At 31.9% G+C, this 144,179-nt stretch overlaps 9 protein-coding genes across 16 annotated transcripts in view; 4 read left to right on the plus strand and 5 right to left on the minus strand.

Moving 5' to 3' along the window:
- LOC130944921 (uncharacterized) overlaps window positions 1–150 on the plus strand; it is a 6,103-nt gene extending 5,953 nt beyond the window's left edge. The window contains exon 7 of the mRNA XM_057873517.1: window positions 1–150. This exon is cut by the window's left edge and continues 823 nt beyond it. The gene's annotated coding sequence lies outside the window, so the exon portion shown is untranslated.
- A 735-nt stretch (window positions 151–885) lies between these two features.
- On the plus strand, window positions 886–3,418 carry LOC130944354 (protochlorophyllide reductase, chloroplastic). The gene is made up of 5 exons (XM_057872644.1): window positions 886–1,070; window positions 1,176–1,274; window positions 1,596–2,127; window positions 2,361–2,719; window positions 2,900–3,418. The coding sequence occupies exons 1-5, from the start codon at window positions 1,017–1,019 to the stop codon at window positions 3,053–3,055; spliced, it is 1,200 nt and encodes a 399-aa protein (XP_057728627.1). The 5' UTR covers window positions 886–1,016; the 3' UTR covers window positions 3,056–3,418.
- On the minus strand, window positions 3,417–6,228 carry LOC130944353 (lanC-like protein GCR2). The gene is made up of 6 exons (XM_057872643.1): window positions 6,002–6,228; window positions 5,650–5,828; window positions 5,290–5,401; window positions 5,055–5,171; window positions 4,660–4,974; window positions 3,417–4,206 (listed from the first exon to the last, which is right to left on the minus strand). Exons 1-6 carry the CDS (start codon window positions 6,164–6,166, stop codon window positions 3,868–3,870), a joined length of 1,227 nt encoding a protein of 408 aa, XP_057728626.1. The 5' UTR covers window positions 6,167–6,228; the 3' UTR covers window positions 3,417–3,867.
- A 7,909-nt stretch (window positions 6,229–14,137) lies between these two features.
- On the minus strand, window positions 14,138–18,315 carry LOC130945108 (uncharacterized). 6 transcript variants are annotated; one of them, XM_057873787.1, is made up of 9 exons: window positions 18,225–18,315; window positions 17,983–18,086; window positions 17,841–17,876; window positions 15,790–15,870; window positions 15,608–15,675; window positions 15,415–15,528; window positions 15,161–15,323; window positions 14,459–14,608; window positions 14,138–14,370 (listed from the first exon to the last, which is right to left on the minus strand). In XM_057873787.1, the coding sequence occupies exons 4-9, from the start codon at window positions 15,862–15,864 to the stop codon at window positions 14,344–14,346; spliced, it is 597 nt and encodes a 198-aa protein (XP_057729770.1). In that variant the 5' UTR covers window positions 15,865–15,870; window positions 17,841–17,876; window positions 17,983–18,086; window positions 18,225–18,315; the 3' UTR covers window positions 14,138–14,343. The 6 variants fall into 6 exon arrangements, with proteins under 6 accessions (XP_057729770.1, XP_057729772.1, XP_057729771.1 ...); XM_057873789.1 differs by adding an exon at window positions 17,519–17,714 and having other exon boundaries at window positions 17,983–18,301; XM_057873788.1 differs by adding an exon at window positions 17,519–17,748 and having other exon boundaries at window positions 17,983–18,301.
- A 3,612-nt stretch (window positions 18,316–21,927) lies between these two features.
- LOC130945141 (nuclear pore complex protein NUP93A-like) lies at window positions 21,928–28,826 on the minus strand. The gene is made up of 15 exons (XM_057873834.1): window positions 28,698–28,826; window positions 28,231–28,322; window positions 27,712–27,778; window positions 27,558–27,617; window positions 27,204–27,293; window positions 26,291–26,560; window positions 25,939–26,034; window positions 25,669–25,800; window positions 25,156–25,209; window positions 24,979–25,062; window positions 24,757–24,843; window positions 23,779–24,672; window positions 23,357–23,538; window positions 22,565–22,856; window positions 21,928–22,317 (listed from the first exon to the last, which is right to left on the minus strand). Exons 1-15 carry the CDS (start codon window positions 28,794–28,796, stop codon window positions 22,240–22,242), a joined length of 2,577 nt encoding a protein of 858 aa, XP_057729817.1. The 5' UTR covers window positions 28,797–28,826; the 3' UTR covers window positions 21,928–22,239.
- Window positions 28,827–45,155: 16,329 nt separating this feature from the next.
- On the plus strand, window positions 45,156–51,702 carry LOC130943681 (protein PAT1 homolog). 2 transcript variants are annotated; one of them, XM_057871670.1, is made up of 6 exons: window positions 45,156–45,216; window positions 45,322–45,488; window positions 46,529–46,677; window positions 47,551–47,607; window positions 48,220–48,280; window positions 48,891–51,702. In XM_057871670.1, the coding sequence occupies exons 2-6, from the start codon at window positions 45,398–45,400 to the stop codon at window positions 51,008–51,010; spliced, it is 2,478 nt and encodes an 825-aa protein (XP_057727653.1). In that variant the 5' UTR covers window positions 45,156–45,216; window positions 45,322–45,397; the 3' UTR covers window positions 51,011–51,702. The 2 variants fall into 2 exon arrangements, with proteins under 2 accessions (XP_057727653.1, XP_057727652.1); XM_057871669.1 differs by lacking the exon at window positions 45,156–45,216 and having other exon boundaries at window positions 45,223–45,488.
- Window positions 51,703–55,668: 3,966 nt separating this feature from the next.
- LOC130943814 (probable phosphoribosylformylglycinamidine synthase, chloroplastic/mitochondrial) lies at window positions 55,669–65,142 on the minus strand. 2 transcript variants are annotated; one of them, XM_057871842.1, is made up of 6 exons: window positions 64,476–65,142; window positions 61,581–61,790; window positions 61,124–61,255; window positions 60,973–61,035; window positions 56,423–60,631; window positions 55,669–56,042 (listed from the first exon to the last, which is right to left on the minus strand). In XM_057871842.1, the coding sequence occupies exons 4-5, from the start codon at window positions 61,012–61,014 to the stop codon at window positions 56,447–56,449; spliced, it is 4,227 nt and encodes a 1,408-aa protein (XP_057727825.1). In that variant the 5' UTR covers window positions 61,015–61,035; window positions 61,124–61,255; window positions 61,581–61,790; window positions 64,476–65,142; the 3' UTR covers window positions 55,669–56,042; window positions 56,423–56,446. The 2 variants fall into 2 exon arrangements, with proteins under 2 accessions (XP_057727825.1, XP_057727824.1); XM_057871841.1 differs by having other exon boundaries at window positions 61,154–61,255; window positions 64,476–65,141.
- An 8,586-nt stretch (window positions 65,143–73,728) lies between these two features.
- On the plus strand, window positions 73,729–74,607 carry LOC130945990 (uncharacterized). The gene has a single exon (XM_057874672.1). It carries the CDS (start codon window positions 73,729–73,731, stop codon window positions 74,605–74,607), a length of 879 nt encoding a protein of 292 aa, XP_057730655.1.
- A 4,463-nt stretch (window positions 74,608–79,070) lies between these two features.
- Window positions 79,071–80,583, minus strand: LOC130943549 (stem-specific protein TSJT1). Its single transcript, XM_057871471.1, has 4 exons — window positions 80,272–80,583; window positions 79,934–80,174; window positions 79,729–79,849; window positions 79,071–79,479 (listed from the first exon to the last, which is right to left on the minus strand). Exons 1-4 carry the CDS (start codon window positions 80,484–80,486, stop codon window positions 79,289–79,291), a joined length of 768 nt encoding a protein of 255 aa, XP_057727454.1. The 5' UTR covers window positions 80,487–80,583; the 3' UTR covers window positions 79,071–79,288.
- Between the last annotated feature and the right edge of the window lie 63,596 nt (window positions 80,584–144,179).

Below are 144,179 nucleotides of genomic sequence, written 5' to 3' on the forward strand. Positions count from 1 at the left end.
AGAATTAAAAAAAAGAGAAAAAAAAAAGAAGGTACACCAGGAATTTAGAAACCGATGGATTTGTTTATGTAATCGGGAATTGTAGAGTAACGCCAGCATGGTTAAAGCTTATTGAAATTAGAAATGATGATTCTTTCACAATTCACACAACCTTGCCTTGAGTTTTGTCATTGAATTATTAAATAGTCAATACCTTACCTTAATAAGTTTATCGATTTTAATATTATACCATGGCACCGCAATTGTAGCATTACCTGGTCTATAAGTCGAACTAACGTGGTGATATAGGCTCAAAATCTCAACAAGCTAGTTGAGTTCCTTGTTGGGTTATGACTTATGAGTTACATGTGAGTGTAAGACTCTTGCAACTTGCATGCAATCTGAAACTTTCTAGTTTCTTCTAATTAAAAAAATGAAAGATCTCCATTGATAAAAAAAAAAACATTGAATAATCTCCTATCTTTTGAAAATAGAAAGTAAAAAAGCCTGCCAAAAACAGCATGTACTTCACCTCCTATCCAAAACATGTACCTCCACTCTCCTGTCCCTTTCAGCACTGATATTTAGACTAATAATATTATTTGAATATTTAAAATTATAGCATTACGAGATACTAAATAAAATTATAAAACCTAATTAAAAAAAATTTAAGAATTTGAGTATTGTAGTGCACAACAGGCATAACAATTGGTGGGGTCAGAGACATGGAATGGCTCTGATTACCAACAGTCTCCTAAGTGAATGTTATAGTCATGAAAATATCATTGGAAATCTCAAGCCATTTTCTCATTGGTTGGTTAGAAAACACGTGGCAGGATCCCATGCTTCCAATTATCTTATCCACATATATATTCATATATATTAGAACAAGCACTTCATCAATGTATAAATTCATTCGTGCACTTTCAAGTACACAAGCACTTCAACTTAGATTTTCTTGGGTGAGGGGAACATTACTGAAATAACAAAAACAACCCCATAAAGAAAAGCATATACTTTTGTTTTCCAAGGTTTCAATGGCTCTGCAAGCTGCTTCTTTGGTTCCTGCTTCTTTCTCAATTCCTAAGGAGGTTGGTATATACTTCAGTTTTCATTCTTGTTATGTAAGTGTTTTTCAACTTGAGTGATGATAATTGAATTTGAAAAAATTTGGGAATTGTTTCTTGTGTTTGCAGGGAAAGGGTAGTGTGTCTCTCAGAGACTCCACTTTGTTTGGTCTTTCATTGTCAGATTCTTTCAAAGCTGACTTCAGTTCTTCTGCATTAAGGTGCAAGGTAACTCCAAAATGAGCCTTACTTTTTTCACTTCTGAGCTTCTATGAAGTTTAATTTTACTGAAATAGTGAACCATTTGACTCTACATGTGTTAATAGTACTTGGTTAGTTGTTCTAGTTCTATTCATTTTTAGCTCTAGGATTGAGAATCCATTAGTTTCTCTGATTTTTTTATTATGTTGAGAATTATGCTTACTGAAAATGTGTTATGGATATTTATCCTTTTAATAGATTCAGATTTTAATTGCAAAAATACAATGTGTTATGTAATTCCCTTTGGGTGCAATTATCTAACTTTTATAATTTACCACTCCTTAAAAGAGGGAATTCCAACAAAGCATTGGTGTTGTGAGGGCCGAGACAGCAGCTACTGCTACTCCGGCGGTTAGTAAGTCTGCTCCAGAAGGCAAGAAGACATTGAGGAAGGGCAATGTTGTGGTCACCGGAGCATCTTCTGGACTAGGACTGGCCACTGCTAAGGCTTTGGCCGAAACCGGAAAGTGGCATGTAATAATGGCCTGCAGGGATTTCCTAAAAGCTGCAAGGGCCGCGAAATCAGCTGGCATGTCTAAGGAGAACTACAGCATCATGCACTTGGATCTTGCCTCGCTCGACAGCGTTCGCCAATTTGTAGATAACTTAAGGCGATCCGAAATGCCGCTGGATGTGCTGGTTTGCAATGCTGCTGTTTACTTGCCAACTGCCAAGGAGCCTAGATTCACTGCTGAAGGCTTTGAATTAAGTGTTGGGACAAACCATCTCGGCCATTTTCTACTAGCTCGCTTATTGATGGATGACTTGACCAAATCTGATTACCCCTCGAAGCGCTTGATCATTGTAGGCTCAATCACAGGTATAGTTCATTACTAAATTTCTTGTTGTAATTAACAACCAATTTAGTGTTTGAAAGATTGAAACATTAACAGTTTAGTTTCAACAAAAACAGAATTGAGATGATACACTTTTCAAGTATTGCAGGCTTGTTTAGGGACTAAATTTTCGGTTACTCAATCTTTCATGGTGGTCTACTTTCCTTACTGGCGAAATTTTCGATACATTTTTGTGCTGATTGTGGAGTTTAAACAGGGAACACAAACACACTAGCTGGAAATGTACCTCCCAAGGCCAACCTCGGTGACTTGAGGGGACTTGCTGGTGGCTTGAACGGACTAAACAGCTCGGCCATGATAGATGGTGGAGACTTCGATGGGGCCAAGGCATACAAGGACAGCAAAGTATGCAACATGCTAACAATGCAAGAGTTCCACCGAAGATACCACGAGGAAACCGGAATCACATTCGCTTCCCTGTACCCCGGTTGCATTGCTACAACAGGCTTGTTCAGAGAGCACATTCCATTGTTCAGAACTCTATTCCCTCCATTCCAAAAGTACATAACCAAAGGCTATGTCTCAGAAGATGAAGCTGGGAAGAGACTTGCTCAGGTAAATAGCAAAAGCACTTCATAAAGATAACAATAAAATGGGGTCGACAATATGGATCAAACTATTTGCAAATGCAAATAATATTATATTAACATACAAATCATTACAATCTAGATATGATGAAGGGTATAATGCATTATTTTCTGATGTATAGAACTGTATATATGGCTTGCAATGCAGGTTGTAAGTGATCCAAGCCTAACAAAATCAGGTGTATATTGGAGCTGGAACAAGGCCTCAGCTTCATTTGAGAACCAGTTGTCTCAGGAAGCAAGTGATGTTGAGAAGGCACGCAAGGTTTGGGAGATCAGTGAGAAACTCGTTGGTTTGGCCTAAATGGGACCCTCCACCATGCTTAGTTGATTAACAAATCTTGTCTTGGAGTAAAATTGATTTTTCCACAAGAGTAAAGATCCCATGATGGATGATGAGTTCCTTAGTAAGGAACCTTTTTCGTTTTGGCTTTTCATGTAGGAGTCAATAACTTTTGTGAATTAAGATTTTGTTAACAAAACATCAAAGTGTGGGGGGTGTTAACTGCATATCTTGGACATGCTTCTGAAGTTTATCTTAAAACATTTGTAGTAATATCAACTTAAGAGGAAATCAATATAGCCTTAGAGCCTAAATCATGTATTTATGTGTTTGGGTGGGTATAAGATAATGGTGAGTTTAATACATTTTAATATATCAGCTTAATTCCCTCTCCATTTTAAGATAAATATCTCTTTAGACAATTAGACAAATTTCATGAAATGGAAGAAACAAATCACAAGACATAATGCACTAACGAACATCTTGAGAAGCTACATGAATCACTCAGTATCATAATACTGGAGTTTCCATTTTTTTTCTCTCATATTTACAAAAATATCTTTAGGCTACATCATTATTCATCATCAACATCAAAATCACTTCATTTATTTACAGTAGACAAAAGCATCTTCTCTTTTATGTAATGACTCAAAAGTTCTGGAAACATCTAAAATACAACTAATTGGAGTGTTGGACTTGGTATATGATGCTGAGTTAACTCTGTAATGTGTATGAAGTATGAACTACTACTACTCATAGTTCAGATACATAACACTGAATTAACTTGGTGCATGATAAAACAAGTTTTTATCTGTACATCATAGCATTGTCCCTCAAAGTTCGTAACCTGGGAACTTTGCAGCTTTTGGATCATTCATGTCTAGGAATGTGCATGCCATTCCTCCAAGACCTTCAAACAACGAATAAGGTCGATCTCCACCATGCATCTTCCCTTCTGAGGTCAATCTTTCTGCTCTATCAAGAAGAAAGCAAGCAAATGCTTTGGCCATGTATAAGTACTCCGCATTCCCTGTCAATCTATAGAGGGAAAGAAAGACATAGGCATTCCCGCTGATGCCGTGACAGATGCCGACTCGCTTGAGAAGTCCCCTCTTCCATACTACTTCCCCTGCCTCTGTAGCTGCTTGCAAGAATTCCTTATCCCCATAAACCTAATAATGATGATGGATTTATGGTAAAAAGTCTAGTCATGAGATCTGAATATTTGAATTTTGAAGACTAGTACCAAGAATTATTGTAAAAAATCCGATGCATTAAATAATCAAACGCTTTTATAGAACAATGCAGAACTTGACTTCAAAATTCAACTTCTACTCAAAATGAATCCTTTAAAATTGAATACATTGACATTATTTAGTAACTGAATAGCCTACTTTCCAAGTGATGAAACAACAACCCCAACATCCACCATTTGTCAATTTCTTTTGACTATGTTTAGTAAGTGTCTCATGATAGAAATACAAAGACATAGACAAGACAAAAAAGTTATCCTTGTTTCTATCTCCATTGTCCCCTCACCCCTTTTCTTTTCTTTTTTCTGGACAGAAAATTAAGAAAATTTCATCCTATCATTTTGCATCAAAATTTTGGAAAACAAAGATTACCTCAGCTGCCTTTACAAGAGTAAGAGCGACTCCGGGAGCACCATGACACCAATGCACTAGCCGGTCATTTTCACTTCCTTCACTTGAAGGATAATTGCCACTAGGGAAACGATTCTTGATCATGTAGTGTAGCGTACCCTTGACATCTTCCACCTCATCTGGCTTAAGTTCCATGTCCATCAAAACATTCATAATTCCCGCAAGCCCATGGGCAGCACCCCAGTATTTTTTCCCATGCCATTCATACATGAAAGGACATCTTCCCTTGTGACCCATCTGTCTACCAGCTGTCATAACTTCATCGACAACCGGTCTCTATAAAAGTTAAAACCACATGTCAATGACAAGTTCACATGACTTCGGCAATATCAAGGCTCATGAAGCATATAACTTACCATTTGCATAGTAGGTATTGTGTCTTTACCAATATGCTTGTTTAAGAATGAGCAAGCCCATAAGTAACCTGCTCGTCCATACAACAGTTCATGCGGCGAATCACGAGGTATCCTGATCTGTTCTCAAATCAAGGGCACAAATCCAGGAAGCAGTTAAACACACGCATTTCATCTATAAATTGGAATATTTACAAGGATCAAAACTCAAAAATATATAGAGAACATAGTAAAATACCTTTTTGAATTGTCTTAGGTAATAGTTAAGCATTTTTTCATCACCAGCATGCTTAGCTATGACAGCACCAAGAGCACAAACACCAGCACGGCCACAGATGAATGTCACACGGCTGCAACCAATACATTAGCATATTAAACTAAAATCATCCTATTTCCACATATGATATTGCGTAGTAAATAAAACCGAGTTTAGTTTAGGATTTTCCAAACAAAAGTTCAAAACCTTGTTCTAGTAGTTCCATCTACAATTGTAAAGAGCAAGCTTTAGCAATTAACAGCATATAATTGAACACATTTTGAACCAACCCTTCAAATAAAAAAAAAAAATTCAGCACCAGTCCCAGACTCCCAGTATTACCTAGAATCTTCTGAAGCAGAATCACAAGCCTTAACAATATCAGAGCATAAGCTAAGATCACTGCCATTCTTGGTGACTTGATAAGCCCTGAAAACCAAGAATGCTGTCCCAAGAGCCCCAGTGTAAAGGGTATAGTCCCTTGCATGTCTCCCACTTGAACCCCATGTCTCCTTTACAACCTGAACACATTCAAAGAGAAACAAATTCACAAACAGTTGGTGAGCAAAATGCAAAAAAGGGTAAAGTTGCCAACTTTGATGCTACCCAACATCATAAAAAGGAGAATTGGTACCAAATTTACAAAAATTAGAGAGAAATGAAAGATGGTGTATTGATAAAAATATGAGTGTACCGATTGCTTGAGTTGGAGAGCTGAAGCTTGAAGTTTGGCGATGAGAGTTTGGAAAGGAAGAGAGAGGAGGGTTGTGAGTGAGTCGGTGGCAGATTCTTGAAGTGTGGTCTCTGCCGCCTCTGCCACAAAGCGTGGCATTTCGTTCGGAAAGAAGCGATCCGCCATGTTGCTCTCTGCACTGCACAGTATGGAGTACGCTTGAGAGTTGGAAACTGGAAAGTATTCCAGGTAGAACTTGTTTTTTTCTTTATCTTAAAAATTAGAACTATTATACAATAAATTCTCTAAATTTTGGATTTTATCTTCTACGATAAAGTATAATTTTTTATCGTTTATTTCATAGTTAAGGCAAAAGAAATATAAAAAAACTATTTAAAAATAAAAAATTATATTTTATTTTTTAAAATAAAAATTTAAAATTTAAAAAATTTAAATTTATTAAACTAGAACATGCCGGACCTGCTTTGGAGGCAAAGGCAAGAGATAGAGGGCTCACTTTTGGGAATTTTTTTTTTTCAATTCTAAAATTAAAAAAAATCTTTATTTCTCCAAAAATATAATTCAAATTTTAATTTCTTGAATTTAACTTTTTTTTGGGATAAGTTTATCTTTGTCGTGTCCCACGAACTTTAGATTCTATGTTTTTTGATCTTTTTCATGTTTTTAATTTGAAAAAAGAGAAATTCTCCATATACAAGCATTTTTTTATACAAGTTTTTACAAGTTATTATATTAACGCGCTTGAACGTTACTGCACGTTCTTCTTCCTCTTCCTCTTCTTCTTTTTTTCTTTCGTTTCTTACTTTCTCTTTCTCCTTCTTCAACCGTTACTGCACAATTTCACTGCATCGTCTTCTTCTTCTTGCTGCACATTCTTCTTCCTCTTCCTCCTCTTCTTCTTCTTCTTTTCTTTCGTTTTTTGCCTTCTCTTTCTCCTTTTTCATTTACGTGCTTTTCTCTTTGTTTTCTTTTTTCGTTATTCTTGATTTCCATTATTTTTTGATATCAAGCTCTGAAATCATTTTTGAAGAAGAAGAAGCAGCAGAATATGAGGAGGAGAAAGAGAAAGAGTTCTGAATTATGCATAAAGTGTCCTTTGGGTGTATTTTCTATAATCGTTTGGGTGTATTTTCTGTAATCGTTTGGGTGTATTTCTGAAGTTTCATTATTTTCAAAACGATTTCAAAGCTTTCAGAAACCATGAAAATCGAAAAAAAAGAAGTAAGAATACCAGTAATAAACGAGTAAAACAACTAATGAAAAGGCAAAGAGAATAACGAAGAAATATCGTTTGGGTGTATTTTCTATAATCGTTTGGGTGTATTTTCTATAATCGTTTGGGTGTATTTCTGAAGTTCTATTATTTTCAAAACGATTTCAAAGTTTGATTTCAGAAACCATGAAAATCGAAAAAAAAGAAGCAAGAATACCAAAAAATGCAAGTAAAACAACTAATGAAAAGGCAAAGAGAATAACGAAGAAATATCGTTTGGGTGTATTTTCTATAATCGTTTGGGTGTATTTTCTATAATCGTTTGGGTGTATTTCTGAGTTTCATTATCTTCAAAACGATTTCAAAGCTTGATTTCAGAAACCATGAAAATCGAAAAAAAACGAAGCAAGAATACCAGTAATAAACGCAAATAAAACAACTAATGAAAAGGCAAAGAGAATACAAATACATGGAGGAGGAGGAAGAAGAAGAAGAAGGAGAGAAGAGGAAGAGGAAGATGAGTTGTTCATAATCCGGTGAGAAGAAGAGAAGAAGAAGAGGAAGAGGAAGAGGAAAAGGAAGATGAAGATGAGTGTTCATAATTCACGGTGAGTGAAGAGGAAGAGAAGGGAAGAGGATCGTTCATAATTCACAGTGAGTGTAGCGCTTTGGAAATTAAATAACGCATTAAAAGACTCTAATGTGTAGCAACTTGTAAAACTTGTAAGTCAAAAAGACTTGTATGTGTAGCAAGCCTCTTGAAAAAAATATATACTCTTTAATTTAAAATATATATATATATATATATATATATATATATATATATATATATATATCATGATCAAATTTTTAATTTAAAAAAATTTAATTTGATTTAATTTGAATAAAAAAATAGAGAGTTAAATATTAAATAGACAACAAGTATAATTTTTTTAACATCGTCACCAACAATGACAACTATTGTTAACACTATTTTTGTGTATTCCTATTTATTCTTATGCTGATATCCGTGTCTTGCTAAAACATAGACACAGTAGGATGTGTCTATTGTTTATTTGGTTTATGAGACACAAAAATAAAAAAGATACGTTTACACACAAACATACACAAAATACATGTATTTTATGTTTCAATAAAATAGTAAAATGGATTTTGGGTGATGGACACGGATCTGTATCATTTTTTTAAGACTATTTTATTCTCATTCATTTTTTGAAATTCTAAATATCTCCTCTTTTTATTACAAACCCTAACTAGTGATAATTTTTTCTGCTCTGGTTCTGTATCATCGAAACTGTACCACCGCCTCACATTGTCTCTGTTTTTTGCTGACTCTCCTCTTTGATTACTATGTACTATGCTCTGTTTACGATGAGCTTGTGTTGCTACTCTGCCATTTTTGCCTCTCCATCTCGCAGCCACATTAGCCTCCTCCTAGTTGTGCTTCTAGTGCGCGTTGAGTCTTTTATGCTCCACTGTTGAAACCTCTACTTCATCGGTGTGTTCTGCTTTGTTGCCTCTAGTATTTTTTTTTTTGTGCTATTTTTGTTTTAATTTTGATTATTGATCTATGTTATTGTTGACTAAGTGCAGTTGTTATTATTGCGATAAATGAAATTTTGCTATCAATCTGTTCTTGTTATTGGTGCTTATTGTTGATAAAATTAAGGATAGAATATTGTTCAAATTATTAATAGGTCAATTTTTTAATTATTATCTTTTGATAAATGCTAGAGAACAATTTATTTGTATTGTATTTATAAAATTGCTTATTAAACTATTTCTCAAATTGTTTGTATTATGTGTTTATATGTATCAGTTAACTTTTTGTCTTTCAGCACATATGGATTGGGTTTTTTTCTCCTCTTTATTCTGACTTCTGAGTGTGCATGATCTGAAATCAGTTTAATTTTTTCTTTTTTTTAATATATATATTCATGTTTTTGAAATATATATACTGATTATTAAAATAGTGTTTCATGAAGATTCTACAAGCCTAATAATTATTTTAAAAATATAAAATAGTATTTGTTTAGGTTGAGATTAGTGGAATGTAAGTTAGATTTTTTGTAGGTTTACAGACGCGTATGTCTTTCTATATGGCATGCATATGTTTGAAATATATATTTCTATATATATATATACTAATTATTGTTTGTAGAAATTGAATAAGTTAGATGATAATTATTTGTAAAAATTGACATGTTAATTTATAAGTTTGGATCTTATTTTATTGTGATAGTAGTTAGAGTTAATTTTATCTTAGAAAATTATCAATCATTTGTCTGAAAACATTATTTTTCTTATTTTACTTAATAAAATTACATATTAAAATTTTTAATTATTTTTCAGTTGACATTTTTATTAATATATATTTAATTAGATTTCAATCATGCCTTTCCTATTTTGTTCATGACATCTAAGCCAGTATGTTTTGACTTCGAATATGTGAATATATGCTTATGTAATGAGTGTGTTTTTTTTTAGTTTAATTGAGTATTTTCTTTATTCGTACAAATTATTAGAGTTCTCCATTTATGCATTTACTTGTTATTCTTTTTTAGGAAGTGATGATAGATTATTTTGAATAAATTAAGCTATATGTTGAATATTATTGGATTATGAGAATGCAATTTGATATGTTAATGTTACTTTTTTTAGTTACTTTATATATGTATATTAGGAATAGAAGGCAGCGTCATTCTTCGATTGGTCGAAGAGTGAATACATTGCTATTAAGACGAGATGCATTAGATAATATCATTGGGGATGGTGGAGATAGAAATTGCATATGATAGTTAAGAATGAGTTTGAATGCATTTGCAAATTTATGTGAATTGCTACAAATTTAAGGTGAATTAGACGAAGATGGTCATGTTGACATAGGCGAGCAAGTAGCTATTTTCTTAATCATATTAACTCACCATACCAAAAATTACAGCGTACAAGTTAGGTTCTATAGGTCTAGTAAAACTATTAGTAGATATTTTTAAAAGGTATTGTGTTCGATTTTGTGTGTCCAAAGTATCTTATTTGCAAAGGTAGAGCCTGTACCGAAAGATTATGTAGATCCCAGATGAAAATGATTCAAGGTAGGTCGTGTATATAGCTCAAATTTTTATTGGTCAAGTTTACTCTGTATGTAATAACTATTTGTTTTTTTTACATTTAATAGGGTTGTCTAGGAGCATTAGATGAAACTTACCCGAAGAGTGATAAATCTAGATATTGCACAAGAAAATCTAGAATCTCTACCAATGTCCTAGGAGTTTGCAATCGAAATATGAATTTCGTCTATGTCCTTAGCAGTTAGAAATGATCGGCATCTAATTCAATAATACTTAGGAATTTTATTACTCGACGTAATGGCTTGAAAATACCTGTTGGTATATCTAAATTAATCTTTTGATAAGAGCAATAACTATTTATTATGAGAATTACAATGTATTTCTTATATTTTTCCATCCTTCTATTTTAGGGTGTTGTTACTTAGTGGATGCTGGCTATACCAATGGAAGGAAATTCTTATTTCTTTATAGAAATATCTGCTATCATGTGAATGAGTGGGTTCAAGGTCATTAGATACCACAAAATCATCTAGAGTTATTTAATAAGAAGCACTCTTCGACAAAAAATATGATTGAGCGGTGCTTTGGGTTGCTTAGAAAAGATGAAAAATTCTACAAAATTCCTCGTTCTATCCTATTAGGGTTCAAAGCCACAATATTATTGCTTGTTGTTTGTTACAAAATTTTATTCGTATGAATATGGATGTTGATTCTAAAGAAGATGCAACTTTTTACAAAATTTTATTCGTATGAATATGGATGTTGATTCTAAAGAAGATGCAACTTTTTACCAAAATATATATTCGTAGGAGATGATACTATAGTTGATGAATCCGACATGCTTGTTGTTTGTACAAAATTTTATTCGTATGAATGGATGTTGATTCTAAAGAAGATGCAACTTTTTACAAAATTTTATTCGTATGAATATGGATGTTGATTCTAAAGAAGATGCAACTTTTTACCAAAATATATATTCGTAGGAGATGATACTATAGTTGATGAATCCGACACAATTGATGTTGTGGAAAGTAGCCATAAGTGGACTCAATGGCGTGAGGATCTAGCAATCGAAATGTAAAAAATATGGAGAGAAGAACATGGCGCGTTGAGTTTTTATCTTTACTAGTTTTGTTATGTATGCAATTATCCTAGACTATAAATTATTGTATTTGAATTCATTTGAATTTTTTTTTGTGCTATATGTATTTGCCAACTCGGATTCATAACTTGTATTCTAATTAAATATATAATTAGACAAGGATTTGGTTTAATTGTTTTAAAAGATGTTAAAATTCTATAATTTTATTGAAGTCGTTGAAGTATGTTAATATTATACTAGTAATTATTTTAATTGTACTGCAATTATAATCCTGATGTGGTACTTTTCTGTTGTAAATTTTTTAGAAGGTTTTAATTTGGTGTAAATAATAATCTGCTGTAAATTTACTGTCATTGGCATAGCAATTCTGATGTAATTCTAAAGATAATTCTACTATCATTAAACTCTAATTTTGATAATAATTATGCTGCTATGGGTTACTTTATTTTTTATTGTGCATAAATATTATCCAGCAGCAAATGACTTCCATACACTGCCAATAAACTAAACAAGAAATTGAACAATTTGTGGTGTTTATGGAGAAATTGGTCAATTATCATTTTCCCACATAATTTCATTCGTGAGGTAATTCAGAGCATTGTTGAATTGTATTCATTTATGGATTTAAAATCATGTAGACGTAAGTGCACCCACTTATATCGGGCTTGAGAAAGTATCACTGTCTTTTGATGATTATACCTTTTTTCATTCGAGATAAGAGAATTTTGACATAATAAAAATTTATTACTTGAGTCTTCCTAAATATTGATCAGTCTCGTGCTGATAATGTGTTGTAAAATAAATAAATAAGAAAGAGAAATAAATATAAAATAAAGATGTGTAAATAAAAGACTCTAATATTAATATTCACCAATATAATTAACACAATATAATAGAAATGATTCATATATTTATTTAATATATGTATTAATGTAAAGAGAAAAAGAGAAATATATAAAGAAAGAAAGATTATTGTTATTGCTGTCTATTTCTAATGTCTCAGTTTATATCCCTATTTATACATGTGCAAAATTTAACTTTTTCAAATGTTAAAAATCTTACACCGTTTGTTCTTTAATATTTCTCCCACTCAAAAATACTTGATAGAAGGAATAAACCATAGAATGAACATGCATATTGTAACAATTTCAACCATCTTTCATGCCCGTTCAATAACAACTAAATTTAAACCATCATAAATTCATAACAATAAAATGGATATACATTTTATAAGATATATAAATTAATTTAAATTTAATAATTATAAAATTAAAATATTTATATATAAATTGAACTTTAAATAAAATTACAAAAATATTTAATTCAAATTTGTTTATTTGATTTTATATTATTATTTTCATTTTTAATTTTTTAAGTAGTCACTTTTGCTTTTTTTTAATTATATTTAAATACTATAGTACAAATATTAAACTATATTTGAATATAATATTTCAATAGTTGAAATTAATATTTAATTTTTTAATTTGATTTTTTATAACTCAAAATAATATTATATATTTTTAATAATATTACAATTAAATGATATTAAAAAGTATAAATTATTAAAAAAATATATAAATAATATAACTAATGAATATAATTAGACTAAAAATAAAAAAATATAAAGGAGATATGATATATAGTTGAAATTAAACATTCATTTTTCTATTTTAGTTTTCATGACTCATAATAATACTTTTTATTTTCAACAATATTACAACTAATATTTTAAAAATATAAATTGTTGAAAGAAAAAAAAGATGATATATGAATGATATAACTAATGCATACAATTAGACTAAAAGTAAAAAAAAAAAAAAAACAAAAATAGTTGTAGAAGTCTAGTGTTTTAAGAATTTATCACCTAATAAGTTAATACACATATTTAGCAAACTAGAAAAAGAATTGTAGTCATCAACCAAATTCTTTAAATACTTGTGCAAAACATTAGTAAAAATGGAAAAAAAAAAAAGAATAAGCACGAGATTATATAAAAAGAGGAAATAAAAAAAAGTGTGAAGTAAATATAAAAAAAGTGAGTATGAAAGAAGAATATATTTTAATATTCAATTTATACTTATTAAAGAAAAATAACATTAACATTGAAACTAAATTGTATCAAATATAAAAATAAAAAATAGAGTAACCTAAAAAAATAAATGTCATAAAAATGAGAAGAAAAATGAAAAAAAAATCCTGAATTATAATCCTATATAATAAACATAAGAATGAGTGAGTATAAAAGAAGAGGATAAATTATGTTTATACCTATTAAAGAAAAAAATATTAACATTAAAGACATATAATATCCTATATAAAAATAAAAAGTAAAAGAATATAAAAATTATAGAATAACCTAAAGAAAAATAAATGTCATGAATGAAAAAGAAAATAAAAAAAATCTTAAGCTATAATAATAAAACACATGAAAAGTAGAAATAAAAGATTTTAAAGTAATTCAATTAAAAATAAAAAGATTAAAAAGTAATTCAATTAGATATGTAATAAGCAAATTGTGCCAATTAGCTACTTATGCCAACATAGCGTAATAATAGAAAGTTAGAAAACTAAAAATGCATTAAAAAATTACTTTTAACTCTGTTTTAATATATTATAAATAAATAGATAGATTTTAGGAGTAAATTACAATATCTGAGCTTGCATTCAACCAAATAAGTGAAATAACTTCCAAGTTCAACTTAGACAAAGGTTATATTTGCTTGATTACTGTAAAAATGTTTGGAATGAAAGAAAATCTGAACACAAGGCCAATGCAAATGCAAGTAATCCACACAGCCAGAGAATAGAATATTAGCATATTGTTGTTACATTATATATGTGCACATAATAGAAGTCATTGAACAAACAAGCCAAACATCAAAATAGTCAGTTTTTCAAGCAACATTGGTGAAATTATTGATAAACATTTGAAAAGGCTTTAAACCAATTTTCTCATCTATCAACCTGTGAGTTCCTCCATTAAGCCCTGTAGAAATGACAATAAAGAAAAATCAGTATGCATTTTGGAATTTGCCTTTTATTACTATCACTTTTAGGCTAGATGGCAACTTAACCCGTGAAATGAATTGTTCGGCATCAGTTCGCTTCAGAAAGTGGATCGAATGACGAGCAAAATTGGCAGTCTTATCGCTAAGCACAATGCCATCTCCAATGTCATCAAGGACCCTTACTTTGATGTAAGGATCTTTTGGCGGCACCATATCCTATCAAATGCAATTTCATCAATGACAATAAAGTAACTAGCAAGTTCAATCTGCACTCAACTAATCGCAAGACTACAAACAAATGATCAAAGACTTCAAATAACCCACTCTTGTAATTTTCTATGGAAAAAATTGATATGAATTCAGTCTGTTCATAGCAACATAACTTTTCAAGGTGCATCAAAGCAGGTATATACATGCCTATCCCTACTATTGTTAGAATATCCAGATTCACGAAGTGTTTCCCGCATGGATGTTTAGCATTGCATAGATGCATCAAAGTGAATCAAACTATCTAGATGATTAATATATACATTCCATACAATTGCTTGAAACCAGTAATAATGCAAGTATATAAGTCCAAGGTTTCCCTAACTTCTTTATAATTATAAAATTCTCTTAGTTATTATACGACAGACAAGTTATCAGTAGAATATCTTCAAAACACTCCATTATGCACATGTATAACTGAAATTTTGTGAATGGTTGTTTACAAACTTATGCAATTGTGCACATATGCTCATGTACAAGAGTCTAGAGAAGGGAGTTTACCACTGTCAGGTCTAACTCCATTTTTGACATGTATTTTTTCAATTCTCCAGAATACTTGTTGAAATACTCTTCCTCTGTGTGAGAAAGCTTCTCCTCAATCTCTTTAGGAAGCACACTGCCAATCTTCCACAACAAGCTTCTTATAATCTCAGCTCGGTTATTTCTGCATCGAGACAATTTCCAAGATCTCAGTACAAATCATAATAACAGTAATACATTTGCCATAAAGAGCAAGTTGTAGCAACGATACTTACACATAGGCCATTAGGCAGCGCTTATTGCGGACTAAAGAGAGATGGTGGATAAGGGCACCATAGTGGTCAGCATTTCTAGCTGTTTGGACATCCAAACCTTCTTCCTGCATTTTTCTGCTTAAGCAACACAAATCAAAACACATACACATAAACACATTCAAGGAAACACTATGAGATTAGGTATTGTGTATACCTTATCAAAGATTGAAGCTCAAGGTGATGCTGGCTGCATTCTGCAACTACTTGTTCAAAGAGGTCACTCTACAACATCATTGGAAAAAAGTTATCAAGCTAAACTGCTAGATGCTTAAATCAAACTTTCTCAAAAAGAGAAGTTACTAGTAACTACTAATCACAAAAATTTGCATGCATTACATTGTACTGTGTGAGCTGGCCTTTACCTACGCTTGCAAATTCTTTCACAAGCTCGCAAGCTTTTCTGCCGTACATGTTCAACTGAAATTGAGGAATTAGGGAAAATTCAAGGAAACAACAAACCAACTAAAATCGAATCTATACTGGGCCTAAACAGAAAAATGAAGATTATTAACAATAAGGCAGAAACATGTTACCAGAAAGTAGGGGTGATCATGGTTCAAATTGAAACTGCACTAAACCATTTTAAATGGTTTAAAAACTGAACCAAACTACTTTCTCTCATAGCAAACTGGTTTTAAACCAGTTTATAATGTAGTGCACTAGTTAAAACTAGTTCACAAAAATAAAACCACTTTTAATTTTAAAAACCAGTTTAAACTGGTTTGCTAAAACCGGTTTTTAGCATATAAAAAATTGTTTTTTACTTTTAACGGTTTAAATATAAATAGCCGCTGACGCCCCTGGCGGTTATATATTTGATAGTTTTTTTTTTGGTGACTTATATATATTTCATAGTTGATACATCATACATATATTTCAATCTCATTATGCATGCAACTAAGATATTTTTGTACGCTTTCATTTCTTAATAATGTCTTCATAAATTCAATAGACATTATTGATAATGAGAATATAGACAGTTAGACACAATAAAAGATTCGGCAGGCATGTGTATTAGCCATCATGGGATACACAGTTACACACAGAGCTGGCAGCTCACTACGACATATAAATATAATGTTATGTTCCCTGTACGCGTCTCCTGCAATTTAATTACCTTATTACAAGTAACAAATGCCCATTATTGTCTCTTACATTTGAAACAACCACTTCTTTGTCAAATTAATATCACGGACTATTTACCTCCATCACAACTCCTTGCTATTTTTTTTTTTTTTTTTTTTGTCTCACAACTTGGATGTGGCATTTTGCAAGCCATCTCAACTACCAATGAAAGTACCCCCCCCCCCCCCCAACAAACAAAAAAAACAAAAAACAAAAAACAGCACCTTTAATAATAATGAAAAGATCAATGTGTTTTCCGAACCCAAGAACTTATTCTAAAGAATAAAAACTAAAAAGAGAACTAAAGTGCTATTTAGGTATCTATATACCAATAACTTGGCAATTATAGAAGTCAATAAAAATACATAACTAATAAACTAAAGCATTATCTACTACTAAATTCCAAGACAAATAACTAATAAACTAAAGCATTGTCCTACGTTTTGTTCAGTGACCACATTCAAAACATGATATAGCAATAACCTAAATGAACAGAGCAAGGGCAGCAGAGCTAAACAATTACAAAGATTACTCATTTACAGCTACTGGGTAAGCAGATTATGTGGCCAGATAACATTTAGTGATACCTAAACTTCTACAATCAAGAGGCCACAATGTCCACACCTATCTTTCATGCAATGAATTCACAAAGCAAAGGTCCAATTTACAGTTGAATAAGCATTGGTAGTATAACATCCGTGTCATCAAAAAGCAATTTCTTTTATCTCAGGGAACAGATAAAGCTTTCCTTAAAAGAACCAAAAAAGAAAATTCAGTGGCCCATTGAGATCCTCAGACCAATAAAGATAGAGATGCTTGCACGACATGTCTACAAGCATAGTTGTCAATTTGTAAGTTAATGTCTACAAAATGTTCTGGCAATGTTTCAAAAATCTTACTTATATCAATGTTCTGGTAATCTTATCATCAAAACCCTTACCGGAGTTGTGGAGGGTCAATAATACGCAGCTCAACTATAACACTAAAATGGCAGAGCTTCAGCTCACAGAGAAAACCAAGCTTCCAAAAGCTACAAATTCCCCTCTTTTTACCTCAAACGAAAACCATCTCAGCCTACTCTTTCTCAAGTTTCACAACTTAATTTCATACCCCAACTTGGAAAACCCCATCATTTTCTGCCAAAGAAAACGATAAACGAGCCATGCCATCCTAAACATGCTTTCACAGAAATTAATTTGCAGGAAAAAAAATCAAAATGAAAATGTAAGAAGTTCTGAAACAAAAAGAGCTGTTAGTGTTACCTTTTTATTATTGCTGACAGAGAAAGAAACATGAATCTGAGGGGTGAAGAATGAAGATGGAAGAAAAAGAGAGAGGAAAATTGGAGTGAGATTTTGCCATTTTGGGTTCTGAGCAGCAAATAGTGGATTGAGAATGACATACCAGAGAAGAAGAAAGTGATAAATGATGTGCTCGATGGCGACGGCGACGACGACAGTTGTGAGTGGGAGGACAGAGGAGTGTGTGTTAGGGTTTCGCCATTTTTTCTAACACCCGTACCAGAAAGTAATTGCTTGTGATCAAAGGAGTGAAAGGACTAAGGAGCGCATATAATCAAATCGAAAATAAAAAAATTATTACAATATGATAAACAGGGCCAAAGAAATTCAGCTTAATAAACTCACAACGCACAAAATTAATTGCTCGTGATTTCAAAGCAGAGCAGAGAGGTATTGACACAGAGATAGGAGCGTGAATACACAACGACGACGTTTCTTTCTTATTCTACCAGTATAAGAATAAGAATAATAATTTCCCGCTAAGTTTAAGTCAAATTTCGCGGGTAAATAGTTTTTGCACCCATTGGAAGCTGTTTCAAATTTTCGTTTTCCAACTATGTCAAATCATTTTGATAAAAAAATATGTGAATGGGGAAGTATATCTTAATTCGTGAGCTTAATTGAAAGAGTATGGTTTTTTAATCTTTTTTAACTAAAATTTTTTGTATCTTTAATATGACTTAATCACAATTTTTTTATGAAAAAAAAAATATGGAAGTAACTTTGATATATTAGAGACTAAAATCTTAAAATTATTTATATTTGAGTGTGATACTCATTAAATCTTAAAACTCAAATAAAATAGTATTTTAATTTTATTTTCATTAGTTTCCAAATAAAAAATAATCATAACTTATTTAATTTAGTATTTATAACAATGAGATCACCATTATATAAATCATTTAATATAAAATTGAATAATTTGTGATTATAATTAATATATTGTATTGCCTATAAACAAATTAAAAAAATAATAATAATTTTTCAACAATCTTCTATTTAAACTATACATATATTTTTTTTTGAGGTAATCACATTTTATAAACTTTATCTGAATGTTATTTCCCTTATTACTTTAACAATATGGTCTGTCTCATATATTAGTTATGGAGTTATCATAATTTTTATCACATTATTGTCGGGACGAAATCACGATGATCACCATATTAATATATTCAACGACATAAATCAAATTTAGATAAAAAAATTCAGAAATTATATAAAAAAATGATCTCATGCATATCTATTTTTAACTTGTCCAACTTTAATAAACTTTATGAGATCTTATTGAACATTTTAGTGTGTTAAGAAACCATCTAAACTATTCTCAAACCTAAAAACTATACAAACCGCTAAATCTAACTTCTTAAAATTTACGGTGACTGTTGGCTTGTGAAGGCTCGAGATCGAACGCTGAAGGTTCTTGGCTCTGTTTCTTTCAAGCATCTAAGTTTTCTAGTCGCAAGAATCGATGGCAACCGGTCCTACCACTCCTCTGTCTCAGATCGATTTACAAACCCTAACAAATCAGATGCAACAAAATTCTAATCGTGCTAATTTAAGTCCAATTTTGGATCCAAAAAGCCACTACTACTTGCATCCAGGAGAGAGTCCAGGTACTCCCCTAATTGCATCGATTCTCAACTTGAATAACTATCATACCTGGGAGACATCAATGTCCAGAGCTTTAAGAGGTAAAAACAAGATAAAATTTGTTGATGGATCACTGCCTAAGCCACCTAGTGACGATCCGCTGTTTGAAGCCTGGGAGAGATGTAATATGTATGTGGTATCATGACTGAATCTTTCTTTGAGCCCAGCTATAGCACAGAGTGTAGTATGGATCAATGTCGCAACAAATTTACGGAAAGATTTAAAACATCGTTATTCCCAGGGAGACATTTTTCGCATTACTGAATTGGAAGAGGAAATGTTCGCTGCAAAACAAGGGGATCTGAGTATCACTGATTACTTCACCAAGATGAAGGGAATTTGAGAGGAATTGGATAACTTCAAACCGGTTCCATGATGTGAGAGTTGTCATGAAACATGTAAGTGCGGATTGGGAATAATGAGAGGCTATAGGCAAGATACTCGGATGGTACGATTCCTGAGAGGTTTAAATGATCAATTCACCGCTGTTAGGTCATAGCTAATGCTTATGACGCCACTACCAACCGTTGATAATCATAAAATTAGTACTACGAAACCCACTGTATCTAATAGGGAGTTACAACCTCACGTACCTAGGGAAGCCCCACCCATTGAGGTTAGAAGATCATCTAGGATTAGAAATCCTCCTTCATATTTGAAAGACTTCCAATGCCTAACTGCATCCTCATCTAACTCTTGCCTCCAATCATGTTTTAATCTCCAATCCTATTTCACAAATGTTGTCTCATGAGTCAGCATCCATTTTAGCTGATATGCATAAAGAACCTAAGACTTTTGAGGATGCCATTGTTGATCCGAATTGGACAAAGGCCATTAATGATGAGCTGGCTGCTTTGGAGAGAAATCACACTTGGACACTCACAACTTGCTGCCTCCTTGGTTTTCATCCGGTTACCTACAGTCTCGCCATGATTATAGCCTCTTCACCAAAGCGTCTTCTACTGGTTTTACTGCTATTTTGCTATTTTGGTTTACGTGGATGATCTTATATTAGTTGGGAGCCTGGGACTGATCTGCCTGAAATCCACTCTCACCGCACCATGATGAAAGAGCCGTGAGAATGGGGAATCAACTCTCATCATCTCTGTTGTATGAGTTTGAACGCTGAGAAGAAGAAGAATGAAAGATAAAAAAGGTGAAGACGATGGATGAGAAAAATAAAGGGAGGAGAGAGAGAGCGCGCTTAATTTACAATCCTATACCAAATACATATATATACTAGTTACCTATTCTACAGATAATAAGTGGCTAACTAACTTGACTAATTACAGTCAGTCACATACACAACTAATCAATACAATTAATCCTAAGTACCTTTTATCTTCTATCTAACTAATTGTAGCTAACTTAACAGTTTCTCAGTTATGTAATACTGATACATAGCATAGTTGAAAAACTTTATATAACCATCCAATTAGTTTTACATGATTTTGCATTTCACATGCAAAGCAAATTCGTTTTATTCCTAAGCTTTTTCTCTTTGCCACTCAATTTAACATTCTGCTTATGATAAGCTATACAATATAAAGTATAAACCAAAACCAAACACAGTGAACAGGGCTTGTGAGGCTAGCTGTTGCGGTTACAAGTAGAGGACTAGGGGTATTAGTGAACTGGCGCTTGGTGGTTGTTGTTGGAAAATTATTTAATTTCTTAATTTGTTTGTGAGTAATACATATATTAATTATAATTACAAATTAAGCTATTTCAAATTAAGTGACTTCTATAACAATAATTTCATTTATTGTTATAAATACTAAATTGGATAAGTTATAATTACTTTTAATTTAGAATTAAACAAGGATAAAATTAGATATTGTTGCCATGTTCAAATATAAATAGTGATTTTAAGGTTTTTGTCTCCAAGATATCAAATTTGCCTCTATAACTCTTTTTTCACCAGAAGAGTTGCAATTCACCCTCTTAGGAATAAAGAAAGCTTTGGTTGAAGAAGATCAAAGAACCAAACTCTTCTAATCAGCACCACACCGAAGAAGAAAAACTACTGCACAAAAATGAAGAATCACGAAGAAGTGAAGAACTATGATGCAGTAATGCACGGATGCGGTGTGTGGTGTGGCAGGCCCTAAATCTAATTTCCAATTTCTAGTTCAACCAGGTTAATCCAGATTCCAGAGGATCCAAACCTTGGTCTTAACCCGATTGGGTGATTTAGACATAAACTTTTTGAGTAAACTCTCTTATATTGTCACTACGTAAAAATTTAACTCACTTTAAATAGTATTAATTTACTTCGTTAAATTCATATCAAACTTATTGATTTTTATTTACTAAATATGTAAAATATTACCGCATGTGAGCAGTCAAGATAAGCTTGGAGAAAAGCATTCTTTCAAAGTTTCTTATCACCTTCAAATTCTGCGAAAATATTGATCTCGATGCGTCATATTTGACGTTATTTGTCATTCAGTATATCATAGCACAAGAAATAGTGCGTGACAAAGCATTAAAGTAAATATTCTTTGTTAACCATACATGCGTAAACATGTCCTCAGTACCCCAGCTTAAAAAATGGGTGCGGAAATTCATAACCAGCGTATATCACTTACATTTTCTAGTTCCTAGAAATACATACTCCTATAGGCTATAGGCAGCTCTTTACAGGGGTTACAGTTACACTTCAACAGAAACCTTCGCCCAAACAGATTCCGTTGTATATTTTACTTCACAACCTTTGGGCAACTCTTTCATATAAATCGCGGGGCCAATTCCTCTTCATATTATTTGCAATGAAACTCGCAATCTGCAAAAAAAAAGCATATTCATGTTTAGCCTAAATCCAAGAGCAGATGCTGAAAAAAGATATTAAAATTAACATTCCCATATTCCCATTGAGAGGCACCACTGGAAGAGAGGGAAAAAAAAGAGAGAGACCCCCGCATCCCGCATTAACGGAAAAAACAAATTCTGGAGAATAAGGGTACCTCAACAAGGGCTACTAAAACAAGGATGAAAACCCAAGGAAAAAGGGGGGATTCACAAGAAAATACCTTCGCCCTTAAGGCACGGAGTGATCCATCGGAGTCCGTCACATTGTCCAGACAAGTGAGAGCAACCTTCAAAAGATCCGGGATACAAACTTGGACATGAGGAGATAAGTTTTCGAACACATCGACAGCAATATCAGGGCCTCGAGGATCTAGAGGAAGAAATGGAAGTTTAGCAATCTCCCTTAACGCCTCAACATGATGCCCCACTCTGGCCAATTTGTGAATTGACAATATAGACTCAAGTTGTCTCAACACAGTTTGCTGCTCAAAAACATGGTCTCTCTCCTGAAGGCTGCAAAAAAAATCCAATCAATCACTTTATAAAGGATGGAACTTTAAACCCTAAACTAGTCACATTGAATGAACAGCAGATTAAGTTTTCATACTTGAATGCAATTGATCATACCACCTCCATCACTCTCAAGTGCACTATAGTTATGAAACTAAAAATTTCTAATTATTCTGATAGCTAACAAGGAATAGAAATGCACTCTTGGAATTTCCAAGTTACTTAAGAATCCCACACAATTAAGGCCTCATAGTTTAGTAATATGACCATGCACCATGGCATTCTTGAAGGAAATTTCGTGACTCAAAAATATTTGTAAAAGAAAAAACCAGAATAATAAGCCATGAAATCTCAAAGAATTTTATAGTTGACACAGGTCTTGCCTTTGGGACAGCAAAAAGGGGGAAGAAAAGAGGGGAAGGGGGGGTTGATTAATTCCAAAGATAAAAGATAAAAACGATATCCAGGGCAAAATCAGCAAGGAATATGATTTTCAATATAACCTGACATCCGGATGATAATGGTATGTCTCCAAAATCTCATTGCCAGAATGGATAAGCCCGGCTGTCTGGCTCTCGCCATCTAACCTTCCACGGAAAAGGGCACAAATAGCTTCAGACAGGCACTTATTAATGGTGTCCAATGCCATTGAGAAAGACCCCACTCTCTTCTGAATTTCTATAGACTGTGCCAAGGGGAAGAAAATCCAGAATTAGCATAACCAAATGAATAGGATAGATGAAAACCCAGTAATCCACAAAGAAGGAGAAAAGAAGTAATAGAAGGAAAAAGAAGGGTGAGGACTAAAATCAGAGTGAGAAGCTTCTGACTTGGACTACCTTAATGCTTATCAGTCAGGTCATGTTATAATTCAGTAAGAACAGATTAGCTCGTGAAACAGTAACATGATAAAGAATGACATTACCTTGTTATACATCCCAGCCTCCTGACACTGGCAAGCAGCTTCAATTAAGAACTGTTGCCTTGCTTTTGGATCTGTCACAAAACGAGCCAATTGACCTTCTTCTCCAGCACCCCTTGGACCGAGTAAAAGGAATATTCCTCCATCCCTTAACAATATTTCAGTTAGAAGCTGCTTCAACATCAAACTTCTCTGCCTTTGCTGATCAACATTACCTCTACCAGTCCATGAAAGCTGCCCACCGCCCACTGCAGCAGCAGCTTGTGCATAATATTCTAATGCCATTTGGAGATCATCAAGACGCAAATACATAGATCCATACTGCCTGATAATGGTAGACACTTCTGCATAAGCATCCATCACTCCTAATTTTTGCCTAGCACCTTCAGAGAGGATACCATGATCAGCTAGCACAATTGATAGGTGAGCAGCATCAACATTATATCCTTCATCTCCAGTTTCCTTAGACATGTATAGCACAGCTGGAAGCAATTGAATGCTTAAAAGCAAAATATAGGGATAAACCATAGGATCTTTTCCATTTTTAGTATAGTGTGATGGCTCAAATTTATTCAGGTAAGTTTGTAAATCATCCAAACTGTATGGAACAAGGCCATCTCTTAGAACAATAGATGAAGGTCCACTAGGGCAGTCCCGCACAGCTGACAATTTGAACCACAAGAAATCCTCTATTGTACTGAATAGAGTTTGGTCTCTAAGCATACGATCAATATGCCTTCGGGAACCTGATATGATGGCATACAGCAGTAATTTTTTCTTGTCATATGCAGCTCGACCTACACGATCACCAGTTCTCAACATTCTTTCACATTCCTCCATTGCAGCAACTGCAATCTCTTCTGGCACCATTCCTCCCGTATTAATCCATTCTGTGAGCTGTCAAACACATTAAATCAGTCAGTAAAAAATATTACACCACAAATTAGTAAAAAAAACAAACATGATGGTTATAGTATGTACCAAAGGAGCAAATTGATGTGAAGCACGGGAAGAGAGAGCAACATTTCTTGCTTCATCATAATACCCAGTTCTTAAGCAAAAATATATCTGTCAAAACAAAAAATGGAAGATACTGAGCAATAATAATCACAAGAAACAAAATGTAATAGAAATATTAGTTTTATACCATATTAAGCATTAATCAAACATAACTAAATTGATAAGAAATGAAGTATCCTAGACCTGCTGCCATGTAGTATCAACAGGAGGCTGGCGCCGAGCATCCCCAGCATCATAATCCAGTATTCCATAATCCCTCAACCGAATCTGCACACCAATATCTAAAATCAGGGACTTCGAAAGTTGTAAATGCATGGTACAATATTTGATATTATGCATAAGCTTCATAATTAGACAAACCCGAAGGAAGGCACGGATTCTTTGCAAATTCCCAACGCCGCCACCAAGAGCAGCCTACCATTTGAACGAAAAAGCAAGCAGAATATAAAGACCAATATGACACATGCACTCTGTCAGAAATGAACAAAGAACAAGCAGATGAAAGCAAAAAAGGAAAAAAATTGAGAGAAGCTTGTCAAAGCATTTTTCAAGTGATACCCCTCAATAGCATAGCATGCCAAGCAAACACAGACCAAATGTAGAGTAAGAGAATGTAAGACAAGAATTAATTATGCAAACTAATTGTTGGTGTAAACAATGAAATTTCATTCAAGCTCTATTTTATTATATTAATAAAGAACAAGCAGACAAAGGTAAAAGAAACTATAAAGGCTTGATAAGTTTGTGCTTAAAGCAAACCCTCAAAAGAATAGCAAGCAAAACAGGGTGAAGGGCAGAACTGAAAAACTAGATAAAATCAGCAACCAAAGGTTGAAAATTTCTCTGCAGATTAAATCATGAATAACAATTTACTTGTGCAGGATGACTTTGTATGGTATCCATGACATATTTCTCATGTCCCCATTCAAGATGGCGTCTCGCCCCAATAATCAATGCCATCCTTTTAGAAACATTCTGCACGGTTGAGTCCTCACCCAACAGCATCTGTATACATGAACAAGTTATGAAAAATAAATTAGAATTTCTACTTTGCCCCATGTGGAAGCAAGAAAGTTGAATTCAAAAGTTTTTCTTCTGTTTTCTCTGTTAACAGTGTATGACACAGAATTACAAAAGTACAACCTGAACAAGGTGCCATATCTTCCGCATCGTAACTGATTTTCCACCACTGGCTTCAATGCCCAAACTTTCATATGCAGCCCTGAAAGCTGCAGCAGGCTAACAACCAAAGGGGAAAAACTCGTAACATACTTATATGTTGCTAAACACACACTACAAACTCTCAGCCTACCTACACTAAAGAAAAATAATTATATGTACTGGGAAGGTAATATGTTGAATCGTATATCATTGAACAGTGAAGATTTCAAACAGCCAACTTCAGCTACTTTATTTTCAATATTCAAGATTTCAATATAATGTATAAAATCTCATGGTCTAAACTTAAATGAGATGGAGAAAATAAGGAACATACTTTAAATGGTAAACCAGATTCCCTTGCTTTATTAAGATTCTTAACAACTTCAGCATATAGAGATGCCTTTTTCTCCATAATAGGCCTGCTGCTCAGAGGAACAATATCCATGCTAGACACACCAGAAGAAACTTGTGGACCGGAAGCCATTGACACAACCTGAGCTGAGTGGGTACCAACATTGCTGGCAGCAAGCATGTTTGTCCTAGGCAATGTTGAAATTCGACTTAAACTCTGAAGGAAATCACGCTTTTCCTTTTGCCAATCCTCCTGCCAAACAATGAGTTCTAACATGCAGTAAGAAGTTGAGCAACACATGACACAATAATCATTTCATCTATGACCTATCAATGTCATTAATCACTAGTCACTATATATAACAATATCAAGAACAAAGGGTAATGTCATAATCACCAATAATCCAGCATGAATATTAGGTAAAATGGTCATCCAAACTATAAATTGGTAAAATGAGAAACCTTCACAGAGGAAAAAGATTAAAAGAAGGATTACAAAGAAGGTTAAATCCACCATAAAGATAGACATCATCATTAACGAAAGCAAACATCTAAAACATGGCAGAAATAAATAATCCAATCAATACAATAAATCTCTTCAACTCCTTTTGCTCAAACCGGTTACATAAGCCACAATAAATATAAGGATTGCAATTTCTTGTAAATTTTCAAGCCATTCTTTTAGGATCAAAGAAATTAAAGAAAAACAAATAATTAAATACCACACACCCATAACAATTTCTTATTTGAATCAATGACAGGGCAAAATAAAAGCCGCATCAGTATGCCAAAAAAACGGTTCTCCACTACCAAGAATTCTTATCTCAGTGGATTTACAAGTATACTTACAGAAGAAAACCAAAAGATTATGCTGTGAAAGAATGCATCACACTAACCTCCAAAACTTTCATCATATAGTCATTGAAACTCCTAAGATTGTCTTTCTGAGCTTCCTGGACAGCAGATACCATTGCCATTTCATGAACCTATAAAGGAAAACAACACAGTATACAATATCAAATTCCACTTGACGATGTAAGGTGTGAGGGGTTTTAAAATTTTAAGGGTTCTCCAGATACAAACACCAAATACTTTTGCTTATAGAACAAAGGAGGCAGGAGGTGGAAACATCATTTATGCAATCATGCTACAATATTCTAAGCAATTAACTTACAATGTAAATGAAATTATGAATTAAACATGATAGTAAACGCACTATGGATTACAGAAAATTTAAAAGTTAAAATTACCTGCTGCAGATACTCCTCGACACTTGTGGCTTCCACAGGAAAAACATCCTCAAAAGTTGTCTGCAAAGAGAGAGAAAAATAACAGAGAGGAACAATGTCAGCAAATGGTAGTGGTTGATTGAATTAAGCAGTAAAGCCATCTGAAGATAAGTACCTTCAATTCAAATGACTTCAGGTCCCTTGCAAGTTGCTCTGCATTTATCCCCTCACGAGCAAGGAGCCTATCAACACATGGGAAATTATAATATAGCCATAAAAAGTTTCAATGCATCATCATCAACTTTATGATGATTTCCACATGGCACATGCCCTTGCAAGATGTAAAAATAAGTTATTGCTACATTAAAAAGGGCCAGAAGGAAACCAAGATAGATATAGTGATATCTTATTATGTAGCTTTTTAAGTAACCTGAACCTTTACTAACAAGAAGATGCATAATCAGATGCATTGACATGCCAGGACCTAGGCAGCAGACCCAAATTAGTTGGGAACAACTATAAACTATATATATCATTTGGAGGGAAAGTTTCCTAACAGCGCATTGCACTCCAACTAAACATAAGATACTCAAATTTATTTACATGCTGCCTAAACTCTAGCGTCTAGGTGGTTGAACAAAAAGACATAGTAATAAATAAATAATAAATAGAACCAACAATAATGAAAGTATACCTTGTTGCAGCTATCGATTGTGAAGGAGCCTCGGTCCTTAGTGTCTTGGATTTCAGCTTCTTAGATAATGCTTCTAATTGGTCTAAGTTCCTCTGAATAAAGTACGAGAGTGAAGTCAAAATCAGAGATCTAAGTTCCTCTGAACTATTACATAGTCAACATTCGATTTCCCTTTGAAGGAACAAAAATGTTCACTGATAGAAAGGAATGCTAATTCATATACGCCATCAAATTGAAGCTATCGTTGATCCATAACTAAAATGTGCAAAATTGTATCGACTCTTTCCTCATGAGTAATGAAAGTTGGTTAAAAAATCTTTTGATAAAAAAGAGAGATGACGATGATGATGATGATAGTAATAGTTAAATTGCTTGCAATATGTTTAACGGCAACTTGATTGAACGGCATTGAGATTGAGAAATGCGGAGAGAAATGGAAATGGAAAAAGTGGAAAAGCAAAGAGAACCTGAAGAGGAGGGAACTGAGCGGAAGGAGCAGCTTGTTCGAGAAGCTTGGAGGAAGAATGAAGGAGATCGCTCCAGCCACTCAAGTCTTCGTTGGCCATGGCGCTCTCTAATTCCAAACAGCGAGGGAGAGGGAAAGGGAAAGAGAAAAAGGGAAAGGGTTTTAGTTATCACTCAAAGCCCTAACATTTGGAACCCGGACTATCAAAACCCGACCCATCTTTTAAGCATTCAAACAAAGAAATCGAACCGGCCAGCAACACGATAGAGTGTGTGTTTGGATTATAGTTTATAAACTGGAGTTTGAATAAAATTGATTTTGTAAACTTAATTTTGATAAAAAGTAAATTTGTGTTAAGTGATTTATATTTGATAATATTTATATCAAAATAGATTATAATAAAATAAATATTGTTTGGATTATACTACTCAAAATTACTTTTAAATACAAAATTACTAAAATAGACATCAATTTAAATAATTTTTATATATTATTTTATTATTTTAATTTAGATATTTGAATAGATCTTATTAATTAATTCTATAATAAAATTAATATTTATACACTAAAATAAAAATAATATATAAAAATTGGCAAAATATACTTTTAATTAAAATTAACAAAATATAAATCTTAGAGAGTACTAAAAATAATAAAAAATTAAATATTTACCTTGTAGTAATTGAAATAAATAAAAAAAATTATGATTTTTTTATATAATATATTTTTAGTACTTTAGTACTTTTTTTAGGATGTTATAATTTTTTATTATTATTATTTATCATTAATTTTTTGTTTAATTTACTTTCTTAATAAGATCAATAAATTATATTATAAAAAATAATAAAAATAATACAAAAAATTACAATTATAAAAGTATATAATATTAAATAAATAATTAATAAAAAATAATAAATAATAGAAAAAGATAGTTCATATAAACAAAAATAATATAAATAATACAATAGTATGCATAAAGGATAAAGTTAGTAAAAGATAAATAAAGATTGAGTATTGATGGCTAAAAGCCCGTTGGTGAAACGCAGAAGCTTAAAATTGTTGCTTCTTGAAAACGTAATTTTGAATGTAAAATTACTTCTGCGTTCATGAACCAAAAAGTTTACCAAACCAAAAATTAAAATTTTTAAAATGTCTAAAGGCACTTTTTCTCTTTAAACGCGTTCGCCAAACACACCCTAACTAGTTCAGTAATCTAATTGATATCAAATCTTAATTGAATTGATTTAATTAATGTAAAATAAAATTATTGAAAATTTACTATATAATTTCAAATATTAAAATTTAATAATTTTTAAGTTAATAAAATTCAAAATTTCACAATTTTACATAATAATTTATTTATAATATATCACATGAAAATTAAATCAATTCATATAATTCATCGATTAATTGTTGATTCAACTAATTTTTTGTTAAATAATTTTTTATCACAGTTAAAATTAGCTAAAAAATCAATTTTTGATAATTCGATTAAACTAATCACTCCGATTGATTTTCAAAATTATGTCGAGAAAATAAAAAACTGAAATATTTAAAAAATAATTTGAAAAGAAATTATTTACATAATATTATATTATATAATATATTTAAAGATAAGGGCTAATGTGGATGAAAAAACATCCGCAACTAGTAAAACTGTCATGGTTAAGTGTACAAACAACACTTGTGGCTGCTATTTATGCTCTTTTTCATATTCTATAATAATAAAATTTCAAATTTCAAATTTTGTTTCATTAAATTTAAGTTTATTTGTATTATTCTAGTTTTTTTTTTATAATACTGAATTATTTATTTTAGAGTAATTACTCAAATCATTTTTTAATTTAAAAGTAGACATTTTAGTCTCTAAAAAAATAATATATAAATTAATATCTAAAATTTTTTAATTTTTTGACAGACAATTTAGTCATCAGTTTATTTTTCGACAGAATAATTATCTATATCAGTCTCCAAGAATTTTAAAAGCGGGTATTTTAGTCTCTAAAGAAAATTACAAATCAATTCTTAACGTTTTTTCCGTTAGACATAACAGTCTTCCGTCCAAAAATAAAATAAAATAAAACTATTATTATTAATTGCACAATAATATTGTACTATAATTTTTTTGTATTTTTGAACAAAAATAATAATAAAATTTATTCATTAGATTCTTATGTATGTATTTATAATATAAAAAGTATATATAGTAACTCAATAATAATAATAATAATAATAATAAATAAAATTATTAGAGATTATTTTTCAAAAAATTTAAGGTTGAAATTATTTGATATTTTTGTATTTAATATAATCAAAATATGTCCTATTTTAAAAAACATGTTTGTATTAAAAAAATATTTTAATTTAGATTTCAAAGTGTCATTATTCACCTTATTACTTGTTTCTAACAAAAAGAGTGTTTTAATATGTTATGTCTGATAGATAAAAACGTTAGGAATTGATCTATGTATTGATTTTTTTAGGGACTAAAATATCAGCTTTTAAAATCTTTGGAAACTGATCTGGATAATTATTCTGTCGAAAAATGAATTGCGGACTAATCTGTCTGTCGAAATAAAACTTTGGGGATTAATTTGTGTATTAATTTTTCTTGAGGACTAAAATATTTGCTTTTAAAATCCTTATAGACTAATTTGAATAATTACTCTTTATTTTATATTGAGTCAAATAGAACATATTGGGCTTGGCTATAAAGTATAAACCATAGATTTTATATATTTTTTTTTACTATAGATTTGTTTAGTTCATAGATTATTCTTAATTCTAAAAGAGAAATTATCGCACTCTTGCCTAAAAGAGAAAATTTATTTTTTTGTCTCTATACTTTCAATATTACCCTTTCACTTTTTTAAATATATTTTATAATATAGGGGTAAGATTGTCTTTTATAATATTTCTTTTCTTCTTATTTTCCTTCCATCTAAATACATTTAAAAAAATAAAAATCTACTCAATTTCTTTTCTTTCTTTTCTTTCCTTTTTATTTCCTTTCTCTTTATTTCTTTCCTTCCAATCAAACATAGCGTTAAAATTCACCATGCCTTATTTCATTTTAACTAGCAAGACACTCGCGCTATATGCAGGCAACACAAATACAATATATGATGAAATGAAGTGAACGTGTATTTGATTTTTTATTTGGTGTTGAAAATTGAAGAACATCATTATGATTTAGAAAACTATATGTAAATTCTAAAGCACTTAGAATCGATTTATATAAAGAAAAAGGGATAGGTAAGGAAGTTGATATTATTTTGTTATCCTTGAGTAATATTTTGATGATATGAATATTAGAAAAAAAATAGATGGCATATATTTTGGTGATTGTGATTGAGTAAGGTTTGATTTGTAGAAGATATGAATATGGAAGGATAAATCTAACAAAAGAATTTATGTTTTAAGGGTAGGATTGGTAGGAATAGTAATTGTGAATTGATAACTAATGCATATTAACAATTGAAATAGAACTTTAACAATGTAAAAGATATGAAAAAGACATAAGTTTGAGAAAATAGATATATAAATAAAGAGTTAGAGTAAGGTTACTAAAATGAGCAACAATATGAGTCTTAATTCCTTGTTGATGGTAAGATATCTGATATTTTATGTTGCAAGATTTCAAGTATTTAAAATTGAAGGTTTGGATGTTCTCGCTGGATATGTAAGATTGAGCCAAATATAAAAAAATCATACATTATAATATAAATTGCAATAAGAAAATAATGTTGGTGAAATATAGCATTGTGATTGAAAATAAAGTCACAAAAATGTGAACTAAGGAATATTTTTTTTTTTATGAGCGAAAATTTATGTATATATAAATCATGAAAACTTTAAATAATACCTAATGTTGAACGTGTTGTTATATATTTATAAAGACTTTAGGACAGACAACATTTTCAGTTTTGTTTGTGTTTTCATCATGAGCAATTAGAATTTTCAATCCTTTCTTATTTTTCATTCTTGAGATGGTAGCATAAAGTTGGCCATGAGTGAAAATATGTATTTTGAGTAGTAATCCCACGTGGTACAAGGATTGTCCTCAACTTTTGTTAATTGTCATTGCGTAAAAGAGCATCAGAGGAAATCGTCTCATTTGGAATCTAAATGGTAACCTAATATCTGATGGTGTGAGTGTCATTCTCGGAATGAAGACCTTATCGACACAGTTATTGGAATTTAACAATTTTGCTCGATGGCTTTTTCTCTAAGTCTTGTAATTATCAACTGCATACCATTGCAAAGCCTTGACGAGTGATCAATGTTTCTAATAGGCACCTTTAGCTTCAATTCATGATTTGGAACCCCTGAGAACCTAATTGTTGCTAAAAACTCTGGCATGTGGATGGCTTCAATTGCATTGACACCTCCTTCGAAAACACATTTATTGGAACTAACAACGTCTTGCATTCATTGTTGTTTAATGCAGTCATGTAATCATTCACCTCATCTACGACATTAATTCTATGAGCTAAAATCGCTCAACTTTTCAACTGGCTTTCATTAGCCATGTTAGGAATATAATCAGGATGTATTGCTTTAGCAATTCCTTGAATAGGATCATTATAATCAGTGATAAGGAATTCAAGCGATATTTTAATCATATTGTATCCATCAGAGGTTCCTTCAGATTTTCTGTTTTCAACCTGAAGAATCCATTCAGTAAATTGCTTTAAATCTTCTTCCTGACTATCTGTAGTCATAGATTGCAATTGCATGTTTACAATGAGCCATAATATTTCACAATGCTGCCATAGGTATGAGAAGTTTGAAGACGCATTTACGATGTCTTGTCTTGTTCCTTTCACTGGCAAGATTTGCCTAAAATCCCCACCGAAGACAATTGTTTTATCTCCAAATGGCAATTATAGGTTTTGATCATCTTTGAACCTCATCAAATCTCTCATTATTTTATCCAATGCCTCGAAGCAAAATTTGTTCATCATAGGAGCTTCATCCCAAATAATTAGCTTAGCTGTTACAATTATTTCTGCTAATGGACTTCCTTGCTTGATATTACAAGTAGAGAACTCATCTGGAGTTAATGATATGGCAAACCTAAAATGTGCAGTCTGGCCTCTAGGTAATAACAGAGAGGCAATATCGCTAGATACAACAGTTAACACTATTTGTCCATTTAATCTTAGTGCGAAAGCTAAAGTTTTCCAAAGAAAAGTTTTTCCTGTACCTCCATGGCCATACAAAAAGAATACATGTCCATGTTGATTTTCTGTAGCATTGATGATCTTATCATATATCTTCCTTTGCTCTGCAGTTAATTTTGAGAGGCAGTCATTGTGTTTGCCTTCTAATACAACACGGTCATAATTTAACTCATTAAAGATCATTTTGTTTCACGTTCTGAGATGTTCGGTATCTCATGATGGAAATGGCATCGTGGATAATCTCGCAGGCTTTTCCCATTATTGTTCAAGATTTGCTCAATCTCTCAATCAAAGTTAGTTCCTTTAATTCATCATCACTGAAAACTAGATCTGAAATGTTGACAAAGTAAAGATATTATTTTGTATTGGAGATGAAAACATATGCTAGACAAAAGAAATAACAGAAAAACATGTTTCCAACAAATTAAACATGTCATTTAATTGAAAGGTTAGTTGTTGCAATCATTTTCTTACCAAATAAGCCAAACATCACTCTATGATCATGCAAAATTCCATCACTTAATAGCATGGCTGTTTTTTCCCAGACATCTTCGGGTCGTACCATTGAATTAAATCACAAAGAGTCGCAAACAACCTTCTCAAATAATGACCTGATCCCCAATGACTTTCTTTTTGAATGACATCAATATATTCTCTGTCGCCATCAGGCAAGCTACTTGCATAGCATGCATCTCAAAATGATGAGTAGATGCCATTGTAAGTTCGGATATCTACATAGCTTGTTGGTCCTTTTACAATATTAAGCAACAATCTTAAATAATATAGCTCACCGGATGATGGTGGAATGTAGATCATCCTTCCAATCACTTGATGAGTTTTTCTGGGTTTCCAAGCTCGAGGTGAGGATTTTCAAACAAACTTTCTTGAAAACTCGTTATAAGTTAGTTCTCTAGCCTCAGCATATTCTTTATTAGCTGTGAACCAAGCTAGGAACATTGACCCTTTAATTGTCGCCTTTGCAACAGCTTCAACTAATGATTCATTATCTATAAACAGAATAGGTTGTTGATCTGGCAGATGAAAGCTAAGCCTCTCAACAGATGGATTTTTGTAGTAAATATCATAGCAAAATATCCTCCAGGCAACTTCTCAGGAAGATATATATTGGTAATCGTAAAACATTTTCACTTCATCAGTTTCTACACCTGCCTTGCCACCGATTAAGTTTGTGGAAACAGAGCTTGTGACATGATCACTTCCTTTGTTTACATATTTGAACAAATACTTGATAGATCTTGACTGGTTACACCATTCGATATTAATGTGAGCACGATATTTAGTAACAACAATCTACTATGTGGCATGATGTACCTATTGTCAAGATGAATTCTTGACACTTCCACTGTGCATCCATTATCTCGACGCCTATAAATAGGGTAACTATCTTCGTCAACTGTAGTGACTTGATTGAATTTCTTAGGAAAATGACATATGCAATGTCCTTCCTCCATGCAAGGTGAACTTGGTCCGCTAATACCACATGGACCATGAAGCATAAAACTCTTCACAGCTTTGTAATATTCATTGTCAACATCAAGATCAGAAATTTCAGCACAGATGGTTTTGTCTATGTCTATAGGGGTTGGATATTTATCTTGTTCATGCAAGAATAGTAATCTATGTGTGTGTGGGAGTCCCCTCTTTCGGAATTCTATTGTATAGATAACTGAAGAAAAAAAAGACAGAACCTAGATGGTTTTAACATCTGTAAGTTTGAATCATCAATCAATTTGAACCAATGTGGAAATAAATTTGTGAAAAACTTATGTAACTTTCATACATGCTCTTGTTGCACCAAATAATTTGATGTATCTAATATCCTTAATCATCTTGTCTAATTTAACTTTGAATAATTTTCAAATCATGTCTTGCTTGTCCTCAGGTTTGAGTTTATGCTTTGCCCAGTACCGTTGTATTTCGTCCCATTGCGGATTACAGGTGAAAGTGATGAATAAATCTGGATAACCAATACATCTACATATTGCCATGGCATCTTGATAATTTTGTATCATGTATCTTGGCCCACCGATAAATGTTGCTAGCAATATTATTCTCTTTCCTTTTGACGCAGCATCAGTCTCGCCATTAAAAACAACATCTCAAAGTCCATTGTATATTTCAGCTCTAAAGTCGCTTTGGTGGGTGTAACTATATTTCAACCTAGCACTTTCAACCATCGAGAATGAATCGTCTAAAAATTGTTGGAATAAGCGGTGGGAATGTTAAACCACACAATTGTGTAAAGGCCGATCTTGGATTTGAAATGCGAAAAAGTCCCACATTGTCACATGCTTCTCTTCATCTGTCAAGTTTTTCTTTACTTTGTTCAATACAATATCTTTTTTCCATCCATCCTCATCGTAAGGGAATAGAAGAGGATACTGAAAGGCTAAATAAGACGAGTGTAGCTCTGTAATTCTTTGAAGTGGCCCTGATTTAGTTTCGACAATAATATATCGCTCTTGTGTAGACCCGTCGAAATCACCGACAATTAAGACAGCAACCTCAGAAACCGAAGGCAAATTATATCTCCTTCCATCTTTTCTTCTTTTTCCTATGAGTCGAAGGCAAACAAAAATTGTAGCATTGGAAGCAAAGAATAGGTCTTCAGGAGGTTCTTGCATCATAGGAAGTTGAACTTGACCTTGTCGACAACATAGGTGAACTTGGAAAATTTAGAATTGTAATGCTTTTTCATGCGATCTTCATACTAGAATAGAGCTTTGTAGTGTTGGCATGTAAAGTTGGGATCTCCAATATCCTAATAAGCTACTGAAAAGAAAAATTAATTAGTCAATGTTTGATAAAAAAAAAACTCATTTTTTTTTTAAAATATAGAAGTAAAAACAATTAAGAAATAAAAACTGTTATATATTATTATTTAATTGAAAATGAAGCACTAATTAAAATAAATAATCATGCGTTAAAAGTGCGCTAATAATAATTATAAGATATTTCAGTTACAAATATTCAAATTATAGAATGTACATATGTTAAGACTATTAGAACTACACTTTTTGGCCAAAGTATGCATGCATACGTTAGTTTATATATTATATAATCAATCTCTGAGTAATACAATGGTTATTAAACTTTACTATATGGTGTAAATAATTTATCTCTTCGCGCAACGTGCAAGCTTGAATCCTTTATTCGTTAATTATACATGGAAGTAACTATGGTCAGGAATAATTATTTTAGTTACATTGTAACGGCAACGACTTATAAAGTATATATATTGAAATGTATACCCATTCAAAAATATATATATATATATATTGGTATAGGCTATTATATTGAAAAATATATCTATTAAACTACTTAGAAGAAAGTTTTATCGAACTAAATCATGTATATCATTTGAATGACAAGTTAAGGCCACTCTATTATTATTATTATTATTATTATTATTATTATTATTATTATTATATAAAAACTAACTTCATAATTTTATAAGTTAAATGGTTATATTGACATGATTTATGATATTAAAGTTTCAAAGTTAGATTCACAAATCTTTCATGATAGACAGCATAAGAACCAAAAAAATGGTGATGGCAGAATTTATTCGTTAAGCACAAACCTAGAGTGGAAACATTGGGGTGATACTATTGTTCAATATTTCACCTAGTATTATTGTCGATTGTTGCTAGCTAGTTGTCGGGTTGGAGCTCTGCTAAATGCAAAAGATTGAATCAATTATGACATAATGAATGCAAATTTTGCTGACATAAAAATGTTTCAAAACACATCCTTTGAATTTGTTACCGGAAGGATATTTTGTAGCGTCTTGTTGTTCCCTTAAAGTGGAACTAATGTTTGTGTTGGTGGCCAGTTTTTTAACCACATATGGCGATTCTGTTTTTTGTTATGCATGTATTTTGACCTCAATTGGGGGCGAGACCAGATACATATAAAAAGAAATCCTCCACTTTGAGAACGGAATAAGTAATAAAAAAAAACATAAATTTTTGTACACATGTTTATATGCGTAAATTTTATATTTATTTTATTTATTAAAAAAGTCTCAATTCCAAAGAAAGCAAATAAATATTTCATGTAGACACCAAAAAAGAAGTATTTCATGGAAAAAGTAAATGTAGAGTCATTCGGAAAAGAGCAAACTATTAAAATTTGTTGTAAAATAAATAAAAGATATACTAAATATAAAATAAAGATGTATAAATAGAAGACTCTAGTATTAATATAATTAGCTCAATAACAATAATTCATATATGTATTTACTAATATTATAGGTTGTAATATATATATATATATATATATATATATATATATATATATATATATATATATATATATATATATATATATAAAGAGAGAGAGAAGTATTCAGTAAAATTGGAACGTAAAGAGAGAGAGAGAGAGAGAGAGAGAATTAATTTATTTATTGTCGTGTTATCATCCCTATTTATACACATACGAAACTTTGATTTTCCACACTCCATTATTTGAAAATCAAAGATTCTTTCATTGAGAAACTGAGCCACCCAATAATTAATGGGCATCCAACTCATTTATTATTCTTATCACAATACTTCCCTTGGATGACCATTTAGGATTATGCCTCGTTAAAACCTTACTAAAGAAAAATCCAATGGAAAAAAATTTTAGTGAAGGAAAAAGAGTACAAAATCCTTTGTGATGGGGACTGCCTCGTTAAAAACATTGTCAAGAAAAACCCAATAGGAAAAAATCCGACCAAGGAAAAAAGAGTACAGTCTCCACTTCTTGTCAACATCATTTAATATCTCGAAATTGGCGCATCCCAATCTCATACACCAATCTTTCAAAGGAGGATTTTAGGAGTGACTTTGTGAATAAATCTGCCAGATTGTCACTTGAGCGGATCTGTTGGACATCAATTGTCCCCTGATTTTGAAGATCATGAGTGAAGAAGAATTTAGGAGAAATATGCTTTGTTATATTACCTTTGATGTATCCGCCTTTAAGTTGAGAAATGAATGTTGTATTATCTTCAAATATGACAATTGGAGCTATCTTATGATCAATCAGTCCACATGATGACAGAATATATTGGATCAAACTCCTGAGCCAAAAACACTCGCGACTAGCTTCATGTATCGCTAGTATTTCAGCATGATTAGAGGGGGTTGCTGCTATCGTCTGTTTCATGAACCTCCATGATATAGTTGTACCACCATATGTGAATAGGTATTCTGTTTGAGATATCCCTTTATGTAGATCAGACAAGTATCCCGCATCTGCATAGCCAACTAATTGTGACTTGGATCCATAGGGATAAAATAATCTCATATCAACTGTTCCATGAAGATATCAAAAGATTTGTTTGATTTCATTCCAATGTCTTCTGATTGGAGAGAAACTATATCTTGCTAGTAAATTCACAGAAAATGATATATCGGATTTTGTATTATTAACAAGATACATTAGCGCTCAAATGGCACTGAGATATGGTACTTCAAGACTAAGGATATCTTCATTTTCTTCTTTAGGACGGAATTGATCTTTTTTCACATCCAAAGATCTTACGATCATTTGGGTACTCAAGGGATGTGACTTATCAATATAAAATCTTTTAAAGATCTTTCTTGTGTATGTTTTGATGAATAAAGATCCCCTTTTTTATATGCTCGATCTGTAGGCCGAGACAAAATTTAGTCATTCCAAGATCTTTCATCTCAAACTCTTCTTTTAGAGTTTTTATAATTGTTAGAATCTCTTTAGGAGTCTCAATGATATTTAAATCATCAATGTACACAACAATTATAATGAATCCAGATGCAGATTTCTTTATGAAAACACATGGATAGATATAATTATTCTTTAATCTATTTTTGACCAGATAATCAGTAAGACGATTATACCATATTCGTCCAGATTGCTTTAGACCATATAAAGATCTTTGCAATTTGACTAAGTATAACTCTTGCGAATATTCATTTGATGGTTTAGATATCTTTAGTCCTTCAGGGACTTTCATATTGATATCCCGATCTAATGAGCCGTATAAATAGGCTGTGACCACATCCATTAAATGCATAAGCAATTTATGATATGCAGACAAATTGACCAAATAACGCAATGTTATTGCATCCACTACAGGGGAATACGTTTCTTCATAATCTATACAGAGTCTCTGTGAAAAACCTTATGCTACAAGTCGAGTTTTGTAGCGTACAACTTCATTTTTCTCATTTCATTTTCTCACAAATGCCCGTCGATATCCAACAGGTTTTACATCTTCTGGTATACGGACTACAGGTCCAAAGACATCACGTTTTGTAAGTGAGTCTAACTCAGCCTTCATTGCTTCTTTCCATTTTGGCCAATCATTCCTTTGTCGACATTCTTCGACTGGTCTTGGCTCAAGATCCTTACTTTCATGCATGATATTTAATGCCACATTATATGCAAATATTTCATTGACAATTGTCTTATTTCGGTCCCATTTCTCTCCTGCAAAGACATAATTTATCGAGATCTCGTCATTTTCACAATTTTTAGGTACCTGAACGTCTTCTGGCGTTAAAACTATATCAAAATTTTGAACAACTGCAGGTATCTTTACTATGTCTTTTTCAACAGGAATATTATTTACCTCTTTTCTCTTTCGATGATTTTTGTTTTTGGAACCGACAAGCCTGCCACGCTTCTGGCGTGTATTTGCTTCGGTGGCAATTTGTCCAACTAGGACATCAATTCGAATTGGGGCATTTTTCACTGGTATATAAGACTTGATTATCCTCTTTGTATCAGAAAATGCATCAGGCAATTCATTTGATATTCTTTGCAACTGTATAATCTTTTGAACTTCTAGTTCACATTGCCCTGATCGAAGATCTAAATGCATCAAGGATGATGCATTCCAATTAAGTTCCTTTTCAGGAAGCTTATTCTCTCCTCCTAATGTTGAAAATTTTGATTCATCAAAATGACAATATGCAAATCGGGATTTAAATACATCTCCAGTTTGTATCTCAAGATACTTTACTATAAAAAGAGAATCATATCCAACATATATCCCCAATTTTCTTTGGGTCCCATTTTGGTGCAATGGAAACATATATCGCACACCCAAATATTCTTAAATGGGAAATATTTGGCTGTTGGCCAAAAGCTAATTGCATAGGAGAGAACTTATGGTAACTCGTTGGCCTCAAATGAATAAGTGCTGCGGCATGTAAAATAGCATGCCCCAAAACAAGGTTGGGAGATTTGTTCTCATAACTAAGGGTCTAGCAATTAATTGGAGACGTTTAATAAATGATTTTGCTAACTTATTTTGTGTGTGAACATAAGCTACTAGATGTTCAACACTTATTCCATTAGCCATACAATAAGCATCAAAAGGTTGGGAAGTAAATTCACCAGCATTATCAAGACGAATTGTTTTGATTGAATTTTCTGGAAATTGTACTTTTAATCGAATAATTTGAGCCAATAATCTCGCAAACGCCAGGTTGCGAGAAGACAATAAGCACACATGTTACCATTTCGAAAATAAGTCTATTAAAACCATAAAATATCTAAAAGATCCACATGGTGGAGGAATATGTCCACATATATTGCCTTGAATCCTTTCTAGGAATTCAGGTGACTCAAATCCAATATTTACTGGTGATGGCCTTAAAATTAACTTTCCTTGAGAAACATGTAGCATAACAAAATTCACTAGATTTAAGAATCTTCTAGTTCTTTAGTGAATGTCCATGGAAGTTTTGAATAATTCTCCGCATCATGGTTGTTCCCGGATGACCCAATCAGTTGTGCCAAGTTATGAATTCATTTAGGCCAGTAAACTTCTGGTTTATAGTGGCATGTGATTCAATTGCACTAATCTTGGTATAATATAGCTCAAATGATAGTGAGGATAACTTTTCTAGTATAATATTTTTATTTAAATAATGAGTTGTGATACATAAGTACTCATGATTTTTCTCATTCATAGTTTCAATATGATATCCATTTCGGCGAATATCTTTGAAACTCAACAAGTTTCTCAGAGACTTGGTAAATAATAGTGCATTATTTATTATGAATTTTGTTCCTCCATGAAACAAAATTATAGCTCTTCCGGAGCCTTCTATCACATTGCTTGAGCCAATAATAATATTAACATATTCTTCTTTTGGCACAAGATGTGTAAAATATATATCACTTTTGAGAATTGTGTGTGAACTTGCACTATCCGCAAGGCATACATCTTTATTATATATCCTTGCCATTTTCTTCAAAGATAAATAATAATAAAATGAGTAGTAATACATGTACAGTCAAATTGAATTCTTGATTGAAATTATTTTTCTAAGAAACAGTACACATAATGTCATATACTAAAATTTTATTTTAAAACTTGAGACATTTAAGATTTCAAAATTCATAAACATTAATATTTCATTATTTATTTACATCATATTTGAAACTTAAATACATAGAAAATAAAACTTAACAATAAGTTTCTTACATTATTTATTTACATGAATACTTTACAATCTCACATATTAAACTATTCCATCATTGATCAAATGACCAATATTTCTTTCACCATCCTCAAAGAAATCAGATACATTATAATGAGTGGTGGAATTTTCAGCATCATTTGAAACAAAATTTGTTTCCTTTCCTTTGTCATTCTTTTTTAAAGATGCTTAGTAAAAATCGACTAGGTGCATTGGGGTACGACAGGTACGCAACCAATGACCATTTCCACCACAACGGAAACACTTATCCTCTATTGATTTATTTTACCCAATATTTCTTTCTTTATCCCACTTTTGGTGAGTACTCTCTTTTGAACATAATTCCTTTTCCTTCCATAGTTTTTCTTGTTACTAAAGCCTTGCCATTTACCTCTTCTGGGGTAATGACTTGCCGCATTTACTTTAGAAAATAGGGCAGCACCAGCTGGGCGCGCTTCGTGATTTTTTAAAAGCAACTCATTGTTGCGTTCAGCAACAAAAAGGCAAGAAATTAACTCAAAATATTTTTTAAATCATTTTTCTCGATACTGCTACTGTAGGAGCACATTCGAGGCATGGAAGGTTGAGAAAGTTTTCTCCAACATATCATTATCAGTTATCTTTTTCCCACATAATTTCATTCGTGAGGTTATTCGAAACATTGCAGAATTATATTCATTTATAGACTTAAAATCCTGTAGACGCAAGTGTGTCCATTCATATCGGGTTTAAGGAAGTATCACCGTCTTTGATGATTATACCTTTCTTCAACGTCTTTTCACTTATCTGCAGGATCTTTTAATGTGAGATATTCATTTTTCAATCATTCGTCAAGATAACGACAAAAGAAACTCATGGCCCTGGCTTTATCATTCCGAGATACATTATTTTCAACCTTAATGGTATCTCTAAGATCCATTGAATCAAGATGGATTTCAACATCTAGTATCCATGATAAATAGTTGTTTCCAGATATATCAAGAGCATTAAATTTAAGATGAGAGAGTTTCGACATAATGAAAATTTATTACGTGAGTCTTCTAAAAATTTGATTAGAGTCTCGTGCTGATAACGTGTTGTAAAATAAATAAAAGATATACTAAATATAAAATAAAGATGTATAAATAAAAGACTCTGGTATTAATATAATTAGCTCAATAACAATAATTCATATATATATTTACTAATATTATATGTTGTAATGTATATGCATATAAAGAGAGAGAAGTATTCAGTAAAATTGGAACGTAAAGAGAGAGAATTGATTTATTTATTGTTGTGTTATCATCGTAGACTTAAGACCATCTCCAGTAGGGAACTCATTTTAATCCCTATTTATGGCCCACCTCTCATAAAAAGTAACTCCACGTCAGCTTTTGCATCATTACCAGTAAATAGGAACTCAAAAAATCTCTCTCTCCTCCATTAGAAGGAACTAACTTTAGTTCCTATTGTGGTCCCACATAATTAATTAATTAAAGTAATTAAAATTAATATAATTATTATTTTTTATAATAATATTATTTAAATTTATAAATTTAAAATAATTTAATATTATAAAATATTAAAATAAATAACTTAAATTTGGTTAGTATTTTAAATTTTATAAATAAAAATAAATAATCCAACTAAAAATTATTTTATAATATGTAAAAATTAAATTTATTTTTTATGTAAAATAAATTTAATTAATTATAATTTAATATAACAATATAAATAATATTTGATATTGATTTAACATAATTATTTATATTAATTATAATTTAATATAACTAATTATTAAATAATTAATATAAATAATTAATTAAATAGATATATAAATATTTAATATAATAAATTATTATAATTATTAATAAATTAATTATAATTTAATTATTTAATATATATTTAATATATTTTTTATTTTTTTTATTAACTTACCACATGGCATGATTTTATTGGTTGTTGCAAGTCCCTGTTTAGAGGGACTCTCAACCTTGATCCACGTGAAGAGTCCTCCTTCCTTTTTCACTCCAATGGTACTTGAGTCCCTATATGTCAGAAAAGGAACTCTATTTCTTAGCATTGGAGTTGCTCTAAGTCTCTATTGATACACATACGAAACTTTGATTTTCCACACTCCATTATTTGAAAATTAAAGATTATTTTATTGAAAAATTGAGCCACCCAAGAATTAATGGACATCCAACTCATTTCTCATTCTTATCACAATAAAATTATATTTGAAAGTTCACATTGCTAAAAAAAATAATTCGAAAAAATATCACGACAAATAAATTTTTGAAAAAGTTAAAAATGTGATAAAAAATTACATATTAAAAATATATTTAAAAAAAAATTTAGAAATAATATTTTAATATAATTTTTTAGCAAGCATCATTAAAAAATAAAATTTGTTCTCCTCAAAATTTTATAATTTATGTCAAGTCATTTTCTTAATTTTTTTTATTGTAAGTCACTAAACTTTTGAAAAATAAAAAAAATTACAATCAAATTTTATTCTAAATTTTTTAAATATTTTTAAATATTTATTCAAATATTAATACAAAAATTTAGATTAAATAAATAAATTATTTATTAAATATATTTTTTTATCACTTATAAAATATATAATATTTATTAATTTTTTGTTACATTTTCAGATTATTTTAAAATTATTTTTTTAATAATATCTTTTAAAAAATTGTGTGTCAGGATTTAAAATCTTTTAGATAATAAATTGATAGATAACTCTTAAAAATACAACAAATAGGAGTGGAAGTAAACAAATAACCCACTCCAAAATAAAAAAGAAAAACAAAAACAAAAGCCAAACAAAATTCTACGATAAATTTCGATCAATATCTTCTGCGTAGGGTTCCTCTCTCTCTCTCTCTCTCTCTCTCTCTCTCTTCCGTTTCTCTCTGATCCAAATCGAAGCCATTTTTTGTTCTCATGTACTCGATTCTCAGCGCAGGTCTTCGCCCTTCTTCGTCTTCTCCCAATTCCACTCGTTGAAGTTTCTATCTTTTTGACAATTTACCCTGCTTTTCATGGTGGATATGGATGTCTTTGGAGCTGGGGGTAATCTTGGAGGAGCTCCTACCACAGAGGATCTTAGGCAATTAGGGGGTGCTTCCTCAGGTTCGCTTCACCTTCTTGGATTCAAATTTCCCCTTTTATTGGTGTTTATTTTGTTCAGCTTTTGTTCCTGTAGATCTGGTCCGTTTTAGCCACTAATTTGATTTGAAGTATGGGAAATTTGATGCATGATTTACTACGGTGTTAATGAAATTGGTCTGTTTTGTGCCCTAAAGGTGTTTATTTTCTGAGTTATATATTCAGTTCACAGAAGCTCAATTATCAGCCATTTAGTTTGGGGTGTCATGGTCTGCAAGGTATAGCTGAACCTGGAGATTGTGGTAGAGTTGATAGTTCTGTTGATTAATGGCCCTTTGTAGTTAGAATTTACGGGTTGATAGTTCTGCTGATTAATGGTCCTTTGTGGTTAGAAGTTACAAGTTAGTAACGAAAATGTATAGAAGACAGTAACAATTCAGAGTGAAGAGATAAGGTTTGGAGAGCCTTAGCACATATATTCATTCTGTCTTCCCATAGGCTCTTTTTTTTTCTCTATAGTTCTGGGCTTGCCCTCTGACCATATTTTGCTTAGTAGTTTTTGAAGTCACTGAAGTGTAAGTAAAATATTTTTGTATGTGTCGGGATTGAGGATTAGCGTTTGAGCATTCGTTAATGCGAAGTAGAAGGACAACCTAGTTTGGTTTGTGCGCACATACAAACACAACCATAATCTGGTCAGTCTTGCAAATTTCCTTAAGCATTGGAAGCTTGTTAGAACTGAATAGCAACTGGAAAACAATTTTGATTTTGTTACACAATTTTTTCTTTTTTATTAAAAATTATTCACTTTGTTTTCTTTATTAATTTTATGCTATAAGATGAGTTGCCCTTAAGGTCTATATTATGTATATAATATCTGCTCAACAGCTCAAGTAGTGCAATGTTAAGCTACTGTCTATATAGGCTGTGAATTTTGGATTTCTTCTGGATCAAAGTATCTACTAACATCTCTTTACTTTTACTTTTGGATTTTTTATATATTGTTTTCCTGGGTTTGAAGAATTTGGAAGAAGTTTTTTGACTCATACTTTTGTGTCGTGCAGAAAATGCAGTATTTGATGCATCACAATATGACTTTTTTGGAAAAGATTTTGTTGAGGAAGTGGAGTTGGGGGGTTTAGAAGATGAAGATGGTGAATTGCCTCCTGTTGGATTTGATGAAGAGGAGGAGATTTTTTTCAATAGAGAAGAGGTTAGGTGTCTGCATATTTATTTCTACATGATGCCATTCATCTTAAAATAACTGTGATCTAGTTTGCATAATTTGTTCCTTAAATAATGTTTTTGGATTTTGTGAGTAGACACTAAACAGTATGTGCAATTTTCCTTTTGCATAACTGGTTGTAATGTTTTTTCTTTTTTCTTTTTCTTTTTCTTTTTCTTTTAACATTGTAAGTGTTATACTTATCTTTTTGCAATTCCTGCTTCTTGTACTTGTTCATAAGCTAATGATGTATCTATTATTGATTTGCTCCTTTTAAATGGTTGTTAGACTTGATATATCAATCCAATTGTTTTGCTATACTTAATGGAGCTAAACTGATACAGTGAATTCTCCTGGACAAAGGGATGGAATTACAACTTACAAAAGTACATAAGTCTTTGATAAAGCATGGTTTCATTTGTTTTGCATACTTCTAAATTTTTTGGTCATTGTTTCATTGGTGGTTCTGGAAACCAAGGAAGGAATTTAAATGGAGATCTCCCTCCTTCTTAGCATAAGTGATTTGTTTTGTCCTATCTCACTTTCCTTGCACGATTTTATCTCCTTTTTGGTCAGTTCTTGTTGCTCAATGTTGGTAGAAGAAATGTATATACCCCCCCCTCCCCGGGCCGTCCCCATCCCCATCCCCCCAGGGCTTTTGGGCGGGCGGGCGGGCGCAATCATGGTCAAAATCTTTCTGGACAATTTTTCTTTGATTACATAAATATTAGGAAATAACAAGTTCATTAATGGCTGTTCTTTTTCTGACTGAATAGTTACTTAAGCACACCTGAATGGTTGAAAAAGATATTGCTTGGAGGTTTATTCTTTCTGTAATTAACACTCATTTTTGCATTGCAGGGTGACGATTTAAGATCTACTTCAGAGGTTGATGATCTCACAACAACATTTTCAAAGGTTAGATTATTCAGCATTTGTGCTTCATGTTTATTCTTGATGCAGGACATTTTTTAGATTAGTTGGCCAAAACATTGGCACTTAACATTTATATCAACCTATTTGGATTGGCCAATTTAGTAACATAAAGGGAGGAAGAAAAGGAAATCCCAATGCATTGCTATGTTATGATGTATGAATCATCTCTCCTCTCCACAAGGAACAATAGTGACTGGTAATTGTGGAATATGAACTAAGGAGGATGATGTTTTGCATTAGTTTCGGTAAGAAAGTTTTTGAGAGAGCAAGTTCTATGGGAACAAGGGTATGTAACGTTTAAACAATAGCATGAGTATTATTATTCTACAATTTCACTCCTCAACTGTCACGTTTGATGAATGTAATATCAGAGGAATATGTGGAATGCAGCCAAGGTTTTGTTTCCGTGTTAAATAATGGGTTTCTTTAGAAGAAAGAGTTACACAGGGAAGGTGTTTGAGAACGATGTTAATTGTCTGTTTCTTCACTACAATGCTAATTAGTAGTTGCCTGTTAATAGTGTATATGTTGTTGGCTTATTTTAAATAGCTTTATGTTGATTGACACTGACCTTAGGTTCTTGTCTTATTTCAGTTGAACAAGGATGTTAGTGGGTCAAGTGCTGGACTCATTGGTGAACATGGATCAAGAGAAAGTGAGTTGACGAATTATATAATTTGAAACAAATAGGGGAATGACCAACTATCTAATATTTACGAGGAATGACCAGTTATGGATTTATTATACATATTAAGAGTGACGTGCTCCTTCCTAACCTGTAATTTGTTAAAAGTTCTTGCATCCCTTCCTTCCATACTGACCACCACCACCACAAAACCTCCTTATATTTATAATATATTGCACAAATAGCCCTAAATGCTATGTGGCCTGCGCCTGACCCATCTGTTAACTGAGCAATGTATTCTTCAATGTCTCTTGTCAAATGTCTTTCTATTATTTAACATGATATAATTAGAAAAGGAGGGCATATTTATTTGGTGCTGATGAAGTTAAGGTTCATTTCATTGGCTATAACCATTCAAGTCAAAGTTCTTCTATAATAAAATTAAAATTAATCTTATCATGAACACTGCCTTACAAGCACCCCATTAGGTTATGCCATGATTTAATCAGAACAGGTTTGTGTTAATGAAATGTGATTCATGTTGTTGGCTAGATGTATTTGAAAGACCATATTGTCAACTGTATTACTCTTCTTTCCTTAGTTGATCCATTTATGTTAATTTGGGTTTCTTTGTGTCTAGATTCATCTGCTGCTGAACGGGCACATAGGGATGATATTTATAATTGGTATGATCAGCATGATTATGACAGTGAAGGTGGTCAGGATCTCAAAAGATGGTCATCACAACCACATAATTCATTGGCTCTGTTACAAGAGTCTAAGGGCTTGTTGTATAGAACATCCTCATATCCTGATCAGCAGCAACATCAACATTTTTCTAGTGAACCAATTATGGTGCCAAAATCTTCTTTTTCTTCTTATCCTCACTTTGGTGGCATGCAACAACAAGATTCCCCAAATCAGAGCATGGGCCATCTGAATATCCCATTTCATGCTGGTGGGTCACAGATGCCAATGTCTTCACCTAATCAATCTCATTTGCCTAACTCCCAGATCCCATTGGCTGGCCTTTCCCATGGGTCTCATTTTGGTGGGAATTTGCATCAGTTTCCTAGTGGATCTCCTGTTAATAATCGAATGCCGAATCAATGGCTCAACCAAGGTGAATTATATTCTGGAGATCCTCCCAACATTCTGAACAATTTATTGCAGCAGCAATTACCTCTTCATAATGGATCAATACCTCCTCACTTAGTGACTCAGATGCAGCAGCAGCAACAGCAACAGCAGCAGAGGATGCGTCCCCCTCAGCCTTCAACAGGATATTTACCTGGTTTGCAGTCCCATTTATTTAACCCTAGTATTTCCTCAGGTTTACCCTTTGATCAGATGGCTGGGCTAATGGAACTAAGGGATCAAATACCAAAATCAGCTCAAAGAGGTAGACAGAACTTTCGGTTCCCCCCTCAGGGTTTTGATATAAGTAACATGAAGAGTAATATCGGATGGCCTCGATTTAGGTCTAAGCATATGTCAACTGAGGAAATTGAGAATATTCTGAGAGTGCAGCTTGCAGCAACTCATAGTAATGATCCATATGTAGATGATTATTACAACCAAGCCTGTCTTGCGAAAAGATCAGCAGGTGCTAAGCTGAGGCATCACTTTTGTCCAAATCAAATAAGGGAACTCCCTCTGCGAGCCTCTACTAATACTGAACAACATGCATTTCTTCAGGTTGATGCTCTAGGAAGGGTTCCTTTCTCATCAATCCGGAGGCCCCGTCCTCTTCTAGAAGTTGATCCTCCAAATTCCTCTCCAGCTGGTGGCAATGAGCAAAATATATCAGAGAAGCCCCTTGAAAAGGAGCCAATGCTTGCAGCAAGGGTCACAATTGAGGATGGTCTTTGTCTTCTTCTTGATGTAGATGATATTGATCGTTTCCTACAGTTTAATCAGCTTCAGGATGGTGGAATTCAGTTAAAACGGAAGCGGCAGAGTCTTCTGGAAGGACTTGCAGCATCACTTCAGTTAGTTGATCCACTGGGAAAGACTGGACATACAGTTGGGCTTGCTGCAAAAGATGACCTTGTGTTTCTCAGGATAGTTTCTCTACCCAAGGGTCGGAAGCTTCTTGCTAAGTATCTTCAGCTGCTTTTTCCAGGTGGTGAGCTAATGCGAATTGTGTGCATGGCAATCTTTCGTCATTTGAGATTCTTATTTGGTGGTCTTCCCTCAGATCCAGTTGCTGCAGAAACTGTAAGTAACCTTGCAAGGGTTGTTTCAAAGTGCATCCGTGAAATGGATCTTGGTGCACTAAGTGCTTGTCTAGCAGCAGTTGTTTGTTCTTCTGAGCAGCCTCCTCTACGTCCACTTGGAAGCCCTGCTGGAGATGGGGCTTCCCTTGTTTTGGTGTCTGTGCTTGAGAAGGCAACTGAACTTCTGACTGATCCTCATGCTGCTAGCCATTATAATATTGCAAATCGTTCCCTTTGGCAGGCTTCATTTGATGAATTCTTTGGCCTTCTGACCAAGTATTGTGTGACCAAATATGACAGTGTCATGCAATCATTGCTTGTTCAAGGTATACCAAATATGGGTGGTATTGGCTCAGATGCTGCCAGAGCTATTAGTAGGGAAATGCCAGTTGAGCTCTTACGGGCCAGTCTACCCCACACTGATGATCGCCAGAAAAAGCTATTGCTTGATTTTGCTCAGCGCTCTATGCCCGTAGTTGGATTCAACAGTAATGGTGGCGGTAATGACGGCCATGTGAACTCGGAGTCAGTGCTGAGTTGATTATAATCCAGATTCCTGAAGGAGATTGTCTTCAAAGTAAAAAATGGCACCAAATCACATGGGGACAACCTTATGCTTCTAATTATTTCAGAGCAATTTCTGCTGTGGAAGTATCAGGTTCATCTGCCTTGGAAGTCTTGGCCTCTTATGTTTTACTTGTTATATTGCTGATTTGCCATGTAGAATTTTGTGACAAATTTGCAATCAGGCCTATTGTGTATTATGATAAACTTGGCTTGATATGTTCCTCTTGTCTTGTCTTTTTCTTCTGACGGGGGAGCTTCCTGTTACGGGGTTGGTGGTCTTCTAGAGAGCATGTAGTGGGGTAGTATGTGCAGGATTAGGTGTAAGTTGGGATTCCCATGGTCTTTTAATATTATCATACAAAGGCATGGGGATGGTTGTGTCCATACCCCATATCTACCTTTATAGGTAACATCCAAATTGAAGTGGCAACTGAGGGTGCACCAATCTAACCACTGAACTAGGTGGTGGCATGACAAGCTTTTCTGAACCGTAGATGATGGGGTTGGTGCGCCTAGGAGGAATAAATTATGGTAAACCTTGTTCCATGGTATTCTGGTTTTCAACTTATATTTTCCTTCCCTTGGACCGGTCAATTGGTGTAGTTTTTGTATCATCACTTGCTTCCCATTAGATTGGACTAATATATTGGTCTATTTTCTTGTCTCCATGTTTGTCTTGGATTACATGTTTAATTTCTATGATTTTTTGGCCATGACCAAATACATCAAATTTTGAATATAATGCAAATGCAGTTTTGAAGATGTTGTGGTCTCTGGAATCTTAACCAACAGTTAGCTCCAGGGATTTAACTGCCATGATGCCACCATGGGGTTCCTTGTCTAAAATCAACTATTTTCATGCAAACATTATTTTTGGGTGGGTGAACGAGTGTTACTCTTTAATTGCCAATATATGGATATGTTTATAGTCACTGTTAAGTTTGTATCCACCTACACTTCTCATATATCATCATCAATGGAGGTAAAGAGAAGAGTACACAATAAAGCTTTATCCTACTATGTAATAGAAGAGCATATTGTTTATCACACTTACGTAAATAGAACATATTGTACAAAAATAATAGACGGGCATAAAATGGACGACATGATTATGATTTCTTTTTTTTGATAGATTATGAAGATTATTATCTCTTTCCATACGAGAAAATTATGTTCTCAATGAGCAGCATTCAGTTTAGGACAAAATGCATATGGACATGACTCTCTAATTATGACGAACATAGAATATTGCAAGAATATATAACATCTAATAACCGATCATAACAACTTAGAATGGTCGATGGGGTCAACGATTAACATACCATTCATCATGGGATAACGGTTAATGAATGGTATGTGCATAATATATAGATTAGGCGATGGCTTTAAATCTTGAGCAAATTAAGTTACTGTAGGTGGTTGTGCTTAACAAATACAAAAATACATTGTCTGACCTATGATCCATCATCACTCATGTTCGCATTTAAAAAAAAATGACTTAGTAACAGTTCAATTCACGTGTTATTATAAAAAGCGTAAATAACCATTTCTAACTATGATTCAAGTATTAACAAATTTAGCCATAGAAAAAAACAAAACTAATGTATTCATAAAAGATAGATTTTAGTCCATAAAACTAACTAAAATCTAAAAAATTATTCAACATTTTTAAATTATCTTGACGCCGGGACGTCGTTAGTGTCACCAATCTTGATGAGGTTAACAACCCCACTATGGTGAAAGTAGCTATAAATTCATTTTGGTTGGCTAAGCCAAAGATGCATCTCTTATTCTCAGAGTCTAGAGAAAAATAAACAAACAGCTTATTTTATATTAAAAAAAAAAACTTAAACTCTATTTCATAAATAAAAGGTAGATGAGTTATTTATACTAGTAAAAGAAGGAAAAATCTTCATAACACAAAGTTCACTATCCTAAATAATATGGGACTTGTATTCCCTTATTAGAATTAACTAACATAATTAACCTACTAACTCTACTTGTTCCTGCGTCATATTTTTTTTTTTACCAAATTTAATTTCAGGTAAAGTACTTAGATAAACCAAATGCAGCCTTATATCACCCAAATCAAAATTTGATACATGTATATCTCAAAGAAATTCTTTACGTAAATCGAATTAGAGTAATTTGAATTACAAATTCTAGTAACAATTTGAATTAGGTTGTATAGATTTACTAGAGAAGGTTTTGATTTCAACCAAATCGAATTAGGCAATTTAAATTTACACTTCCGCATGTAAATCGAACCAAGCTGAGTAGATTTAATAAACCACGCGATTTTGAAACTGTTCATAGTAATTTGAATGAGACTAGTTCGAATTAGCCAATAGTTTTGTGCCCATTCGAATTAGGTGGTTTCGATTTACTCAATACTAAATCTAACCAGTCTAATTTGATTTATATAGGATGGAAGACTTTATATAAAGGTGGAAACTCAAGTGTAGTCGACTTCACGTGAAGTTAATACCTAAGAGCCGTTAGATGATTTGACTGATTTGATTAAATTTTTATTTAACGACTCTTAGATATCAACTTCACGTGAAGTCGACTTCACCTGAGTTTTTACCTTATATAAATCTAGCTGTTTGGATTTACATGCCATTAATTTATTAGAGTGATTTGCCCTAATAATAATAATAATAATAATACATATTCAAGATTACAAAAGATTATTTTCTATAATATTTTTGAAGGAAAAATAATAAATATTTATAGAATAATTGAATACGTGCTCACAGTAAAATAATATTGAATATTATATTATTATGATTTTATTTTAATTATTTAAATATTAAATTTTATAATTTAACATTTTTAATTTACTTAAATTATCATTATTAGGCCATGAACAAAAATGAATATTTAAATGTAAAATTGAAATTAATATCCAAAAACCAATAGTAAAAAATACAACCAGTTAAAAAGAATTATTATCCATCTCATACAAAATTTTATACTTATCCGATAGAATTATTATTATTATTATTATTATTATTATTATAGAAACAGTTAGATGGTGATATTTACTTCTAGGTAAATAGATTCATTTAGATTTTACTATCTCAAATCTATATAGATAATTGAGTACATGTTCAAATAATTCAAATTTTAAATATTTAATATATAAATAATTCAGTATACGTTAAAAAAAAAGTTGAGTACTAATGCATTCATTCTAAATCCATTTATAAAATACATACTTGGTATTTATAAGTGATAAGTAATATAATATATTTTAAAATTAACAAATTAATTAATTCTATTATAACATAGTGAAACAATGTTAATCTAATCGTTGTTTTAGTACAAAGGTCTCATAAAAACATTAAGCAGATCTTTATCCCACTAAATCGAATTATCCTGCCTTCATTTATATGTGTTGCTGAAACAATAATAAATATGCTTATCCTAATTTGATTTATGCGTTTTGATCTCCAACAAGATAAATCAAATTAAGCTATTTCAATTTACTTAAAAATATATCATTACGCATAAATCTGACTAGTCTTATTCAATCTACATGTGCATGTATAAATTGATATTATCTGTTTTGATTTATGTGTAGCTAAAACTCACCTAATAAATCTATTTAGTCTAATTCGATTTATTACTAAAATTTATAAATCTAATTATCCTAATTCAATTTATATAAAAAATACTTTTGGCACGTATCATTTTTTACTTTAAATGATATTGATAATATTTGCATGCATTTAGTTTATTTAAGTATTTTATCTTTTAATTTCACAGCTTCTTTTCCTCTTCCTCTTTTTCTTCTACCACCACATTTACTTTTTGAAAAACACAAAGCTTTTGAAAAAAATGTTTCGTAGAGAGAATTCTGCCACAATTGCCCCACCTACCCCTCTGCCCACAATCCGAACTCACTATTCTCTTTTCCAAATCCTTCAATGAAGGTAGAATTCAAATAAAATCCTACATGCACACCAATAAGCTACAAAGCTCACAAAACTGCGGAACCAATAGCCACCACTACAACCCTTGATCATGAAGCAATGAAGCTCCAACCTTTGCAACAAAAAGGTAGAATTCAAATAAAATCCTACATGCACACCAATAAGCTACCAATAAGCTACAAAGCTCACAAAACTGCGGAACCAATAGCCACCACCACAACCCTTGATCATGAAGAAATGAAGCTCCAACCTCTGCAACAAAAGGTTCTCTTTTCGGAAAACTTTCAGAGTTTCACACACCCAAAAAAAGATCTGGAACACCAGAACCACAACAAGAACACGTTTTGGGATTGTTAAGAGGTGGAAAGAGGGAAATTGGAGTCTTTGGAGTCGATGAGGGAGTTGCCGGAATAAAGATGGAGGCGATGAAAGTGAGAGGGGGTGGTAGGTAAGTTGATGAAAGCTGTGTGTGGTGGTAAAAGAGGAAGAGGAGTTGTTAAATTAAATTTAGTAAAAGAGTAATTTGAAAATTTCAAATAATTTTTTAAATTTTGATTAGTTTTGTCAATGGACTCTATTTTTCACGAGTACATTGTTAGTTATGTTTTTTCATGAACAAATTTGTTAGTACTTGAATCTTTCGTGGTTAAAAATTATTATTTACTTTAATATAAAAGCATCGAAATTCATCTTATATCAAAGCTGAGAGTACAAAATTTTAATGAGAAAGTTCCTCTTATGAACATGCTTTATTATTTATAAAAAAAACCCAAAAAAATGGGACCTCATAGAACGGTATGTTTTCCCCTCCTGTAACACCTGTTCGACGATGGGGGCTTTCACTAGGTTGTATTACAACTCAACACTACGAACAAAGGCACCTTAAGATGTGTGTCATAGCTATAAAATTAATAAAGAGAAACTCCTAAGAATTGAATGGATAGTACGACATTATTATAACCACTATATACTATCCAGGTAAGTTCCCTAATACCATTTGAATTTATCTTCTTCTATTGTCCATGGTCTTCTTGATTTTTCATCTTTTTTCCATGACTTGTTCTGCAGCTGAAAGAAAGAAAGATATATTTTCAGCATCTGTTTAACAAAGTAGGATGCAAAAACAAACCAAGGCAATGCTATGAACAAATATATCCAAGTCAAATAAAATGAATGTGAAAGGACTTGGTTAATTATCATCACATCATCACCCTGAATGATGAAAAATCTATCTCAACAACCTTAACCACAAAATTAGTCTATAAATGTCATGAGAGAATTTCCCTGGTGATAATCAATTTCAAAGAATTCATTAACACCATCGAATATAACACATTCCATAATAGCTGAGGCAGATTGAAAGTGTTGGCGGATTCTCTGGAAATAAAATCATAGAAAGAAAACCTGAAAGAATAGTAAAATCAAATCATAAAAGTGACATTGAAAACCTGAAATCCATAAATATATTCATCTCAGGAACACCAGTCTCTTGCATTCTGGAACATGCGCAACCACGGGCTAGGACCCTTCTTGTCCACATCCCAATGCTTCGGATACCATGGAAACTGCCACATTAAGAAGCAACGCTCTGGATGAGGCATCATAGCAAGATGCCTCCCATCTGGAGAACAAATAGCAGCTACCCCCAAAGGAGAGCCATTCACATTGAAAGGATATGTCTCTGTTGGATTGCCATCATCATCACAATATCTTATAGGAGCTAAATCTGAATGAACTGCGCGATCCAACATGCCTTTATCTGGGAAATAAGCCCTTCCCTCACCATGAGCAGCCCATACCCCCAATGTACTACCTTCCATACCTTTGAACATTATAGCCGGCGAATCCTTTATTGTCACGCTTGTAAAGCGGCATTCAAACCGTCCTGATTCATTGTGAATGAACCTTGGCTGTGATAGGTCGCCGCCATTACCGAGAACGCCCCCAACCTGCGGGCCTGGTACCCATCCCAACAATGCCATTAGCTGACAACCATTGCATACACCAAGACTGAAAGTGTCAGGACGGTTGTAAAACTCCTGGAATTGTTTCAAAACGGACTCATTGAATCTAATGGAAGCAGCCCAGCCTTTTGCAGAATCAAGTACGTCTGCATAGCTAAATCCACCAACAAACACGATCCCACGGAACTCTTGCAAAGAGATGGCCCCATTAAGAAGGTCAGACATGGTAACATCCCATGGTTCAAAACCAGCAGCATGGAATGCTGCAGCCATTTCTCTGTCTCCGTTGCTCCCTTCTTCTCTAATCACCGCTACTTTAGGTTTAACAGTTGCAGACAAATACTTATCATCAGTGAAGGAAGGCGTAAAGGACAGCTTCCATGAGGGCTCATATCGATGTTTCAGCCCTTCTTTCTCCATTTCTACACAAGCTGCCAGCCTTTGGAATTTCTCTAGCTGGAAGCTGGTTTCTTCCCACATATCCCGAAGGAGGGTAGTTTCTTCTTTCAAACAACTTACCCCATCAACCTTAACTTCTATGGATGGAGCAATAGTAACTTGACCTATGATCTCAGCCGAAACCCCCACTCCATTCAATCTGTTCATTACTATGGACAAATTTTTCTTGCTTACCTCAATAACCAACCCAAGCTCTTCCGCATAAAGTGTTTGGAAAAGGCTCTTTCCTCGTGAAGTCAAGTCCAAAGTAAATCCACGATTACCAGCAAATGCCATCTCTAAGGCACAAACTAGCAGCCCACCATCACTGATATCATGACCAGCAGAGATCAGCTCATCAGTAATAAGGTCTTGCACACCTTCAAAGACCTTTTTAAGGTACGGAACATCATCAAGATCAGGACACTCATCCCCAACTTGATCAAATGCCTGTGCAAGAGCAGATCCACCTAATCGCCTCTTTCCTTTTGATAAATCAATGTGAAGCAAAACACCATCGTCTTCAAGTTTCAAATCTGGTGTCACTGTTTTTGTTATGTCAGGACAAGTAACATAAACACTAATTACAAGATTTCCAGGAGCCTTGACAACTTCTCCAGCATGAGCTGCCATAGAAAGGCTATCTTTCCCTCCATCAATAGCGATACCAAGTTCAATCATTGCTTCAGACAAAGATATGGCAGCATCATACATGTCAGCTCCTTCTCCATCAAGCTTGGCAGCATACATCCAATTACCACTTGCCTTAACATCAGAAAGGGAAGTGACCTTTGCCCATACAAGATTTGTCAGTGCTTCTCCAACAGCTAATCTTGCCATTGCTTTGGGGTTTAACAACCCTTTGATTGGCTGTTCCCCAATGGCACATGCACCTCCAGTTACACCAGTAAAAGTTTGAGCTGTAACAGCAACATCGGCAAGGGTAATCTGCAAAGGGCCAACTGTTTGCTGCTGGGCCACAAGACCAGTGACACACCTATCAACTTTTGTTGTTAAGAAGCGCTTTGAACAGACAGATGGCAAACTCAATACCCTCTTCAAAGAATCTATTACAGTGGTCCCAGGGGCAATATCAAGTGGTTCCCGCTCATGAACAACCCGATGAAATTCAAAAGATTTCTTCGGCATGTCACCAAGGACTTTCTCCAGTTCAAGATCCACAGCAGGGGGAGGTGGAGGAAGTCCTTCTGATAGACACTTCTGAGTTGCTAAGCTATCCACTAATACAACACGTCCATCGCCACTAATAGTACCAATCACAGCCATTGAAACCTTTTCCCTTTTACAGATAGATTGTAAGAGCTCACGACTTTCAGGCTTCACCAAGATTGCATCTTGCTCCTGATACTCAGCACCCCAGATTTCCAGAACAGACATTGTATGATCACCGACCACAATGGCTCGAACATCTATCTCAGCACCCTTTGGATATATAATTTCCTTTACAACATTGCAGTTACCACCAGCTCCTTGATCGTGAATGCTGATAATTGGATTTTTATCCCCCATCTCAATACAGGCACGGACAAGACGATATAGCTTCTGTGACATCTCAGCATCCCCACGTTGTACAGCATTGAAATCAAGCTCTGCATCATTTTGCCCACTGACCATACTTGAGGCTGCCCCACCTCCCATTCCAATACGATAAGCAGGACCTCCAATCTTCACAACCAACATTCCAATTTCAGGATCTCCCTTTGATATATGATGGTGGTCAATCTGCCCAATTCCTGCACTAAACATGATTGGCTTTAACCATTCCCGCCTATCTCCACTAGGAAGTCTCATTCCAAAAGTTCTACAGAAGCCCTGGATCAAGGGCTCCCCAAATTTGTTCCCATAGTCTGATGCACCATTACTAGCATCAATAAGGATCTGGAGAGGTGATGCCAAATTTGAAGGATATGTAAAAGATGGATCTTCCCACGGAGCATAAAACCCAGGTGTGTTAAGATTCCCAACACAATAACCAGCTGTAGCTGCTTGGACAAAAGACCCCCTTCCTGTTGCATGTGTATCTCTAATGCGACCTCCTGCACCTGTTTCTGCACCAGGATAAGGTGCCACTGCACATGGGAAATTATGTGTTTCAGCTGTAAACAAGATATCTAAATCACGTGATATCAGGTTTAATTGGCATGATGAACCAGGTTCAACAGGTCGTAGCTGTTTTACTGGAAAACCCCTGATTGCACTCGAGTTATCCTTGAAGCCAATAACGGAATTATTTGGATTTGCCTGTAAAGTACTTTTCACAATTTGCATAAGAGTTCTATTCATGAGCTGTCCATCAATAAAAATCTTTCCGGTGAAAAACCAGTGCCTGCTATGCTCGCTGTTGGACTGTGCAATGTCAAATAACTCCACATTTGTTGGGTTACGCTTTATGTCTTCTTTGAAAAGTTTAGTATAGTATTCTAGATCCTGCTCATCAAAGGCTAAACCCATCTTTTGATTAATCTCTTCTAGTGCCTTTCTACCCTTCTCCATAACAGGAATATAACGAATCTCCTCTGGAACAACATTGGTCTCGAAGGATGTTAACTTCTGAGTATAAACACATTCAGTCATCCTGTCATGTACCATAGATGCGAATTCACTGATTTGGTGATCCTGCAATTCACTTGTAGTGTACAACAAGTACCTCCTTGATCGTTCCAAACGGGTAACTTCAGTCAAACCACATGCTTGGCAAATGGCCACTGCATTTGAAGACCATGCTGTCGTAAACGACAACCTCGGGCCAACCTCTATTATGACAGTCAAGCCCTCCTTCCCCCTTTTGTCGAGAAAGCTATCAGTGCCCAGATTCTCAGGCTCAAAAGTTTCTTGGAGAAGCCATTTAAGGACTGAAAGCTTCATGCTTGAAAGTTGTGAAACAAGGCCAATATTATAACATTGCTCTGTCTGCAGATCCACAATCTGATTAGAGATTTTTGTTTGAGCATCCCTGAGAAGTTCAGCAGCTGCATTTTCTTGAATAAACGGGACACGATACAAATGAAAGACTTCAGAGGCAGGCTTCTCAACCAAGCTAGGTTGCTCCTCTACTGAACTTGTCACAGCCCCTGAAACCACGGCTCTAGGGTTTTCCTGTGCTTGGCACCTTAAAGAAGAAGCTCTCCAAGTTGAACCTTGGGCCCGCCTCCTATTCCCAAGTGTACCCCAAAGCAAATGACTTCTTTGCTTCTGAGACTTCTTCACCAAAAACAAAGATTGCCTGCAGGTACCCTGAGACCAAAACCACCAAGACACAAACCACATAAACACCAATAGCATCACATATGCCAAATTAAATAAGCGTAATTAATTGGTCAATCAGAGACAGTATTCAAACTGAAAATTAAAACAAGCTCATGTTTGGTCTATTGTTTGATCCAATGGAAATGGAAATCTTCAGTTTGAAACTAAAAATCATGTTAAAATATATCGCAACATGATGTTACCAAAGTTGCTCAAATAAGCTAAAACTGATTACGTAGCTTCTATGTTACTACAGCAAACAAAATGCACAAAACAAAGAGCATTGTTATATCATGATGCTTAACCAAAAAGCGGCAGTAAAATCAAACCTGAAGGAATTCAGACACCCCAATATCCTTAACACCCGCCATGTCCTTGATCAAGTTAGAAAGCTGTGAACAGGAAATTGAAAAAAGAAAATAAGAAAACCTCAAGAAGTGATCATGATCATATTTTCATTCCTCAAGATCAGATATTTACAATATAGCAGCTATAGAGTGAGAAGCTGACTAGTCAGTGAAGTGACGTGCCAGCGGCTGGCAAAGAGGGAGAGCGCCACCTCCCGCGGCTGCAGCAGAGAGACCACAACACGTAACTGCCCTGGTCTGAAGCCTGAAAACACCATATCAACAACCGTTATACAGCAGCAAGAACACCACCACATATTTCCAGTTAGGGGTTTTTTTTTTTGAAAAACAAAAGGTACAAATAAACCATACAGCAGCAACAACACATGCTTGCATTATATTCAACAACGTTCATATAAAAGTTCAATTCAAAATACGGTGAATAAATATTTGCTCCGCATTGTGTTACAGTCACTGGTGCTATCATTCAATAAGCAAGCAATCGATATTTCAACAACTCCAATCACCAATGGCAAAAAACAATAACAATAATAACAATAAAAATAAATCCAGATTAAAAGAAAAAAAACCTGGTGTGCACTTGCTGGAGTTGCTGTTTGCTTTGCGGCTGTGGTGTGAGATTAGATACGGAGGGTGGACCTGGTGCCTTCGTCGGCGACGGCTAGTGGTGAGTGGAGGGAGGTGGCTGAGAGGGTGCGGCGTGTGTTAGTGTTTTGAGTGAGACACCAAAACCCTGCTAAATGCTTTTCTCAGGTCTCTTCGGATTATAAATTATTCAACTGTGAAAATTAAATATTTATAATTTATAATATAAATAAATAAATAATAATTTATAATTTATAATATAAATAAATAAATAATAATAAATAAAAGAGCATTTAATTAACGGATGAGACCAATTGAGCATATTACTACTTTTTCCTTATTCACTTTTTCTTTTCCGTTATTCTTTCTCAATCCACCTTTTCATCCTTCAACTTTAACTACGTTATTACAAGCCGTATATTAGAACGAAGTGACTCAAGGCAGTTTATGAACCGTTTAAATTTTATTTGTTAAAGTTTGATTGAATTTGTGAGTTGATGAACTGACTGAAATTAAATTTATAAATTAAATAAGTTAAATTTGAATTTAGATAAGATCATTTCAATAGTTTAATTTATAAATTAATTTGATTATATATAATATTAAAAATATATATTAAATGTATATACGTATTAATAATTTAATATATATAAAATAGTAATTACATATATATTAATATTTTTAATTATTTAAAATTTTATAGTCATATTTTATATATAATTTTAATGTAGAATATAAATAAAAAATTTATATTTAATAGATAGATAATATATAAAATTTATATTTTTTAATATTTTTAATATATATAAATTATAATTTATTGATATAGAATTATAGATTATATTTTTATTATTTGAGTCGGTTCGTAAGCTTTCGTTGAACCGAACTTGAGCTTGTGAAACAGTCTTGACTGTTAATAAATCAAATCATGAATAAAGTTTAATTTTCGTGTGTCAAATTTAAATTTGGTCTAATTCAATTCAACTGGCTCACTTTTAACTCTAATTAGAATTATTTTTTATTTCATTTTAAACTGAAATAATCAATATAAAAAATCAATCATCTTCACAATAAATTTGAATTTTTATATTTATCTGTTTAACACATATTTTTGTAACAGAAATACTTTTATTAAATTATTTTTTTATTTATTATCTTTATATATATATAAGATAAATTTTAGTATGTCTATGTTTATAATAATTATGATGATTATATAAGTCTTATATGGACAACAAAAAAATAAATAAAAATAATTATAATAATAATATTTTTTATTTAGAGTTGATGGATAATATCACGCTCATTGACAATTGACATGTATAATAATGCTTATAGAACAATTAAAATAAATATTTAGAAGAGAAAGTTATGATATCATAATAGATAATATATTTTTTATTATTATTTTTATTTATCTTACGGTCTAAGTGAATAGAACCTTAAATACAATTATGTTATGATACAATTATCTAATAAGCCAATTTTAGTCAATAAATATTAGACTAGCCAAACAAGCACGTTCAAAGAAAATACAAAATAAGAGTGACAAAGTGCAATCATCAGAAAAAACAACTAAAATAAATTATTTCTTTTACTTTCGCTTCAGACATTTCCTTTTTTAGGATTGATAATATTAATTTTATTTGTGGGTATTTAATTTCATATAATTCGATTAAGTAGAGTTGATAATCTAATTTGTTATGGCAAGTTTGAATAAGGTGTGGGTTTAGGTCTGCTTTTACCTAATTTATCTGCATTTTTAATATATTAATATATTTTGTTGAAAAATATGATATATTTATTATGAGTTGTGAAATCAAACACTTTTTTTTATTTTGTATAATTTTTTTAAACCACTGAACCAATCATTTTAATATTGTTTGTGTTATTAGTTTTAATAATAATCTGATTATAAATTGATGTTTGTATCGTTTGTAATTTTAACATGAATTTAATTATGATTTTATTGTTTTAATCTTAATATGAATTTAATCTGGTAATTTTTATATTATTAATATGTTTATTTGAAGATAGAGAAGACACTATAGGAGAAGTAATAGAAGAGAGTCACCTCTGGTGTGACGAAAAAGAGAGGAAAAGAGTCTCAATTGGGGATTAAGATTTTTAACCTCAATTTAGGGACCAAATTGAATCAAAATCGTTTATGTCGCCATGTCAGCTAGTTATTGTGCTGACAGTGTATCACCAACGAGTTCAACTCAACTTTTTGGTTGCGCCAGCCGGATGAAATTGGCGCTGGATGAAATTGGCCGAAAGGGCAAGTTTGAGTCCCAAAGTACAATTTTAGGGATAAATATGAGTAATTTTTAACTTTAGGGATCACTATGAGGCTCGAGGGTAACTTTAAGAACCACTTTGAGATTTACCTCGTTAAAGTTGAGCCTAAATCTTATCCTACTTATTGCCAACCTTACTCCTTTCGCATTCAACCTCCACTCACTCTCTCTTACCGTTATCCACGGTTACTGTTTACATATCACTCAACTCATTCACTGTGACTCGCTCTCGTATAATTTCTTCTTCATAATATATCATATGCACCATCTATGACATATATTTTAGGAGTGATAGATATTACAATATGGTTTGAAAATTTGTTGCATCAAGATGATTATTAAAAAAAAAGAAAAAACAACTATTTGTAATCATAACTTTTATAAACGCTAACAAAAGTACCTATTAAAGAAGAAAACTAATGTTATACCCATAAAAGATGGGTCTCATGTAACAAAAAATACTCAAATTCTAAATTTTTGTTGCCTTTTTAATAAAATTTCAAAATTATCCACACCTTTTATCTTCAACCTCACCTCCACCACTATCTACTATTTTCCAAATCTCAAACATTCACATACCTCCATTATTTATCTTTGGAAAGAACTTCATACATCTTTTTCAGAGGGTCTTTATCGATGACTTTCCTTTCGCGGCACTCCTAAAGAGAAGAAAATCCTTCAACTTCCATTTTTGGTACTCTCTAGTGAACGAGATTGAAGATAAGAACGATGCATAAGAAGGCTTTGTGTTGTTTCTTGAAGAAGAAGAAGAAGAATTCGTTGCGGTCACTATTATTTATAATGTCTGGAACTCTTAATGGAGATAGTTACCTACTTCCTTTTCTACCAGAGAAAGCTCCCTTCTCTCTTCTTTGCATTGGTGGTTTTTTCTCTTCGTCTTCCATGGCGACGGTTGCAGGATCGAAGCTTTTGCTCTTGCGATGCGGAGAAAGTAGTTTACTACTAGAAGCAATGAGTCTAGATTATGGTTCTAAAGGGCGGATCTTTCCGCCATCGAAAGAGTTCATCGGCAGAAAGAAAAGTTGGTTCGAGGTGGCTGTTGAAATTGAATTGAAATTCTTGTTTATGTTGATGGTGGTTGTGAATAAAAGAAGAAGAAAGAGGAATATTATTGTTGATGAAGGTGGAGATTATAGTGGGGCTTGTGGGAGTGGTGAAGAAGAAGTTGCTGAACTGTTGAGAGCTTAAATGTAGAACAATGGACGCTGTAGAGGAAGATAAGCAGTTTCCAAGAAGTAACTACGATGAATGGTGATTTTGAAAATACAAGATGATTTTTCAAATTAATTTGAAAATGATGTCTCAAATATAATTAAAAGATTTTATAAATATATGAAAGTAACCATGTGAAAAGATAAATTAAAAATATCTTAGAGAATTTGAATATGATTTAACTTGGTAAAAAAAATATAAAAACAAATATTATAAATTTATGATAAAAAAATTGATGAGGACCACTCATAGAATATAATTTTATTTTAGGCCCAATGATGGGTTTTAAGAAAATACAAGGATCAATAAAAAGAGTTCAGTTTGACCTAATCGGATAAAAAAAGCAACATTCAGCGTTGATTAGAACAAATTTAGAGGGATTTATCATTTGTCTAAATTTGTCTCTTATTAACTGAGAGATAAAAATACATAAAAAAAATTCATCATCAAATTAGTTCAAGGAGTCAGCATAATTAATGTCCAAGGTTGTTCTCAACTTTGAAAATCTATCTTCAGACAGTAATTTTGTAAAGATACCAGCAAGTTGGTCATTAGATCTTACAAATGGAATGTCAATGTTTCTCTTTTGAACGTGTTCTCTAATAGAGTGAAATTTTATTTCAATGTGCTTGGTTCTAGAGTGTAAAATAAAATTTTTTTGAAATATTTATGGCACTCATATTATCACATAGTATGAAAATACTATTGACTTGCAATTCGTAATTCCCAAGTTGGGTTTTTAACCATAACAATTGTGAACAACATGAAAATGTAACAATATATTTAGCATCGGCTGTAGAAAAGTTACAATGGCTTGTTTCTTACTAGACCACACATTTAGTGACTGTCTAAAAAAACAGTAGATTCTGGTTGTGCTGCTTCGATCTATTCGATCACTAACAAAATTTGCATCACAATAACCCACTATATCAAACTCATCAAATTTAGGATATCTAATTATTCTTTTAACGGCTGAAAGATGGGATTCTTTAGGATGTGATTGAAATTTAGAACAAACTCCAACACTTTGAACTATATCCAATCTAGAGAAAGTGATGTACATGAGTGAACAGATCATTCCCTAAACCTAGTTTCATCCAAATCTTTGTCATTTTTATCATTTTCATGTATAGAATTTGGATTCATTGGTGTGCTTATTGACTTAGCATTTTTCAAACCAAATTTTTTAACTAATTTTTTGGCATATTTTTTTGGTGCACAAAAGTACTATTAGGAGTTTGTTTGATTTGGAGTCTGAAAAAGAATGTGAATTCTCCCATTATATTCATATCAAACTCACTAGTCATTAATTTGCTAAAATTAGAACACAAGGATTTATTAGCTGAGCCAAATACAATATCATCCACATAAACTTGAACTAGAATGAAATGATCATTAAATTCTTTAACAAATAGAGTTGTATCTGTGGTACCTCTTTGAAAATTATTTTTGAATAAGAAAGAGCTAAGTCTTTCATACCAAGTTTTAAGAGCTTGCCTCAAACTATAAAGGACTTTTGAGAGTTTAAAAATATGGTTTGAAAAATCTTTATTTTTAAAACCGGGAGGTTGAGCCATGTATACTTCTCTATTAATGATACTATTCAAAAAGGTACATTTAATATCCATTTAAAAAAGTTTAAATCCTTGGTGAGCGGCATAGGCAAGCAATAATCTTATGGCCTCCATCCTTGCAACCAGAGCAAAAGACTCGTCAAAGTTGATTTCCTCCTCTTGATCATACCCTTGAGTCATAAATCTTGCTTTGTTCTTTGGTATGCTACCATCTTCTATCAACTTTTTTCGAAAAATTCACTTTGTTCCCGTCACCTTTTTTTCATTGAAGTTTGATACTAGTGTCCATACTTCATTTTTCTCAAATTGAATCAACTCCTCTTTCATTGTTTTAATCCATGATGAATTTTCAAGAGTTTTATTCACATTTTCTAGTTTGATTTAAGAAATGAAGGTAAGATTATTTTGTTCCATCCTCTTTCTATTTGAGGATCTAGTGGTGACTCCTTACGATGGATCTCCAATAATGAACTCTTGTGGATAATTCTTTAAAAATTTCTATTATCTTGATATGGGAGTCTTGGGATAAGATTCAACTAGATTTTGAATTGTTTGGCTGTCCCTTCTAGAATTTTTTGTATTTTCAGGAGATAAAAATAGAAATATTTTCGACAGAATTAACTGTCTCAGCATGTTAAATTTTCTGTTGCAGATCAAAATCAATTTGAGCCAAATTCTTATTTTTAAATTACTATTTTGAGCACTTGCATGGTCATCTTCCAAAGATCTTGAAACAATATTAGTGTCACAAAAAGAAAATATGTATGAATTTTTCAATGATTCTAGAATCTTTGTGATAAACTCCATAAACTTTTTAGTTGTAGAATATCCAATAAAAATGCATTCATAAGTCTTTGAATTAAATTTTTTTAAATTGTCTTTAGTATTTAACACAACATTTGCATTCAAATATATGAAAATATTTAAAGATTTGGAAGGTTTCCTTTTCATAATTCATAAGGTGTTTTCTTAAAAAAAATAAAAAATTTTTAATGATTGTTTTATTCAAAATGTAATACGCGGTGTTGACTACTTCAGCCCAAAAAAATTTAGGGACATTGCTTTCACACAACATGGCTCTAGCAGTTTCTTGCAGACTTCTATTCCTTTGTTCAACAATACCATTTTTTTAGGTGTTTTTGGACAAGAGAAATTATGTGAAATTTCTAATTCATCACAAAAGTTTTCAAGATCATTATTTTTAAATTCTTTTCCGTAGTCATTTCTAATAGAAACAATCTTCAAATTTTTTTCATTTTGGACCTTTTTGCTTAACACCTCAAAAGACGAAAAAGCATCATTTTTATGTGTAAGAAAAATAACCTATCCAAATCTAGTGTAGTCATCCACAATAACTAAACCATAATATTTACCACCTAGACTTTGAGTATTAGTTGGCCCAAAAAATTCAATATGTAGTAATTTAAGAGATCTTTTGGTAAAAATATCTTCTTTTGATTTAAATGAGCTTTTTGTATGTTTTTTCATTTGGCATGCATTACAAGTGATGTCTTTGCTAAATTTTATTTAAGAAGACCTTTCACTAATTCCTTCTTTACTGACTTGGCTATTTAAAACATGCTAGCATGACCAAGCCTTTTATGTCATATCTATTTTTTAGAGTCTATGAAATTAAAACATGCTACATTTTAACTTTTAAGATTATCTAGTGTGAGGTCATACACATTATCGCATATTTTAACTACAAACAACACTTTATCAGAATATTCATTAACAACAAGCCATTCTAATCTTTGAAAATTATCGAATAACCTAAGTCACAAAATTGGCTAATACTCAAAAAATTATTTCTCAATTTGTCAACCAAAAACACATTGTCAATGCAAGTAGAAAAGTCCTTACCCGCTTTATCTATGGCAATGATCTTGCCTTTTCCATTATCATCGAATGTCATAAATCTTTTATTATACTCATTGAGTTTAATGAAGAATGTGAACTTTTCAGCCATTCACTTTAAATATCCACTATCAAAATACCACATGTTTTTCTTTCTTTTAGATGCAAGGCAAATCTACACAAAGTTTCAAGTGATCTTAGATATCCAACTTAATTTTGATCTTTGGATGTTAATCCTTCTTGATTTTCTAAGGGCATTGAAATACTTTACCACTTTCTATACTTTATTTCTAACTTTTCTTTCAACAATAAAATATTGGAGAGATGAATGACCATATTTGTTGTAAGTTTGACTATGATTTCTCTTTATTGATTTTTGCAAGTGAAGAGAGGTTTGAACTTTTTTTATTTTGGAGATTGAAGCTTTAGTTTTAGCATAGGATTTTTTAAAATTAGCTTTAGTTTTGTCAAAATACCCAAACCCAAATTTTTCAAAAATATGTTTTTAACTAGCTAGTAATTTGTCCAAGTTTCCATAACTTTAAGCAAATTTTGATATATCTTGGTTCAAGCCTTTAATCACTTTATGCAATCTTTCATTTTTATTAATTCGATCTATTAAATTAATAACCGAGTGCTTTCCTTTAAATCTTTTATTTTTAGATTTAAGACATTTGATTTCTTCAATTAAATTAACAAAACTTTCGATTTTTTTTTTCTTTAAGGAATGCATTTTTAACTTTTAAGAAATTATTTTTAGACTCACATTTATAGGATTTATCCAAAATAATTTTTATAAGTACAGTTAAATCATCAACCACTTGATGTAATTCATCATTAGATAGGTCAAAATATTTTACCTCTTCTACTTGAACTTGGTCAGAATGAAAGAAGATTGTGCTTCGTGTTTGGACTCTTCATTATCCTTTAGAGTCATTTTTCAAATCTTCTCATGATACCATCAACACCTTCTTCTTGTCTTTTTTCATCTTGTCCTCCTTTTTAAACTTGGAACAGTTCTACTTGAAATGACTAACTTCCTTACAATGATAGCATATGACTTTGTTGAAATTCTTCTTGTATTCTTTTGAACTTAAGCCTTTGTTCTTTCCTTTGCTCCTCACGAGTCTTCTCAATCTCCTAGTAAAAAACACAATTCCGTCATCCGAAAAACTATTATTGGAATCTTCTTTTAATGAATCAATATTGAATTTCAAGGCCATTTTTTTCTTTTTTGTGTCACGGTTTATGTGAGTGATTTTATAGGTAAGTAGTTTTCCTCTCAACTCATCATATGACATTTTATTCAGATTGCTACTTTTAGAGATGACATTTATTTTTGTTTTTCACTTCTTAGTGAGATTTCTAAGTATTTTTCTCATAGCACTCGTTCAGTGTGAGTCATCCCCATAGCATCCAAGTTATTGATGATGATAAAAAATATTTCAAACATCTCATCGATGGTTTCTCCTTCTTTCATCGTGAACATCTCATATTCCTTTCTTAGCATATCGATCATTGTTTCTTTGACTTGTTCGGTATCCTCATGAGTGATTTGGAGTTTATCCTAAATCTTTTTAGCTATTTTACACCTTGATACCTTTCGATATTCCTCAAAGCTAATTGAACAATACATCGTGTTGATTGCTTTTGCGTTCATCTCCACTTTCTTCTTATCTTCGTCGTTCTATTAGGCTTCTTCTTTGGAAATCGTCACTCCTTCAATACTTGTTTTTGTTGGAACTTGTGGACCATTCTTAATGATCTTTCAAATATTATAATTAACAGACTGCACAAATATATGCATTATGTCCTTCCAGTAGGTGTAGTTCTTGCCATTAAAAAAGGAGGTCTATCGTTGGACTAACTCTTAGTAAGTGTGTAAGGCACAATGTTTACACCCATGTTATTGACCATTGGATCTTTATTCTAAGTTGTGAAGCTTGATTCGTTAAGACCGGACTTTTGACACTAATTGAAGGTTATCAATGGTCTAGAGAAGGGGTTTGAATCTATGGTCTCTTTTAAACTCGTTCACTTTAACTTTAAACTGGATTCAGAACTGCATTGCTGTTGAGTTTGCCAAGTTGATAATACAGGAGATAATTTTGTTTTGTCTCTTCACGATAGATCAGGAACAGAACAAACTCATTGCTTTGATACTATGAGTTACTCTAACTTTTGTGAGACAAATTAAGCAGAAGACAATTTCATTTTGTCTCTTATCGAATGAAAAAAATAGAAACAAAACATAGAAGAGAAAATGACACAGCCATATATCTTGGTTCAACCACCATGTTCAATGTGGCCTACATTCAGTCTCCACCACAACTGTGATAAAATTTTCACTATCTTTCACAAAGATTACAATTACTAATTTTTCTAAAATTCTACTTAATCATATTCAAGACAAACCAAACTTCTACCTAAACTTGATTTGGCTAGGTTCACTCCCTAGACTTTCAACCACTAAATGCTCAGCCAACTTAGCAAGGGAATCATCTGGAGATCATGAATACAAAATAAAAATACAGGTAAAAAATATTGAATAATTTTTTGGCTTTTTCTATGAATACTCTCTTTGTCCTTTCTCTCGATGACTTTTACTGATATCACACTTAATGTCTTTTTTTATTGATAAGAAACAAAAAAAATAAAAAATTGAAGAACAGATAATTCAATGTAAAACCATGAAGGAGAAGAAAGTTAAGCTCAAAAGTTATGAAAACCCAAATAGTGTGCTTACTCTCCTTGCTTCAATTTCTGGATGTTTACCCTTTTTAAAAAAGAGTAAAGCTTCTAAAATTTGAGCTTAATTGACACCTTTAACTTTGTTTTTCTCCAAAATTTAAATCAGAGACACAGAGGAGAGATGAGACAGTAACAGTAATTAGAGTTGGCATGCATCCTTACCTAACTGCTTCTCTTTCTTTTTTTTTTTTTCTTTTGGATTTAAGGATATGAGTCATTCATCCACCCTTTACTCCAAATTTTGTTTTTGACCTTTGATTCATAGCAGTGATACACAACTTCCATTTGCTTCATCTTACCTGAATAGTTCATGTAGGAGGAAGGCAGCTTTAACAAGCTAGAATGGAAGCACAAAGATGGAAATGATATGCTGACCTTTCTTCTAATTCAACCTTTAATTTAGTTTTTACTTTTGGCATTAGCATCTGACTTTTCTTTTTCTTTCCTTTTTGTTGCTTGAATTTGGTGATAACTTCTTTTATTTTGATAGAATTTTAAACTGAGTTTTCTTTTCTTTGTTTGCTTTTAAAACTTTTTATCATTAATTTAAGGTTAATCACGTGGGTAACAATCAGAAGAGAGAAGAGAGTCTTTGATCATTTAATTACTACCAAAAAGGAGAAAACTGTGCTGTTAAGGAGATTTGGACCGGTTGCATAATAACCAAATGAATTACACACTATTGAGTTTGTTTTGAAAATTTTATTTTTTTTGCACAATAAACATACATATCATATATATTTTTAGACTTTTAACCTAAAATTATAATGTTTGTCATCATTAAATTATTATTTTTATTTTCTCAAATTTAACTGGATAAAATTAACCATTAATTTTATATCTCTAAATCTACCAAATGGCTAAATACAAAAGAGAATAATTTTAAGTGACTCAATTCAATTTATAAATTTTGTTAAACAATTTAATTTAGCCTTTAAAATCACAGGTCATGAATTAAAATATTCTAGAACCAATTTCTAATGGAGAGCAGAACAAAAATTAAAAGGGATAAAATTGTTAATAAGACAAATATACACCTTTTTTGTAAATATAAAACAAACTATTATTTTTACTTGTGAAAAATTCAAAATATTATTTATTTAAAAAGAATAAAATTAATTTTATATTTAAAAAAATAACAAAAATATTTTAATAATTTTATTTATAAATAGTTTTAGTAATTTATTCATCTTTTTATAAATATAAAATTAGTTTCATTTATTCATACATAAATTTTTACGAGAATTACTAAGAATCCCCAAATCATACAGCCAGCTTAATCGTTTTTCATTTAATAGATTTCATGGCAATGAACCATAAATTAAGAACCATATCCAAATTGCTAATACAAAGCCAGACTTCATGTTTGAATCAAACACTAATATAATAACTTTCTTTTATAAATTATAACTATGGACTTAGTAATCGGATAATGTTTGGATAGGATCAAATCTAATAAAATATCTCCTCCCTAGAATACCACTAACTATTTGAAGACAAATATATAAATAAATGGATAAACTAGAGCTGATATGTCCCACCAATGAGACTATTCAAAGTTCTAGACAAAGTCCGGGGCTGCCTTATTCATGAGATTCATTCATATAATTAATAATAGGCATTCTGCATGCAATTAATTAGCATGATGTTCCGGTGAAGTGATACTATTTTGGGATGTGGAACCACTAAGTTTAGTTTTTTTTTTTTTTATATTTAAATTAAATAAATATATAAATTACAGAAATATATAGAATGTGAAGTACTTACAAAAATGCTACTCTTACATATTTCAAATGCTAATAGATAAATTAAACGATGCTGAAATATATCTTGAGTATACTCGAGATATGTGTTATTATGGAGATTGGAGACTGAATGTAACAGTTCAAACCACCCGTTAGCACAATATTGTCCGTTTTGGCATACAATGCCTCACAGTTTTGTCTTTGACGATAGGGATGATAGCCGAAGCCCCCCACACTCACTCGTCAAAACGCATCATGTTAGGGGGAGGGGAACGAAACATGCCTTATAAGGGTGTGGATACCTCTCTCTAGCATGACGCGTTTTGACGAGTGAATGTGGGGGGTTTCGGCTATCATCCCTATCGTCAAAGGCAAAATCGTGAGGCCTTGTGTGCCAAAGTGGACAATATCGTGCTAGCGGGTGGTCTGGGTTGTTACAATGAACAACTGAGATATGTGGCTACTGAGAAAGGGGTCTCAGCATCCAAGATATAGTCAAGGCCTCAAGGGTGTAATTTGTGTTTCAGCAACCGAGATATGTGTATTATACTTTAAGTGTCTTTGCACCCAAGATATATTGGAGAATAACTCTATTTATAGAGCCCATCCCTCAACCATCTCCTCATAATTCATAAATCAATGTTTTCTTCCTCTTCTTTCCGTTTTATTCTGATGGAGAATAATCAATTCTTTTTTGTTGTAGTTTATCCCAATGAGATAGTAAAACACGGTAATGAAGGAGTGATTTTCGAGTCTAATAAGACTGTCATGTTGCGCACCAACCGGGTTGATACCTTACATGCGCTAAAGACGATCATGTTTAGCAATATTGGGGGAATAGGTACCAAGGAGGTTGGGAGAATTGCATATAAATTTCTGCACGCGCTTCCGAATGGTGGATTTACCAACAGGTTATTTTGGATTGATGGGGATCAGCATATGAGGGTAATGTTCGACATACATGCACGACTAATGCCACAACATGTGATGGAGTTGTATGCTGCGGTCTGTGACGTGGTTGTTGGTGCTGGGCCGTCTCCTTTGAGTCTTGAAATTGTCCTGCTGGAGGCCACACTGATCCACTATGCCCAACCTCATTATAGTGCCGACGAGTACGACAGTGAGGGTGATTCAACTTATGTTGCCGGGTCCAGGTCGTCTAGCGATACTGCTTCCACTGATGAGTATGTGCCGGAGACTTCCACCGGCGGTGTTGGTCGGTTTCTCATGCCTCCCCCATTGGCCATTCCTCGATTTTCAGAAGTTCCTAGTCATTATCACATTTTGAATTTGGACGTAATACAACCGAACAATCTTTTGAATTTCGGTGAAGGAGAGGATTACAATACGGATGGTGGGGTGAAATTCCAAGTTGGCCATAGGTTAAGGAACCGTGATGCAGTTCTAATGGCGGTGAAGAACTACAGACAGAATGCGGAGTATAGATTTTTGGAGTCGGATAGGCTTAAATACCACTGTCGTTGCAAGCAATTCACCAACGGTTGTCCACGAAATCTTCGTGTGGCACTACACCAGAACTTGAACTACTAATATATTTTACGATTTATTTTAGATGAATTAAAGTCTATTACGTTAATTTTGTGTTGTACTAAATGTTGACATCCACGAGTAATTTGTAGGGAGGTGTGTAGGTTCGGTTTAGCACACACCTATTTTGGCTCCAACCATATCTCAGAACCATACTCAATTAGATAGTAGTTTGATTTGCAGGGTCGTGTTACCTATGATAAAGACTGAGTCATCGGTGTCTATCCTAGTGTTGCAAAGTGCGGTACATCAGAGTTACCATTTCAAGCCCTCGTATCGAAAGGTATGGATGGCGAAGAAGAAAGCGATTCCCAGATTTATAATGATTGGGAAGGGTCATACAACAGGATATGACCCAGATTTATAGTGATTGGAAAGCGATTTGCAGGAATGCCTCCCAGGTACGATTCACGAATGCGTTGTTGTTCCTTATTACAATGGAGACATGGTTGACCGAGAGTGGAGCTAGTTTGATAAAGTATTTTGGGAATTCTCTCCATGCATTGAGGTAATTAAGCATTGCAAGCCTTTTGTATCTATGGACGGGACACGCTTGTACGGAAAGTATAGGGGCATGATGTTAATTGCTGTGGCTCAAGATGGTAATAACATTCTTCCCATAGCTTTCGCATTAGTGGAGTCTCAGATAACGGATTCATGGTCGTTTTCCCTCTCGAATTTGAGACAACATTTTACTTCGCAGTCTAAAATTCTTATCATATCAGATAGATTGTAGGCCATTCCCGCTGTCCTAAATGCATCTTACAGTGGATGACATCCTCCATCGGCTAATCATGCCTACTGCATCCAGCACATGCCTTCAAATTTTAATTCACGGTTCAAATCGGCCGAGGGTAAAAGGTACCTTATAAATGCAGCGTATAGTACAAGCAAGGAGGGTTACGATTGGTACTTGGATACTTTGGGTACACTATCCCGTGACATGGTAGATTGGGCTCTTCATTTTAGGAAGGATTTTTGGCTGCAACATTATGACAAAGGTCGTCGGTATGGTCACATGATGATGAACCTATCGAAGTGTATAAATGCGATGCTGAATGGAACGAGGAACCTTCTAGTAGTTATGATTGTTAGGAAAACGTATGAGAGGTTGCAACAGTTATTTGTGAGCAAAGGTTGCAAAGCACATGCTCAGTTACATGGTAGACAGATATACTCACAGCGACTATTGGCAGCTATAGAGAAGAACAGAGAGAGCCTGCCAATAATGCGAGTCACCCATTGTGACCATAGGGCATTCGTGTTCAGTGTTGAGGAGGTGGAGCCGGTGGATGGATGGTTCCAAACTTCATATCGCGTTTGTCTTAACGCGCGTACATGCGATCGTGGTCTATTCCAGTCGTTATATTACCCATGTCGACACGCCCTGGCGGCATGTGTAGCTGAGAGCATCGAGTAGGGGAACTTAGTCGATCCCGTGTACAAGATGGCCTCTGTTTTTAAGGTATTGAAATGGAGTTTCTGCCAATACTCGACGAAAAGATATGGCTCACATGGTATGGTGCACGCCTAAAGCACAACCCGGCCGTGCGACAGAAGGCAATGAAAGACCGGTCTCTACTCGGCTATGGAATGAAATGGATGCCTTTGAGCGTATCGAGAAGAGATGTGGTTTTGCCAAGGGAAGCGACACACTAGACGAGGGTGTCTCAATGCTCCACAGTTGGTGATGACTGACGGTTCAGGGTTTAGGTATTGGATTGCTTCTTGTAAGTTTTATGAATAATGAAACAATCTGTTTGTATGTCTATTGTATCCGTTTTTATGTATAATGAAATCATCTATTTTTATATTTATTGTATCTATTTTTCTTTAGTCGTGTTGCTTTCATATCAAGTTAAAGCATTAACGTAAAAAGCATAACTCATGGTCGTAATACTGCATAATATATAGTCATATATGAAAAATCCGATAACCTAACATATAATGATACAATATTACAAGCCAGATAATTTATAGAACATAAGAACATCTATCCAAACTATATACTAACGTCATCCGCCTGCGGGATCTAAATGGTGTCCAGTCCCACATCCACGAGGATGAGTCACCCTCGAAGGACAGGTTGGCCGAGGACGAACACCTGGGTGGCTCGCAGTGGAGGGTGTTCGCTGTGGTAGTGGTGGTGGAGGAACTACTCCATATATAGGTGGTGGCGGAGGAGATGGTAGCCAGACCAATCCCGACAAAAGTGAGTGTGGTAGTGGTGGTGGAGTATGATAATACGATGATGGTGCGGATCTATACTGATGGTGTAATGATGGTGCGGATCACACAGTGTTAAAATACCATAATTAGGAATGACATACCAATGCATGAAATAGTATAGAAACAAAAAAAGGTTGTACCTAGTCAAATGTGAGGCCATCGATGCGATTACGTAGAGTTTGGATCCTGCCATCATGACGATCTCTACTTTGTTGCCCTAGTCCTGCCAACCTACGCAGAATAAAAACATTTGAACAGAATTTAATTAATTACATTAATTGACACGAATTCAATGTCCACTACTTGTTAAATTAAAAATTATTTACAATATGTACATACCTAGTTGCAAGTGAGAACCTGATGACGTCATATCCTGCCGGACTAAAACATGGAAACCTATGGTAGACACATGAGACAAAAAGCGGCATGCAACCCACAGTGTCGGTCACATCATGTCCTATCATGGTGCACAGTGAGGGGTACGTATGACAAAGTAGTGCAGACCCCATGACAAATGGCTGCATCGATGGAAATCCTCCAGCAGTGGCAGCCATCTCAAAGGGACAAGTGTAGCAAACTTGTCCATGAACAAAAACCCCTTGATTAATGTCGTTAGATAGCATCGGGCGTACTGACGGAGTGCATCTGGAACTTTCCCAGTTGAAATATGTGAAACCCTATCCCTCAGCCAGGTTATTCTCACCCTGAAATCCTGCTTTCCTTCCTCTGACTGTGGTGGCGGCCTGACGCCAAGTAAATCCTCAATCCACTCCCACGTGGGGTGTCCATGCCATCACTGTAAGTCTCTGGTACAACTCCCAATCGGCTCTCCATCAGTGTGCAGACCAATGTGGTAGGCAACATCGTAAAACGTAATGCTGACCTCACCCGATGGAAGGTGGAACGTGTGGGTCTCGGGCCTCCACTGCTTGACAAATGAAGAGATCAAGGAATTGTCAAACATGAAATCGCTCAACTCTATTGTATGCTCAAATTTCGCCTCCCTAATACAAGGCAATAGGATGTTCGATGGAGGAGGCCTAAGGTCACACGGTGTAACAACAGTAACCGTGGTCTTTGCAATATCCATAACATTTACTCTCGCATATTAATCTTGTCTAAACCATTAATTGTATTTAATCATTACTAAAAAATCTAAACCAAGTAGATAAACATTGATAATAAATGCAACAGATACGGTACGAATATGATTTGTATTGCTAATATTCATAACACTTACTAAAGATAAGACTATCAAACAATATGTAAAAAATTGAATCATTCATGTTGCACTATTTTAACATGACTTTAATCAATTACCTATTAATTTCACTAACGTATTAATTAATAATTACCTATTTTATTTATTTAACGTAAGTTATAATTAATTACTTATTTTATTTATTTCACTTAAATTACAATTAATAAAAATAAATTATACAAAATATCAAACCATATTATGACTGACTAAATATATATAAATTGTTTAATTTTGTCTAGTGACTAAGTCCTACCACATTAACTAAGTTACTAAAATCTAAACATTTAAACTAATTATTTACTGAAAATAAAACAAGAAAAAACTACTAATCTTAAAATTTAAAACTTCAACCAGGTGCCAAGTAATATTCAGTCTATTAATGCCTCCATTATAGACATATTCTCGAGGGCCATATTCACTTAAGGAACTCGAAGTTAAGCATTTAAAAACTAACAAAATTCTTAAAAATTATTCAAATGCACAGCAATCTCAACTGCTGAAATCCAAATTAGACAAATCGTATATATCTTAGATATTAAGATTCCTTTCTCAGTTGTCACATATCTCGGGTGCTTAGTTTCCAATCTCCATAATAACACATATCCTATATGGCTATATATTCAGAATATATCTTGGCATCGTCTAATCATAATACAAAATCTCAAACGCCAATATATATTTAATTTTTAACTTACCCTCAATATCCGAAATTTATAAGAAAATACGCATTTTTATAAATACTTTACCTTTCATGTATTTCTGTAATTTATATATTTATTTAATTTAAATAAAAAAATTCCCAACTTTAGTTGATACTTTGCATCTACAATGATTTATTTGTCATTATCATTCATACCATAAGATTCCGATGACCTACTTCCATATAGAACAAAAAATTATTTTTTTTAAATATTTTTATTTTTTAACTCTTCTATTTTCTTTTTTGCATAATTATGGAAAATTAGAGAACAATGACTCAAAACAAAATTATGCCTTTAAAAAGAAAAAAAAAAGCATTTTGAGTGTTGTATTATTTATACTAAGTTAAAGAAACAGAACAGAAAACATTACAAGCAAGCAGAAAACAAGACAATCTGGGTTAGAGAGAAAATTAAAGGAAACATAGAAACATTGATATGTGACATATTTTTGGTTTACATTCCTATTGTGAAAATACTAATAGTAATAACAAGGTTAATGTTGATCCCATTCCATCCAGTTAGATTGACTTCCAACTCTTGGAATGCTGTTGACTCTTGAGAACTTATCAACCTTAAAATTGGCTCCACACATTGCACCTTCACTGTCTATTCTTGGCATTGCCTTCAACTTGTTCATTGGGTGCTCAAAGCTCATCAAACCCCCTTCACTGTGGAACATACACCCTGCATTCCATATTCATTCCAATCCCAACAAAACTATCTTGTCAATCCTTACTAAATTTCTAATCATAATTATTAATTAAACATAATTTATAATCTTCATTTTGGTCACTCTAAAGTAACTCACATGTACTCATAATGCATTAGGCTCTAATTTAAAGGAAACTTTTCACCAATTTGATTGGACTTTGAAAGATAATAATAGATCCTAAAATCTAAAATAAATAAAAAAATATTTATTAATTTAATTACCAGTTGGAAAAGGAGCAAATGATTTGGCACAACCCTCTTTGATAACTTGCAGATCATCAGAGATCACCACAGATCCATCAGCTGCAATTCCCCAATACAACTTCACCCCTCCATCAGAACCCTGAAACAATCATAATCATAATTCAGCAATAATTAAAATTTGTTTAGGAATTAATATTAATTAAGTAATTAATTAATTAATTACCAGTGCTGCAAAGACACTGCCAACCTTGCTGTCATAGACAACAAAGGCAAAGCTACCATCAAGTTCCTTGACAACTTGATCTGCAGGGTATGGACCTCTGTCACGTAGGGTCTTGTAAGCTTCAATCACAAGCATGGCTTCATTGCTTCCCTTTGACAATCCATACTGCTTGTTCATGTATGATAGATTCTTCAAGCTCCCCAAGAACACACAATATATGTCATCAAACCCACAAAACAACCTGCCAGTAAAGTACCTCTCTTTATTAGAATAATCTAAATCAATTATTTAAATTTTGAATTGTGAAAGTATGGTAATGATAATAATAAATAAATAACCTTTGGTTATTAAGAGAGAAAGGATTATCAGGGCGGACATAAGCTAAAACAGCAGCATGGCCAAAGCTGATAGAGCAAGTGTTGTTTGGATGAAGGGAAAGAAAATCTCTGAGAGTCTCTTCAGGAATCTTAGGCTTCTTGGAACCTTTGTAAGAAGCTGGACTATTCAACTCATCTGGTGGATTTGCAAAAGCCTTGTGGAATATGGCTAGCATTTTTCTTTATTGGTTTTGGCTTAATAATAATGATAATAATGATTTAGCTATTTGTAGATCAAAGGGAATGAAATAATGCAGGGTTTGAAGCATAGGAGAAATTCTAATATTTATATGGTGGCAATGATAGTAAGTAGTACCTAGCTATCTTCAAGTGTTAAGAGGGTGGCGTGTGTGTCTTCATCAACTTTGTGGGCGTGGGACCTAGTTTGGTGGATAAGCATCCAGATTTTGGTTTTTATAGTAAGATATTTTCTTGTGAGAATTTATATTCTAACAATTAAGTTGGACAATTATTATTATTATATAAAAAAGAAAATTATTAAGAGGCATGATTGTTAATTCCTTTATGAGTAATAACTAATAAATCATGCCAATAATTTTTTTTGTATACTTTGATCTTGCTTTCTATATGTATGTTTGTGTTTATATAACTTTTTTATAGGTTGCACAAATTTTTTTCTTTATTTTCTTGTATAATTAACAATTTGATTTTTATGCACGGATATCATAAAAGAATTTTATATAAATAATTAATTATGCATTATCATATAAATAAAAATAATTAATTTTTAATTTGTCATTTAAAAAATTATTTAAAGATATGAACTGAATTGGATAATTTTATACAAAGTTGAATTATTTTATTAGGTATATAGTTTTACTAAATTTATAATTAGGTCTTTATTTTTTTTTGGTTAAGTACGATTTTAGTTCTTAAGGTATAAACAAAAAAATTTTTCGTTCTCAATCTTTTTTTTTTCATACAAAATCATCTCTAAAATTTAAAACTAAATTTTAAAATCGTCATTTTTACTTAAATTTTAAAATTTTGGACCAAATTACTCATAATAAAACTTATAAAATAAAAAAATAAAAGAAATGAAGTATTTCTCTTCCTGCGAAAGAAAAGGGAAGAAGAAGAAGATAAGGACGATTTTAAAATCAAGTTAAATCTTAGGACAATTTTTTCGGCCTATACTTTAGGAACCAAAATCGTACTTAATCTTTTTTTCCTTTTTAATTGAATTTTTACACTGCTTTTAGTTTTATAATTAGGTCATTGTTGATGTAAAAAATATTAGAGGAATATTTTTCACAAATTAAAAATATCCACAATTAAAAATCTAATTAATCGTTAATTTTAACGTTTTTAATATAGAAATGAGCTAATTACAAAATGTAGGAATCTAATTAAAAATATATAAAAACCTAATTATAAATTTAGTAAAATTATAGAGACTAATAGAATAATTAAATTTTATAAAATTATACTCGTTACCTAAATTAAATAAATAATTAAATGTGTATAATAATAATAATAATACAAAAATTTTGCAGTTAGTTAAAATGTTAAACTTAGTTAATTTAAGTGTAAGAAGCTATTAATAAATAAGATTTATTAGGCTCTTTTGTTGTTTTCTTTCTCAAGACAAAGTATGTGGTCCTACTTTGTCGCTTTCATCAACATCTTTTAATTTCCAAGTTCCTGATTGCTATTACCATGGGAGAGAATGATATCACTTTTCCCTTGTTTGGGCACAAAAGTCCCTCAATCATGCAAGCAATGGACAAACTAATCATTCTTCTTTCATCCACTTGGAATTTTTATTTTTTGATAAAAAAAATAATATTTATTAGGAATAAATACTGTTTTAATCTCTAAAATTTAGGGTTAAAATTAAATTCGTCCTTAATTTTATTTTGGATTTTAAAATCGTTCTTCAATGTTTTATTTGGTATTAAAATCGTTCTTTCAACTTTTTTCAGACAAAAATACCCTTATATTTTTTTTTATCCTAATTCCATCGTTCACCGCCACCATCACCACTCTTATTACCACCAATTATTCCTCTTTTCATATTTATTCATTTTAATCCATCAACAATAACAACATAACATTTAAATTTAAAAATTTATCATCAACAACATAACATTCAAATTCAAAAACAATATCAACAACCTCATATATTTCAAAGAGATTGAGAAAGAGAATGACACTGTCGAAAAGAGAGGGAAAGTGAGAGAACAAGAGAATGAGAGAGAGAAAACTCAAAATCGTGGTCACCACCATCGAAACTGCCGCTAATGTTGCTCTTAAAAATTATCGCCAGAAAAGGAAGGAAAAGGAGATCTGAAACTAGAGAAGTCCCTGCAAACACTAATAGAGAAGCAGAGAAGATCAACCTCAATGTTCACCACCATCTCCAACGCTTCAAAAATATTTGTTTTAAATGCAACATCAAATCCAACAACAACAACAACAACAACAGCAGTAAAGCATTCAGATTTTTCATAAAAAAATGAAAAACTTAATCAATTACAAAATAAGACAAACAAGATCCAGAACAAAGTAGACATAGTAATGTCACTGATTTATTCTGCCACTGCGATGCTATTGCCGGAGAACGAAGGTCGTCGACAGCCGACTAAGTAAACGGTGACGGCAGTGATGGCACCGTGACCGACGACGAAGAGGAGGGCGACGACGGCAGATAAGATGCCCTTCAATGGTGAGGCGAGGCGAGGGCGCGGCGTGGCAAGGCGAGGGCGACCGTCAATCTCGACAGTGGCGGAAGAGTCCTTGATGGTAGATCTCTGTCGTAGTTTCCTTTTTCAACACATGCAACAACAACAACAACACAATAACAACACGATTTTGAAGAATACCAAAATTAGAAAAAAGATGTTCAGGAGGAAGAAGAGAGTTGGTTTAAAGGGTGGTCTGATTAAGAAAAAAAGAAGAGAAGGAGGAGAAAAAAGAGAAAAAGAAGGAAAAAGAGTATAAAACATTAGGATAAAAGAGTATTTTATTGGGATTTTGATCTTCTAAAGTTTGAATTTCATTTTAGAGAGTAAAGTGTGATCTCTCACAATTTATTTTATAGGTAGAACCAAAAATAAATATGAAAAAAAACTATTTAAGAATAAGAGATCACACTTTACTCTCTAATATAAAATTCAAATTTTAAAGAATCATAATTCATTGTCTTGATTAAAGGAAGAGAACAGCCAATAAAAAAGATAAAAAATATTTTTATTATTTAAAAAATAATTTATTTAAAATAATAATTTTAATATGAAATAAAACATTAAAAATAATTTTAAATAAAAAATAAAATTAAAAATAAATTTACTTTTAATCCTAAACTTTATAAATCAAAAGAGTACTCATTTCTATTTATTATCTTATACTTCTCCGCTTCTTAATTTTCTTGTTTATCTTTTATCGGAAGCCGGCTATTTTGACCTTTCAAAGAAAAGATTGAAATATTTGTCCATATATATACAAATATTAAAAATTGGAAATGTTGTGGTAAAATAAAATAAAATTTTCGGATAAGCCATTGTATTTTGTAACATCCTGTGGGTTTGTAATTGTAAGTTGTAACTGCTGCATGGGTTCTTATCCTTTTTCTATCTTTATCCACTCTATCACTGTGAGCATGAGCTTCAAGATTCCTTCAATAATAAATTTCACGGTGAAGTTAGCTCAGCTTTTTATTTTTCTCATTATTATGTGGACCATTAAGACCCCACCTCGTGATTATTCCGGGTAAGGTCTAGTCTCAATTTTACGATTCTATGGACTGTGCTCTTATTAATAATTTTGTTGCATAGATATTTATGTAAGTAAAATTCAATCCGATTTCTCTCTATTTTTAATATAATTTTTATTAATTTTTTTAAATTTTATTATTTGAGATAATATAAGTTTTTTGTTAAAAAATTTATCAAATAATAACAAAAATTAAATTTAAGAAGATTTTATTTATTAATTTATTATTAAAAAAGTCTTTCACTCATAATGATTAAGTGAAAAAAGACTACTATATATAAAAAATATTGTCACAAAGAAAAAAAATACAGCACAAATTTTTTTTTTAAAAAAAAGAAAAAAATTGTGATATTAATGGTATTAATATTAATATTGATAGTGGTAGAAGAAATGATGATACCATAAGGTATGATTATAGAATAAAAATAGTAAAAATACTTATGTGGAAGAGCTAAAAGCAAGAAATTAGAGACAATCAGACAAATAAATAGAGGAAATTATAAAAAAAAAAATGGTCTCCAAAGATTTACGCGTAGATAGAATATTTCGAAAAAATCAAAACCAAAATATGCTTTAAAAAAATTTTAAAAAATGACCAAAATAACAACAAAATGTCCTTTTTACAAGTGGTAAACTTTTTTCGGTATTTGACGAAATGGTTTGTAATTTACTCAAATGTTTGTAGAAATATTTGAATATTTATTTAAAAAATGTATAAAAAATAAATTAATGTAAAATTTGATTTCTAAACTATTTTTTATTTTTTAAAATTTAAAGTCGTTCACAAAAACAAAATTTCAGTTTTGTAAAATCACTTAAACTTTAACTATTAAAGTATCTTATTTTATTAATCATGTAAAAATTGAAAATAAAATCGAATCTCTAATATTATTTTAAAATATATATAATATTTAATTATTTTTAACATTTTAAATTTTTTGGAGATATTTTTTATCGTTTTAATCCTTGAAGAATATCTTTTTTGATAATCTTTTAAAAACATTATTAGCATATTACTCCAAATATATAGTTCTCATATGCATCTTAGTATGTAATTGTTGGGTTTTTGGACTCCCTTTTTATGTAGAGAAAAAGTTCAAATACTAGTATTCAAGTCCATGAATAGTTAAAGTGGCTGAGGTGAGTTAGGGTTGAAAGAGAGAGGTCTCAATTGCAAGGAGAACACCAAACACTAGAGAGAAGAGAAGAGAGAGAGTTATTTTCGCACACATACAAAGCTGTCTCTGTAAATTAGTCACTGCAGATTCGTTAACCGTTGGATCGAGCTCAAATTTGGACAGTGTGTTCTACATATCTAGTTCTTTGATTTCACCGTTCGGATCTTCAATTTGACATCTGTAGCTAGAGATATTGGCCATGCACAGTAACTCTATTTTTGTGGTATTTTCATCTTCTTGTTCTTATTTTGTAAGCTTTGAAGCTTGAGTTATTTGGCTTGTTGTATGCACGTTTTGTGCAATAATTTGTGACTCTATTGTACCCTATTTTTCATCATAGTGAAGCTATATCCTGGTCTTGGTGACTCGTGGTTTTTACTTCTCTCATTGAGGAGGTTTTCCACGTCAAAAATCTTGATGTGTTAGCTTGTTTTTAATTTCTGGTTTATGTGATTTTTCCGCTGCTATTGGGTATTATTGTGCTGGTGTTAATACTTGTTGTGAGTGGATATTATTGCTCTTCTAATTCTTGCAAGTAGGGAATTATGTTTATTCCTATCAATTGGCATCAGAGCTCAATTTTGGGTATTTGGTTATAACTTGCTTGAAAGATGGAGGCAAATAATTCTACTAGGATGATAAGTTTGAATGGCACTAATTACCATATATGGAAGGGCAAAATGAAAGATTTTTTGTTTGTCAAAAATCTACATTTACCCGTATTTTCTACACCAAAATCAGAATCTAAAACAGATGAAGAATGAGAGTTTGAACACCAACAAGTTTGTGGTTTTATTAGGCAATGGGTGGATGATAATGCTTATAATCACATTATTAATGAGATTCATGCTAGGGCTTTGTGGAATCAAATTGAATCCTTGTATGCTTCCAAGTCTGGCAATAATAAATTGTACTTGTTGAATATGTTGATGAATTTGAGATACAAGGAGGGGTCACAAGTATTAGATCACTTGAATAAATTTCAAGGGGTTCTAGATCAGTTATCAAGCATGGGAATCAAGTTTGAAGATGAGGTTCAAGGATTGTGATTGCTAAATACTCTACTAGATTCTTGGGAGACTTTTCGTATCTCTCTTACTAATTCTGCTCCGAATGGTAAAGTGAGCATGCAACTTGTTAAAGGTGGCATTTTAAATGAAGAGATGAGAAGGAAGACGCAGAATTCTTCGTCACACTCTGAAATATTAGTCACTGAAACCAGGGAAAAAATTAGAATAGAGTTCAAAAGGGTAGAGGTAAAAGCAGGAGCAAATCCAAGGGAAGATACAAGAATGTTGAGTGTCACTATTGTCACAAAATGGGTCACGTTAAAAAATATTGCTATCTTTGGAAAAAGGAGAACAAACGTAAGCAAGAAAAGAAGGACGATAGTGGCAACGATCGTGTATCTTCTATTTCAGATGATCTTCTTACTATTGATATTGCTGATTATGAGTATAAGGTCAATCTTGTCTCTGATGATGAGTTCAACTGGGTAATTGATAGTGGCGCCTCAATACATGTTACACCGAAGAAGGAGTTCTTCACTTCTTATACTCCAGGTAATTTTGGAGTACTTAAGATGGGTAATGATGGCTTGGCCAAGGTTATTGGTGTAGGAGATGTTTGTCTTGAGACTAATATGGGAATGAAGCTGCTACTCAAAGATGTTAGACACGCTCCAGGTGTTCGCTTGAATTTGGTTTCAGTTAAAAGACTTGATAATGAAGGCTTTGTAAACACTTTCGACTTTGGACAATGGAAGCTTACTAAAGGCAACTTAGTGGTGGCTCGATAAAAAGGTACTTCAAGTTTGTATGTGATGCATGCCATGATTGCAAAAGGTAGTGTGAATGCTATTGAAAGTAAAGAAATTTGTAACTTGTGGCACAGAAGACTTCGTCATATTAGTGAAAAAGGACTTAGCTATTTGGCTCGAAAGGATGCTCTTTCAGGTTTGAAAAATGCAGAGTTATTGGAGAAATGTTCTCATTGCATGGCTGGCAAACAAAGAATATTATCTTTCAAGAAACATCAACCTTCAAGAAAATCAGACTTCTTGGAATTGGCATATTTCGATATTTGTGGTCCTTTGAAGGTACGGTCTTTTAGTGGAGCTATTTACTTTATTACTTTTATTGATGATCATTCAAGAAAGCTTTGGACTTATGCTTTGAAAACAAAGAACCAAGCTTTGGAAAAGTTCAAACAATTCCAAGCTTTGGTTGAGAGGCAAATAGGTAAAAAGCTTAAATATATTCTCACTGATAATGTTGGCGAATATTGTGGACCATTTGATGAGTATTGCAAATAACAAGGCATTAGGCATGAAAAGACACCTCCTAAAACACCTCAGTTGAATGGTTTGGCAGAAAGGATGAATAGAACACTAACTGAAAGAGTTAGGTGTATGCTTACTGAAGCTAAGCTATCTAAAGTCTTTTGGGGTGAAGCGCTACTTACAACGGCTCATGTGATTAATCTGAGTCCTACAATTGCTTTAGATAATGATGTTTCGGATCATGTTTGGTCGGACAAAGATGTCTCGTATGGTCACTTGAGAGTCTTTGGATGCAAATCATTTGTTCATGCTCCAAAGGATGAGAGGTCCAAGTTGGATGTGAATACTAGGCAGTGCATTTTTATTGGTTATGGTCAAGATGAGTTTGGTTACAGGTTTTATAATCTAGTTGAAAAGAAGCTTGTAAGAAGCCGTGATGTAGAGTTTATTGAAGACCAGACCATTGAGGACATTGATAAGGCAAAGAAGAGTCAATCATAAGAGAGCAGTGACTTGACTGATGTAGATCCAATTCAGCCGCCTCCTTTGTCAGAACTAGCAAAGAATCAAGATCAGGAGCATATGCAGCAAAATGAGCCTTTGGTTCCTAATGACCAGGAGATGGGAGATCCAATTGATGCTCTAGTTGATGATGATGCTGATAATCAACCTGAGCTACCTGAAGATCCACCAGGTTTCCATCCTAGGAGGTCTACTAGAGAGCGACGACCTTCAACGAGGTATCCTTCTAGTGACTATGTAACATTTACTCATGGATACGTGACCTTGACTGATAGGGGAGAACCTGAATGTTATGCGGAAGCTATGGAAGGTGACGACAATAAGAAATGGTTTGATGCAATGCAAGATGAAATGAAATTCTTATATGATAATCAAACATTTGAGCTTGTGGAGTTGCCAAAAGGAAAGAAAGCTTTGCAAAACAGGTGGGTTTATAGGTTGAAGCATGAAGAAAATTTTCAGTGTCCAAGGTACAAGACTAGATTGGTGGTCAAGGGTTACAGGCAGAAAAAGGGAGTTGACTATAATGAAAATTTTTCACCGGTTGTGAGAAGATCTTCTATTAGGACTGTTTTGAGTTTGTATGCAAATCTTGATTTAGAGATAGAGCAGATGGATGTGAAAACTGTTTTCTTTCATAGTGATCTTAAGGATGAAATTTATATGGAACAACCTAAAGGTCATGGTAAAAGGCAAAGAGGATAATGTTTGCAAACTGAAGAAGAGCTTGTATGGCTTGAAACAAGCTCCGAGACAATGGTAGAAGAAGTTCGAGTCTGTTATGGCAGAACAAGGCTACAAGAAGACTACTTATGATCATTGTGTATTTGTTAAACAGTTTGCTAGTAATGATTTTATTATCCTTTTGATATATGTTGATGACATGCTTATCGTTGGTCAGAATGCTTCTAGGATTGATATGTTGAAGAAGCAACTTGCAATGTCATTTGCAATGAAGTACCTTGGGCCAGCAAAGGAGATTCTTGGTATAAGAATCGAGTGTGAAAGAAAGAGAAGAAACTTTGGTTGTCACAGGAGAAATACATAGAGACAATGTTGCACATGTTTCAAATGGAGAAAGCAAAGGCCGTTAGTACTCCTCTTGCTACATACTTTAAATTGAGTTGTAAGCAAAGTCCATCAAGTGATGAAGAGAAGAAAGACATGGAAAAAGTTCCATATGCATTAGTCGTGGGTAGTTTAATATATGCTATGGTGTGCACAAGATCGGATATAGCTCATGTTGTTGGTTGTGTTAGCTGTTTTGTTTGAAACCCAGGAAGAGAGCATTGGAATGCTGTAAAATGGATAATGAGATATCTTTGTGGTACTTCTAACATGAAGTTGTGTTATGGAAGTGATAAGCCTATTCTAGTTGGTTACACTGACTCATACATGGCAGGAGATAATGACTCTAGAAGGTCCATTTCAGGCTTCTTGATCAACTTTGCGGGTGGAGCTGTGTCTTGGCAATCAAGATTACAAAAATGTGTTGCTTTGTCTACTACCGAGGACGAGTTTATTGCCATTACCGAAGCGTGCAAGGAGATGCTTTGGATGAAGAAATTCTTGAAGGAACTCGGGTCTACTCAAGAGAGGTATGTGTTGTTTTGTGATAGTCAAAGTGCTATACATCTTGGTAAAAACTCTACTTTTCATTCTTGATCCAAACATATTGATGTGAGGTATCATTGGATATGTGATGCTTTGGATGCTGAGTTGTTAAAACTTGAAAAGGTTCATACTGATGAGAATAGTTATGATATGATGACCAAGGCATTACCAAGATGGAAGTTTGAAGTTTGTTGCTTAATCGCCAAATTGGCGGTTACCTCCACATAGTCGTGAGGGGGAGATTTGTTGGGCTCCCTTCCTATGTGGAGAAAAAGCCCAAATGCTAGTATCGAAGCCCATGAATAGTTGAAGTGGTTGAGGTGAGTTAGGGTTGAAAGAGAGAGGTCTCAATTGCAAGGAGAACACCAAACACTAGAGAGAAGAGAAGAGAGAGAGTCATTTTCGCACATACACAAAGCTGTCTCTGTAAATTGGTCACTGCAGATTTGTTAACTGTTGGATCGAGCTCAAATTTGGACAGTGTGTTCTACACATCTGGTTCTTTGATTTCACCGTTCGGATCTTCAATTCGACATCTGTAGCTGGAGATATTGGCCACGCACAGTAGCTCTATTTTTGTGGTATTTTCATCTTCTTGTTCTTATTTTGTAAGTTTTGAAGCTTGAGTTGTTTGGCTTGTTGTATGCACGTTTTGTACAGTAATTTGTGACTATCTTGTACCCTATTTTTCATCATAGTGAAGCTATATCCTGGTTTTGGTGACTCGTAGTTTTTACTTCTCTCATTGAGGAGGTTTTCCACGTCAAAAATCTTGGTGTGTTAGCTTGTTTCTAATTTCTGGTTTATGTAATTTTTTCACTGCTATGGGGTATTATTGTGCTGGTGTTAATACTTGTTGTGAGTGAATATTGTTGCTCCTCTAATTCTTGTGAGTAGAAAATTGTGTTTATTCCTATTAGTAATGAGTTTATTTATTTATTTATTTATCTTTTTGGTCCTCCCGTGGGTTAATATAATGAGTTAACTATCAATTTGGTACTCGAAAGATTCAGATGAAAAAAATTATTGACAAAACAATCTCTGAATAATTTGAAATTGCGATAAAATAATCAATAAATTATCAAATTATCAAATTTTGAAAAAGAAAAGATCTTATTTGTCTAACGATGATTGTAAAAAATTAAATCAAAATATGATCTCTAAAATATTTTTAAAAAATATATATTTAAATTTAATTTATTTTATTACATTTTTAAATATTTTAGAATATTATTTATTGTTAGTATCTTTCAAATTATTTTTGTTAATGATATCAACTTTGAATATCATTTTTAATAGTTTACTCTAATATAATATTCCAACATAATATTACAACATTCACCCACTTTCACTTTTTTTTTTTTTATTGATGGATTGGACAGCCCCAATTTTAAATTACACAACACATCCACTCACACACACAACTACTACTATTAACATAAGTTCTATATTTCTCATTCAGGATTCAAACCTGGATGTAGCTCCCAGCAAGGCAGATGATGCTGCCATTGATCTAAGACCTCGGCTGCACCCACTCTCACACTTAACGTCAAGGGTTCTCATCTACTATTGGCCCAATCAAATTTCGAACCCAATCATAAAATGGACTCCATTGGAAATATAGAGCCCAAATGTATTTTGCATAAGGCTATGTAAATTATATCTACGCGTATTATTGAGGCCCGAGTTTTATTGTTGTTGTATGTTATCAACTTGTTATGTATGACAAAAAATAATGAACATATTACTAATTTACTATGCTGCATTTACACAAAAAGAAAACCCAAGCACATAGCATATAGTATATAGATATTAAATTTGGTATATCGCATATTTGCAGCTGCTTTTCTTAAAAAGATAAAAATAATTCTTTTAAATTAAAAATTAGAAAGCATTCTTAACAAAATTCAAACCAAGTCAGACTAAGTACTTAAAATATAGTAAATTATAGATTAAACTCAGATTAATTAACTACATTATAAGTCTGGCTTATTAAGAGTAAAATTTATAAGAGACTCTCACTGAAAATTTTCCATAAAATTAACAAATGTATGCCTCATAGACCAATTAACAAATTAATTTAATTTTGATATATTTTCAGTATAAAACAGTTTTACACATACATCTAATTACGTATGATCACGTTATAAAAAATAATTACTTTTTACATTGATTATATGAATCTAAAAAAATAGATGTAATTGAATGACAATCTAAAATATTAATACATCAAAATTAAATTCTTAATAAATACGTACTAACTTCTAAATGCCTTCCTTTCTTCATTTGTGTTGCTATTAGCATAGCTTATAATATTACTCTCATTTTTAAAATAGTTATCTCTTTTACTTTTTAAATTTATTAAAAAATAATTTTTTTCCTTTTCAAATTTTTAATGAATTTCAAAAGTAAAAAAGAAAAAACTTATTTTGTGAAGCGAGTAATTTGAAAAAGTAATAAATTATTCTATTTTTTTCAATTTTTTTGGCTGGGAAAATTTTTTCACCTTATATTTTCTTTGGAAGGTTTTCATATATATATATATATATATATATTATTTTTCTTTTCTTGGTGGGCGGAGGAGGTCAAAGACTCAAGCTTATACTCATATTTTGGGTCAAAACGTCGTTTTTCTTGTGTCCTTTGGAAACTCCAGTAATTATTATTTTGGAGTCCAGTCCAAAATGGAAACACGAGGTTCATGCATTTGCATTCTGCCACACTTTTCTTCACTTATTTGAGGAGTGGATTCTCTCTCCAGTAGAAAAAATTTTTTTTAATAGTGTCTAGTATTTAATTTTATCTTTTATTATTCTCTTTTTAATTTATTTTTATCCTATTTATAAAATTAAAAGTGAAAAATCACACTTTATTCTCTTAAATATTAAAAAAATAGAAATGATCCATTTTCACTCCTTAACGACATTTATAAATAAAATTTTAATAGAATGTTCTTAGGTATTATATCACGGTCATCATTAAATTCAATTAGATTTATAGATTTACACAAATTTTTAAGTAATGAATTTAAAAAGTAATTATTTTTATTGAGATATAATACATAATTAAATGTTATATAAAAATTAAATCCTTAAACATATATTATAATTTTTTTATTCTTTTAATGAATGGTCTTAGCCTAATCCTTTTGTCCAAATTATACTAATATATACTCTCTGATTGTATTATCAAATAAGTGTTCATTTTCAATATTTTTCATTTACAAATTTTTGTCCAATTAACAAATTAACATAATATTATTATAATTTTTTAACCAAAACCTTGAACTAATGGACGAGAGAGTATAAAATTAGTAAATTATTAAAAAGGAGTGCATGCCAGATAAATTATTGCAACATGTTTCACGTTTAAATTAAAATAATTCATTTTAGTAAGTAATTTCAAACACTAAAGTAAACGTTGTTTTTACTTGCATTGGGCTCAATATAATATTTAAGTGTGAAATTAAGACAACTTGCATTCACGTTCTTGCTTTCTTTCCTTAAAGTAGCCATTCTTTTATACTTTCTAAGCAGCACACTAGTTTCATATTAATATTACATAGAGTAAGTGTACAATGGTAAAAGGACAAAGTGTATGTTTAATTACTCATATCGAAGCATGCATGTGTAGTGTGCTAATAACCTATCAAAGGAATTGGTAAGTAGTTTGATCTCTAGGTTCCAGGACTGAGCATTCTTCGAGCTATGTTATGCATGAGAATTAAGAATGAAACGAGTTAAAATATAGTTTTTTATTACTCATGGTCTCATGGATAATAATAGAGTGGATTCTATACCGAATAAAGTATGATTTGGTGATGTTAAGTAGTGTAAAAATCTGCCACTACCAACTTATTGCCATCTCTAATGAGAATATAGTGTTACAGAAGTTGAGGTAGGCTTGTATTCCTTTGGTTTATTTCCTTGTATTTAGTTTCTAGTCAACAAAAAAGATTGAATAGTTTTTATAGATGTTTTGATATAATTTAGGGTTTTTTTTTGAATGTTCAATACAAAAATTGAAATATATATTAACAAAAATATTATGTACACACTAAAAATCAGTCATTAAATTAATTATTACGTATTTATATATAAATATATATTGTTTAAATTATTTTTAAAAATCGCCGCTAAACTGCAGATGGCGGCTGTTTTTAAAACCAACTCTAATAAAGCTCTGCTATATCTGCCTTGTATCTTGTAGTGATTTTATATCGGTAACTAATTTGATAATTATTTTTTGCATGTGCACACTTAATATAATCATTTAATATATTTTATTTGGTCGCTAATTTGATATATTGATATATAATTGAAATGATACTTCTATTACTTAACCATATTTTCGAATTAATTTAGTAATTTTCAAAATCGCAAGTATAGTGATATATATTTTTTTTAGTGTTAAATATCTCGTCAATTCATTTGTTTAAACCAAAAAAAAAAAAAGAGAAAAGATAATGAATATTGGATTGTTGGGTAAAGTGAAGAATGGGAGGAATAATGGGTGTTTTGGGACAATCTCACTAACATGTTGTTGCTACTGCTATATGCTTCTGCATCCAACCATGCACATTCCTTCATTGACTGGTAACAATAACCACGTTATCCAATTAATTATATTCCCTTATCATATAGTGTGATATGATATGATTTTGCGACATGTATCATATGATTATGAAATCAACTGGAGTCTCTTGCTCATTAAAGTCTCACACCTACATCAATAAAGTTCTTGTTGGTTGAGTGCCATATCCAGAAACAACAACTAAGTTCTATCAATCATATATATGATATTATGGCACCTCCTAAATTATTGCACAAGCGGGGTTAGATTATTGGATCCTTTTATTTAGAAAACTGACTACACATTATACATTACAGGAGAAATAACTCTCATAATTCACACTATATACCGCTTGTCAGAATTTATTAGGGTCCCGGGTGCTTCTTGCTAAATTATTAAGTAAAAAATAGCTTTCATTTTTTTTTTGCACTTTTGAAAAAATGAATATACTGAAAAAGCCCAATTATGAAAAATAAAAAATTTGCAGTAGTATAAAAAAAATTTGGAATTTAATTGAAATATTTTTACATTGTATTATAGCTTTTCTTTTTCCCATTTACGTTACTATTTAAAAAGTTGGGAAAGTAATTGAAATTAGAGTAATTATTCAAATTAGTTCTCAAATTTTAAAATATACAAAACAGTCCTAACGTTTATTTTTGTTAGACAATACAGTTTTTTTTTCGTTAGTCATTAACGATGATTATTGACATAGATCGTTAACTCGTACACGTAGTCGTCAAGTATCCCTAAAAAGTAAAATTTCCAAAAAATTTGAAAAATCTCAAAATTCCTAAAAAAATTTCAAAATTTAAAAACAGTTCTTTTAAATATTTTTAATCTTTTTCAATAATCAACATCTTATAATATATTTTTAATCAAAATACTAAAATATTATTAAAAATATATATAATAAATAAAAATACAAAAAATAACAATATATAAATTAAAAGACAATTTTATTCATTAATACTAAAATGTCATAAGAAATAATATTATTTAACAATTGATCTATGACACCTATTACATCGAAGTGAGGTAGAAACTATAACAATAACAACTAAATTTAAGAGGTTATTGCATTATAAAAGCCATTATTTATATACATAAATTTTTAAGATATTGACACCAAATAAACTTAGAAAAATAAGTAGAAAAAATATATTTTTTCTTGACTTAATTAGTAATTGTAGTACCACAAACAATTTTAATTGTAAACCTATTTTATGCAATATTACATCTAGTGAATCCGAAAACTTTCAAAAAAATATGAACAAAATAGTTGAATATTTGTTAAGACATTTTTTCTTAAAGTGTTGCAAAGTATTAGGAATTTCTTATTACATTGGGATTTTGTAAATCATCCACATTGATTTTGTAATGACCAAAACATATAAATTTGACTTCATAGATGAATTGATTGGCATTGTATGCAAGTTTTAAAGTGTTATCTTCATAAGTATTTGCACACATATTCTCAATTGTTTATGTAAAAAATTTTATGTTAGATAAAAATTTTTCACTAGCTCATTTTCTTCTTCACCATTAAAAAATTATTATAGAATATGTACATACAAATTAAATTAATATTTTACACGGTCAAAAATAAATGTTTATTTAATTATTTAAATTTTTTTAGAGAAACTTTAAAATTAATTTATAATTTAAGATTGTCAAATTTGAGATAAATAGATAAAAAATTTTAGAAATTAAACTTATTAATTTAAAAATAATTATATATAAATAATTTGGAGGGGCTATTTTGGATTTTAAAAAATTTTTTAGGGACTGTTTTGAGATTTTTTTAATTCTTCGAAAATTATTTTGTATTTCGTTCTCGGGACTAATTTGGCTAGATCGCACACGTTAACATTCAACGGCCACGTGTGTGAGTCAATATTTCATATCCACAAACACTGTTAATAATTAATGGAAGGAGAATGTATTGTCTAATAAAAATAAACATTGGGGATTATTTTCTGTATTTTAAAGTCTAAAAGACTAAAATATCTAATTTTAAAAATTTCAAAGGCTGATTTGAGTCATTAGAGTTAATATTTAAAATGGTTCCTGAAATTTGACTTCCGATTCAATTTAGTTCTTTAATTTTCAATTGACCAAAATTATACCATGAAATTTTGAGGCGTGACTCAAGTTGGTCCTTCGATCCATTTCTATCACCGAAAAAATAATGTGACACGTTTAGTTGACACCTGGTACAAGAAAAACTACGTCGTGTTGTAGTTGGCACCTAAAGTTTGACAAAATGATGCCGTGCATCAATTCCAACTGGAGATGCACCCAATTTTGTCAGAAATTTGCTGGAATGAAGTAGAAGACTGGGAGATTGAGTGGGAAGAGATTCAGGCTAGACTTTTACCACAACCACAACGACAAATCGATCAAGAAACAACCAAATCTCAGCCATCAACAGAGCAAGATATTACAACAGCATTAGTAGAAATTCAAGAAAAAAAATAAAGAGAGGCAGGAGTCTATGCAAATTCAGATTCAAAAGCAATTCAACAACAAATTCAACAATAAATCACAAATTCAATTTCACAAGATCAGTTTACAAATCAATAAGTCCAGAATATGAAATTGATGAAAATGTAAGAACTACTCATAATTCAAGAGAAATTTCAGAGCTCTCAAATAAAATAAAAAATACATCAGAATTTAAAGATGCAATATTAGAAGAAAACCTAGATCTACATATGGAGCATTCAAATCTGGAAGCAATGGATCCGGCTGAGGAAGATGTCATCAGCGGCGACAGTACATCTGCGAGCCGCAGTGGTGTACGATGCAGGGCCAACAGTTGCCGAGGTCGGCACCATCACAAAGGAGAAAGGAGATGACACCGTGAATGAAGGAAGCGGCTGGGTCTAGAATGGCGAGGACGACGTCATGAGTGGTTCTGAAGATGTGCTTTCCAGCGGCATTGTCGTGACGAGAGAAGGAGAACCGCGACAGCGTTGTGAGTGTGACTGTGTGAGAACATGGGAAGGAGGCAAGATGGAGGCGCGACGACGATGAACTGAGGTGAGAGAGAGGGTTGGGTATTTACTGATTGAGGAAGAAAAGGAAAAAGAATGGTCAATTGAGAGTTTGCCTATTGAATTACGTTATTTTGTTGTATTTTAGACACTAAATATCAACTAAATATGTCACGTCACTTTTTTAGTGACGGAAACGAATGAAAATGCCAATTTGAGTCACGTCTTAAAATTTTAAAGTACAATTGAAATCAATTAAAAATTAAAAAATTAAATTAAATCGAAAATCAAATTTTAAGAACTATTTTAAGTATTAACTCGAATAATTATTCTTGAAATTAAATAATAGGCGTGATAGAACTAAAATTGTTGACTAATAATTGTATTTATTTATTAGATTTTGAATTAATAGTATAATTGTCAATTTAGCTTTATTTCCATAGATTGCCCCTTGCTTCCAATGATATCATGCAATGTATATAGTGCAAACTTTGTTGGAATCAAAACTTGCAAAATGGGTAATATATAGTCTGATCTAGTGATAACTGTGTACATCTTGTTATAAATAAAAACATACAAAGACCTAAGCACATGTGATGAACATGTGAGAGAGATTCGAGGGGGGATAAATGCCGACAAACTTTGGCAACATAGAGAGATGCTTAGATATTAGATAAGATCATATAAGATAAGCCAACTCTCCTTTCATTGTATTTTCACAATGCAATTTCGATTCTATGTCGGTCTAAATGTCAAGCTGTTAACCACTATTACGATCTTGTATACATGTGTTTTATTTCGTTGATTTTCATTTTTTTTAATTTTATTATATGATCTCAATAATTATCCTTTGCCAGCAATATATATGTTGGACTGATCGAAGGACAATGGAAGGACCACGCTAGGCCTTAGACCTTATAGAGACGTGCTTGGATCAAATATGAATTGCCTGATACAAACAATCAGCTACATTGACTCATTATGATATCTGATGTCATATTAAGGAATTCTTTTATTCTGATTTATATAAATTGTGAGAGTTATTAAAATCAGAGATTCTGATTTATATATCACGAATTGTTTTAAACAAAAATCGAAAAAAAATTTGATTTTTGTACTTTTTAAAATTCAAAAAATTTAAATTTTATCTTCTAAATTAAATTATAATACATTTAAGATTACGAACATACTTAGTAAATAAAAAAAATAGCCAAAAATAATAATTAATAAGTATTAAATAAAACAAATTTTAATTTTTTTTATCTTGCAAGTATTACTGTTAAGATTAATGCCCTATTTGTTTACCATTCGAAAAAACGCCCGTCAAAAATGAAAAGCCCTCATGGTGGATCTGATTTTTATACGAGAGAAGCGTTAGAAACTAATAATTTTTGTAATTTATAATTATTAAATAATTATTAATAATATTTTTGATAATATAAGATTGTTCAAGTTTTTTATTGATTAGATATTTATTGAGTTAATTATTTTTTATATGATAGATGAAACGGTGTAATACGATAATATGAGTTAAAATTGGTGTATTTTACAAGTGTGATGCATAATATAAATCGTTATTTACGATTTACATAACAAAAGAAATCATTATTCACAATTTTATAAATCACATTGTTTTAAATTAAAAAATTGAAATCGTGACTCACAATTTCTTATTTTTTTTGTCTTACTTGAAATCGTAATTCACGATTTCAATTAACTTTTTTTAATTTTTTGTCTCATTTAAAATCGTTCTTCACAATTTCTTTTTATTCCATATTGCTGCATTACACTAAAATATTATAATATTAATGAAAAATACCAATAACAACCCAATATAAAAAAAATTAGCCAATACTTATTCATGGTAGTAATAATAAGACAACATGGGTGCCCCCACCAGTGTTTTTTAGTTTGCATTGTACTTATCTGTCGCATGTGAAATGTACGGAGCATTATTACAGGTCATGTGCATTTGCAGCACCTACCCATCACACACTCTCTGTCTCTCTTCTCAATCATGTGCCATTATTTGCCATTTGTTGACCTTTTGCCAACAAGTCAACAAGATATTTTTCTTCTTTTCATATGCTATTTCATTTCATGGACCACCATACTTTCATGTCTCTTACTTGTGTGTTTATCGCAATTAAACCGGCGATTGATTTAATAATTAAGACCCCGGAGATCTTTAGATTAAATGGCAGGTTACTAGTTGTCTAAGCTTTTAACCAAAATTTTTATGATTAAAATATTTAAAATTTGATCTTTATTTAAAAAAAATTATCAAAATTATTTGATGGTTCATTTGTAAAAAGAATTTTAAGTTTGATATTTATTTTCTTTCGCAATAATGCTTATAATCTCTAGTAATTGTCACACCGTGAGAAATTTAAAATTTGATATTGTACCTCATTTTATACTTCTCCAAACTTGAAGGAAATTTCATCAATTATTATTATCATCTTACAAAATATAAGTTTAGACTGCTTTCGGTTAAAGTTCATTACCTTCAATATTGACAACTCGGCGTTTACATTAGAATTTGTGAACGCAAGAGGATTTTATTTTCTATTAACATTATTTCTAAATTCTTTGTACAAGTTCCAACATGGTTTCTTGTGTTTTTTTTTTTTTTTTGATAAAGTACAAATAACCAATAAAATTTTTTAATAATGTGTGAATAATATGAATTAATAGAGTTAAAAGAGTAAATTAATCATAAATTTAATTAATAATATTAAATTAAGATGTAGAATATTTTTATTTGATTGATAGTTATTCATATTATTTAAGATGGTTATTGTTCATCTAACACTTCTTTTTTAAAGGTTGATGGTCTCGTCTTTACAATTATTATATTATAACTATTTTAGCCAACATTTACGTTGAGCCTTAGTTTTCTCTCTCAATTTTTCTTAAAGCGATTCCGATCAATAGAAAGGAATTTATTAAACTTTCTTTTACTTGTCTCGTGTATTTGTGTCTCGCTCCAAAGAAATGGCATTATTTGAAGTTGGATTAAAATTTGGTGCAAATAAATTGTATTGCTTCTGCCCATGCTAATTTTTGTATTCGAGTTTAGAAACACTCGGCGGAGTAAGAATACTTTTTATCTCAGACTCACTGTTGTTAGTATTCAGGGAATATATTTTTTCAATTTTTTTAAGAATTGAGAAAGTAAAGTGTGATCTCTTACCATTAATTTTATAAGTAAAACTGAGAATAAATACAAAAGAGAGAATAATAAAAAGTTAAAGATCACACTTTATTCTCTCAAATTTTTTTAACAATTGAAAAAATTCATTCCCTTAGTATTCATTTGTATATTATGAGTATTAGTCATTTTTAATGACGAATCCAAAAATTTTATTAATGGAAGAAAATATATATAATATAATAATAACTTTTATAATTATGTTATAGTATTGTAAAATATAATTATATTTAACCAACAAATTAAAACAATAATCGAAATTGTTAATCTAATCAAACTGGCCGGTCCAATCCAGTTTTCAGAATCTTGATGTAGATAATCGAAATAAATCTAAGAAGGTAGATGCTACACAACACAACTGCAGTGACCGTGAGGCACCAAGGCACAAGCCACCAATTGATTTTAGCGAATCTTAAAAATGACTATCCCACAACATTGTTCCTCATCTTATAGCATCTTCCAATAAGAAAATTCACGGTAAAAATCATTCAAACGAATTTTCAGCAGCAACAAAGTGCAATATCCAAATTCAATTATACGTCAATATACACAAACATAAATCATTCAATTATTGAAACAATAGTAAATTCACAGTTTCATAGTTTTAATTATTCAATCATTAAATCACTACAAGAAAAACATTGAGTACCATCTGAATTACCGTAAAAAAATAAATAAAATTTGACGGTAAGTTAATTACTAACGAAATTACCATTGGAAGAAATCCGATGGTATAAACCTTACTAGTAACCAGTTACCATCGGATTTTTTTCGTCCAACGATAATTACCATCAAATTTTGTGACGGATTACCAGCCGAAAAATTTTTTCGACGGTAATATTGGCGCCACAATATCTTGTTTCTCATACTATTACCGTCGAATTATGCTTTCGGTAAATCCGACGGTAATGTCAACTTTTGTTTTAATATTGTGACACAATTTTTTAAAATTTTTTTCTTTCTAATTTTAATTTTTTATTTAAATTTATTTTTCACACAATTAGTGGTCTGATTGTAAATAATAGAAACCAATTACGTAATATTATATATCAAATGTTCAAATAAATTAAAAGTCAAATAAATTAAATAAATACAATAAAACAATAAAACAAAGCCCTAATCACTAAAAATCCTGATAGTCGTCGTCGTCGTGATTCCCGTGGTCCTGCTGAGGCGGCGGAAAAGGCGGAGATGTCCATGTCCCACTAGCAGGGCCGCTGCCACCGGTACACATTTGAGCCTGGTACAGTGCCATCTGCTACTCCATCCGCTGAAATTGCTCCAGCTGATCTCTCCACTCTAACCTGAAGTCGTCCGTATCCGTCACGCATGTGAGAATCTTCTGATTCCACTCCTGAGTCTCGGTTAGCTTCTGAGCTGTTCATGAAGGCTCTGGGTGAGCTTCTGCACCTATAGCTCAAATCAATGCCTTCCTCGGAATTGACGGCTCAACTAGTTGCAAAGGCAGACAATGTGGGGGTGCGGAGGCTACTGGCGAAGAACGACCCCAACCCTTATACACGATTCTTGTACGGTGCTGAGGCGGTCTCGCACTAAACTGCATCAGGATCGATGACTAAAGCAGCAGAGCCACTGGCATCCTCCCTATTTTGCTGAGTTGCAGCCTCCAGTATCTCACATAGGACTCTTGTGTAACACATGTTATTATGATTAGGACGACAACTGTACAGCTAATTAAAAATTTTATATCACAATATCAGAAGTTTACTCACATAAAGATCAACAGACTACAGATAAGCAAATTTTTCTTTGCTTTCCTTCAGAGTGTGGACGTACTTGAAGGTTTATTCCAATATAGCATCGCGATCCAATGAGTTCAACTACACATGTTGCATCGAAAAAATATGTTAGGATGCTTACTAATGATATGTTAAAGAATATAACAAAGTTAATAACAAAATTAGAGAAGCTACATACCAACCTGGCCTTAGTCTTCAAGAAGGTCATTGAGCTACCCATATACTTAAATGACCTGGCCGATGCTTGTTAGTTCTGTTTGTGAGACACTGATACCTGAACCCATCATCGGTATCCCCGTGAACGTATAGAGCCTTCTTGATTTTTGAGCGTATATCTTCCTCCAATATCTGTTGCACCCGCCTAACCATTCGATGGTCGTATATTTTCCTGATGAGGGCATTGTGCTCCTTGTCCCATATAAAGAGAAACTGCACAAAGAAACTTTAAAATTAGTTAATCAAAATATATCGTATTAAACAAAATAGAAGATATAAACTAGCTAATAAGGTTTTATTATATTAAGCTTTTACTGTCCACTTCTGAAACTATCGCTCTCTAGTCTTAAAGGGAATCTTCTTGTAACTCGACCGTGGATGGTCATACATTAGTTTGATGGCGTTAGTCATCTCTTGAGTATATGCGTTGTTGCTTAGTGCAAACCTATCAATAATTCACAAATAAACCAATATGAAAATATAAATTAAAACTTCAAAATCAAATAACCATAATATATAGAGATTTTTTTAGAAATTTTGGTAGAGTTTCATCTATAATTGAAATGTGCCATAAACTCTATCCATCAACAATTAACTTAAACAGCACTAGTGGTCAACAATCAATGAACAACAGTCAATAATTAAGAAGCAAAATCCATAAATCTACTAAACTAGAATCAATAATCAAGAATCAATAATCAAGATATATCAAACACTTTCAGCAGTTCAAACCTACAACCCTAAATCCACTAAAACTAGAATCAATAATCAAGAATCAAGAATCAATAATCAATAATCAGAATATATCAAACACTTTCAGCATATAAAAGACTTAAAGTAATACTTACTTCATTCTGCCATCGGGCCAGATTGTCAACTGTACGATGGGAGGTGGTGGAGGTGCATCAACTAGCTGGCTTCCGTGAGAGGATTCCGATGTCGCAGTGTCCGTTGCTGGAGGCGGTGTCGCCAAGATAATGGTTTGTTGAGCGGATAGAGGCGTCATCATTTCCGTAGACGTAGGGACGTAGTTGGGGTTATGTACCGTGATGAACGGCTGTTCCGATGCACCCACAACCTATGACGTCATTGGGATAGTCGGATTAGAGGGAGAGGATCTAGAATTCTCAGGGGTACCGGCAGAAACCCTCTCTCTACCACGACCACGACTACTACGCTGATCCGTAACACTCGTCATGTCTGCAAAGAGCATACCAATTAAAAATGTGTTAAACATATTCACAACATCATTCACAATACTTAATCAAAATAAACTACGTAAAAGAATCAATAAAGAAATACATTATCCGTTGAAATCAAATAAAACAAAAAAGGTAAGTGCACATTCCAACTTCACAAATAAGAAGTCATCCATAAGTCATTCAAAATGATCTCATATTTGATTTTTTTTAATTTACTGTATTTTTTATCTTAAAATATATTGAAAATTAATGTGACTTATTATCAGGGCTACAAGTTAACTTGTTGACTATTGACTCATGCAAGAAATAATAATTATAATAATACCTTAAAACAATAAAATATAGGGTTAAGTACGATTTTGGTCCTTAAGGCATAGATAAAAATTTTTTTCGTCTCCAACCTTTTTTGTATACAGAATCGTCCCTAAGGTTCAGTTAAGTTTTAAAATTGTCGTTTGGACCAAAATACTCTTCTTGTAACATCCCAACTTTTTGAATCAAGTTATTTTTTAATAACTAATTAATTAATTAAAATAGTAATGATTTAAGATTTGAATTTAAAATTTAAACATACGAAAACACTAGTGGTAGTAAATCTCAAACCGACAATAAACAACCTTTGAAAATATAGTCATAATTAATTTTACATTTATTATATTTGAATGGTATTTAGTTATATAAAAAGATAAGAATGCTAGCTCTATTCCTTAAGTTCGATATAAAATCAAATTCAAATTAAATTAGGTAGATAAATCGGTTACAAGTTCATAGTAGAAAATCGCGCTCTTATTAGCCAACCTGATATACTAACAGTATTTCAAAAATATCTCAAGTTGTCGTTATCTAATTGACTTGGTTTAAGATTCGTTTTAAAGATAATTCAATTTTCTATAAATTTTTGTCTAATATCTATTTTCAAATTCCAAACGTAGAAAATGTTATAGGGCTCACAAAGTAACGATTCAGATTGAAGATTTCACTTTGAATATGCCTCCTAACATAATCTGCATACCTAAGTTATTTGATCCTTCCTCTCTCGTTTTATTCCCTTTTTCTATACAAAACATCATAGTATACACAAAGTCTAGCCATGGAACAAGTCTCTCTTTACTAACAAATCGCATTTATTTGCATCAGAATACCTATCGGAACTTCACTCGAGGTAGGAGATTTTATGCTAATTTTTATATGTCATATGTTAAATGTTTTTGGATATAGATGTTAGCATTACATATAATGATATAATGTCTCTTTTCTTCATAAGCATTATGCATTATAATTATAATCTTATGTGCATTAAAGAATTGAGGGAATGATCCTTCGGTAAGGGAAGGTGACCCCCAAAGACAAGATAATCGAGATGATCTTTCGGTAAGGGAAGGTGATCGGCAAACCTTTGGGATAAGAACCTTCGGTAAGGGAAGGAGACTATCCCATCAATTTTATATAATAATATATCATTGTTTATATGACTCCCTTCTTGTGTATGTCTAAATAACCTTGATTGTAAATTAAATTGGGGGAATGATCCTTCGGTAAGAGAAGGTGACCCCAAAGACAAGATATCGATATGATCATTCGGTAAGAGAATGTGATCGATTGAGATGATCCTTCGGTAAGGGAAGGTGATCGCCAAAACGTTTGGGATAAGAACCTTCGGTTAGGGAAGAAGACTCCCACCTTTTATACCGGTTTGAGCTCAATACCTTCCATAAAAGCTACGAGAAAAAGTAATGAAAAGTACAATAAAAAAGTGTGATCATAATTGTTCTTCTTTTATCATTTTTTAATTTATGATTACGTTTATTATTTCATTCAAAGATGCTTCTTTTATCCAAAGTTTCTTTTTGTATGATGTATGATATTGTTTAAGATCTTTATTTTATTCAGATATATTCTGTTTGACTTATTTATGCCAATGTTACTATTCTTCTCTTATTTATTATTTATTTTGCCTTGCTTTATGGCCTATGAGAACATCAAACTAAGGTTTATGAGTTTACATTTAAATGTTTTAATGCTATAGACATTTCGTATGCATCACACATGTCATAACATAAGTAAATAAGAAGCATCTAAAAGTCACACCACTCCGACTAACAAGGACTTTTGAAAATAATAATTGAACAACATTGCATTATCACTTTTTATTTTAAAACTCAGAGTGGATGGAGATGGATACGATGGCACCATATAGATAAACTACTGAGAAACTTTTGTTTCTCACCCCGCTCTCCGTACCATCTCCAGGAACGATGTAGTACAAAGCAATACATTGCTCAATTGAGGTGAAAAGACAAGTGCACTATTAGGAGCGAGCTATCGAAGACGTAGATACAAACATTAAGTGTTTACCTTAAGAAGGAAGAATATGCGATTGTTTTAACCGTAGTTATACAAATTAAGAGAATTAAGATTTTCTGTGTGTCTTGTTTTATTTTTATTGAGTGATTGCAATTGTAACTATGATGTTTCTTTTATGATTATTTGGCATGAGTAAAGCTTATCATTGTTGTGCTTTCATAGTTTAGCACGCCCATTTTTCATATTAGTATTTCCAGATCCACTTATATTTTTTAACTAGTAACTATCCTAATAAAAACTAATTATTCAATATTTTTATATATAAATTATTTTGTATAAATATTTCATATTTGTTTTAAAAATAAAATTTTGCAAGATTTTGAATATCAGCTACTAAATATAATCCAAATAAAGCTGAACTCAATTTAAAAGTATTAGGGTGTTACACTTCTCCAACAAACCTTCTTCACCAAAATACTCAGGTTCGTTTCTTCTTTTTTTTCCTTCTTCATCACAGCATCAGCAATAACAACAATGGAATTAGAAGCAGAAACAATGTAATAAATAAAAGTAACAAAAGCAAAAGAATCAACAACAATAATGGAATAAGAAGTAAAAGAATATAATTGGAATCATAATTAGAAGTAGAAGAAACATAAGCAAAAGAACAATGAAATCAGAATATAATCAGAATCAATTAACAACAACAATGGAATCAGAATCAGAAATAATGTAATTAGCAAAATCAACAAATCAACAATGTAATTAACAAAAGAAACAGAAATAGAAGAATCAACAATGTAATTATCAAAATAAAAAAATCAGAAGCAAAATTAAGACCCTATGGAACAACGGCGAGCACGCGAGGAGCAGCATGAGGAGTAGCGGCGAGCGGCGCGAAACAGTGGTGAGCGAGGAGCAACGGCGAGCAAGGAACAACGGTGAGTGACAAGGAGCAATGGCAACCAGGGAGGAACAACGGCGAGGAGCAGCAACGACCGGCGAGTGAGAGAGGAAGAGGAGTAGAAAAGGCGACGTGATGCGCGACGTCCTGCCTTGCCGATTTGTTGGCATCGACATCGAACACTGCCACAGGAGCAGAAACGGCAACATGGCGTGCGACATCTGTCTTACTTAGCCAGCGTCATCGCCACCTTGCTCTTTCCCCTTCTTCTTCTTCCCTTCCCCGTGGTTTTGTTTCTCTCTCTCAACTACAACACTCTCTTTTTCTTATTTTTTCTTTTCTTATTTTATAATTTTTTTATTGGATAATTTGGTCTAAAATTTTATGATTTAAGTAAAAAGAACGATTTTAAAACTTAACTGAATCTTAGAGACGATTTTGTATGTAAAAAAAGGTTGGGAACGAAAAAAATTTTCAGCCTATACCTAAAGGACCAAAATCGTACTTATAATGATTAATAAAATATAAATAATTGCACTGAGTATGCATAAAGTAAAAAACTACTAGAATGATAGAGAATTAATTATTTAATTAAACAGATAAAATTAGTTTAACCAAAAATTGACCCGTATAAAAGTAAGTTTATGCAACTTCATAAACATTTAGTAATATGCCTATTTGAACAGAATAACTTGAACTATGTGAAGTATATGCATTTAAGTTTGAGCATCACCAATTCACTGAATTCAATTCCAATTCAAAACCAACAACACGACAACAACAGTATCATATCATTACAGCATTAGAACTCATAAAAGTCTCATAACCTAATATATTCCTATCTTAACAACGTAAATTCACTAAACAAAAAAATTATTTCTAACTAAATCATTATACTAATTAACAACAAAACTTAAATTAATCCTAAATTTAACAAAAATAAAAACAGAAATTTATTTATCAGAGAATGCAGACACAGAGGTGGACGGGAGAATGTTAGTGGTGGCTGGCACTGTTGATGGCGGGGTGGCAAAACTGGATGGCGGCGAGAAGGAGAGGGGCTGCCAGAGAGGATATGTGGTGGCGGGGTTGACATGCGTTGGGGCTGACGGGGCGACGAGGAGGGAGAGGGTTAGAGAGAGAGAGAGGGAGAAAAGAAAGGGTAGCGAGAGAGACGGATTTGAAATGAAGGGGAAGAGCGTTCGCGCTTTGAATTTATAGCAAAATTGCCATCGGATTTACTGTCAGAAATATCCGATAGTAATCCATTGTAGGTCACCAAAACGCAGCTTTTTCACTAAATGGATTTACCGGCGGATTTATCCAACAGTAAATCTGATACTAACTTGCGCGCCTATTTTTTTGTTTTCCTCCAATTATTACCGGCGAATTCACCGTCAAAAACTTAAATCCACCGGTAATAATATAACCTAACGAATTCTACGTTTTTTCTGCCGATAAATCCGACGGTAAATTTGCTGCCATACGCTAAATCCAATAGTAATAAGTGTTTTTCTTATTGTGAATTATTCAAACAACAACAAATTCACAATTTCACAGTTCCAGTTATTCAATCATCCAATTATTCAAACATAAACCTCAATTCATACTTTCACACAATCTTTGTAAAAATCAAATTCTTATTCCTAAATAAGATAAACAAATTTTACTAAACAAAATACCAAATCAAAGCAATAAAGCGAGCAGATTAGTCATTAGTGAATTTGTGAGTGTACCAACTACTCGAGAAGGAGAAGCTGAAGACTGAAGAAGTGCGTATAGTTTGTGCGGCGGTGCCTGAAGCGGCTGGAAACTGGAGAGGCAAGGGAGTCAGAGACGCAAAGACAATGACGGAATGACGAGAGACGATGATGGAGTGGGCTGCGGGCGAGTGATGAGACTGCAAGAGATGATGACGGAGTGGGCGAGCCAGCAATAGTCGGCGACACCGCGACATTAACGTGGGACAGGTCAGGAGGTGGGCGATGACGGTAACACAGGGTTAGAGAGGGTTGGAGTTTTGGAAAGCAGAAAAAGAAAATTGAAAAGGGGAAGAAGGAGAAAGGTTAGGAATTTGAAGAGTGGCCAGCAGGGTGAAAAATAATGACCCAGTGAAAACAATTAAATTTTTTACTGAAAACTACGAAATTATTTTTAAAATTCCATTGGGGGCACTTGCCCCCACTAGGTAGTGAATGAATTCGTTCTTGGTCATTTCTAAATTTTTGCAAGTAAATTTACCAAAAAAAAAAATTGATAGGTTATAAGACAATCAACTAAATCAATAGAGTGTACTAGACTATTAGTAATTTAATTTTGTGACTTTAACTCTGTGGGTTATTAAATAAGGGGGCATCTAGTGTACAGATGCATTTTTAAAGATTTTTGTCTTTTATGGTTTTGAAAGCGTGTCACTAAAAGTGTTACTTAAATGGAAAGTGTTACCCTTAATCGTTAACTTGGCTCTGATACCAATTTTTCTGAATGCAAGTTTTTGAAATATTTTTCTTGAGTTGGGTTTGCACTATTAAAATCTTCTATTTCTTTTAACAACTTTTCTATTTCTCTTGATATGCATTCTATACAATTTTTACAGAATTGTTCTACTTCTCTATTTCTTGAGTAAATGTTACTATTTTGTAATCTTACTTCATAATATCTTTTTTGACTTTTCTGAAAATCTAAATCATTTTTTAATTCTTGTAATGTTTGATTTGCTAAACCAGGCATTTTATATGTTTCTTAGATTATAGGATTTTGTAAAGGAGATAAAGGAACTTGTAATTCTTGTTCAGATTCAATTTGTACTTGTTCTAGGGGTTCAACCTGTAGAGGTTGCATTACTTGAATATTTTGAACATGTATTCTTGATTCAAAAGCTTGTAATGCAATCATATTTTGTATGTGGAGATAGTGCAGTCTACGAGCACGATAAATTTGTTTATTCTTAATATTTTCTTTTAGACTTTTGACTGATTTTTTAGTTTTAAAACGTTGTATTAATTTTCTTGTTTTAATTATCTTCCTATTTACCTTTTTGATTTCTGCTTCTAAATCTGAGGATTCAGTTGCCAAATTTCTTATTTTCATGGCTATAGCCATTATCCTTGTTTTCATATTTCTTTTAATTGTTTTAAAAAAAAAAAGACTTTTTTGAAAATCCTTCATATTAAAATTTCTGCGTCTTCTGCCAAAGCTTCATTGTTATTTTCTAAAGATTCTATTATTCCTTCTAATTCTTCGACTTCTTTTTTCAGATTATTATAAGATAATACTAAAGCTTCAAAAGCTCTTAGATTTATTTCAGAAAACCTTAAATATTTCAAATGATTTTCTCTTTCAAAGAGTTCTTGTTTTTTTGTCAAATCTCTTATTTCAGAATCTTTTTCATCATTTTTTAAATGGGGTAACTAAAGGACTATTGATTTTAGATTCTCTTATTCGAAAACTAGGAACACGATTTTCTTGACGGTTCTCTTAATAATAAAACTGATTTTTCAATAGGTTTGCGCCTTGGTGTTTCAGTTTTAACAACCTTCTGGAATAAATCATCAATATAAATTCCTTTTTTGTTTTTAAATTCTATACTATGATGACTATTAGTTAATGCATAGTTTATTGCATATGTAATGAAAAAGGTTCGTCGTTTGTTCCATTAAATTTTGTCTATGAAACTTATAAGCTAGGCTTATGGATCTATCAAAATTCTTTGTTGATAAGGGGATAGCATATCCAATATGGGTATTAAATTTAACATTTACATTTGCCGGATTTCCGTGAATAATTCCAATTATTTGATCTGTGGGATCAATAATTCTTTTATCACAGATTGCTAAACTTATTGGTGAATTAATTCCTTTCATATATGTTGATTTTACTAAAACTTGGATGGTACTAATATGAATCCATCCGATTTAGATCTTTTTGTTGATCTTTAATTTTCTTTTTTGTTCGTTATTTGTTCTTTATCTATTAGAGCTATTTCAAGTTCTCCATTAGCAGATTCTATTTTTACAGGTGCTTCAAACTGCATTTTTCCATAAAATATTATGTTCTTTCTATTAAAAATTTCTTTTAAAAAGCTTTGTTTAAAATTCTCATTTGCTTTGAGATCTAGTTCTGATTTTAAAATAGCTTGTTTTTCATATCAAGTAAAGCAGTTATTTATAATAATCAGATTCTTCAGTTATTTCCAAATCTTCTAAGTAATTCATAATAAAAAAGATTGAGATGAGTACCTTTCTGGAGATGAACTTTTATTAATGTTATTTTACAATAGGTGTTTTTCTCCAGAGGGGAGATCTTACAAATTAACTCCAGAGGGGAGTTTAGAATTATTTTTCTAATGGATCAGACTCCAGAATCGCCTCAGCTACTTCCTCTTTGCCCTCCTGGCCTGTGAGTATTCTAAGCTTCCTGCTTTCTGACTTCTGATGCCTCTAACAATTGACTTATTACTCTATTTATAATGGTTGGGTCTGATGGACAAATCCCATCCTTACCCTTCTTGTGACGTCATTGCATGCGTCACTGAGCACTTAGTTTGCACCAACTACATTATTGGTGCTTTTGTGACGTAAGCTCTTACGTCATTCAACAATAATGTTGATGGATGACTCAGATGTCTCATCCTCTTCTTTTCCCACGTGGGTGGGGTCTTCGGCATTGTTGCTTTCATCAGTCATTTCTGAGGTGCACAGCTGGCACCTATGGTCTTCTTTGTCTTTTAGTAAATGGCATAGATTCCTCCTTATCCCGTCAGGAAGTTTTTCCAGTAACCCAGAAAAGTTGTAAAATGCTGATTCAAAATCCACTAGGAGTCTCATCTCTCTTGATTCAATTTGGTTTTTCTTACTAGAAACAATTAGAGTATTTCTGCTTTTGTAGTTTATTCTTGTTCTGGATTCTTTGTTTATTTTTTGGGCTCTCTCGAAGACTCTTGCCAGTGTGCTGGCCAATCTTCCCTCGTCGCTATAAATTGATAGATCTTGAACTTGTTCTATTGGTTGAAAGTCTCCGGGGAAGACTGACATGAAAACTACTTGAAATGCTGGGATCAGACATTCTCCTTCTTCGTTGAAGATTGGCTGACTACTTGTAAATTTTAGGGATATATCCCTTGGTTCTCTTGCATCAATCATATTTTTAAATTTTTTCACTGCATCTATAAAACCTGCAGGAAATTCTTTAAGGATATTTAAATTGTCAAAAATTAGGATTGTATCAATTAGCCCGTATTGGAAAAACTGATATGCATCAGAGGGTGAAGCCTCTGGGAAGATTACCAGCTTCGTTAGCTGTTCTTTGTTAATGGGATAATATCCCAATATTGCTCTTTTGTCTAGAGTCCAGTTTAGAACCAGATTTAAGGTTTCTCTACAGTTTGATCTGCAGACCCTTTTCTTGTCATTTATTTCGGCCCTTGTGGGAATATTTTTCAGCATTCCTGTTCGAACTTGGGCTGGAGTTCTTTGGACTTGGGCTGGAACTTTGTCAGTTCTTCTTAGAATTTGCTCTGGGTGGAGCACTTCATATTCTCTGAGGGATTCTTTTGCTTCTTCTATTGTCAAGAATCCTCCTTTGTGAATAGTTTTGGGCTGGTGAGTGAATGGGGCTGCTTTAGCCCAATCGTCGTAGACTCCTTTCATTGGGCCATTATAGATGACATAATATTTTTTGTCCTGAGTTGATTTTTTAACTATTTCTGCCAGAGTTTTATTTTCAGGGATTTTTTCAGAAAAAATTAGTTTTGGTTTTGGGTTTTGTGGCTGGTCCACCACGCTTAGCTGGCTGAACTCTGATGGTGTTGTCAGCATTGGTATTGGAGTGGGTAATGTTGCTTGTTGGGTTACTTTCATGGCTTCCATGGCCTTCTTGATGGATTGAATTTGAGCTCTTATCTGCTGACAGGGATTGCACCTTTCAAGCTCTTGTTCAAGCTTCTGGATTTCTTGATTCATTGTGTTGACAATGAACTCCATTCTCTTGTCAATGTATCTGCAATAATATTTTTATTTCCTTTAATGTACTCGATTTTTATCGGGTATTGTAATAAAAACATTTGCCATCTTACCAGACGACCCTGATTATAATCAGCTTGTAAATTATATCTAATAAAACCTGTTAAATAACTTGAGTCTGTTCGTAATGTAAATTCCTTGATCAGAAATATAATTTATGCATCCTAAAAATTTTTGTAATTGTTTTCTATCCTCCATTTTATCAGGAAATAAATCTACTTTTTCTAAAACATTTGGTTGAAGTTTTAACTTCCCTTCAGTAGATAGAATTAATCCGAGAAATTCTATTTCTTGTTTTGCTAGTTTAGCTTTCTTTTTACTAAGGACTAAACCTTTTTCCTTACATCTTTCTAAGACAATTAGTAATTTTTGAAGATGATCTTCTTTATCTTGTTTTGTAAAGATTAGTATATCATCAATGTAAACTAGAACAAATTCATTTAAATCTTTTAAATTTTCTTCCATAAATCTCTGATAAATACCTGGAGCTTGTTTTAGTCCAAATGGTAGGACATTCCATTCGTAGAGTAATACTCCTGTTGATTCTTTTGTTGGACAAGTAAAAGCAGTTAATTTCTTTGTTTCCTCGTCTAAACGAAGTTGCCAATATCCTGATTTTGCATCGAGCGATGAAAACCAAGTTGCTCCTTTGATCTTTTCTAGAATGGAATCCTTTCTTGGGAGCTTATGAGCATCACCTATGGTTGCTTCATTCATTTTTTTATAATTAATAACCATTCTTCGTTTTCCTCTTTTAATTTCGTTATTGTTTTCAACATAGAAGGCTGGGGCCGCATGAGGGCTTTTACTTAGTCTTATAATTCCTTTATCCAAAAGATCCTTACATTCAGATGAAAATTCTTCCTTATCTCTGGCTGAATAGGGAATTCTATTTGGAACATTTATTTCCCTTGTAGAAACTTTTAGCTTAATGCTTATTAATTCTCTGTTTGTATTTTTAATATCTAAAGGATTTTCAGCACAAACTTCATTTAAAAGTTCTTCTATTTTGATTTCAAGGTCATTTTTTGGAATTTTTATCTGGAAATATAAGTTCAAATAACATTCTTCTAAAATTGAAAATATTTTAAATTTTAAAATTTCGTTTATAGTAGTAGTTGGGATTTTTATTAATTTTGCCCTTTGATTTAGAGAGGAATCATATGGGGCTTTTAGCACTATATATGTTAATTCTTGGATAAAAGGGTGATATAGCTTTAGGAAATTATTCCCTATAATTAAATCTATTCCAGATTCTAATTTATATATAGATGGAACAATGAATCTGTAATTTTGGATGAAGACTTCAACCATTTCTGCTTTTAAATTAATTTTGTGTATAGATTTATCGGCTATTCTAATTCTTAGTGGATTTTCTAATTTTTTCCAATTAAGCTTTATATTTGAACTTGCAAAACATTTTGTTGCCCCTGTGTCTATGAAAGCATTAATAAATTTTTCTGTAATTTTTACAGTAATAAATGTAGCGCTATTACTCAGTTCTTGAGTTTGTTTCTGAGTCTGTTTCCGAGACATATTCAAAAATATATTTTAGTTCATCATCAGATTCTTCTAAAGGTTCCATAAAACAAGTTTTTGCAACTTCCAGTTGTCTGGTTAGGTCTTTTTTATCCTTCTTTTTTGGACATTCATTTGCATAATGTCCTTCTTCTTGGCAATACCAACATTTACAGTTTTCTTTTTTATTTGGGCAATAGTTTCTTTGTTTTTTATTGATACTTCTTTCCCTAAAATATCTCTTTTTTCTCCAATTTGGATAATATTTTCTTTTTCTAAAATGATATTTTCTTTTTCTTTGGATATTTTTATAAGGATGGTATTTCCGAAAATTTTTATTAGAACCATATTTTTGAGGAATTTCCTCATTATCTTGACAACAAATTCTAATTATATTATTAAATCTTTTCTGAGTAGCTTCTTGCATACAACTTTCTTTTATTTCCTCTCTTATTGCAAATGTTGCTCCACCAAAATTATTTTCAATTGTTTTATTATTTATTTCTCTTATAAATCTTCCCATAATAATTTCGTTAGCAGGATATGGAAGTTTTGTGATATACATGCTAAGATAATGATTTTTATCTTCTTCTTTTAATTTATAATAATATATTCTATATTCACAAATATAGGATTCTATATAGCATAGATCGAATATTTGAATATTGGCTAAATGATTTTTTGCTTCTAAATACTCTTTTTCAGAAATTTCTTTCTATGATCTATGACATTTTTTCAAAAAATTCTTTGTATAGAACTCTCATTATGTGTGCTATTCTATCATAAGCTGTTGTTTTTGCAGCTAATTCTTCTATTATTTTATTATCTATTGATAACATATAGTTTCTTATAGTTCCTTTAGTGGAAACCTATGAAATTCCAGATATCCATTTCAGATAATTCATTTAATTTGGGTTTGTATAAGCTTCTAATAAAAAGAGTTCATCCAATCTTCGAAAATTTCTTTTTCGTTCTTTTTGCAATCTAGATCAAGCATTTTTTCTCCTTCTAGATCTTGAATTTTAGGATTATATTTTGATGGTATTTAGTATATTTCGAATTTTTGCTTATAAATCCTTTTTTGAAGGCATAATTTTCAAAACCTGTTTCCCATTTAAATTGGGTTTGATCATTATTCCCAGATGTTCCAGCTTCATCTTTTACTTGTACTGGATGTACTGGTTCATCATCACTTGAATAGTCTAAAACATATTCTTCTCTTTCAGAAATTTCTGGTTCTTCTTTAATCTGAAAACCTTGTTCCATAAATTGTCTTCTTGAGCCATTTTAATTGTTTAAAAAGCATTGTAACTTCTTCTAATTTTTCATCAATATTCATAGTTTTAGAGGTGGTCTAACCTTTAGGTTTGTTTCATCGATTTTATTTTGGACTTCTTCTTTCTTAGGAATTTCTTTTTGAAAATGTTTATCAAGAATCTGTTCAATTTTATTTATTATATTAGGCTCTTCTTTTTCTTTATTTTTCTGAAATTTTATAGAAACTAATATTTCTTCAAGCATATCTATTATAGAATTTAATTGTGGATTGAAAGTATGATGAAGATGGGGATAATTATCTCCATGATAACATTTTTTAGAAACTCCGTGTGAAATATAAGTTTTTTCAGGTTTTTGAATTCCTTCAATAAAACTTAAAGTAAAATTAAGATTTTGGGATAAATCGTTTTGTATTGATTTTAAAAAATTAGTGTCATTACAATTGACATTAGTTAAGATCATTAGTTTTTGATCTATTAATTTTGATAGATTAATTATTTCTTCTCTTAAATCTTCTAATTTACTAGTTTTTTCTATTAGGTGACGCTTTTCTTTGTAAAGGGCTACGGTTTTAAGTTAAAAGTGTGGTTTTAGAATATGTGGTTCAGATTTTGCCACATAGCACATCTTTAAAACAACATCTTTACCATATATTTCACCATTAAATAAACATGTGGATAGAGTTCGAGAACTCTAGAATAGAGCTATTAAATAAACGTGTGGGCTGAGTTCGAGCTGACTTATCATGAGCGACGAGTCAAAATTAAAATAAAAAATAAGTTAATTCTTTTCTTTTTAAACGATTCAAGAAATTATTCGACTCAACTCATTCAAACTAACAAATTAATTAGGTTGACTTATTTGACATGTGTTTTTATTTTTATTTTAAAAAAAATTGCTACATATTTTAATTTTTTTGCTTGATATATATAAAAAATATCATACATTTGTCTACTTTAACAGTAATCTATCTAAAATCAAATAAATTGTTGGGTCAACTGTGCAGAACTCTCAACCATCGAAGAGATTTCGGAGAGGAATTAAGTGAGAGAACATAAGATGAGAAGACACCACATCTAACTCAAAATTTTAAGGTGTCAAGTAAATTGGTCTCTCATCTTATAAACTCCTCACTCTTCCTTATTTTTTTTATGTGAGACTAACTTCAACACTTTTCACACTTGCAATACTAACATAAATGTCTAGTTAATAAATCCATAACTTAATAATGTAAACTCATCAAGCATCATTCAAGTCTGGATTATTAAACTTCCCCCCTCCCCTTCAAAAAAGGAAACGAGTTAGATGAACCAACTTGTAGGGGTGTATGGCCCGATTCGGTTCGAAATTCGGTCCGATTTCAAATATTTTAGGAACTATTTTGATGTAATTTTATTAGTTTAGGATTGAATAAATGTCTCAAAAATAGACTCAGTCATTATTTTGGGTTGGGTCCAGGTCATGACTTGGGTCACCCGAACTCGCCTCAATAGTCCGGTCATCATACACAATTAATATTTTGTATTATTAGTGATGGATGATAGCTATTCTTATGTGGAATTTAAGTATTGTAAACCTTAATATTTTGTGTTATCAGTTATTATAAGACTATAAATTAATGTTTTATGCTTAAAATGCATAAGATTTTAAACTAATCCATAATATTGTGTTATTTGTATTGATTTAAATATTTGGTGTTATTAGACAATATTAGTATTGATTATGGTTATGCTTTAATTTTAGAGAAGAGTTGGTTCTTGTTATATTTTTTTAAGTGAATTTTATCATGTCAAATAATGGTTGAAGTCTTGAAAATTTGGATATTTTCACATGCTATCTTATAAAAAAGTATCAAGATAATATAATGTTAATGACCCAATTTTTACCCAGTTTTTACCCAATATAATTATGACCCAAAAGTGTATAAATTTCATCAGATTTAGGACCAAGTTCGGATCTAATAAATAGACCCAATATATATTTTAATTTGAATTTAAATCACATCAAATCCAATTTCACCCGATTTATGCACGCCCCTAATTAGTTATGTACTCTCAATTCGAGTTCATTTAACTGTAAGTTATTCAAGCCGAACTACATTGATCTATTTCTATACAAATTGTGATTTTGTTAGTTTCACTCACCCATTTTTCAAGCCAAATAAATTGACTTACGAACTAATGAACTATGACTCATTTTATAGATCCTACTTCAAAATAAGGTTAGAAGACAACCAGCAGTAAAATTTTTCGGAAAAAAAAAATTAACATAAAAATTATATAATAATATTTATATTAAAATAAAATTTATAAATATAATTATTTTTAAATTTATTACTAATATAACAATAAATAAATAATTACATAGACAGATATTCTCAGTGGCGGAGCTTAGTTCAGACAAGGGGTGGCCATGGCTCCCCCAAACTTTTATTAAAAAAATTAGTAATACTTTTTTAAAAAAATAAAAATAGTTCAGTTTGCTCAAATATTTTATTATGAATTAAAATACTAAAATTTAATCTTCATCTCTTGCTTTTATTGTACAATAATTTTTAGTTTTAAACATTCAAAACTTATTGGATTTGAACTGAATTGACTGTATTGCATTTCGCAACTCTCTATTTAATAAGCAACACTCCCTCTACCTTTGAGTTCAAATATAAAAAATTAGGTATTTTTTATTTATATAATTTAATATTATTATTTTATATTTTACTGTTTATTTAATTTAATTTTTATATGATAAAAAATATTAGAATATTCAATAAGTATTGATATTATTGTATTTGTATAAATTGATAAAAAAAATTCAATAAATATTATAAATTTTAATATTTGTCTTTCTAATTTATTTTTTTACATATTTTACCGGATATATATTCAAATTTTTATATAAAATAGTCATAAAAAAATCAAAAAGTTGATGATGCATTTTTTAAGAAGAAAGCTAATATTCAAGAAGAAAAACATATAACTTTTACAATATTAACACCTGTAGATAGTTCTTCTACTTTAATGAATCACGAAAAAAGTAAGATACAACCTTCAAAAGTTTAAAGAGTTACATATGATGAATTTGACCTTAATTCTTTAGAACGATACCCTGAAAAATGGCTTCAAATTTGGCAATATTACCCAAATCAGAGAGATGAGGTTAGACGAGCTTATCTTAAATGGGATCCATATTAAAAGTATCTTGACAATTATCTTCTATTTGGCCTCCCCAAAATTTCGTTTCAAGCTCCGCCACTGGATATTCTAAAATATTTTAAAAATTTTAGAATTAAAATTATAAAATAAATAATTATATAAATAAAAAAATTAATTTTACTACAACTAATTCTAATTAAAATTATAAAATAAAAATTGATCCTATAAATTTAATGTAAAAATATAAAATTTAAACCAATTTAGTTATATTTGTTTTTTTTGTATTAATACTATTAATTTTTTTATAAAAATTTGGAAAAATATGACCTCTATTATCTGAGCTGAGCTCCGTCTATGAAGATAATGATACAATTTTCTTTTCTTTTTTAACGAAAAATGAAAAACGATGTTATTTTTTCAATTTGTTCGGATTTATCAGACCAAGCTGGATTTGATAACTATGCTCTTCATAATAATATATCTCACTGTTTCGATATTTTCATGTTCATCCTCATTTGGTGGAGCTTCGAGAGATCTAGAACCTCCTTCCTCCTCTGTTCTCTTTTCTGTTTGTATATAAGAAACACTAAATAAATCGCCTTCACTAATCATGTGATTATTTTAATATGTACTTTATAATTGAGTTCTTGTTAGTTTGCTTTCAGGAATTGTGGTTGGTAGTTATTTGATAACTGTAATAATTGAATCTAAGCTTTTAATTTTAAAATGACATGGGTATTATTTTAAGTTTTTAACTAAGTTTAAATTTATTATTATTATTATTATTATTATTATTATTATTATTATTATTATTTATATTTAATTTATAAAAAAACGAATTAATAAACATATCCGCTGGTTTTAGTAATATTTATTTGAGTGTCGCTAGGGAGACAATAAATAGGGTTGATAATAAATAGGGTAGGATAGGATTTTAGACTCATTCTACTCGCGAATTTAAAATTTTTTTTAAAACTCAATTTTATTCTACTTACGAGTTGAGAATCTCTCTACTCTAATCCTATCCGTACTCTAAAATTCTACACACAATCTTACTTGATCCGACCAACAAAAAATCAAATTTTCAATCAAATATAAAATTTAATCATCCTATAGTTCATAAACATTCTAATAAAATAGAAAATACAAAATTTAAAACAACAAAAATTATAATAAAATTTTTGTTAAAATTAAAAAATAGAGGATGTAAATTCGATCTTCATTAATTTCATTGTATATGCATAATAATTTTTAATTACATACTATAGTATATAAAAAATGCGGATTCATTAGATTGAATATTAGACTTAAACTTACACTCTACTCTACCTGCAGCTCAACCCACTTCGCTCTCAACCGATTCGATGCATATCAATCCTAGCAATGCTAATTGCGTCATAATAAAGTTATTATTAATTATATTAAGTGTATACTAAAATTAATTACTAAAATCAGTTATTAAAATAAAATATACATTAAAATATAAAATATATATTAAAAATTAATTAATTATATATATTTCTATATAAATACACTATGAGTGATTTTGATGCAGAAATAAAATTTTTGGTTATTATCATAGCCTCAATATTGTTGAGTATTTTTATGCGCGATCAAGTGCAATATTGATAAGCACATATAAATAAATAGATATAGAGAAAATATTTTATACTCTGGCAGGAATGTACTTTTTCTTCCTCCAGCTCATTAACTCTATCCATCAAATACTCATAAAAAAGAAAGAAAGGACGCTTTATCTTATTAGAGAACTAATTAAAAACTAATGAATGGCTCTTCTATGTTTGAAGAGGTGGACAAATTTCACTTTCAAGAATCATTAATTAACTAATTACCTCTGAATCAACTTGTTAATTAATGTGCCATTCGTTGCAAATTAGAAAAAAAAAATAAAAAAGGCTCAAATGGAAGTGGATTTGAATCTTTTAAAGAGAGATTTTGTTAAAATAGATTTTGTACCGAACCTCAATGTTATTGACAAGACTTAATTATACACTAGACTATTTACTAAAATAATAATTATTTATCATATATATTGGTTATTATTACACATAATTAAATTAATTAATATTATAATATTGGACAGCCATTTTAAAATAATAACTTTTATAAAGAAATTAACATATATTTTAATTTTAAAAACAAAGACAAAATTTGAGTGTATTTTATTTGTATTTTAGTTTCAACATTTTCTTTTAAAATTTTGTGGGAAAAAATAAAAATATATATTTTATAGTTTTTTATAGAAAATTTTAAAACAAAAAATACTAAAAGTATAAATCAAATTCACCCTTCAATTTCTTACCGTATCTAACCAATCAAATGATGTGTCTAATAAACTATAGGAGATATTAATAGAAATTAAAACAGGAACATTGAAGAAGTATGAGAATTTTTCACGTGGAGTTGCGTTGAATTCAATGCGTTAGACAATTCAATACGACAGGTGTGTTGATCCCATAAAATTAACCAAATAAGAAAAACCATTATTGTCAAACTGAGAGTTCGAGACTGAAGTGGGAGTTGAGTTACTTCTATGTTCTTACGTTTAAATGATTAGTATTGGAAGAAGGGTTTTCTCATTTTTAGGTCAAGTATAAACTTTTGTTTTTCTTCTCTCTTCTAACATGTTGATATATTACAATTAATACTAATTACAAATATAAGAGTAGATGTGTTTTCTGATTTTTTATTATTTGTTCGAATGAGAAACTTTTTCTTTTATAGTTTAAATATTTTTAATCAATCTTCAACTATCCAATTATTTGGTATAAACAGTTTCTGTTATTAGACTAAGCAATGAGATTACTATTTATAGAGATCGTTTAGACTAATTATTTAAAAAAAATTTAAATTATAAAAAATTTTGTTTTTTAAATAAATGATCAAAGACTACTGGAAATAATATTTGTTCTAAATATAAATATTCGTAGGTGAATTTTCATCATTTAAATTTAAGATTTCTTAAAATAATACTCTATTTTATTTTTAAAGTCATACTTTTTTTTTATCGACTTTTTAAGCCACACCTTCAACAAATTAAGAGGTTTTATAATCGTCTGTTCGTTACACACTGTCCAATCATCATCCCCAGCTGCCACATCTCCTACATAATAAAAAAAATTGTTAAAAAAATGATAAAAGCATTGATCAATTTGATAATTTTCTAAACTATAACCATGGCGTCTAGCTGCTATATAATTTTAATTAATTAGCCATCAATATATATGATCTTGGGACTATTGTCCAAGTTGATATATGATAAGTACATTTGAGATTATATATTCTGCTATATGAATTGAATAATATTCCTTAAATAATTTATATTCTTTAAATAATTTAAGAATAAAATATTATTTTTGTTTTTAATATTTTAAAATTCTTTAAAATTATTCTTAATATTTAATTTGATTCCATTTTATTCTTAATATTTTAAATATATTTTAATTCTATTCATGTTGTCAATTTTTTGACATTCAATAATTAATTAATTAGTCAATTTTTTCTTTTAATTTAATCCATAATCAAAATTCTAATTTTAATTCTAATTTTTCAAAAATCACAATATAAACACTATCCCATTCTCCATCTTTTCATCCTTTTCTTTGGTTACTATCATGTTAGCAACTCCTCTCTATCATCACTTTTTCTAACAAATTTATTTTTCTAATTGAAAATCATCATCATCAACATCATTCAGTTCTTTAAAAAAATTCATTTAGAATTTTTTACAAAGATAAAAAATTGAAGAGAAAAGGTAACACGGTCTTACTTCAAAAAATTCATGATTGCTTGCTGCTCCATAAGAAGGTCTTTTACGAGGTTGGCGAACTCTAGCCAAATCTATCGTTGATGCGGCGGTAGATTTGCAAGAGGAGCGGATGGAAAGGATGAAGTGCATAACATTGAAGTTGCAAAGTAACCCCAATTCCTAGCTCACGGTGGAGTTTTTCAATGTCGTCAAGGCGGAACATGTGCTTCGATTGGGCAGAGAGGAATTGCTTGGATTTAACGGGGTATTGAATGGTTATTTGTGATACGAATTTTGATGAATAATATCCACTGACAAGTGCACCGAGTCGTAATCAAGTAATAACTCACTATGAGTGAGGTCGGTCTCACGAGAATTGATAGATCAAGTAATTTTAATCAATTGGCCATTCTAGTTAAATAATTAATTTAAGGAGAATTAGCAACTTAACAGTGAAGTAAATGACTAGAAATATAAATAACAAGGAAGTAAATGACTAGAAATAAAGAGCAGAAATGTAAATAACTAAAAATTTAAAATGCATAAAATAAATTGCAACAATGTAAAGGCATGAAGAATAAATGACATGAAACTTAAATTGCTGGAATATAAAAAAATTGATAAACAATCAAGCAATAAGAGTAAAATAGGGAATCAGGAAGGGGGTAAATAGAATGAGGGAGATTCATTAGAGTACATAGATATTGAATTCACTAAATCAATTGCTTTTCATCTCATCTTCAATCATATAATTTATTGATTTCTTGACAAATCATAAGTGATTAAAAACCAATCCTTTGGTGAATCAATCTCTCTAAACTTGATCAATTGCCAATTTCTTGATCTAATTGCTCATGAGAAAAGATGAAGATTGATCTCTGATTTAGAGCCACACAATCCCAGAAACCCAAATTGTGGGTTGATTAAACGTCACAATATCAAACCCAAATTCAGATTTACACAATTGTGAGAAAGAACTTCAAGCATGATTCTATGATTTCTTTTCAAAGGTTCATATAGAATCCAAGTAGATCCAAACCCTTTCCCAAGATCTTTGAATTCTTGAAATGAAGAACAAAGATTCTTTCTAGATGATCAAATGAAAGATGAAGAGAAGAAGAGAATAAAATTCACAACTGATTCATCAAATTACAATAGAGCTCCTTCTCCCAATGAGAAGGAAGTTAGCTATCATAGCTCAGAGAAGTACCAAAAAGTAATGAAAAACTAAAAGTGGAGTAAAGTGCACAAAGTAGAAGTAAAAGTTTCCAAAAGTCTAAGTCCCTAATGAAGTGCTTCTCTGGGGTTTATATACTACTCCTACTTGCTAAATTAAATTCAAATTAAACTCAAATTACAAGTGTAAAACTCATTTCTAACTAACTCTTGATGGACCCAGCTTGTTGAGTGAAGAAGGGGCTAAGTGGCATGCCACTTTGGTGATGCGCCATGGATACACAAGTATTCAATCTTCTCTGGATCTTTTACTAGGTGTGCCATGCTCACTGGCATGCCCATTGCACGCCCAGTATTAAAGATTGGCATGCCACTTCTTCGTGCACGCCCAAGCTTGCTTTCTTGAGGTGTTGCCTGGCGTGCCACGCTACATTTCACACCTGCTAACATGCCAGTGCAAGAGTGTTGGCATGCCACTTGTTCGAGCACGCTATATTACACGCCTGCTGGTGCGACCCTTTTAGCATTTTTCTGAAAACTCTGCATGGCATGCCCCACTCATTAAACGCCCATTGGCACGCCAGTATAAAGGGTTGGCGTGCCACTTGTTCGAGCACGCCAAGTTACACTCCTGTTTTGGGAGCTCTTGAGCTATCTTCTGAAAGTCTGGCCTGGCGTGCCACGCCATGGGCATGCCCATTGACACGCCAGTGCTAAGAGTTAGCATGCCACTTTCAGAAACCATGCCCAATGTGACGCTTGAGGTTAAGAATTGGCGTGCCATGCTGTATGCATGCCATATGCTCGCCTTGGTTAGAGACTTCCTGAAGCTTGTGCCCAGCACGTCACTACTTCGTACATGCCCATTGACACGCTGGGGTTGCATAGTTGGCGTGCCACGCCATACTACACGCCAGTGGCATGTCCCTTGCTGAGGAAGTCTAGAGAGTTTTTGGATACTTGGCCTGACGTACCACATCCTAGACACGCCATCAATGAAGGTTGGCGTGCTACTCTTGTGGGCACACCATACACATGCCCTCTTATCTGCTGTTGCTGGATATTAAGCCTGGTGTGCCACAGTAAGCACACACCAGTTGGCACGCCCTTGTATATGGTCTTGGCGTGCCACGCTATATTGCACACTTTCGAGCACACCCTTGCATCTGATCTTGCGTGCTACGCTATATTGCGCACCTGCTAGCACGCCCTCGATTGAGAGATCTTTTGGCTTGGATGCCCAGTAGCGTGCCATGCCCTCTGATTCACCTATTACACGCCCAGTGTCACAAGTTGGCGTGCCACTTCTTCAAACATGCCTTTGGCATACCCGTTAGTAGAGGCCTGGCGCGCCACGCCATACCACACGCCCGAAGGCACGTCCTTGTTGAAGAGTCTTAGGAAAACTTCTGGAATTTTGGCCTGGCGTGCCATGCCCATGGCACATCAGGGACACACCCTTGCTGGAAAGTTGGTGTGCCACGCTATATTGCATGCCCAGGGACACACCCGTGTTAATGGATTCAGGAACCTCTTTTGAAGACTTGGCCCGGCGTGCTACGCCAGGGACACGCACATAGTCACGCTAGCTTTGCTTTACCCATAAGCCTCTTTATCTTTTTGACCCAGCGTGCCACGCTAGTTAGCATGCCACTGGCACGCCCTTCTTCCTTTCTTCTTTTCATGCTCTCTGCTTTCCTTTTTTTCTGAAATTCAAGCAAGACAAGTACTCAAAGTGGTGCTTTCTAGAATTTGAGAAAGTAGTATTGATATTACATCATTTGGTTATAAATCTTCCTTATTTCTTACAACAATAACATAGGAATATAAGTAGATGATGCCAATCATCAATTTGGTGGCACTAATAGGGTGGGGGTGTGGGGGAGGGAGAAGGAGTTCGATGATTAAGATTTGGGCATATGGGGATTGAATGAAGTTGATGATGATGATTTTGAATTTGAAAGATAAGTTGGTTGGGTTGTGTAGGCAATGTCAGGGGCTGTGGAATATGTGGGTGGTGGTAATTGTTAATGTTGTTATTTGTTGGGAAAGATGAATAGAGTAAGGTGATGGTAACCCAAGAAAGGGATGGGATGATGAAGGATGAAATTGATGGGGTTGGGATTAGATTATAATTTTGAATGAATAATTTGGGATAAAATTAAAAGAAAAAACTGACATTATTAACCGTAAAAAATTTGATGGCAGGGACATAATTGAAATTTATTAAAACGTCAAAGATAAAATTGAATTAAATTAAATGTTAGGAATAATTTTTAAAAAAATTTAAAAATGTTAGGAACAAAAAGTATACTTATTTAAAAATTCGACAAATCGCATCGTCAAATCTGTGGATTTTGATAGGACGGGACAGATTAGTTCGATGAACCAGAAATATTATTTATTATTTTGAAAAGATATTTTGATCATTTTATAATATCATATAATATGAAATTAAGAGAATTCATGGTGGCATATATAGTTATTGTTATGGATTATGTGGTGTATTTTGATTTAAGTGTGGTTTGCTACTTTGATATGGATTTATGTAATATGAATTATGTTGTTGTATTTGAGACTTAGTCTGGTTAATATTGTGATTTAAGTGTATTTGGTATGATAATTGTTATGGATTATATATTTATTATTTTGAGCGTAAAAAATATAGTTATGAGAGAGAGAGAGAGAGAGAGAGAGAGAGATGGCCTGCCAGTTCGTCCATTGATAGCAAGTCGGCAAGGCAGGCTCCCCTTCTCCCATTTTGTGGCGGGTTTTGGCTGGCTGGGTAGCCCGCTTTGCCACCTCTAGCCGTAACGATATAGTTAGTGCAACAAAAAATGGTATGTCTATATTAGCCATTATATATTTGTGTAAATACATGTATAGTTTAACTCATTTTTAATGTATATTTTATATTTCAAAATATATTTTATACTAGTAACTAATTTTGGTAGTTAATTTTAATGAACATCTAGCATAATTGTTAATACAATTTTTCATGTTCATTAGGACATTTTACAACTCTGCCAGCTCAACAATCACAGTAAGATATATTATAGGAAGAATTTCAAGTATACCATGTATAATAGTGTTTCAATCATTTTAACCGTTGATCTTAATTATAAAAAAAATATAATATGATATGTCCGTTATAACTCGGCTATAAACACTATAGATCGGTTATCAATAACAAACATTAAAGCAAATATCAAAATGCTCTAATATGCTATTATTCCCTGTTAAAGTAAATTACTCAGAAACATAACTGTTGATACTTCATCCCAACTATAAAAAGGAGGTAAGAAATTGATTTAAGCATAACTTCAATACAGAGCTTATTATTTACTCACTAACTTGAGCGTCAGAGTACCTTTTTGCAGATATCCACCTCATTGTTCTCTTAGTGCCGAGGTATAACTCATCCTGACAGAAAGTTTGAAGATAATTGCCGAAAAACGAGCTATACCACAGTCAACCCTCATAAGAACAATTGGCACCCATTGTGAGCTGAGAATTTGAAACTTTTTCTTTAGGTTGATCAACCTCCTCTAACGCCATCCAAGCTTTTTCGGATGGTAACGGAATTACAACAGGCCAATCAGCGCATGGAAAAATAAGAAAATTAAAGAATGACAAATCAAATAGCTGAGCTTACTAAAGCTCGAATAACTAATAACAATGATCACCATAAAACCATCAGACGATGAGGAGGAAAACTCCAATCCAACTCACGTTTCTGAAACACAGCAACCAGAGAAGGATCAACCAGCCAATGAAGAGGACTAATTGGAAAACACAGTTAAACAATTCACGACAAACGTCATGAACTTTGAATTGCCCAAAAAATATTAAAAGATTTTGTTCCATGATTATAGTAAATGGTGCTTCTAAACCTATTTTATGTCGTATTGTCGTTGTCTTTCTACTTTTTTAGATGGTCCTACATTTGATTGGTTTCTTTTTGCCTGCAGAATCTATTTCACGCTTTCAGGAGCTGGATAAGCATTTCAAAGATCAATTTGCTACATCTTCCATTTATTTATGTGATTCCAATTATTTAAATATAATCAAGTAGGGACAACATGAAAGCCTTAGGGAATACGTTACTCGATTCACAAAAGTAGCAATGAGCATTCCAAATCTCCACACAGAGGTGCACATACATGCTATTAAAAGCAGGCTTTGCCCAGGAAAGTTCCAAGATGTAATAACCGTGGCTAAGCCGAGAACCTTAGTCGAGTTTCGAGAGAAGCTAAAGGTCAAATTGGACATTGAAGAGCTCTACCAAGCTCGAAAGTCAGAGAAAAGTCAAAACAATAAGGACGATGATAAAGCTCAGGAGAACAAAAATTCTTTCCGATTAATGCCCCGATATGATTATTGCACACAATTCAATACCAAGAGAGAGGAGATAATTAGCGCACCGGACATTCAGCCAACCACTCTTCTGCCGAACAATTTTCTTGTGACAAGGAGAAAACCACTCATGCTCAACCTGACCAACCCCGAGGTATCATTAATTGTATATCTGGGGACTTTGCTAGTGGTAGAATTACGAGCTCTGCTCGTAAGCGCACCTACCCAGCTATGCTTTCTATGGAAGGTGCCCTTAGCAATCCTTAACCTCTTTCTGGCTTTCCAGAAATGAAGTACAAACCATTCGACTTCAATACAAATGCAATCAACTTAGATGACCCAATTGTGATCTATATTCAATTAAGGACATCTAATAGTCCGAAAGGTATTACTGGATCCCAGAAGTAGTACCGATGTCCTCTTCTACTCTACCTTTTAGAAAATGAAGTTGAGCAATCATGTACTGCAACCATTCACAAGAGACTATGTGGGATTTTTGGGAGAACGTGTACCCGTTTTAGGGTCTGTGTGATTACAAACTACACTGGGTGAGAAATGAGAATTCTCTAACCAAAACATTAGATACTTAATATCTTATTGTCGATTGTTTTAGCCCTTATAACTTAATACTTGATCGTCCTTTTTTGAATAAGTTTGGTGCTATTGTATCAACAATTCATCTGTGTGTCAAGTTTCATGTGCAGGACAACCTTGTTGCAAATATTCACAGTGATCATCGAGAAGTTTGGTATTGCTATAATATCAGTTTGAAAATTTCTACCTTAAATTGAGCTATAAGTGTGCAGATTAATGCTATTCACAATTCGCTTGATCTTCCGCCATTAGCTGAGTTGGATCCACGAGTCGAGCTCCAAGATCGACCTACCCCAATGAAGGAATTACAAAAAAATTCTTTACTGATTTAAACAAAGCGTTCCCAAAGAATGCACATCCTTTACCATCTATTGATGACTTAGTTAATAATTTCTCTAGTTTTGGAACTTTAAGCTTAATGGATGCATATTCTGGTTATAACCAAATCTTGATGCATTTTTTAGATCAAGATAAAACTGTCTTTATAATTGAATATAGTAATTTTTGTTATAAAGTTATGCCTTTTGGCCTTAAGAATGCAGGGGATACTTACTAACGACTTATGGATAAGGTGTTTGCCAAGAAAATTGGTCGGAATATGGAGGTCTATGTTGATGATATGGTGGCAAAAACCAAGATTGGTGAGCCTCACATCAATGACCCTACCAAAATTTTTTCTCAAATCAAAAAGTATAACATGCGACCAAACCCTAAAAAATGTGCCTTTGGTATTCAAGGTGATAAATTTCTCGGCTTCTTGCTTACAAGCCGAGGTATAGAGGCAAACCGTGACAAATGTCGAGCTGTGTTAGAAATGAAGAATCCTTAAACAATAAAGGAGGTCCAAAGATTAACAGGGAGACTTTCTACTTTATCAAGATTTTTACCTTGTTTAACTTCTAAATCCTCTTACCTTTTTTTAATCACTAAAAAAAATAATTTTAATTAGAATAATGAATGTGAAAATTCTTTTTCATCTCAAAATCTCTTATTTTACAAAAGCCTGAAAATGGGGAGGAACTTTATCTTTATTTATCCATTACTGATTGGGGCTGTTGGTTTTGTTCTTATTACAGAAAAGAATAAGGTCTAAAGGCCCATTTACTTTGTCAGCAAATCATTACAACATGCCAAGTTTCGCTATCCGAAAATAGAAAAGCTCGGCCCGACCTTGGTATTCTTAGCTAGGCACCTCCAACCTTATTTCCAAAGTCATATTATTAATGTTCGGACTGAGTACCATTACGACAAGTACTAACTAAACCAGGGTTAGCTGGCCGACTAATAAAGTGGTTTATCGAGCTCTCTGAGTTTGACATTCGATATCAAAGCCAAGGATCCATCAAATCACAATATCTAGCCGACTTTGTTACCAAGTTCACTGCTTTTAATTCCAAAGATCATTCCATATAATGGACCCTTTATATAGATGGTGCTTCAAATCCACAAGGATGTGGAGCTGGAATCTTCCTTGAAGATGGTAATGAAATTATTTTCGAACACTCTCTACATTTCTCTTTCAAGGCAAGCAACACTCAAGCTGAATATGAGCTACTCATTGCCAACTTAAGGTTAGCAATAGAACTGCACATTTTCGAACTAAAGGTACATTGTGACTCTGTATTAGCAGTATAACAGGTAAACCAGTTATTTCAAGTCAAAAATCATCTTTTGAAAAAATATTTATATATTGTCAAATCCCTCATTTCTTATTTTTCTAAATTCAAAATTCATCATATTTTGAGAAACAAAATCACCAAACTGACATTTTATCTAAACTAGCAAGTATACAATCACACACCTCGACTCTTTTACAATCTTCTTTAGTTATTCCAAGCATAACTCTAACTGATGTTTTAAGTATTACTCAAGCTCATGATTGGTGATGACCTTATATCCAGTATCTAAAAGCTGAAAATATTCCATCCAGAGTTGACTATTTGAAAAATTTCCGACCACAAGCTTCTTTCTTTACATTGTTGAATAATATCCTATATAGACGAGGTTATACTCGTCCACTCTTAAAATATTTGGATATGTCGGAAGCTGATCTTGCTTTAACTGAAGCCCATGAAGGCATTTGAGACACACACGTAGAAGCTCGGAACTCATCTTCCAAAATACTTCGTGCTAGATTTTTTTTGGCTGAGCTTACAAAAAGATTGATTTGAAAAAGTGAAAACTTGCACAAACTACTAGAAACATGCTCCAATAATACATGTGCCAGCTGAGCTCTTAAATAACTCTGAAGTAAGTTTACCTTTTTACCAATGGAGAATTGATATTCTCGGTCCATTCCCTAATGCACCAGGTCAGATCAAATTTTTAGTATTTACTATCGATTATTCCTCTAAATGGATTGAGGCACAACCATTAGCTAAAATCACTTCTCAACAAATGATTTCATTTTTTGGAAACATATTATATGTAGATTTGGTATTCCACACATATTACCACTGACAATGGTCGCCAGTTTGTTGATCATAATTTTATCTCTTATTTTCATAACTTGAAGATCCATCAACATTTTTCTTCAATTGAACATCCACAAACTAACGGATTAGCTGAAGAAGCAAATAAAGTCGTCTTACATGCTTTGAAAAAGAAATTAGATAATGCCAAAGAACTTTGGGTTGAATTAATCCAAAAAATTCTTTGGGGATATAACGCTACTATACATTTGACCACCATGAAAACTCCCTTTTGGTTGATTTTTGGGTCTGATGCCATGATCCCTTTGGAGATTTCTCGATCATCGTTACGAATTCAACTCATCGACTAACATTTACAATCAAAAGCTCGGCGGTTAGATTTGGATTCTATAGAAGAAATCCGAGATATAGCTACTCTTTGTCATTGAGCAATGCAAAACAATATAGCTTGGCGATACAATAAAAAAGTCCATTCCCGATCATCTCAAATCAACGACCTAGTACTTAGAAAAATCGAATAGGCCAAACGACCTCCATCTCATGGGAAATTAGCAGCCAAATGGGAGGGTCCATTTCGAGTTGTTAAAGTCCTGGGGAATGGAGCATATTGTATTTAATCTTTAAATGGTACAATTTTACCTAATACTTAGAATATTTCTTCTTTAAAACAATATTATAGCTAAAAGAGAGAGACATGCTTATACTCTTTTCTTACTCATAATATTTTTTTTCAAAAAAGGACTTTGTTTAGAGAGGTTGTAATAAGGCATGCCTACCTGCACCTTTGTAACCAACAGTCTAATAACATTTTATTATAGTTATGCAAAATCTGACTTATTTATTGATTATTTCTTTAATAAACGATCTCTATCAATTTGACCTATAATTACCAAATGCAAATTATGACTCATTTTTCATATGTATGACTATGAATTAATATTCCATCAATCAGATGTTCAATAACATCAAAGCTTTATCCATTAGTGATAACATTTCAATTTGGCAAAAATCCAATCAAAATTTTACAAACCCGCCTTACTAATCAAATTAGTAATTATCAATCATTAACAAACTCGGCAATGATACTTTTTCTTCACCTATTGAAATGATTTTCTATAAGATTTATCAAAATCATGAAAAAATCTATGAGTGATAGAAAATAAAATTTGGTATAGTATAATACCAACTCTTGGCAATCCAACCAAATTTTACAAATCCAATTTACTAACTCATTGATCATTATCCATTATCACAACTTCGGTGACCATAATTCCTTCATTAACCTAATTAATTCTTCTCAATATATCAAACAGTCAATATCATCAAAATATTATCTACCAACAATAAATTTATACAACCAAATTCTTATTAGTCCAAAAAGCCAAGACACTGGCAAATACGAAATTCAAATCATCACAAGATTGATGACCGAAGTTCTACATTCATTAAACAAAAATAAATGCATGAAAACAAAATGCAAACATAAACAACAAATTATTCTACTCAATTTTCATTTTTTTTCTTGGTAGCTTCATCATCATCCATTAACACTCCTTTACGCACTACTTTACCTGGATCCATTTGAAAAAAATCATGGTCCGGAGCCAGAAACTTTGCTGGCGTCACGATAAGTTCAAATTCTTTAGCAAAAGCATCTAAAATTTCAGTTTCCCTACCTTTTTTCAAATTCTTCAGTTTCAAAATCACTTCAATCATTTGATTTTTCATGTTAGAAATATCACTCTCTTCTTCAGCATATTTGACTCTTTTTCATAACTATTCTTAACTGACTTCAGTTCCTCATCTTTTTTTGCAAATTTCTTTTTTAGCTCATTTATCAAATTCTTCTTCAGTTCCAAATCTTCCTTCAAATTCACCGGCTCATCAGTTTTCTCCAACTTTTTATATTTTTCCTCTTGATTCCAACCAATGCTCACCAAACAAAATTCAAGCACCTAAGTCAAAATAAATAAAAAGTTATATAATATAACCCATGCTTATCATTTATTATATAAGTACTAAAGTTATACCTGAAGATATTGATCAATAGCAATATCTTCAACCTCGTTAACTAAAGTTACGTCGGAAGCTAATTGAAACAGCTCATCGACAAGAACCATGAAAGAAAAATTTTTATCCCACACCGAGGATCCATCCCTACCCTCAGCAAAACCATGCAACCTCTCTTGTTTACTCACAAAAACAGTAAGCTCCTCCAGAGGAATTTCTTTTTCCTTCTTCATTAAGTCGTCACATATATCTTCATTGATGAGATCGGTTTTTCTCCTTTTAAAGATGAAATTTTTTCTTTTTGGAGCTGGTTGGTTAACCTCCCCCTCTCCGTCTTCTTTACCAGGGTTCAATGACGAAACCTCTTTTTCAACATTCTTATTCTTTAAACGAGCTCTCAAGCTCACAGCCGAGACTCTTGGATATTTTTCACCTACACAAACAAAGAGAAACAATTTCATAAATGGTTATATACTCAAAATTTAATACATTTTATCAAATCTTACCAAGATAGTTCACCATAGACATTTTGTCCTCTTCCGATGGGAGCAAATCGAAAACAAAAATTAAATTTTCTCTATCAATAACCTCCACCAGATAACCTATTATACATTTATTTCTAGCATTTATCTCTTCTGAACCCAAGATATGATGCGGTTGTGAACATAAAAAGAGAGAAAACTTCTCACCCAAATATTCATCCAAATAAAAAGAAAAAATTTCATCTACCGATTTTACTTTAAAAAATATTTTTTTTAAATCTTTGAGTACAGTTTGAAAACTGCAAAATCAGGAGAGCTATTCAAATTAACCTAAATCCTTTTTCAAACCCCTTTAGCTTGAAAAAGGAAAAAGAACAACTCGACTAAGGGTTTTATTTCCAAAAATTCTATTAAAATTTCAAAACACCTCAAAAAGATCAACCATTTGGATGAAGTTGAGAGGGAGCACAATTCAACTGTTTCAACACATCACATTCAAACTCGGAAATGGCAGTTTCACTCGAAGTTCTTCCAGTACACAACTATGCATGTAAAAGTATTCAGCATCACTTTTTCTATGAAAAATACGGTCAGTCCTACTGCATGGTAACAATTCAATCCGAATCCGAGACCGTTCCTTCACTATTTTTAATCCATCTATTTTTTCTATACTATCCTTATCCACGAATAAAAAACCATATATTTTCACATCCTCACTAACCTACTTATACGAACCATCATCATCTTTCTATATTTCTTTTCCCTTTTCTTAACCATCATTTTCAGAGAGAAAAGATAATAAAGAAGAAAGTATAATAAACAGAGTGAGAGAGACCGAAACTTACCTCTTTTACTCGATCATGTTTTTATCTTTCTTTTTTCTAACACGTTTTGATAAACGAGAAGTTACTTTTATGAAACCTTTCAGGATTTCAAATAAATACAATGTCAAAATTAATGGAACTTGTTCAGTTCTATCTCGAAATCACAACTGTTGCTTCTTTTCAAACCAATAGCACCGATTGCATTAGGAAATAGAACAATGGCTTCTTTCTATTCAATGACAAGATTTTTTTTTCCAAAAATTATTTATCTATTTATTTATTTATTTATTTTCTTTTTCTATTTTTTTTTAATAAAGTATGTTGAATTGGGGGCTCCATACCTATAACTAAAAATGCTAAGTTATAACTCATCATTTAAAGCTCAACCTGCTTTATCAAAATATCACCAGGTCAAGGTTGGAGGCTATGATATATCCGTTATAACTCGGCTATAAACATTATAGATTGGTTATTTATAACAAACATCAAAGCAAATATCAAAAAGCTCTAATATACTATTATTCTCCATTAAAGTAAATTACTCGAAAACATAACTATTGATACTTCGTCCCATATATAAAAGGGAGGTAAGAAATTGATTTAAGCATAACTTGAATACAGAGCTTATTATTCACTCACTGACTTGAGGGTCGGAATATGTTTTTGCAGGTGCTCGCCTCTTTGTTCTCTTAGTGTCGAGGTATAACTCATCTCAACGAAAAGCTTGAAGATAATCGTTGAAGGATGATGTATACCACAGTCAACCCTCACAAGAACATAATATATGGAGTAAATAGTCATTTTTTACCATGAAAGATTCAAACGCTAATATTTCTACCTATGAAAGACGGAAATTAAAGTTATATCGATAAAGATAGACTTTTACAGACAAAATTATCCACATCTTAAAATTTTAAATAAAATGCCCAAATTACCTTCTAATATAACCTAATTCTAACTTCTAATTTTACTCCACACTACCATTCTCTCAATCCTAAATCCTACCACCATTTTCACCCTCAACTACCACTATCACCATCACCACGACTGTTATCAGATTCTTCCCCAGACACTACTTATTCTCCGACATGGGCTGCTCTGTTTCGGGCCCATTGAACTACACTACGTACTTCAACAACCTCTCCCCTTTATCCCCAATGAACCTCTTGGCCACAAACTCCTTTGCCTTCTCAAAGGTTCTAGAATCCTTCGTGGCAAACGGTTGAAACCCAAATAACATATCCCCTTTCTTGATCTGAAAAGAGTCATCGTGGCTATTTACTATTATGACATCCCTGGCCTTGGTGTATTGGTACGACTTGCAGGCTCTATCCTCATAGCTTCATACACAATGGATTTCACCAAACTCATTCTCTCAACACCAATCATTGTGATGCCTCCTTCTTCTTTTACTACGCTTCTAACTTTTGCCGCTATTTTCTTGTGGAGCTTCTTATCACCCAAACCACTGCAGGTAATCTATCGATGCCATGTGCCACGGATCTACGTCGATGAGTTTGCTAATGTCGAAATCATTGTCATAGGGTTACCAGAGTATTGCCAACAAGGGCAGAAATAGGTGGCCGGAGATTGCTTTGCTAGCATCTTCAACGCACATGCAGCATGCAAACGGTGGTAGTGGAATGATCTGTAGACGAAGAAGACATTGAAGTAGTGGTGGGTGGCGGATGAGGGTGTAGTAGGAGTAGTAATGGGCGTGTGGTGATGGGTCATTGCATCGGGGGAAGAATATGATGACGGTGGTGGTGGTGATGGTGATGGCGGCAGTGATAGTGGTAATTGTGGATGAAAATGGTGGTAAGATTTATGATTAAGGAAATGGTGATGTGGGGTAAAATTAGAAATTAGAGTTAAGATATATTAGAAGGTAATTTAAAAATTTTGTTTAATATTTTAAGATTTGGATAATTTTATTTGTAAAATTCTATCTTTTATAGATAAAACCTTAATTTTTGTCTTTTATGGATAAAAACGTTAATGTTCAAATCTTTTATGGTCAAAAATTACTACTTATTCATAATATATATTAATTAAAATTAACGGTTATGATTACCGAAACATCTTTCCTATATTATAAATAAAATTAATCAAATGCAGAACTACGAGCAATGTTATACCATATAGTAAAGGACTTCGGGATAATTTATACCAATTAAAGAAATAATTAGAAAATCATCCCCAATAAATTACTGTTACTGACTGAGAATTTTTTAAAACATATTTTCATCTAATAGATTAATTTCTTTGTCATTATTAGTTTAATTTTAATAAAATTTTTAAGGATAAACTATTAAAATAATATCTAAAAATTCATATCGCTAAACAAATATAATTTCAAAAAATTTAAATGACAAATAAACTCTTAAAATATTAAAAAATATGATAAAAATAATTAAATATTAAATATAATTAAATTTTAAAAAATTTTAAAATATAATTTTAATATAATTTTTTCAAATATTATTACAAAAAATAAAATATTTTCATTTTTAAAATTTGTTCATTTTACACCAAGTGAATATTTTTAATATTTCTTTTGTGAATGATTGAAATATTTTAATTTTTTTTAAGAAACCTAGAAATTGAATTTTGTGTATTTTCTGTATATGGACTTATATATTATCATTATAAGACAAATTAATTTTTAAAGACTTTAAAAAATAAAAATTTTATAATAAAACAAAGTATCTAATCTAAATTTCTTTAAAAATTAATTTAAGTGTTTATTCTAAATTTAAATATTATAGTCACTGCTGATTTACTTAAAAAAGATTTCACACAATATATTTTTAAATGATTATACATACTTTTCACTCAAGAATCCTATCTTGATCTTAAAGTTCTATACAAACTCATATTGCCAAGTTTTAATTTTAGAGGAGAATTTTTTTTAATTCAATTTATGCTTCAAATCATATTAAATTAAACTTTTTTTTTTCTGTTACTTTCCTCTAAATCTGAATTCGCATGCATAATCTAACTAGTGATATATATAGAGAATAGTGAGAAGAAGACATAAAATGATCCAGATGCATAGCTTTTAGGGAACAAATAAATAAAGTAGAATTAAGTAACTAGGTTTAAATGGCACAATGACACTCATAATGTGATAATGTATAAAACAACATTTATCCACTAATTTTAGAAAAACTAGGTAGTAATTGCAATGGTACCATACCAAGTTGTTCAAAATCACTGCAAAAGATGCTCAGACTTCACTCTCATTGTTCTACCTTTGACAGCATTGTGACAAGGACAATTCACATAGACGGATAGACCCCATTAATAAAACAGTACTATTGTTGGTAGTATTGATCACTTGTAGTAGCAAGAGTGAGCAAGAAAAAAAAAAGTCCTATATGAAAAAAATAATGAGGGATATACAAAATTAAAGATTTATAGAATAAGGGTCATTCTAATATGATGATGTTCCGGTGATTAATTGATTATATGATGTTTTAAAAAATGTTGCTAAAATTAAAATAATACTTTTTATTATTATTTATTAAACAATATTTTCCAAAAAATGTTAAAATATAAAAAAAATATAATTTTAATATTAACAACACTCGTATAATCATTATAATCACCATAATATAATCATATTAAAATCTATCACAGAATAAATGATTTAAATTTTTTATTTGTTTTTACTTTGAAGATAGACTTCTTTAACGTGTGTGTATATATATATATATATATATATATATATAACCAACTTAGAGTAATTGAGTGATCAGCTCACACTCATTCGTTTAAATAAATATTGGAAGTTTAAATTTTAATTTACCTAATTTTATATATGCAACAATTTATTTATTAATGATAGACTTTTAAATAAAAATCAGATCTATATATAACAGATTAATTTTTGGTATATCAGACTAAAAAATATCGTTATATATATATATGTTCATTAAATTTAGAGAATACTCTTTGTTCAGTCTGTCGTTGTTAGATGGGTCGGTTAAACGGAAGGGATACAGGAGACTGGAGATCTGGACCTGGGTCGCAGTTGAGGAGATGGGCGACTGGAGCTTGCTACGAAGGATGGATGGTAGGGACCTTGCGACCTCTCAGACTGTAGTGGTGAGCAAGGGGGGAGCCACTTGCAAAAAAGATTCTGACGTTCAAGTCAAAATTCGTATAGATGATGATAAATGTAAGTGAATAGTGATGTACCTTGGGGGAGAGGTAGGATCTCCTCTTATATATACTTTGTCAGTAAGACGGGTCTCACCGGATAAGCTTTTTTTCTAAAAATTTACGGGTCTCACCGGATAAGCTTTTTTTCTAAAAATTTCCTTTTCTAACTGTCATGTGAGTGGCTGCTAAAAAGTAGAAGTACGGACATTACCCGCAATCCGAGTGTGTGATGCCCACCGGATCGACCACTCGGGTCGGAGCGCCTTGTCGCCTGGGCCGGGCCAGGACACCCTTTCTATTTTAAATTCCATCATTTTCGCATTTCATCATCATCTCCGACGTATGCTTTAATCTCATATACAAAAAAAAGTAATGGCAAGTGCATGTGAGTGGGATCTAAGGATTAGTCAGGTACATACTACTATTTAACTATTTATTATCAATTGATCCAAAAAGTATGCCTACTTATAATAGTTTATAAGTAGTGATGTGCTTACATACGCTCTTCTTGTTTGGTATACTTTTTAATATTATTTCAGAAAGTAACACTTTATTATAACTTTTATATTATAGTTTGTTTGGAAATTAACTACTAGCACTTTTTATGCAAGCATCATCACAATGAGCATGTACTAGATATATATAAAACAACTTGTTGGTACATATATGTATGTATATAGCTAACTAATTTTGTTTTTCAGATCTGGCGTTATGTTAGTACAGATGATATTCACAAATACTTTCTTGAATTATATATATAGCATGATATTTGCTAAATTGCATTATAATTCATTAAACTCATATTATGAAAAGAAAAAACATACTATTGTGAAAATTATAACACCATTATTACAGAAACAACACATTACAAATAATAGATTTTTATTAAGTTAATAAAATTTTAATTTTATGTATGTGATCATCATTTTGTTATATGTTTATTAAGGTTCTTAACTAACAATGCAAATTCGAAATAAAAAAAAAAATTCTTTCAAATTATGATTAACAGCAAGAGATGCGTCTTTCATTTAAACTTATTTTTCAATTTATAAAAATAATGTTCTTTATTCTTCTATCTTACTTTTAGAAGTAATCATCAAGATATAATTTATTGTAAATTGTTTTTTCTTGTCATCTTTCTTTTGTTTTTAATAAAACTGGAAAGTGTTGGTTTATTAAGTCTCATAACTTTATTTTCTTTCCCTTCTTAACAATTAGATTAAAAAAATTTCTACTAAATCCAAAGTTTAGTAATGTAATTTTTTTATTTTCTTTCATTTTATTACTACCAAAAGAATAGATTGTTGTTCCTATTATATGAATTATTTCATTTTATTACTAAGATAAGCTTTCCTTTCATATATATGAATTATTATTTTCTCACTTCTTCTTCTTAATTAATTAATTATTAATAACAATAATTGCTCTTACTCTACAGTCTGTCTACACACAAATTTGTGAACTGTGATGATGAGAAAGGGAAGGAGGTGGAAGTGTGGTACGAGAGGTACAAAATTTGGGCCTTTGATGATAGATAGGACCCTCTCAGACCATCTCACACATGGTGGCATCCTACCACATACAGTACCACCAACTCATAATTATGACTCATGCTATGATCCACAGTTTTGTACTCATTATGTAGTAAACATAAATATAATGAAATTATAGTTATTTATGATAGGAAATTTTAGAATTTGAGTCTTGATAAACAATTTTTTTTTATAATAAGACAAAAAAAAAAAGATTATGCAAAAATTTAAACAAATTTAACATGCTCTTATATAATTGTTGAATTGAGAAAGTGATGGTGATGACAATATCTGAATTTGTGTGTAGAGTTATTAGGATTTAGTATAGAATTTAGGATGACTGAAGACGTGTGGTTAGAGGTGGCTGACGGTGGGATGGTGGCCGCCGGTATAGTGATAGATAGTTATTGGTGATGGGTAAATTTGTGATGTTAAGAAAAATGAGAAGAAAAAATTGGATAAAAAAATAATTTTAAAATGTAAAAGGTGATAATATTATGAAGAGAAAACTTATTGGCTTGCAAATTATAGAACGAATCACAGATAACATAACGGTTACAGGTAGAAAAATTTAGTTGGTGTCCCAACAATTAGGTTTATGTAACGTACCATTATTCGTCCAACAAAAAACTATTAACAACCACCACTAGTTAGAAAAACCTGTAACTATTTTTCTTTTTACAGAAAATATAGAATGTTTGTGTTATATTTTGCAAACATGTGGTCATTATTAGTCAGAATATAATGTACATTATCATGTAATTAGTGGGTGTAGTAAATTAGTAATTATGATACCTGCCAAATGAAGTCCTCTTGTGTTAGTTTCTATTGGCTCTTTGAATTTGAATGCAACGACAAAAGTGATAAAGCGAAAGCGAAAGAAATACTGGGTTAGTAACAAATAGTAGTTTATATATTAAGCAAAATATTAAGACAAGATCTAAATGGGATTAGAAGATATCTGTATATATTATCTACACCGATAATGTCCAATAATATAACGTGTGCTTGTTCTTTCTTATGTTTCTTTTTCTCTGTTTTTCCAAAGCATGCCCTACCATAAAATTATGAAAAGTGAGAGATAATAAAGGGAGGATCTGAACGGAAAAACAAAAAGTGACCACAATAAATTTAAATAAATATAATACTAAGAAAACAATGAAAGGTTAACAAGTGCCAAAAATTGATTGTATATATCACTGGCTATTGTGTAGCGGTTGAAATTCCACGACAATGACATACACGTAAGGTTAAAGAAAAACAGATCAGTGATTATTATTTAACCTCAATTATTTCCATGTGTTGAGCCATCTCTTTAACGGCAATATTATTAGAGAACCAAAAAAAATTAATTAAAATTTATTTTATTTAGTATTTATTAATTATTATAATAATTAATAAATATTAAATAAAATAAATTATAATTATTTATAATTTTTTTATTATTAAATATTTTTATTATTTTTTTAATTAATGACTTCTACTTATGAATAAAATTTTAAACGAAGCTATAATGGCCTTAGCTAGTGACTTTCCTATAGCATGTAATATATATATATATATATAACAAATTTTAATGAGTAGTCTCTTTTATTTTTAAAATTAAATTGTATTATAATATAATATCTTTGTTTTCTTTTTTTTAACAAATCTGAGTACTTTCGAAATCTGCAGAAGTTTTTATGAAGAAGTTTTTTTTAAAGTATCTTTTTCTTTAATATGAAAAATCTGTAAAACCAAAATCAAAATACACATAAAAGAGAACTATTATATCGCTCATATAATATATATCCTTACATATTAAAGAAACAAAAAATATTTTCTTCATCTGGATCTTTATCTATTTTAAAACTATCTCTCTTAATGTATTGGTATTTATTCTATGATGACTATACTATAATAATTATAGTGACTATAATTTTAGCAGATTTGGGATACCACAAACTAAAATAAAAAGTGCTATAAACATATCTAATAATTCTCTTAACAGCTAAAAAATAAGATTTTTTAGGATGTAATTAGAATTTATAATAAATTTTAATACTTTGAACTAAGTTCGGTCTAAAAGAAATGAGGTACATAAATGAACCAATTATTTTTTTAAATCTAATTTTATCCACATCTTTATTATTTTCATCTTATTTAAGTCTAAAATTTGAATGCATTGAAATGCTTATCAGCTTAGCATTTTGTAATTTGAATTTCTTAACCAATTATTTGACATACTTTTCTTATCAAGATGCCACTAAAAATTTATTTGATTTGGAAACCAAACAAAAAGGTAAGTTTTTGCATCATGTTCATATCAAACATTCAAACTCACTACTCATTAGTTTACTAAAATTAGCATACAATGATTTATTTACCGAGCCAAAAATAATATTATCCACATAGACTTGAACAAGAATAAAATTATTATAAGACTCTTTAATAAATAAAGTAGTATATGTGGTATCTCTTTAAAAATTATTTTTTAATAAAAAAGAACTAAATCTTTTATACCAAATTCTAGGGACTTATCTCAAACTATAAAGTGCTTTAAAAAATTTAAAAATATGATTTAAAAATTTTTTGTTTTCAAAAGTCAGAGATTGAGCCACATAGAATTTTGTAGGTTTTAAAGTAGCTAATGAAGATTTAACAACATAAAATAAAGTAATAACTTTGTAGAAATAATAAAATGTAGAACTATAAATAAAATTAAATGAAAAGATAGAAGGAACCTACTTAAAATTTAAATTTGGACAAGACTAAAAAATTTGCTGGAATATAATTGTATGAAGTGTGTTTCTGGTGCATCCTATTTATAAACACACTTAACCAATCTCTCTTTGTCATGTATTAACGCCTAATTTTTTTTATTAATAATATTTTCTGCCAAGATAAACTTTGCCCTTCAAACTTTCGATTCTTTTTTTTTTTTTTGACAAAATGCCTTTTATAGAATCTCTCTTATTGATTCTTGATCTTCTTTTAACTCTCATCTATATGTATTATTAACCATTCTTCGACGAGTAAATTTTTATAATGGTTCCTGAAATTTACGCAATTACCTGAAATGATCCTCAAAATCTAAATTTTTCTACAGTGATCTCTAGATAGAACTCCGGGTACTATAGTGGTCCCTGTGTTATTTCCGGTGCTAAGTTAGTTGTTGGAGTGCTGATGTGACCATCTTTTATCACGTTGGATTATTTCAATGGTTAGGTGACGTGTATTCATTCTAATTTGAACCCAATTCAATCTCTTTCTTAATTTATAACCCTAATTTTATTATGCAGAATGCTTCTTCTATGTTCTTCTTCATCATATTCTTCATCTCTTTTTTTTCGATAATTTTAATGATCCGCTAAGCGAACAAACTGTACTTTTTTTAATTGCTCTTCCACAAAACAAACTCGTCATGTCTTGCCATTTTCAATATGTAGCAATATATGGTGAAAACCATTATACTTTGTCTGGTCGGTGAAAACGTTCAAAAAGTGATGCTTTTTTGGTTGCAATGTCTCCAACAAGGGGACTGAACTCTATAATAAATTCATTTTCTTACCCCTTACAGGTAGGAATATTTGCGGTGCAGTTTGGATCGGTTTTGAGTCAAAAACTCATTCGATTCGGACACTAATTTTGCTTGCGGTGCGGTTTGGATTGGATGACTTTTTTTAAAAAAATTCGATCCGATCCGATCCAATTTCAAGCAGTTTGGATTGGATTGGATTTGCGATTTTGTAAATTAAAAAAATTAAATACATATAACAAGTCTTAACATCAAATTTTAAATAATCAACAATAACATAACAATTCTCAATAATATCTTTAAAATCCAACGATAACATAACAATAGAAATATTATTATAGGTTAGTTAAAATAAATAAATAAATAACATTTTGAACATAAAATATTTATTAAATAATAATAATACTGAATAATATAAAAATGTATAACAAATTGAACATGTTATAAGTATAATTGTAAATATAATAATAAAATAATAATATTATAGTATATTGTGCGGTTTGAATTGGATTGGATCGGTTATGAAAAGTAGATCCGAAAT

The sequence above is a fragment of the Arachis stenosperma genome, chromosome 8, assembly GCF_014773155.1.
Source record: "Arachis stenosperma cultivar V10309 chromosome 8, arast.V10309.gnm1.PFL2, whole genome shotgun sequence".
Lineage (NCBI taxonomy): Eukaryota > Viridiplantae > Streptophyta > Magnoliopsida > Fabales > Fabaceae > Arachis > Arachis stenosperma.

What these genes read in the sequence shown, in the direction of transcription:
- LOC130944354 (XM_057872644.1), top strand. Translation starts at nt 1,017, where the DNA reads ATGGCTCTGCAAGCTGCTTCTTTGGTTCCTGCTTCTTTCTCAATTCCT. An exon ending in CTTTCTCAATTCCTAAGGAG is followed by an intron (nt 1,071 to 1,175) that starts GTTGGTATATAC and finishes TTGTGTTTGCAG; the next exon opens with GGAAAGGGTAGTGTGTCTCT. An exon ending in CTGGGAAGAGACTTGCTCAG is followed by an intron (nt 2,720 to 2,899) that starts GTAAATAGCAAA and finishes CTTGCAATGCAG; the next exon opens with GTTGTAAGTGATCCAAGCCT.
- LOC130945141 (XM_057873834.1), bottom strand. Translation starts at nt 28,796, where the DNA reads ATGGCCAACGAAGACTTGAGTGGCTGGAGCGATCTCCTTCATTCTTCC. An exon ending in TTGATACTACATGGCAGCAG is followed by an intron (nt 24,844 to 24,978) that starts GTCTAGGATACT and finishes TTGTTTTGACAG; the next exon opens with ATATATTTTTGCTTAAGAAC. An exon ending in AGGCTGGGATGTATAACAAG is followed by an intron (nt 23,539 to 23,778) that starts GTAATGTCATTC and finishes CCCTTGGCACAG; the next exon opens with TCTATAGAAATTCAGAAGAG.
- LOC130943814 (XM_057871842.1), bottom strand. Translation starts at nt 61,014, where the DNA reads ATGGCGGGTGTTAAGGATATTGGGGTGTCTGAATTCCTTCAG. An exon ending in GGGTGTCTGAATTCCTTCAG is followed by an intron (nt 60,632 to 60,972) that starts GTTTGATTTTAC and finishes TTTTGGTCTCAG; the next exon opens with GGTACCTGCAGGCAATCTTT.
- LOC130943681 (XM_057871670.1), top strand. Translation starts at nt 45,398, where the DNA reads ATGGTGGATATGGATGTCTTTGGAGCTGGGGGTAATCTTGGAGGAGCT. An exon ending in TCACAACAACATTTTCAAAG is followed by an intron (nt 47,608 to 48,219) that starts GTTAGATTATTC and finishes GTCTTATTTCAG; the next exon opens with TTGAACAAGGATGTTAGTGG. An exon ending in TGAACATGGATCAAGAGAAA is followed by an intron (nt 48,281 to 48,890) that starts GTGAGTTGACGA and finishes CTTTGTGTCTAG; the next exon opens with ATTCATCTGCTGCTGAACGG.
- LOC130943549 (XM_057871471.1), bottom strand. Translation starts at nt 80,486, where the DNA reads ATGCTAGCCATATTCCACAAGGCTTTTGCAAATCCACCAGATGAGTTG. An exon ending in TTCTCTCTTAATAACCAAAG is followed by an intron (nt 80,175 to 80,271) that starts GTTATTTATTTA and finishes CTTTACTGGCAG; the next exon opens with GTTGTTTTGTGGGTTTGATG. An exon ending in GCAGTGTCTTTGCAGCACTG is followed by an intron (nt 79,850 to 79,933) that starts GTAATTAATTAA and finishes TGATTGTTTCAG; the next exon opens with GGTTCTGATGGAGGGGTGAA.
- LOC130945990 (XM_057874672.1), top strand. Translation starts at nt 73,729, where the DNA reads ATGGAGAATAATCAATTCTTTTTTGTTGTAGTTTATCCCAATGAGATA.
- LOC130944353 (XM_057872643.1), bottom strand. Translation starts at nt 6,166, where the DNA reads ATGGCGGATCGCTTCTTTCCGAACGAAATGCCACGCTTTGTGGCAGAG. An exon ending in CAATACCTACTATGCAAATG is followed by an intron (nt 4,975 to 5,054) that starts GTAAGTTATATG and finishes TAACTTTTATAG; the next exon opens with AGACCGGTTGTCGATGAAGT. An exon ending in CTCTTGTAAAGGCAGCTGAG is followed by an intron (nt 4,207 to 4,659) that starts GTAATCTTTGTT and finishes CATCATTATTAG; the next exon opens with GTTTATGGGGATAAGGAATT.
- LOC130945108 (XM_057873787.1), bottom strand. Translation starts at nt 15,864, where the DNA reads ATGTACGGCAGAAAAGCTTGCGAGCTTGTGAAAGAATTTGCAAGCGTA. An exon ending in CGCTGCCTAATGGCCTATGT is followed by an intron (nt 15,324 to 15,414) that starts GTAAGTATCGTT and finishes GTCTCGATGCAG; the next exon opens with AAATAACCGAGCTGAGATTA. An exon ending in TGGAGTTAGACCTGACAGTG is followed by an intron (nt 14,609 to 15,160) that starts GTAAACTCCCTT and finishes TGCATTTGATAG; the next exon opens with GATATGGTGCCGCCAAAAGA.